The sequence below is a fragment of the Cheilinus undulatus genome, linkage group 10 (genome assembly GCF_018320785.1).
Source record: "Cheilinus undulatus linkage group 10, ASM1832078v1, whole genome shotgun sequence".
In the NCBI taxonomy this organism is placed as follows: domain Eukaryota; kingdom Metazoa; phylum Chordata; class Actinopteri; order Labriformes; family Labridae; genus Cheilinus; species Cheilinus undulatus.
In genome coordinates, this window is record NC_054874.1 from 43,947,947 (window position 1) to 44,079,302 (window position 131,356).

A 131,356-nucleotide genomic window follows, 5' to 3' on the forward strand; every position below is an offset into this window, starting at 1 on the left:
AGTCATGAAAGCAAAGTAGTTGACCACAAAGCTTTATCATGGTTTTCTTAAATGAAGTTAAAACTGGTTTAAACATTGCATACAAACATCCTTTTTAAAGATTTAACTTTTGTTGGACCTGAACCCAGATGCCCTGCCTCGAAGAATGCTGTCCCTGCACATGGGGCATGCAAAACACCAGGCCGTATAGTGCTAAATATGTCACTTTAAAATGTGGCATTCAGAATAGATGCAGTTTTATAGGTGGGCCTTATAGGCCTGGGCACAACCTTTAGTCCAATTTGCTCACCCTAAATGATTGCGAAATGAGAGGCTCTCCTTGTTTTTACTCTCATTTATTAATATTTCATATTTGAATGCAGTTAAACACCTAAAATACAGTTTTTCCTTTAGAAGTGAGGAAAGGCCACATGCAAAGGAGAGAGACTCAAGTTTACTTAAGTTACTTAAGACAACTTCTCAGGGTTTATCTACACCCTTGATCTTATCCACAGTGACTGACAGAGAATCTACTGAGAGTCACGTCTGATTTCATAACTGGATTAATGTTTCTGAATGACATGACAAAAACCGACCAAACAATAAAATAGTAGGTAGCTGAGTGTTCCTCTCTGATCTTTAAATTGTCTTAAAAGCATGATCAAACCGATGATATCAGCCCAGTGTGTCACTCTTTTCCATAAAAACTCTCCTCTTCTACCGGTTATAAATACAAACAAGTAATTTTTCATCTTTATCATCACAAAGAAAGGATTTTCTTTCATGGAAATTAAAGAACGATGTTCTGAAAATTGATGCATGAGTCGTAGCATGGTAAAAAATTAAGATTCTAATTTTTGCACTGGGTAGTAAGAGCTGCATCCTTTACCTGTGCTAAGTGATAAATTAATATGAGTCACGAATTGTCTGTTTTTACTGTAGAATAAGCATTGTCTGTAGAGAAAAATAGATATATATGTGTAGAACATATCAGCTTTTAAGAAGGGCAAACACTTTAAACTTTTGTTATCAATAGACCCAGTCAAACTAATCATTCTGATCCTGAGGCATGACTAAATGAAGAGCCAGTTGGGAGCTCAAGGGTCGACTCTTATTAAACTGACTCAAATCACCTTTTTTACTGAAAAGATCTACAATCCTCATCACTGATTTTATATGCGGTAGCCTTTAAAGAAAACACAACTCCATTTGAATTCATAATAATCATATTTTAATTTCTGTAAACATGGTGGTTATATTGGCAACAACACACAAACACCTTCACATTCCATACAGTGAGTTAAAATAGCTTCATAGATACAAAAAGACAGATTCAGACATAAGAGGAAGGGCTGGGTGGGGCAAAAAGGAGAAGTAACGTCAGGGTTGAGCATCCGGAACGATCCAGCAGATCCTTCAGTCGAAGACTTTCCCCAAGGTAGCTGGAAGACCCTCCGCCTGCCTCCACTGCGCATTACGCCTCTCGAACCACTCCTGGAGGGAAAAAAACAGGACAGAGGGAGGCGTTAAGAAAGAGGAGGCACCCTGGTTCATAACAGATCCAGCAGAATCTGATCCAAACTTTGAAACAGGAGAGCGATGAGGTCACATGTCTGTCTGACATGAATATTCCTGAGAAGTTGTACAGGTGGAGCGTTCGCTTTGTCAAGAATGATTTGTACAGAACACTCAGTGATCCAGATTCACTGTCATACTTTCCTCATCCTCAGGCCCCTGGTCATATTTACCTTCACAACAATCGTCTATGACTGTAAACTAACCTCATACTGCTGTGATGTTTATTCTGAGTATCCAGGCAGGATACAATAGCAACAGTACTACACAGTGCATCCTTAACACCCTCAGGAATCAGATTCAAAATGACTTTATCATCAGTGCACAGCTGTACAACAAAACTATGGAATTCTCCTTAATGGTGCAGTGTGAAATACAGCAGCAGTGTCAGATAAGAAACACATTTTATATATGCAAATATAATCACAGTAATGAAGGTCAGTCTACATAGGGAGTTTCTACATCAGGCCCAGTTATTTTGTACCATGTTAAGCATGATTTCTCCCCCTTTCCCTCCCCCGCCAGTCTGTTTTTACATTAATAACATCCAAGCACAGTTATGTATGTGCACAGTCCAGTAAAAGAGATGGTTGTGAGCATGCCACTGGTTTGCAAAACTGCCATTAAGAAGAAAGAAGAAGCAGCCACTCACATCATCAGCATGAGTGACTTTGGTTTATGCTCCTTTTAGATGAAGGAGTTCTTCCTGCTACTGTGGATGTTTTTGTTAGTTTGTGTTGCTAACAAACAAACAGTCTTTATTTCATAACCAATGATATCGCATGATAGTTTAAAGACGGGAGGTCTAGATGAGTGTTTCCAAAACTTTTTCTGGTGGCCCACTTTTAAGGAGGTACAAGCCATTGTGACCCAGTCCAAAACTAGCCTAAGCTATATATCAGTAGGCAGAATCATTGTGCATAGATAAAAGTTTTCAACCACTTCAATACCATTTCTAAACCATCATGAAGACAAGCCAATATAACATACAGTATATTTGACTAAAGAAGTCTCAGCTTTTTCCCCCTGTGCTGTCCTTGGCTGGTTACATGAGCTGATTGCTGGTGCTAGTTTAGCTAACTTTAATACTGCGCCTCCTTCTGGTCTTGACCTGGCGCCCTCTGTTTTAAGAGCCTACAAGGGGCCACTTCACCTCTGTATGCTCGGCCCCTTGGCCTTCAGTAGCTGTCTGGCTATCCAGCTGCTTGTGGCGTCTTGTTTTGTGTTTAATTTCAATGAAGAGTGCAAGTGTGACAGGGTTGAGCTCCCCCATGGGGTTTTGATGTGTGCTGCAGGAAAAAATGTCAGAGATATTTTAGGGAAAAAAAATCTGACACCTTATTTTGAAACCTCAATCTCTAACGTCCCAACAGTGGGTCAGGACCGAGACTTTGGGAATGAGTGGTCAAGACCATTGGTTCCCAGCCTGGGGTCCTGGACCCCCAAGGGGCACCAACTATCTCAGGAGGGGCGTGAGGCTTTGTCTGCTCTGAAGTTGTCAAAATTAGATTGGCATATATTACCTATGGTCATGGAAAAACTCGACTTGAATAGTTTATACCAGTGGTTTTCAAATGGTGTGGCTTGGGCCAAGTCTTGGTATGCCATGGGAATATGTACAAGTATACATAATTACTACAACGATACAATAACTCAAAAACTATAAAGATTTTTTCTTTATGACACTGCAAAAGTTGGAGGCAGAATAAAGGAGGAGCTGGAGTGGAGGAGGGCTGTAAAAAGAGGCTTGCAAAGGTAGTAGCCAGGCAAGAGCAGTTTAAATATGGCAGCATGAGTGCAATTTGCCAGTACAGCTTAGAATGAATTAGTTTGCCATCAGCTGGTGAGGGCTTGTGTGAGATAAGCTGATCTCAGTTATATGGCAGTGCTTGACTCCTGAAACATACACTTGATTTACTGTAATGTGTAAGAGGCTATTTTGTATAGATGTGGTTTTGGTGTGCTTTAAACTTTGTCTTGATCTTAGGTGTACCTTGGGCAAAAAAGATTGAAAAGCACCAATTTATACAAATGTCTTTTGTAGACCAACCTTTTAGGGTTTTGTTATGAAACAGCAATCTCTTGCTTTTTGATTCATGCGGGTCTCGGGGGGGGGGGGGCTGGATTTTCTTAGATATATTGGAATAGGGGCTCCATGAAAAAAGGTTGGGGACCCCTGTACTGACTCTTTGTTATACTATTTACATGGGGTGTAACGATTCAAAGAGGTCCCGTTTTAGTTTGTAGTGCAGTCGTACAGTTGTTAGGGAACGGCAAGTGTGATGATTACTGATGCTAAAGCACTGCTTCACACCAGTGCCTGCTTCTTCTTCGTTTGTTGTTTTCTAGCAGCTAGCAAACAGTCACAGGCCTTTCCTCCACCTGGACTGGGGTGTGGACACCTGGTGGCGTCTGTGTGTGGTTGCCCTTTTCTCCATTCAGACACGCCTGTCTATGTGATTACATGCACCACACCATGATGAATACAAATAAGGTTACACCCCTATTATTTATAAAGACCCAACATTAATCAACCATGAGCACAACCTACGTGACTTTTACCATGCTTATAGTAGCAAGGAAAACTTCCTTTCACCTTTCAAAATAAAGGCAAAAAGATCCAGAATACATCTTAAAAAACAATGCATTCATTTCATTACAGAAATTGCATAATTTATAGAAAAATTGATCTAAATCTTGACAACCTCAGTCTTGGTTGAAGGCAGATATCCTTCAAGATCTTGGATTTATCTTCATACCAGCTGTTTTTAATTTTAGTCAGTGAGACAAAAACTCCCAAACATAAACTCTGACCAAAAAAAAGAGTTATTAACTGCAGCTTTGTTGCTTCCTGACTTTTATAATCACATTACGGTCACATTTCTCTCTGCATGTAAATGTGCTCACTGACTCACACAGACACAGCGGTGACCCTGAGGCTAAGTTGTCTTGAAGAAACCGCAGAAGAAGAATTTTTCCATCCAGTTATAACAGAGAAAGCAGACTCAAAATCGTCCATTTTCTCTGGATCTTTCTAAAGCTGTCTGCGCTCTGCAAGAATAACTTCATGCCTGAAACTCGGTCCAGATGACGACTGCACCGAGTGACTCGACACACACCCGTGACCCGTCACATTTCTGTTTTGGGTTGTCATGGGATTCACAACAAAGTTGACATCATATCGATAACGCCAGGAGGAGAGGGAGGGATTGGGGCGTTAAAACATACGACTGGTGGGAGGGATGTTTCGACATTTTGTACTGGAAATAACTGAGATTCACATTTGGAGACGTCTGTAAAAAATAAATGGCTAAATGGAATCAGGACTTGGCTGTTCATGCTGCGGGATGTGTTTTGGGAATTGGACTACAAATTTGGGGGGAAACTAAAGGGTTTAGTCTCAAAATGGCAACTTTTTCTATTAGAGTTTAAATGCAAATCAGTTTTTTTGTGCCTGTTTTGTTCCTGATTCTTTCCAAGAGTGAAAAACATCTTTGTATGTCTTATAGAGCACATGAATGCCACTTCAGAGCCATAATGGTGTGCTTTATAATCCTGCAGACCCAAACAATGGTGCTTGTGTCGTTTGTTCCCTTTGACTGGATTACATAACATAGTCTTTCAAACTTGACTGTACCTTTCTGTCAGTGACTCCGCAGCCCTGAAAGCAAATAAAACGCTCTATGAAAGGAGCTCAAACATGCCGCGCGGACGCCAAAGCACATTGTAAACGTTGTTAATGTGAAACGGGGAGTGGTGACACCTTCTCCAATGAGGCCTTTGTGAACAGAAAAAAAAGCCAAACACTCGACAAGAGGGACAGCGGGAAGAAAGACGAAAGCAGAAAAAATCTAAATCAGCTGGAAATGAAGTCAGGGCTTTTGATGATCAGCCAGACCTTTACGTCACCCCGGACTAGGTTTTCCCGCCTTTGTATACAATGAATGGAAACAGTCAGGAAGGCTGGAGGAGGAATGGACAGCAGCTTAGTGCACGTTTAGTTTTATAAATATTTTCATTGCCTCTCTGGAGGCAAGACAGCAAGCCTTAAAGAAAGAAGCCAAATACTGAAGCACCTTCACTCTTTCAGTGGAGCAGAGGACTGTTATAAAAGCTGCATGGATCAAGGAGAATCTTTCAGATTCTTAGCATGGTCCTGTATGAAACTCTGAGGTTTCAAGTAATGATCTGCAGTGGAGGGCTATGTCTCAAAATGTAAGTTTTATGCCAGAAAGCAAATCTGGCAGTAAGCCTTTATACTTGAGTGTCATACCCTCTGCTGTATAAAGCACTGGACAAAATCTGAGTGACATCACTTGTTGATTACTGAAGTTGTCATCAGAATCCAATCTGCAGCTGCCACCATAATAAAAACACTATTGCAAGATGTGACAGGATAAAAAAGTTAGTGGAGGGCTGTCAGATATTCAAAATCTATGATGTGTGCCCTCTGTGTCTGTTAAAATACAAACAGGAGAGAGGAGAGATGCGTGTGCTGCAGAGGAACAATTACTTGTGTGTCTCTTTGTGTGTATCAGTGATTAAGAGCAACAGTAATGATAATTAGCCGACACAGCAACAATTATTTTTTGGTAGCTTGGCCTGACCTGACATGCAAGATAGACTGTTTCACTGACTAATGTGTGGGAAATATTTCACATCTACCAGGGCAACACCCCATGGTTTCAAAAAAGTTTTCAAATCTGTCACCTTCAGTAAAAGATAATCAGAGCTCTAAAGCTTGATGTAGCATTAATCATGGCTAAGGAGTAAACCATATAACGACAGGCAGCTGTTATTGTTGTTTACTATCAGTGGAGCCAGTTGGTAAAACAAAATCTTGCCTAAGCTGGTTGGAAGAAGAGCAAAAACATCTTTTCCACTGAGAAAAGGTTTTCAGTGTGTTTCTCTGCTCTGATAAAACTTCCCCTGTAGCTGCAATCTGTGCTCTTCATTGGCAGCCATTGTTCACAGGTTTGCAGCACAACAAAGCAGTGCCTGTCGCAATGCCTCACTCTCCTCAGATGATGCGGATTGGTCCAGTCATTCTTTCACCAAGATCACGCCTTTAAAGGATAAGGCTTGTCCTAATAAAGATGCTTTGATTGGTTAAATCCGTAGTTTTTCTGTGATAAAATGTTTGCCAGAGGTTGTAGCACAAGTAAAGCAACAAGACATGTCACAGCAACATTGTGTGACTCTTCTGAGAAAGAGTGAAGGAAATTAGCAATCAAAACATGTCAGGGTAATAGAAATTAAATACATAAGACCCTTTTCTAGTCTGTCGGGGAGAAACTGCTTTAATGTAGGCAGTGTGCAGAAGGGTCTGGCTGGAGACCATTCATCTCTGACAGCTCCTCTCACAGACCGTTCATCTGAGAACCTGTCTCTGTCACATTGGAAATACGTGCTAAAACTTATAAAATAAAACTGGATTAAACTTCAAATTAGGATAAGGGTTAGGGTTAAGGTAAAAGTTAGAAAACCAAAAGTTAAGGGTTAAAAACCTGACCTGCAGAACCTGATTACAGTGTGTTTAATGAAGCCCAGTAAATAGTCTGCTAACAGGATAAAAGCTTGTCTTCCGTGAACACATTCTAACATAGCAAAGGTAGCTAATGTAGCTAAGGCTAAGCTCACAAGACAGCTATGTATCTGTTATATTAGATACATAGCCTATCTATTTGCTAAAGCTCACATTGCTAAAGCTAACTTGGCTATAGATAATAAAGCTACATAGCTGATATAGCTAACATAGCTCAAGCTAGGCTCACAAAGCAGCTATGTAAGCTAAGTTAGCTATCGATAACGAAGCTTCATAGCTGATGTAGCTAACATAGCTCAAATTAAATTCACAAAGTAGTTATGTGAGCTAACTTAGCTATAGATAACGAAGCTACATAGCTGATGTAGTAAACATAGCTGAAACTAAGCTCACAATGAAGCTATGTAAGCTAGATTAGCTATAGATAACGAAGCTACATAGCTGTTGTAGCAAACACGGCTGAAACTAAGCTCACAATGAAGCTATGTAAGCTAACATAGCTATAGATAATGAAGCCACATAGCTGACGTAGCTAATATAGGTGTAATTAAGCTCACAAAGCAGCTATGTAAGCTTCTAAGGGATGTTATCTTCATAGCTATGTTAGCTTTAGCTACATTCCTTAGGCTAACCTAGCTGCACTGGCTTATGTAGCAATTAAATTACGCTGCAAGTGTAGCTATGTTAGTTTTAGCTAAAGCTAACATAGCCAAAGTGAGCTATGTTCATGTAACTACTTCTAAAACGGGTCTGTACATAATCAAATCCTGGATTAGACCTCTGACCTTTTTCTAGGTTTCATTTATGAAATTCTAGTCTGTTATGTTTGTGGTTATTTAGTCAGCATAATTGTACATAGAGCTTTGTTCAAATTACATTATAATGCTAATTTCTCTATGCCAAAGCTTGCTTTCAGTCCCCAAGTATTTCTCTTCAACATGCGTGACAACTGTGATTGTTCTGAGCTTCAATTGCTGCCACATCACTTGTCATTTTGCTGCACTAGTGTCAACAGAGCATTTAAGAGGCCTCACCTGTACTTTTAATACAAAGAACATCTTGTGATGTACCTGTTTACACATGAAAATCTGTAGTTCTTTTTGTGCTGGCGTCACATCAGCTCTCATAAATCTAGAGGAACTGGTTTATAGAGTCCAAGAAGTGGAAAAACCAGTGACAAGCTTGTACGTGACATCCATGGCTTGGTAAGCACTGAAATGCTTAGCTAATTATGAAAAGGACGCACATTTTCCACACCATGTGAGAACTCTGTTTCTCCTCCAATCTAAACCCATCTGTCAGCCTCATGAGCACATACAGGTCAGAAATTTGCCTATGAAACGAACCCAGAGCTACGTCAACTCAAATGACAGAATTTACATGTAGGGTCTAACCTTTCTGTGAGTACAGCTAAGCAAACAGGTTTGTTGTTTGGCTGCCAAATCCTGAAGAGGAATACCAGCTGACATTTTGTCTCATTATGAAAGTAGAGTGAAGTTTTCTGAGTGCTTTGATAAACATTTATGTTTCTTAAAGAACTTAAGAGTTGTTTTAATCATTGCTTTGAAGCCTCACATCTGGCTCCTGATGTGACGGACGCTCCGACTCTACAGTAGGATGAAGACATTCCTCAGATAGCAGCATGGTGGGAGTGTTTACATGTGGGAGAGGGGGCTGGTACTGATTAAATACCTAAGTACTAATGTGATGTTCCATGTAATTGGCAGTTTTTCTGCTTCAGTACACCACTTTATCCACAGGGCTTTACCAGGCTTTACTGCACAACCCCTGCCTGGTGGTTGTTTCCTGACAGAGAACAAGTTCAACCACTGGTTTGTTTGAACATCAACTTGGGCGTTGACAAAAATTACAGCAGAAATTCACTAACTAATCAACAATAATACTGAGATTTACCGCTGGTTTTACTCTAGACAATTAACAAATTTTAATACATTTGAAATAGGTGGAGGACCACAGAAATAAGAACTATTTCAAACATTCTTTTAAATCTGAACTAGATGATTCAGGGAGTGTGTGAGACCACACCCCACACAAGGTCTCACAGAAACTCATGATCAAACGTGACTTCAAGGGAAAAACAAATATGGAGCATAACAATGTCGCTTGGCTGTCAGCCATATTCATAGCTTTTAGTCACATGACTGGCACAGAGACCTTGAGGGCATAGAGAGCTTAGGACAGTAGTAGCTAACATTAAACCTCACAAGGTGCATAATTTTCCCGTATCCATGGGCGTAGCACAGGGGGGAAAAAGAGCACTGATTACCCCGGCCCACAGTAGGGAGGGGCCCTTGAAAAGCCTGCAATGAAAAATGTGTCTTTATTTATTTATTTTTAGCAGTTAGTATCATTATTGAATCAAAAGTGACTAAATTAGTTGCTCAACAAACTCAAATTTGGATAAAATCAAGTAAAATACAATACTGTGGGCCCCTACTTCTCCCTTAAAAATGTCCAACTGGTGTAGTCCAGTGCTGCAAAATAATGCAAGTAATTTGATTTAACCATAGTTAAAATATTGCTCATAAATTGGGAAATTATGGTTCAAAAATATGTTAAAATGCATTGATATTTGTGAAAATGATACAAGATTTGTCACTTGGCTAGCTGGTGAAGAGGGGCCATGTGTAATATTCTTTCTGGGGGCCCAAAACCCCTAGCTACGCCCCTGCCTGTATCAAATCGCTATCTGTTAAGAACATAGAGCATGAATAAGCTTTTATAAGGCACCTAGGATGCTGTTTAAATCACTAAAAACAGAGAAGTCCAAGCCCAACTTCACTGAAGTACGGTTGTCGTACCGGTGTACCCAAAGTGGTCGTAAATCCCACTGCTCACCCTGTCACCAGGGTAAAAGTCTACAAAATTACAGACAGTTTCATGTATTTTCCATGTGTTTGGGTCACTGATGCTGCAGTGGAGGGAAAGAAAATCTTCATCAGTAAAGCTAAGGTGAGTGCTTAGCTAACATTAGCTAGTTTTTGTTACTTGTAAGGATCATCGTCAGCTGTCAGTCAGTGTTAGATGGCTTTAAAGTTCAGGCTAACACAATATTTGATGTCAGGATTAGTAGAGGTCTGCATGGGTCTACTGTCTATTATAATCTACAGAAACAACAAAGCATCTACAGCATCAGTCTGTTGCTGTTTACTCCTCTTTGATGGTGCTTTTTAGAAGTATAACCTGGACTTATCTCCATATGATTGGTGCATCAAGTGAATAACTTTCTCTTATTAAAAAAATTAAAATACATGCAGATGACAACCAAGACTTTCAAGCGTCAAGCAGTTGTAAGCCTTTTTTGGCCACCAGAGGGCGGTTTCATGAGTGTTTAACATCACATGAGAGCTATGAATTGTGGTATATCTTGCACAAGACATTATAGAAGCAAAATTGCCAAAAATCCACAAGCTGTTCTTCTTCCTGGATATTTATGATTCGAGATCGGAGAGGCTCTGACTCAGTCAGTAGCTGTGAAAGAATCATATCAACAACAAGCATTTGACTGTGGCTGAATCTCCTCCCTAAACCCTGAGCCCTTATTGACTTTACTGACTGCACCTGGAAAGTGATTGAGTGCATGAGGCTGCAGGAGCTCAAAGTGGTAGAAACAGGAATGGGACAGCCCTTTGATTTTTGTTGACAGTTCGCATCTTGCAGAGATAAAAACAGATAAAAGCAAACATGCTTCACTTATAGACTTATTTTCTCATTGGATGAAGGCTGTTTTATATCATATATTTCACGAAAAATTTTTCCTTTTGCACCTTCCACATTTTTTTGTTTACAGTTTCGCTCTTTTCACTTCACTTTTATAGGGTTTGCTAGCAGGCATCCCCTGGGAATCCCTGTCATACATCACAGTGCTATGAACTATGGGTAATTCTCTCAAGCTAAGTCTGCAGATATGCCCACTCACGGAAACAGTGCATGATGGGCTCAAAAAGCCTGTGAGAGATCCCTCGCGCATTTTACAATTTGACAGTGGGACAGCCCTACAAGTCCTCACGGACTTCGCGGGAGTGCGCCCTAAAGTCAGTGAGTGTGGTAGCAACAAGCCTTGAGCAAGCCATCAGAAACATCTAAAACCTCTTCTATGTAGCTTCTTAATCAGGGGAACTCTGCAACTTTCTAGCCACTAATTTATAGTTTGTGAATATTTTTAGTCGTTTGGACTTCTCCTGAACTAAACAAGGTGTCATTTGACATCACCTTCAAATAGGGAAAGTTGGTGGGTGTTATTTCCACACATGTTTATTCCAATTTGCTTAGGAAAACCCATCAAGTTTAAGTTTGGTGTCAAATCAGCCTCCCTCTACTGATGAAGTTCTGGAAAAGTCTGCAGAAGCAATCAAAAGAAGCTAAGTTTTGTATTATTTTGTTCAGGGTTGCTTCAGTTCCATCAGTGACTCATATGTTTATGAATATTGCATGCAAAAATATATTTAACGCTTACAAAAAAATTTAAATAAGAAATCTGCTGGTTTTTATGCAACAAATTGACTTATTTTGTCCATAGATTGTAGTAAAGTTGTGCAAAATGTTCAAAAGCCAAAGATAATGGTATTAATTTGTGCCTCTTTTCAGTCATCTGATTAATAATCTAATGAGATTAAGATTGCTATCCCATGGGACAAAGATATTTAACAAACTCTAGCACAAAAAAAAACTGAAACCACGTAAGATCTGGCCTTTTGATTTATTTTAAAACATTTTTTGGTGATTTCTTGTTCATTAACATCTTTACTTTAGTGTTCCTGCTGCAGACTGAGAGCTTCACAAACACTTCATCACATGTGTTTTCAGTTAATCTCCTCCTTCAACATCAAAAGCAGAGTACGCAAAAAAACAGGTTCCCCACATCCGGCCACATATGAAGGCAACATAAACACCAGCAGCAGCAGAAGCAGCAGAGTCTTTACCAACTAATGTGACACCACTGTACCACCCTCACTGAGCGGTCTTTTCAGCTAACTCTTTGAACATGAAGTCCCTGTGTACCGATGACTCAGTGTTTGTGAGAGAGAGCAGCAGCTTTTGTGACTTCATGAGGTGAAACTGTTTGGAGCTGTGTCAGTGACGATCAATGTTTCTCTGCAGCCTCTGTGGTCAGAGTTTACACATTAATGAAGATTATTTCATCACTCAGCGGTGCTTTTAAAGATTTACTGACCTTACTGGATTGTCTTAAACATGAGCTTTAACCAACTCTTTGCACTGTCAGTGAAGCAGCTCAGGGTATTGACAGATTTAAAGTCTTCTGATTTCAGGAACGTCTCCTGCTGACATAAATCTGCATTTCTACTTGTTTTTCCCCCTCAGCAGCATGCCATGGATTTTTTTCTCTAAAATAAATCTGACTCGCAACACTTTTAACATCTCTGTATGGTGGCCTTGTTGGTGAATTGCAAAAAAAAAGCTTAGCTTAACACAAAAACATTTCACTACATGCAAATAAAATGTCTCTCAAAACACAAAAATATTTCATGATGCGATAAAAATTTCTTACAAAATTTCAATTTGGTCAATATTTTATTAATATTGCATTAAGTGCAGGGTGTTTTTTTAGAGGCTTTGTGGCCACTATTATGATAGGACAGCTAAAAAGAAACAGGCCCTGACATTGGGGGAGACAGTGGGGAAGACATGCACCAAACAGCGACGAGACCTGGAACCGATCCCGCGACCAGTGCATTGAAGACTCTAGCCTCTGTGTATGGGCAGCAGCTCTACTGAGCTAAACCAGCGCCATATGTTGTGAAATGTTTAAACATTTTATAAAGCACAGAAACATTTCCTGCAATATCAACCACCTAAAACATAAAGACATCACTAAATGCTACAGCGTTTCACTGAGTTTTTCTTAATAAAACACAATATTCTTTGAGTTTAGTGGGATGATTTTGTAGTTGACCTTTAGGGCCACCATACCTCTGACACCAAATTGAGATACCATGAACTCAAGTCTTGAAAAAAACACTACATTTTGTAGAAAGTAAAAAAGATTTTATGAAGCCCAAAAACATTTTGTGAACATAAAAATTAGTTCCATGAAATATAAAAAATATTTCATTAAACTTAAAAACCCTTTGGTGGAATTGAAAAGGTGCAAAAACATTGCATTAACATTTGAACATCTCATGGCAAGTCAAAACAATGTGCAGAGAGCAAAAGCATTTAGTGCGAAATTGTCACTTAACAAATGAAAATGTTTAATTCAAACTTACTTTGTCAAATTTAAAAAGTTATGAAGCACAAAAAAAATCAAATGTGAAAACATTTTAGTTTATGCAATATTTTTCTCATGAAATCTTTAAAACATATTTAGTTAAATGTAAAGTTTAAAACCTATGTCTACATTTAACTGCTAAAGGCCTCATAAAGCCAAAAATATTGAATGTAAAAACATTTACTGAAATTTTAAAATGCTTCATTTCATGATATAAAAAAGACATTATATAAGAAAGTTTAAAAAATCATGAAGCACAAAAAAATCTCATGAAATGTAAAACACTTTGATAGTCTGTGTTACAGCTAATGTTTTCTTCCTTTCTAAGTTCAGTGAAATGTTTTTATAGTTGACGTTTTGGGCCACCGTATCTCTGATGCTAAATCATGGAACCACAGAGTCAGGTACTCGCCAAACTTTGGTTGTTTCAAGATGTTTACTTACAAAGTGCATTTACTTAAATATTGTAGCAGTATAGAGTTATTGTGACCTTATGGTCAGTCTATTTGAACGTAATGAATGCGTAATAACTTAATTAAAATACAGTGAGCTCTCCATCGCTCTGAGGTGTCTGTAGATCTTTACATTTCTGTATTTATTATACCACGGATCATTACAATAATGGAGACTGTATCATTTTAAACAGGTGGAATTCCAGTGTATTGAATATTTTAACACCTCAGTATAAGGAAATATTGACAGTGGTTTTTTTTTTGTTTGTTTGTTTTGTTTTGCGCAGTTTAACGTGTGTAAGAGTTTGTGGTTTCTGATATCTATAAACGAAATACTGCTCAATATTTAGTCCATAGGACCGTTTGTTGCTGCCGTGATATAACACAGGGTTTAATATCGTTTGATTTTTACTTCATATTGAGGCTATTTTTCCATTTACAGGAAAAATATCGACAAATATACTATTTATCAATTTTCAGCTAAAAATATTAAGGTATGTTTCTGGTCCACATCGTCCAGCTCAATAATACTATAATTAAAACCAACTTGATTATATTGTAAATCAAGTCAACTAAGAAATCTACTCTTAGGCTATAGGTGTTTCAAATTGATATTAAATTGATCTACGTGCATTTAGAATAAATTCCTATCTTTTTTATCTGAGGCATTTACAGGCATTTTTGTGTCATTATTACTCACTTGCGTCTGCTTCTCTGACAGCCCGCACTCCGCAGAGATCAACATGAGCGATGTGAAGTCCGGATGTCTGGAGGTTTTAAAAGCCTCCTCCAGCACACTGACCTGTTGCTCTGACAGCTTCTCATAGTTACACCCGTTCGAAGACATATTCCCGCTGTATACTTCTTTCCAGTTGAGTGTTTTGAGTTCAGTTTCAGCCCTGGTCGGAGCCTCGGATCGGGCAGAGGTTGGTGAGCGCACAGCGGGACGCGCGGAGCAGAGAAGCGGGGATGGACGAGCGCAGAGCCGCGGTGGAGATGGAGGAAGTTTCTCTGGCAGCTCCGAGAGCGTGTGAACTAAAGAGTGTGAGGGTGTGTGTTTATGTGTGCTGCTTTTACTACTGTCAACAGATGAAACGTCACGAGGCTGTTCCCACCAGTAAACCCCTCCCCCAAACAACCCGCGCTTAAAGGGACACCATGGGAATATTAACAACAACAGCATTGGAGACTGCTAAAGAGTGATCCGGAACAAATATGCAAATACAATCAATTCAAGCAATGTAATGAGAGAACTCAGTCCAAAAACTACTAGAACAGGCAAAATAAACACCGAAGCGAGTTTAGAGGTGTCATAGGGTGAGCAGATTTCAGCCCTTTTCCAGCACATCCTCATGCATGATCTCATGGAACAATTGAATTTTTCATCAGCACACTTTTTAACAGTATGGAAAGTTCCTCAGCAGATGACACAACCAAGTCTAAGGTGGTATCCAGGGAGGTTCTGCTGAAGGTCCAGAATTAAAGTGGTTTGTTTAATTTTGTCATTTATCAAGTTATTGATTCATTGATTTAAATATAAATAAATATAAAATATAAAAATGTGCTACACATCTCTGTTAGAACGAAGTGCATTGTACCATTATTTTACGGTACAATAGAGCTTTGCTTTAGATTTTTTTTTGTAATTCAACTTTATTCATAAACAAAGTCTGGCAGTTACAATCATGAAATAACCACATTGCAAACATTACAGACTGAGAAACATTTCAGGAATGAAACAGAGAAAAGTCATTATACGCTAGCTTTAGCTAAAGCTAACGGAGCTTTGTTCGCTTGCTAAACAGTTAACATTGTTACGTAAGCCAATGTAGCTATGTCTGCTTGCTAATGAAGCCAAAGTGAGCCACCATTTGCAACTTTTACTACAAAAGCTTAGCTTAAGCAAACATAGCATAATCATACATAGCCATTGTAGCTTAATTTGCTAAAGTTTTAGCTGTGTGAGCTACATAGCTATGTTGTCTACATAACTTGTTCAGCTAATGTAACCGTTTAAAGCTAATGGAGCTTTGTTCGCTAAACAGTCAATACTGTAACATAAGCCAGTGTAGCTAAATTAGCTTGCTAATGAAGCCAAAGTGGGCCACCATTTGCAACTACCTTATAAAAGGTCTAGCTTGAGCAAACAGCATAATCTTACATAGGCAATGTACCTTTGTTTGCCAAAGCTTTAGCTATGTTAGCTACATAGTTATGTTAGTTACATAGATTGTTCAGCTAATGTAGCATGTCTAAAGCTAACGGAGCTTCGCTTGCTTCACAGTTAACATTTTTACATAAGCCAATGTAGCTAATTTTGCTTGCTAATGAAGCCAAAGTGAGCCACCATTTGCAACGTTTCCTGCAAAGGTCTAGCTGTAGCAAATGTAGCATAATCTTACATAGCCAATGTAGCTTTGTTTGCTAAAGCTTTAGCTATGTTAGCTACATAGCTACATTATCTACGTGGCTTGTAAAGCTAACATAGCTGTGTAAAGCTAATGAAGCTTCATTCACTTGCTAAACAGTTAACATTGTTATATGCCAATGTAGCTAAGTAAGCTTGCTAATGAAGCCAAAGTGAGCCATTATATGTAACTTTTCCTACAAAAGTCTAGCTGTGGCAAATTTAGCATAATCTTACATAGCCAGAGTAGCTTTGTTTGCTAAAGCTTTAACTATGTTGGCTACATAACGCTACTATCTACATAGCTTGTTCATACTAACGTAGCTGTGTAAAGCTAATGGAGCTTCATTTACTTGCTAAACAGTTAACATTGCTATGTAGGCCAAAGTAGCTAACTTAGCTTGCTAACGAAGCCAAAGTGAGCCACCATTTGCATCTTTTTTCTATAAAAGTCTAGCTTTAGAAAATGTAGCATAATCTTACGTAGCCATTGTAGCTTTGTTTGCTAAAGCTTTAGCTATGTTAGCTACATAGCTACATTATCTACATAGCTTTTTAAGCTAATGTAGCTTTGTTAAGCTAACGGAGCTTCTTTCGCAAAACAGTTAACATTGTTACGTAAGCCAATGTAGCTAACATAGCTTGCTAATAAAGCCAAAGTGAGCCATCATTTGCAATCTTTCCTACAAAAGTCTAGCTGTAGCAAATGTAGCATAATCTTGTGTAGCTTTGTTTTCTAAAGCTTTAGCTATCTTAGCTATAATGCTACTATCTACATAGCTTGTTCAGCTAACATCGCTGTGTAAAGCTAATGGAGCTTTGTTCGCTAAACAGTTAACATTGTTACGTCAGCCCATGTAGCTAACTTAGCTTGCTAATGAAGCCAAAGTGAGCCACCATTTGCAACTTTTCCTGCAAAAGTCTAGCTTTATCAAATATAGCACAATCTTACATAGCCAGTGTAGCTCTGCTTGCTAGAGCTTTAGCTATGTTAGCTACATAGTTCTGTTATCTACATAGCTCGTTCAGCTAATGTAGCTGTTTAAGTTATTTTTGCCAGGTTAGTGTTTTCATGGAGGATGAGGTTTTGTTTTTCTCATAAGAAGACTGTTCACTCAGCTTTATTAAACATTTTGTAATCAGGTTTTGCTGGTTAAATTTTCAAATTTAACATTTGGTAACCAAACTGTAAATTTTCTTAATTTATTTTGAAAGTTGAACTTTTTTTTTGTCCTGACAGATGCAGCGTCTCTTACTTAATATATCAGTGTTCTCTTTAGATGTGTTTTTGACACGAGTGAGAAAAGCTGTTCAAAAGTGGCACTTCTAGCCTGCTCCAGAAAAAAAACAAGTCTTTCAATTGATCATCTGTTCTAATACAACTGAGTTTACCAGTGGAGTAATTGAAGAGCAATGCAGACTGTAGTCTCTGTTAACAGACTCCAGAAAGCTCCATGCCTTCAGTGCACAGAGATGTTTGCACGTCTGCTCCTCATCCTCACTGCCCTGAATATCATTAACAATACCTAGGCCATGCCTGTAACGCATGCTTCTGTGGCATGCTTCTTAAATCTCATCTGAACAGATTTCTATCATAACAACCAAGAACTGCATCCTTACTGTAACAGCTAAATCATTGGAACTTTATGATTTAAATGGGGCTCAGGCTCATTAGGGTGTTTTCTATGCCCTAAAGACAAAAATGCATTGAGTTTAATCTCTCTCTGTTTGTATTACTAAGTCCTTCTCACTCAGAACTGAACATGTAGACTGACTTAGGTACAGTATAATACTTTGGGAGGCACCTGTCCAAGCACGACTCTACAGATTAGATCCTCCTTTTGAATCCTAAATCTCCCTGCTCTCCCCTACACACTCCACCCTTATGATGCATTTCCTCTTCTGATTTCTATTATGTAATTTGCACTGTAATGAGTGGATTATTTACAAGACTAACTATGATCAGATATGAATCAAATGTTGTGGTGACTTAGATTTCCCAGTAAATACAGCCTGATTAATGCTGCCGTGGCTTCTGCTCTGATGCTATCTTTAGATTCTGATTAGACCCATAATTATGTGCAACTCTCACTCAAAGTTCAACTTAATCGCCTGCAAAGCTCTCTGGGTGATTTCCTCTAGCCTGGATTTTGGTGGCAAATAAAGTCATGCCCACACAAATCCAAAGAAATCTCTAAGCTGGAGCAACTCCAGACATTAACCATTTTAAATGGTGTATACATCCTTTAATGAGGTCACAGTTACAGTATTGTTGAGGGTATAAGCTTTGACATGCAAGCCACCTGTTTTTGGGATCAGTTTGAGATTTTTTTAATGTGGCATAAAAACCCATGAATATGCAAGACTGCTCCGCTCAACAGGATGGAGATGTTGATGTTTATAGTATAAATGTAATCCGAGCCAACTCGAGGAAATGACCCCAAAAAACAAAGTGTAATGGGTAAATAAGGCGGATGTTGATATCTGATAGCTGGCTGCAGGGTCCTGGCGCTTAAAAGGACAAACCAAATAGCACTTACACAAAAGAACTGCAAATGTAAGGAGAAGCTGCACAATTTAAACAGACTTTTCAGTTTAAATAATCAAGTCAAAGTAAAAAAAAAAAATACTACCAATTTTTTGTTTTTGGTTAAAGGCTGAATTAAGATAAACTGAGTTTTGATGTGTTTTCTAAATTTCATAAGAGCAATCATGAGAAACTTTCTCAAACAAAAGTTTAGTCCTATAGATATTGCAATTTACTCCAGATCAAGGCTGGGTGCGTGTTTACTGGGTGCAGCTGCTATGCATGTCTGCTGCAGCTCACACCATCATGGCTTTCATAGGTGCATGTGTGTTGCATGTTTGCTGCATCTACCTGCTGTCACTGCTACTATCTTCCTTAGTTTTTCCCTAACAGCTGGGCTGGGAAAATTTCAGAATCAAACCATTCCATACAAACCAAAAAGCTTCTCCTTAAAAATGTTAAACCAGGCTTTTACTTTGAGAAGCAGAAATTGAAAGTGTACCCAAATAGTGTTTATCTTCTCTGTGACATATTCTACTGATGTGAAGACACATTTCCGCTAAAAAAAAAAAAAAATTATTAAGGATCTCTATCATTTCTCTGTCTATTCTGGCAGAGAGATGCACACAGCTGAAAGCAATGTAGGCAAGCCCTCTATTCTCTAGATCAGTGGTGCATGGGACACTAGCATCCCAGTGGCCACACTCTTGACTCAGTTCAGCATCTAAGTCAATTCAAAATATCAAGAAATTGTACAACATAATAAAATCTGCCATGAAATCATGAAAAATACAAACCTAACAGTACTACATTTTCACCATTATTTAAAAACATGACTTACTCCAGAAAAGTGGACAAGAGGGGCTGGAGTCTATCCCAGCTGTCATTCAGGGAGAGGTGGGGTACATTCTGGACTGGTCTCAAGCTAAATGCAGGGCCACCATGTAGAGACAAACAACCAGGCACAATCACATATATGGGTAATTTAGAGCCACCAGTTGGCCTAACAACTACTGTGCAGAAGTTTTAGGCATGTTTGGGCTGAAATTTGAGGCTGAAGTAAGGCATATATTGGCAAGTATGCCCACCTGAGGGCCCTATTGGGCGGGAAGGAGGATTGACACAATCCAGGTCATGCTCTGGATGTCTTTGTACATTACCAAGGGCATGGGAAAATAATCTGATCAAAACAAAACAAAACCACAGCTGTAGCACCTGAAAACTGTTGGTAGTTGCTGGCCGTATTACCAGGGGTGCAAAGGCCTGGACAAAAGAAATGCTGTTAAGCTTGACCTTGGCTGTTGAGCGACACACGTACATGTCAAATGTGTCGGCACTGACTCTGGCCCTCCCTCCTCTCTTCAACCCGGGGTTGTGGAACATTAGGACCTGTGAAGAAGTGTTAGTGCTCTACATGCCTAAAACTTCTGCACAGGACTGTATGTTAGCATACTTTGCACTCCACTCGATGGCTTGATCTGACAGCGTGAAAATGGTGGATGCTAAGTGGCAAGGGAGAACCGAGTGTTTGAGATTGTGGAGGCTCCAGCGACTTTTAAATCTGACTTGTGGAAGCATAATTGTTTCACCGCGTTCTGGCCAGGCTAGATTTTACAAGGAGCAGAATCTAGCCAGGCCAAACGACTCTTGATGAAGTGTTCACAATTCCACTTCCCTGCAAGAGTGTGAGTGCTCAACAGATTACATGGCGTGTCAGTGAATATATCACCAAAGACCTACAGAAATTTCCAGCGGTGGAAAAGAAATATGTTAGAAGATTAGTAATCAAGATGGAGGCAAAATACAAGTATATATTTTCAATGTTAATGCACACCTATAGCATTCTTTTGCACATATTATAATATTTGAAGTAAAGTTGTTGTTTGATTAACACTAATGCCACTTTTTTCCCAAGTCTTCATTTGATGTTTTGGTTTTTCTGATACATCGACAAGTACTGTTCTGTGGACTTGTTACTGAGGTATTAACATACTGTGAGATTTTGATGCTGTTACAGCCCTAATAGTAGGTGTTACTGCTGAAAGAGCGACTGTGCTAATTTGTGGCCTTTAGCTGCTTTATGTACTACCATAATTAAACAGATCTTGAAAATGCCGAGAGTTATCACACTCATTTTTTCATTTATTTCGCATAGTATCACAACTAGATGGTCCGATATTTCTTTAATGAAAATTTAACAAAGTGAAAAGCCATTTAGCATCAGTTAACATGGTCACAAGTCAGACTGTAACACCAGAAGGGATTTGAAAGCCCTGCTCCCTATGCACAGTTTGCTTCTACATTTTTATGAATGGTGTCAAATGTTTGATAAATATGCTCATCTGCCTAGAAGTCAATAATGTTTGACTTCCTGACTGCTAATGATGCATTTTATAGATATACAGGTTGAATAACTAACTAGTATCTTGAATGCAGAGTACAAAAAGCAGGTTAGGCATGCCAGTACTATCTAGCTAAGGCCTGCTGTTACTGCAGGGTCTTTATCACTTTGCTGTTTATTTTGCAAGCTTTGTACTGTCACCAGTGCCTCAAGACTTTTGTAGACCTTTTGGGTAGCCATGGAGTAGGAGCTCTGCAGGGTTAAGGTATTTTGTGATATCAATCGCTTCCACTCCAGGCAAACTGGCCAACTCTTGGGAAAAGATCACCCAACGTATGCAAGGAGTTTTCTCATAACACCTCCAAAGTGCAGGTCCATCTAGAGCTTTAGAGTGCACACTTTGCTTTATTCTCAGTGATTCCAAAACAGTTTGCTTCACTTCCTGTCCCAATCTGACCTTCACATCATCAGGCTCACATTACTGGAGTGAAAGCTTAGACCTCTGAATGAAATGTAAAGAGGGACAGAGTCCTGAAAAGTTACATCACACCGTCGTCTCAGAATACACAGAGATAAGTTAACTGTCTTTCAAAGCAGAGGGCAAAAAAATCGTTACTGCCCCCAGCATATGTTGCCTCTGCTGATAACAAGCTGTGAGTTTATGACTAACAAACATACAGTTCAGGGGAACAGCTGTAAAACATCCTGTTCATAACACAGCTGCTCTTATATCTGATTGGCTGCTGCACATCGGTCAGGTTGTGTTTTTATGATAACAGAGGTAAAGCCAACTGTGTGATCCAAAGTTCACTGTGAGCTGCTCTGCTTGGTACAAGACTATCTAATATTTAAAGAAGCTGATTTTAAAAAGTTCAGAAATGGTGTTGGATTATTAGAATTTACTCAAAGGGAGGCACTTATGGTACTCAAACTAAGTGTAAGACTTTACAAAATCTGTTTTAGTGTGTCCACATTTTGATAAGCAACCCTCCACCCCAGCCACCTCCTTTAACTTTGTATTTTTTGGTTGATTCGTTGTCCACTTCAGTCTTTTATTACCTCTGTGATCTGCTACCTGACTGATGACAGGCCACCAGTTGTGACTTGATGCTGATATAGTGGTCGGATTTACAATGAGGGGTCCGTGTATTTCATCATATTTTGAAATTTACATGATGCTCTGTGTGTTCTCGTTCCTATTTGGGTCAATCTGTTCTATGTGGATGGATGTGTTTTGACAGCAGGGTCACCTGAAAATAGAACCAACATGTATCTTAAGTGCAGCAGAGCCGAGTAGCGCTTCTAGCCGGCATTGGGATCAAGCAGAGCACATTCTGGAAATGTAAAGGTTCACTAGAAAGGGAGCGATTTGCTCCAGACCGTACCTCACATGTGGATCTCTGCACAGATGGAGAATGTTTTATTTGTCTGTCATTAGGTTGGTATAAATTTGGTCTAAGATAGCATTTTTATATGGTGGCCACCTTAGATTATACTTCAAAGCCTCCTTTCAGTAGCCTGAATGGCTGATGTTACCCAGGCTACAAGCCTTGACCATGATGATCTAAAGGCCTTTCTTTAAAATTCTAAAGTAGATTGACCTTAGGCAAGTTACCCTTAAAGCCTTCTGACTAACAGTGACTTCATCAGTCAGAAAGTGTTGCCTGCAGACGTGGGTATGCTCTCAATACATGCCCCACATCTTTAGTGACCCATCCAGCTAAGGATAAATAGAATGTGTTATGGGATGCTCTTGCATATTCATCAAACCTAAAAAGACCTTCTGCATGTGAACACTGACATTCAACATCTGCTGCATGACTTCAGGTCATAAGGATCATTATGAAGTAATGATGAGAGAAGAAAGATGGTAGTAAGTAGTGCTGTGAGCACTAAAAGTATGAACTGCCGTACTCTACCTCTGATTTGCTTAACCATAATCATACCCAACTAATGCATGAAGGTCTAATAAGTACGACCCAAGAAGTAGGTCTGTTCTGTAAACCTGCATACCCTGCACTATTAAACTGACACGCCAGATGGACTGTTTCATATATCCATTGCATAAAATATATTTGACATTCATCTGGAAAAGTGTTTGGGAAGGGCAGAACTTTTAAAAAAATTCTCGGAATTTCTCTATCATATTAATGACAGGCCAATCAGAGGGACAAGTCAAAATGACATTTTGTGCAAGCACTACTCATGAGATGACAGGCTAACGCTGCTGTAGATTGCTAATTGCAGAGCTCCTTGGTGAATAAAGGTGATGTCAAAGCCGGTCGGGGAATGCAAAAATATCTTCTCTGCCAAGAGAATCTTTCGGTGCAGCTCTATCCTCTTGTTCTAAGAGTAAATGTGGTCCAGTTCTGATTAAACTGCCACTTTCCTTCAGCTACATCCAAGCTAACAGCTACCACGGCAGCAGCCATTGGATAGACCGGTAAACCCCACCCATAACGACTGCAAACTCATGCTGGGACAGACTGGGAGAAGGGTGAAAACATCTTTTCCATCATTAAATGCTTTCAGTGTTGCCCTCTGCCTTTGTTTTAATGAAGACATGTCCAGTTCTGACAAAACTGCTTCTGTTGTTATGTCCGAGCTAATCCCTCTACTAGCAGCCTTTGTATCCAACCATTCACACAACAACCAACCCTTTCCCCCATCACTCACAAACTCATGTGGGAGTCGGTCAGCAGAAGGGCGAAAACATCTTCCACATCATGAAAAGCTTTAAGTGTTGTTTTATTTTCTATTTCATAAAGAAATGTGGTACAGTTGTAGTAAAACTTATGCCATGCTACAGCTACATCTAAGATAATCGCATTGGAGGCAGCCATTGCAAACGGCCTCTAGTACACCTAAACCCCGGCAACAGCTACCACTTCAGTTCTCCTCAAATGATGTTGATTGGTCCAAACAGTGCTGGGTTCAGCACAAACATTGTGGACTGGAGCTTTTCAAGATGGATTTGCCTGATGACAGAGATGGAGTCTGGCAAACCCGTCTGCTTCTACTAAACCACTGGCCATGTCAGCCATGCCCCAATTTATGCAGGACCTATATCCTTAATAAAGCCCAAACAGACAAGTTATAAAAAAATGTAACTCCCATAGTGTGTGTCAATTGACCAAAATTTGCTGTGAACCACTTTGTAAACTTGATTATTTCTGCGGTAAAAATTGATATTTTAACATTGGTGCGTATGTGATGACTGGTGCTTCTGCAGCCTGCCTCTAGTGGACACTTGAGAAACTGCAGTTTGTAGAATTTTTGCACTGGCTTCCCTTTTCAACCATCACATAACTATGATGTAATAATATAACTTGATTAGTTTTACAACCAATTAGAAGCTACTGAATAATGATAATCACATACCAATAAAGATAACGTTTTTAAACACAGTCTGTTCAGAGGTGCTTCCTTTTTTATCTGGTTGGATAGGCGTCAGTGTAAGCAACCATGCAGACTAGCTGTATAATAAAAACTCATTTCTTTTTATATGAAAAACAGCCTTCAAACCTGCTTTGTTGTTGCACATATTACATAATCGTTTTTCTGGCCAAATATGACAAAAGCAAGAATTTTAGCCTTTGTACCAAACAGGGGGAGTTTATTTTGTCAACGATCAGCCTCCTGCAGCTTCATAGGGTTCATGTTTGTCCAAAAACTCTGAATGTTGTAAAAAATAAACAGAGAAATCAGATCCACTGCTGACTCAGGACAGTAGTCCTCTATCTGCAGGTGTGGGATAACAGGATTAAAAAAGAGCCTGAAATAGAAAAACAGCACGATAACACAGAGTGTCTCTGAGTCCACAGTGGATGTGAGGGTAAAAATATCACGGATCATGACCCCGGGTTTCCAGTCTCTGCAGGATATGATAATCAGTCCAGAGCTATGTTTTCTCTGTCCTGACGGTCAACAACCTCATGATATGTCGGAGAAACATCCGTGAGAATATCAGAGCAGAGAATGAGTCACGCTTCCCGCTGTAATGCTGAAAATGTGCTTCAACATGAACTCATCACGAGAACCAAAGGCACGCAGGTGGACTGACGTGTTGACAACAGGATGAGCTAACCTGTCTGGATTATTGTGAGTACATTTCAGCCACAACATGAAGCTAGAAAGACATGAAGTGCTCTTAAAGATACTAAATATACATGTTTAGTTTGGATCTCTTGTTAAATGAGAGTGGCTTCTTTTGATATATTTATGCACCACCACACAGAAAAACTGGTCTAATTCTTCATTTTTTTCTTTATGGTTGCTGGTTTGGTATAAACCTGATTTAGCTGTTGTTTTCAGGTGACACTCTGTAATTTTCAGTGCTTAAATAGGCAACAAAAAACACAAAAATGTGCATTTTAAAGTTATATATCAAACAAACATCATTAAATTTCCCATGCAATGCACTAGTTATTTAAAGTTTAAAGAGGTGGCAATCCCATTAACCACGTATAAATATAAAATTGGTTAGGATTGTAAAACATTCAGATAAACTCCTGGGACTCTTAGCGATATATGTAAAAAAAAAAAAAAAAAAAAAAAACAACAAAAATAACTCCATTTTTTATGTAAAAAAATACCAGCAACTTCAACAACATGCCCAACCCATGTTTTAACCCGACACCCTTCCTTGACCCCCCTTTTTTTGGTCATTTTAATGCTATTTCTGAATTAACTTTTGCTGCGTTCATTCCCCAGCCTTCATATTAAGTGGAGATGTCGAATCTAAGTTTCTAGTGGATTTCTATTGCAGTAGTTCTCAACTGGACGGTCAGGACCCAAAAGTGGGTCGCAAAGCCCTTTTCAGTGGGTTGGGGATGTGTGCCTGGGTAAAAAAATTGCACCAAATTGTCAATAAGACTCAAAAAAACGTGCATGTTTTGTCCTATTTCAGTGTTTTGTTACACCTTTTGTACTGTCATAGGCCCAAGCTCTACTACTTTTTATTAAATACAGCTGATTGACAAGAAAAATTACCCAAAATTTGGGTGGAAATTCCCCCAGAGGAGTTGATGGTGGGTCCTGTGAATCAACCAGTTGAGAACCACTGTTCTAGTGGATACTGTTGTAAAAAAACACTTTTTATATCACATCACACACAGTTGACTTCCCTTTAACCAAATTTTGGCAGACTGACTTCCACTGAAATCTCTTTTTTAAGATAAAGTTTGGGGGATTTTTTTGCTTTCATTCAGATAGGACAGTGGATAGAGTTAGAAACGAGGTTGAGGAAGTGTGGAAGCAGAGCTGGACTTGAACCCAGGCTGTCTGCATACATGAGGCACGACCTAACTGCTCGGCCATCTGCTGCCCAAAATTGAATTTTTTGATCCCCTCATGAAATTGGAGTAAAGATGATTCTAAATTCAGTTCCTTTCAATACTAAAGTGGTGTACACTCATCTACATGCATGTCAAGCATTCACACACATCTTTTTAACACAATCCCTGCTGTATGTTGGTGACGGTGTTAAGAGCATGAAGTTTCATTCACAAACTGTCCTGATAAGACTAAAAACTCTCTGTGCTGTATTTACAAGAGTCCATCTTCACTCACTCAGCCAAAGATAAGAAACACTCGATAGGCTGAGTTTGTTTATGCCTTGTTTTCTTTATCTCTTTCTGCTTTAGCTGAACTGTCATTTCCACGTCAACTTCAGCTTTCCTCACAGGACTGTGGAGTGGGAATCCCTTTAAACCAACGTTACCTCTCTCCATGTGTTTTTTTTTTAAATTCGGAGGCATCGGCTAGGGTTAAAGTAAAAAAAAAAAAAGATACAAGCAAAGGTGATAAAAACTTGTGACTTAAAATAAAGTGATAAAAATGCATTTGAATTAAAAAATGAATTGATGAATTATGAATTGATTCACAATTAGAGTGTTGTTAGGGACTGCAGTATCAGCACTGTCGCTACCTGGAGCTTGCATGGACAGAGCCTGTGTCTGTCTAGGCCAGGGATGTCAAAATAAATCACAGCAGGGGCCAAAATCTGAATTTAGGTCTAACCTGAGGACCAAACAGGGTCAAGATTTAACTGAAAACTATCAACCATGTTTTTTGGGGGAAATCAAACAGTGATGATAAATGATTTTAAGATTTCTAAGAAAAAAAAAGTCAAAATGATTAAATATCACAACATCAATAAATCTGAGATAAAAAGTCAGCTTTATAAGTCCTTAAGGTCAAAATACAAAATTAAAAATCAAAACAAGGTTTTTGAAAGGCAAATATATAGGATAGCGAGTTACAATCATGAGTTAAAAGGTCAAGATATGAGATGAAATACAAAATCAAGAGTTTAAAAAGTCAAAATAGAAGATAAAATTCAAAATTGTGACTCTAAAAGGTCTAAATATGAGATAAAATTCTTGATCAGGAGTTTAAAAAGTGAAAACAGTTGGATTAAAAGTCAAAGTTAGGAGTTTAAAAGGTCAAGATTTGATTTAAAATGAAAAATTGTGAATCTAAAAGGTCACAATATGAAAAAAGGTCAAACTTATTTATTTAAAAGGTCAAAACATGAAATAAAAAGTCAAAATCCTAAGTTTCAGTCATATTTTTTGGATGAAAAATGCAAATATGAAATGAAAACAAATTATTTCTTTCCCTCATTCCTGGCTCTCTACTTTTTCAGATTGTTATAACTTAACAAGGCTTTTTAAAACAATCTTCAAGGTTAAATTTACATTTTTACACTGGAGGAAATCTGCAGACCTCCTAGCAGCAGGACAATTCTAATTAAGACATGATCTTGCAGGCCATGTAAAACTGCACGGCAGTGCACGGAGCAGTCAAGACTGCAGCAAATATTCAGCCGATCAAGATCTCCTTTTTACCTCCACCTGAGCCTTCAGATGCCAGAGTATCACTTCAGCCTCAGGTGCGGTATCAACCCCAGATCCGATGTGATTCCCAAATGATCTTTTTTGTGACTTTTTGAAGTTGCTAAAACTTTGTTCTCCTTTTACTTGCAATGCCTCTAACATCCTGCCATTGCTTCTGCCTGCCACCAGCCAGCTAACTCACCTCTGTTTGCACTGTTATCTCCTCTAAATAAACTCATTTCACCTGCAACCTTGGCTCATGCTCCACTTGTGGGCCCTACTCAGCAATTCATCAAAATCAGTGATAATCCAGTAGCTAGATTATCACTTTTTTTTATCATGTACGACCAGTAATTTTTTCCCAAAAAAGAGCATGCTCTCAACAAACTGCTCAACTCTCTGCTCAGGAGCCATCTCCCAGGTAAAGAATTATTTTTAATATGCTGATAATATGGTAGCCTGACTCTGAAAGAACTTAGATGTTGTTTTGGTTGTTGTTCAACCACACATGAAGAGCTTGTATTTTTAGCCATAAAACAAACAATTCACTGACTGTTAGAGTTTTTTCAGGTGCTCATGAGACCAGCAGCAGCAGCCTATTTTTACCAACCTTGTATAAAATCATAAAAGACATTACTGTGAGTTTCTGGATCAAAAGTGGGCAACCGTTCCCTCAGGATGCAAATCTCTTGTGAGCATAACCCCCCCTTAGGTGATCACACTCATGACAGAGTCTGAGTCATGATTCCTGCAGCGAGACATGGGATCACCTCCTCACTCGTCTGCAGCAGAGACGGGTTATTGCACCGTACAGGTATGTAGTAAAGGGTTGTTTTTACACATAATTACAGGTCAAGGTGTCAAAGTCATGAATCACGTCACAAGCTCCTGCAATTCCTCAGCACCATGAGCCACATGAGTACAGATGTACAGTCTCATATCTACAGCTGTGGACTGCTGAGTCACAGGTTGATATAATGATGGGAGTCGACTTATGTAAGTACGATAGTACTCAGAGGATGACGTTGGTCTACGCTACGGTTCATAGACTTATATGTCACTTTGTTTGAAGCCTCCAAGAAACATAAACCCCTAAAGTTTCAATGACATCTCCTTAAATGGGATGACTGCAGCTCAGTAGGTTCACTTTGTTGTGTCTCAGCCAGTTTGTTGGGGGTTCCTGCAGTCACACGTCAACATGTCTGCAGGAACTGGGGTCACTGCAGGAACCCTAGACTTCTCCCATTGCCATGGGGCTAGTTAATATTGATGACCACTCTATGTAGCATTTATCACCATCACTGTGTGAATGAGTAACATGACCTGCAGTGTAAAAAGAGCTAACAGGGTCACCTTTTTAACCATAAACATTCAACCTCGTTTCCTGGTTTCATAAAATGTGAAAAAAAAAAACTAAGCCCTGATGATAAACGATTTTGATTTTAAAAAGTTTAAAAGATAAGTTTAAAGGTTCAGAATCTGAAAAAGTATTAGCTCAAAAAGGTCAAAACATGAAATTGAAATTCAAAAATAAGTTTTTTTTAAAGGCAAATATATTAGAAAGAAGTCAAAATCATGAGTTTAAAAGGTCAAAATATGAAATAAAATTTGTAATCATGAAATTAAAAGTCAAAATATGATTCAAAATTTTCAATTGTGAGTCTAAAAGGTCAAACTATGGGATTAGAGTTGAAAATATGAGGTAAAGTACAAAATAATGTGTTAAAAAGGTCAAAATATGACTTAAAAAATTTAATTATGAATCTTAAAGTTCAAAATATTACATGAGAAGTCAAATTATGAGTTGAAATGTTCAAAGTATGAAATTAAAAATCAAAATCCTAAATTTGAGTCATAATTATGAGATGCTAAATTGAAAATGTGAAATTTAAACAAAAATTAATTTATTTTCCCACATTCCTGACTTCTTATCTAAATATTTTTACTCCTTACTTTGTCTGATTTTGTGACTTAACAAGGATATCTTAAATCATCAATAATAAGTTCACATTTTTATACTTGAGGAAATCTGAAGACCTTAGACTGATCGGGCAGTTATAACAGAAATATGAGATCATCTTGCGGGCCGGATTTAACTGTTCCACAGGCCGGATTTAGCCCCCGGGCCTTTAGTTTGACACCTGTGTGCTAGTTCATACTCAAAAGTATATCTGATTTAGTGTTTTTTGAGTGCTTGAGCATCATCTGTGCAAAAACATCTATGAAGTTAACCAAAGAGGACCTGAGACATTCATCAATAAATTGCCCCTTTTGAAAGAATAAGGCTACAGAATACAAGAGGATTTTTAACCAGTGATTGAATTGCTGTGAGGAGAGGAAATCCAAGTCAAACAGTGGGGTTTTGTGTTCAGAAAAGGAGCCTGATCCCCCTCATGAGACAGTAAATCCATGGAGAATCTGATACGCACAGGAGGTTACTATTAATAAATCTGTGGCTCCTGTGGGAAACTGAGGAAACAGATTTCTGGTCGTCTCAGCAGCCGTGTCCTCCATCTTTAACCCTCGTAATTCACTGAGACTTGTTTTCATTAAGAGGGGCCGCCAGTCGGAAACAGACGCCTCAAAGACAGAGTTCATTATTGGCCCCGGTCCGAGGTCGGCACATGGCCGTTACATAAGAAGGAGCTCCCAGCTGCCCACCCACTCCTTCATCAAACACAAACATCTGGTAATAAAGGATCTAATTCACATTGACCTGAGAGAGGCGGAAACAAGGCTGCTGCTCTACTGGAGCTTTCTAAAGACCGCTGATAGAGAGGCATGCAAGGTTTGTGATGGCTAATTATCTTTGTCATGAATGAAATCTATGAAAACTGGACTGAATCATTTTTTTGTTCTTTCATGTACAGTGGAGAGGTTTGAAGGCAGCCAAAAAATGAAGAAGAGGAAAAAGAATCAACACCAGTGCTACTAAAGCAATAAAACACAGCACTATTCCCTGATGTCTGTGTTGATTTCCCAAAGCTTGGCCCAGATCCATTTGCCACTTTTGGGCCATGCATTGTTTCACCATAAACTTGATAGATGAGAACCTACATGGACATCTGTGCTGATGTGATGTTTAAAAACTAAATAACCAACGCAAGAGCAACCATTTCTGCAGTAAATATTCATTTTGACACACATGAGGAGCACTTTCATGGATGTCATCTTGTTGAAGTAATCTTGAACATTATGAAAGGGAAGAGCTGGGAATCAGACCACCAACTGTCCAACTGATTATCCAAAACTTGGACACATGAGCTACCACAGCCAAGTTGAACATAAAAAACTGAGAAAGACAATGCAGTCGGGCCACAACATTAAACAAACATGAATGCTAAAGCAAGCAGGGATGGCCTTTACTCTTCTTGGGAGGCTTTCCATAAGAATTTGGATCATTTCCGTGGAAATTTGTGCCCATTCATTTTGTAGAGTAATGGTTTTCAAACTTGTTTTTTGCCCAAGAAACACCAAAAAAGCAAGCTGACGTCTCAAGGCACACCATATTAATGTCCTTGCAAAATAGCCTCTTTAGCATGTGTAGCAAGTAGCAACACGTCCCAGTCCCAACTGCATGCAATGTGAGCAAGTGCCAGCTACATCAGTTCCATTACAGAGTTTCCTTTTGTAGCATCCTGACACTCTGCAAGTGATGCACTGCAGCTCCCCAGGTTTATCCCCAGTCACCCTGTTCCTATTTTCCCTCTGTCGCTCCTATTAAGATGGACAAGTAACAAGGGAAGAGGTTGCACAAAGGATGACAAGACGTCAGTAGTGTCCCACGAGTGGATATTCTTAATTTTCTTCCACTTTTCTCACTCCTGAAACTTGTTAGCTTGTTTTACAAAGAGAAGTGTGCTGCATGGATATTCTCCATACCCATTTATGAATTTTTATGGTCTGACTTGTGCTAACATGGAGACAAAACTATGTGGCTCACAGCTGTTAGAGGCACCATACCTCTGATTTTCTAAGTAAAAGCATGAGATGTCATATTTTTACATGTGAATTTACATTTGCATATTTAACAGATAACAGATGGACAGTGAGAATGCAATGCTATAAGATGCAATGCAACATGTAACACTTGCATGCAGTAAGGACATTGGTTATAGTCTCTTTGGTTGTTGCATAGTTGTAGTACTTATGTAAAGACAGACGAATTTTCAAGGCACACCTAGACTTGTCTCAAGGCACACCAGTGTGCCACGGCACACCATTTGAGAACCACTGCTGTAGAGCATTTACAAGGTCATGGGTCAGTCAAGTTCTTCCACGCCAAACTCATCAAACCATGTCTTTATAGATCTTACTTTGGACACAGTCATGTTGGAACAGAAAAGGGTCTTCACCAAACTGTTGCCACAAAGTTGGAAGCATAGCATTTTCCAGAATGTCTTGGTATGTTTGTAAAGGAAGTGATGGTTGCTGAATACCACTCTTGGGACCTCAGACATGAATGAATTGGAATATCTTGGTTTAATAGATGCCACAGGTTGTCCAGTCAGAACAGGAAGATGAGGAAATGAATCCAGTCACACACTCTCTCTCTTTTTGAGTTGCCACGCATTTATTGCTGATTCACTCAGATGAAGCCAGAGGATGGTGTACATTGATACTTGTTCTATGGATGTTAGGATGTGTGGTTTCTACAAATAAAGAAAAAAATAACAAAGGCAGATGCTAAATCTTAAGTTTGAATGAATGATAAAACTGCATTCTAATTCTCACATATGAAATTACTGAACAATATATAAACAACATGGTGACTAACACACAGAGAGGAGCCTCTTAACTTTAAGGGAGAGTCATCAATTTACAAATTCCCAGCTGTAGGTATGCCATTTCACACACACAGAGGGAGAGTCTAGTAATTTGACGACGGTCCCTATCCTTGCGTGAGTGGAAGCTCAATTTTCCGACATAAATAAAGCTACTGGAGCTTAAAAATACAACAAACGTGATGACAAACTGAAAGATAAGGCATCACTATATGTGAAAGAATATATATTGGTTCAGAAACAAGCTAAGAACTAGCATAAGTCAGTCACAGAACAGCAGAATCCAGACGGATGTCCGTGTGCATGCTAAACACGACGTAAAGACACGTAACAGAGCGAACAGCGGCATTATAGTAGAAAAATACAAACTTAACAGAACAAGAGATATTCACTTACGTTCTCATGGACGCACAGAGTAAATGACAAACAGTCCTGAGGATAAGGGGAAACGTGCAGCTGCCTGCTCTGCTCTGATACTCCACACAGAAGATGCTTGATTGATTGGCACTGAGAGAAGTGCTGAGGTCAGTGATTGGTCCAGAAAGGGGGTGATTGGCACGGGCTGTTCACGTGCACAAGAATGATGACTGAGGTACAGTCTGCACTGCAGATGCTGAAAGTGGGTGACCTTTTGTACAATGTTGAAGCATTAAGATTGGCCTTCAGTGGAGCTAAGAGGCCTAGCCCTAACCCTGAAGAGCAGCCCCTTACTGTTAACCCTCCTCCACCAAACTTAACAGTTGGGACGGTGCAGTCAGGCAGGTAAAGGTCTCACAGCTTCCACTAAACCCAGACTCGTCCATCTGGCTACCAAACAGAGAAGCCTGATTTGTCCCTCAAAGAACATGTTTCCACTGCTCCACAGTCCAATGTCAGTGTGCTTTACACAACTCCATCTGGCACTTGGCATTAGACTTGGTGTGAAATCCTTAAAAATGCACGGTTATGGCCTTGCAAGGGAGAAAAGCCGTTAAAAAGTGGGTCTAATCTCTGCCTGTCTGGTCTGTGTTTTCATATTTCCCAGCACATTCTGAGCAGTGTAGCGGCTGCTTGCTGTGTTCAATGAACGTAGTGCATTTTCAATCACATTAAGTCTCATTCAATGTCTGACAGTGGCAACTGCACACACTTGCAGCAATAATGTGGCAGGTCTCAACACTTTATACTTGTTTTTTGGTTGTATTAGTCCATAAGTTGCTGCCAAGTTTTGGATTAAAAAATGGTATTAAAAGAGTGGTTTGAACACCAAATTTTACCGTATTTACAGAAACCAATGACACCACCATGAGCAACGCTCTGGGCAACATTGGGCCAGGGAAGCCCTCCAGTCTAGGTGAGGTCTATACTTCATCTAGCTCAGGGGTGTCGAACTCAAGGTTGGGGGGCAAATCCGGCCCGTGGTACAGTTGTATCTGGCCTGCAAGATCATACAATGTTTCTATTATAACTGGTCCACTGGTATGAGGTCTGCAAATTTCCTCCAGTATAAAATTGTAAACTTAACCTTGATGATTTAAAATATCTTGTTAAACTGTAAAAATCTGAAAAAGTCAAGAGTAAAAATAATGAGATAAAAAGTCAGGAAAGTGGGAAAAGAAATGAATGCTGTCATATCATATTTTCAATTTTGAATCTCACAATTCTGACTTAAACTTGTGATTTTTTACTTTTTTTCCCTGTTTTGACCTTTTCATATCATATCTTAACCTTTAAGATTCACAGTTTTAAATTCTAATTCATATTTTTACCTTTTAAACTTGTGATTTTGACTTTCTATCTCATACATTTGCTTTCTAAAAACAATATTTGCCTTTAAATTTCATGTTTGGACCTTTTGAACTAATAAGTCTAAATTTCTATCTAAGACTTTGAGCCTTTAAACTTATCATTTTTACTTTTTCCATCACAGAATGATTTATTATCAGTGTTATTATTTTTTTTCTCTCATATTTCACTTCTGGTGAAAATGAGGTTGACAGTTAATGGTCAAATATTGACCTTGCTAGGCTTTTAGGTGAGGCCTAAATTCGGAATCCATGTTGACTTTCACAGTCCTGGCCTAACTAGTCCGGCCCTCAAGACGTCTCACTGGGGGCAAATCTGGCCCCAGACTAAATATGAGTTTGACATTCCTGATCTAACTTTCACTGGATATGCATTTTGGTCCTAATACCATTTGGACATTTTTGTGATACAGTGAACATGTCCAGATAATTCTAAAACACATCTAAATTGCCTCATTTGGTGATTTTGGACATGAAGGATCAGCTGTTATTCTCCTTAACGTTGTTCTTTCTGTTCTTTGAGCACTTATTTTTGGACTCGTGGGCCAGAAAAGCTGCAGCTGATTGGATTAAGTTTCTCCTCAGTAGCTCTACTTTAATGTTTGTACTACAAATCTCATGTGTTTTCAAACCCACGCAGCGTTACAACACCATATGTGGACTTATTTTTGGCATGTTTTCTCCACAGGGATGGGATCTCATAACTGTGGAAGAAGCAGATCCATGTTAAATCCATGTAGGCTCCACCGAGAGATTATTAGGATGTTTTCATGTTGTTTTTCTCCCAGTCTGAGGCAGACCTTCTTAGAGGAAGTGCTAAAGACACTTCAAGAGGCCAGAGGAGGAAGCCAAGACTCAGCAGCAGGAAACAGCTTCCTGAGTCGGTTTGTGGATCGGACCATTACAGAGGAAACACAGCGCTTCAGAGGAGCTGTGCCCTGAGCAGCATAAAGACAGGATCTCTTATGTAACGGGTGGATTTATATTTTCCACGTCAAACACGGGGGGCCCTCAGAAACTTACTGACTCCTCTGGGGAAGGGGTTGGGTCTGAGAGTCACTGGTCATGCTGGCCAAACACAACAGACCAGAGCAACAGAGAGAAAACTACCACCTCTTTTGTGGAGGGTGTTAAAGTGAACTCCAAAAACAAAGCAGTTAAACCAGAGCTCTGTACATCCAGGAACAGAATCTTGCCTGTCAGACCAGCTCTGTCTGGTTCAGCCTCTGCTTTAGGTGTTTTTCATTGCTTTGTTCGTATATTTTAATTTTTCTAAAGAAATTTCAAAAAAGGGCATCACCAGCTCCAGGATGGCTAAGTTATATCAGCAGACTACACACAATCTAAATTTACTGAGGACTTAGTTGAAGAACCTTTTGCAGTAATTACAACCTCGACTCTTTTTGAATTTGGCGCAACAAGCTTTGCATACCTAGATTGGGGAATTTTCTCTTTGCAAACCTACTCAGGCTTAGTCAGGTTGGATGGGAACTATCAGTGGACAGCCATTTTCAGGTCTCTCAAGAGATATTTGACAGGGTTCAGGTCAAGGCTCTAGCTGGGCCACTCTAGGACATCCACAAAGTTTTCCCTTAGCCACTCCTGTGTTGTCTTGGCTGTGTTCTTAGGGTCCTTGTCATGTTGGAAGGTGAACATTTGGCTGAGTCTGAGTTCCTGAGTGCTGCAGAGCACTGTCCCTGAACTTTGGTTCATTCTGCTTTCCCTTAACTCTGACTGGCCTCCCAGTGCCTGCTGCTGAAAAACACCCCACAGCATGATGCTGCCACCACCATGCTTCACTGTTGGGGTGGTATTGCATAAGTGATGAGCGGTACCTGGTCTCCTCCTGACATAGCATTTAGAATTGAGGCCAGACAGTTCAATCCTGGTTTCATCAGACCAGAGACTCTTGTTTCTTTTCATGTGTGAGTCTTTTGAATGCATTTTTGCAAACTCCAAGAAATTTTTCATGTGTTTTGCACTGATGAGAAGCTTCTATCTAGCCACTCTGCCATAAGTCCAGATCAGTGGAGGCCTGCAGTGATGGATGTCCATCTGGAACTTTGTATCTTCACAAAGGGTCTGGAACTCAATCAGAGTGACCATCAGGTTCTTGGTCACCTCTGTAAGGCCCTTCTCCTGTGATTGCTCAGTTTTGCTGGCAGACCAGCTCTTGGAAGAGTCCTGGTTGTGCCAAACTTTTTCCATTTGAGAATCATGGTCACCACTGTGCTCTTGGGAACCTCCAGAGCAGCGGATGAAGTTCAGATTGGCTGAAAAGCTACTGTGAGCCTAAGAAATGTCAACACCTTCTGTTTTTTTCTTTGGTTTGTCATTGAAATGAACTACATTTAAATGCGTAAATGGGAAATCCCTCATTCCATCCATTTCATTCAATTTGCTCTGTTAGTTTCTCCAGGCAATGTCACATTAGTCCCTAAAATCAGACATCAAATCATCTTGTTTGGTAATAGTTGACTGTATTATTTAAACGTCTTAAAGAGAATTCTTCTACTTCATATCAGTCTGCTGTGGAATTATGTAACACTGAGTGTTTGACAATTCACATTTTACTCTAAAAAGTGTGAATTTGTTGAATGATCATGTATTAATTACACCATTTAGATCATTAAGTGAAAGACACATGAGTGAAAAGCAATGTTTTTCTTAAAATTTCAGACATTTTTCTGACCGTTAAGGTCGAAGATGTTTTGAGGCCTCGGCACGAACTTTCTCTCTGAAGTCGTTCTGCATGTGGTTCAAGTTGAGGACTCTGGCCAGTCTTTTCAAAATAAACTCAGCTTGACTTCTTCTCTTCTTCTTCTTCCTGACAGTTTAAAGCTCCATCATGAGGCAGAGGAGTTTGCACGTCGCTGCGTAAAGCTGCAGGAAAGCTGAACAAACAAAATTGTGATTGTCCCAAAGCACCTCAGTGATGAAGAACATGATGAAAATATTAATGATGCTCTGTCAGACAGGTGTTATGAAACCACACTCTTGTTTGTCCTTTCGGAAACTTTAAGTCACGCTTGAACCCTGAATCATGAATAAAAAACTCTATTGGATATGACATGAAAACACACAACCACATTCTAGTAAACCTCATTTCTGCATCTTTCCTTCAAAAAATGCAGAAGTAAGTGAGGTTCTCTGAACCACAGGAACAAAAACAAGGCACATGAGCTCCTTATCTGGCCCCAGACTGGAATATTTCCCCTCACCAACTACAAAAAGAAGTTGTCTCTTTATTTTGACTGTTAGCCACGACTATCTGAAGTACATCCGGTTCAACAATACCCCATTGTTTTCTTACAGGATGAACACAGAAAGTGCTTTAGAGTGAAGCCAAGAACACGCTCCCTTGGAGACTCCCACAGACGCTGGGCAGTGTATCCATGAGAGATAACCTCAGAGAGCACGAGACCGGAGCTGCGTATGTGTCTGAAAATCTGGTTCAAGATAAGCAGAGAAGGAAGACGTGGAAGGGAGGAGGGATGTTATCTTTTGACAGTTGTCTCAAAGCAAAACTGAACACAGAGTGTGCAGAAGCCAGTGATGATCACAGTTCAAACCCAACCAGGCCTTCAACTCAGTCTGATGTTCAGATAGACCAAAAATCAACATCATATGGTTATTCTTTTTATTGATGACACCTGCATTTACCACATAAACATGCAGATTTGTTACAGAGTCACACTGGGTACATACAAATGCTGCTTTTACAACAACTAAGCCCTAAATTAAACAATTACAGGCAGTTTAACCATAAGGCAAAGGAAGGAAATTGCCTGAGGCCTGGTTCTCCAAAGGCCCTCAAGATTAAATCATTATAGTGTGAATCAAATACAAGGTACACATCTAAAATTACTATCATGATTATGTATTTTGAATGTAATAAGGCAGCAGGAGTGAACAATAATCAACTCTTGGAGGAATGTCTTGGTCCAGCAGTGGGGTCCAACCCCCTAAAAAAGTCCAAAAGTCTTCATATCAGGCTCTTTATAGCAAGGTCGATGACTTTTTGAGTTTCTATGTACTGTATTTGGACCTGACAACATGTTAAATTTAAGGCTGTCAGCGTTTATACATTAGTTGTGATGTGATTTAAGTTGATAATCAGTGCATTTTAAATTGCATTAATCTCATGCTATTTTGGCCCAATTAGCACACTTTGATTAAGCCATTGTAATGTCTCCCTGCAGACAGTGATGTAAAATGTGTCCACCACTACCCCGGCTTAATGTCTCTAAACTCACAGACAGCTCAGCAGACAGGTCAAAAGTTATCTAGGCATCGTGTCATCGAACATTTATTTTTTACTGCTCCATTATTCCAAAATCACATACTTCTGTACTAAATACTTTGAGAACAGACATGCACAAAGTTAACACCGAGAAGTAGACTGAAAGGCGTTACACTACTGGCGCACTCGAAAAACATCAAGAATTGACTGTGCAATGCTGGACACCTAACACCCTAAATAAACACCGTTGTGATGTAGTGGATGTTGTATTGTTAGCATGCTAGTGCGCTAGCAAATGTTAGCATCTGCTAGCTAGCTAGTGTGTCATTGCAAGGGCACATTCGATAAGGAAAAAGGCATTTTAGGCTAAATAAGTTATTTTTCTCTTAAAGCAAATGATGTCAACGTAAAATACAAGTGACATGTATTCAGTCAATCAGAAAATGGAAGTCAAATTCAATTAAAAATGCTTTATGTCCATTTGGTGTCTGTTGTCAAAAAAGTAATGTAAGAAAACAGGTGGTCAAACCATTGTCATTTCCTGTCAGTGCAAAATGACTGCCCGATTTAAGAGAATAATAACCTAAAGTTGTGCTCTGTACTTCATTTCGGTGTACTGTATTACAATAAACTAACTAAAGTATATGATGCACTTTGTATCTTAATCTTTGATCTACTCAGAATTCCTCATTGTATCTAAAAATGGTTAATACCTGAACAGAAAGTCAATTACTCTTAGCTTTAGACAGTACAAAAATCCTAAATGAAACAAAATAGTGGAATTTCAAATTAAGACAATTAAGGGAGATTTATTGTGTTTAACTGTAGAAATTTGGAGTTTAATTGTAAAAAGTTTGTTTTTGTAAACAAAGCGACTGTTAATGTGGTTACTGTTATCTTCACTGTTAAATTGACAGCAGTGTGAGAGCAGCTATAAGCCTGATGGTGTTTGCTATGAGTTGACAAGCATGAAGCTAACAGGTTTAACCATTTTGTTTTTATAGTATGTGGCATAGAACAAGATGACCAACACAGCACCGAATATCTTTTTTTTTCTTTTAGATTTATTTTTGGGCCTTTTTACATGCTTGTATTAGAGAAAGGAGGACAGTGGAAATACTTGGAAACAGGGAAGAGAGTGGGGAGAGACATGCGGGAAAGGGCCACAGGCCAGATTCGAACCCGGGCTGCCTGCCACTCGACCATCTGCGCGCCCAGCACCGAATATTTTGAGCAGAAAATATTATTTGCCAAAGGGGACCTCTGCCTTAACCCAAAAAAAAAAAAAAATTGCAGAAGTACCCTATAATCTATGCATTCCTCTATCTCTGTGTGAATTATACTGACAGTGATTCTGGCCGATGGGCAGGATTCCTCTTAGCATCACTTTTCCATGGAGACCTTGATGCCTAACCTTGTAAAGCAGACAGATACTCACTGGCGAATCCATCTTGCAAAGCTCCCATCTGAACCATTTGGGCCCAGTTAGAAAGTGACAGGACCAATCAGCGACAAGGGGCAGTACTTTCAGGCACGGTGGAGTCGTGACGTAAGCAAGCAGTGACAATAGGCCAGTCCATGTATGTATGGTTTCCAAGGGTCTTTTTGGGGTCTCCAGATTGAAAACTCCTGGACTTATCAGGTGTTAAATACTCATTTTCTGTTCTATTTTAGTAGTCTGGACTATGTAAGTCTTCATGCTTTGGTTCAGTTGAGATTTTGGGAAGAAATTTTAGAGTGTTACCTTTCAAAAGAGACCTTGAATATACTTGTACTCCACATGGTTAAAGCACAGTATTCCTGTTATTTAAGTATGCCTGGATAGACATTTTTGACTAATTTTACCAGGACTTACCAGATTTCAGTAAAAAAATATATAAATATTGAGTTTAAAAGTTAAGGAATCATTTTTACTTGAAAGGAGAGACGTACACTGGCTAAGATTTGAGTTTTCACCACTTTTTGAGTGATGAACAATATGAATAAATACATCCTCTCTCTTCTGGCGTTCCCATCCTTCATTGGCTCATAGTGTTCATATACAGGCTAAAATGTACAGCCAGATGGGGAAACTATGACTCCATGATCATGAATCTATCAAAGACGGTCTGTAGTGAGGGAAACTTGGACCAGAGCTCCAGTTGAGGTGGGTGAGGAGGGTTAGAGGGGGTTTGGACTGCTGGTAGTGGGTGTGTGAAGGGTTGGACCAGTCAACAGCGGAGTTTAAATATAGCCGACAGAGGAGAGCAGAACAGCACCCGCTTGTTGTTTGTTGGGTGAAAAAAAAAAGAAAGAGAGGGAGGCTCATGAAGGAGATCTGCCTCAGAGACAGACTGAAAGGCGAGGGCAGCCTCAGAGCCTGATTTGTTATGATCTGCACACGTGCGAGTGACAAACATCTGGCATAACCAGCCTAAGCGCTTTTAGATTAGCAGAAAAAGTGTTAATTATGTGAAACAGTGCAGCTTTGAAGTGTTTTAAATGACTCTCCCTACACCCATTTCCAGCTGGAGTTGGTTCTTCTGCCCAATCATTCACATCTTTTTTTAAGCTGCAGCATGTTTTTGTGTTTTTAAAAATGAAAAATAGGAATGTGCCACTCTTTAAAAAGTCTGTTTTCCTTCTGTAGAGCTGGCTCCGAAAGCGTGACCGGGTGAAAATATTTGAGGGTGTGTTTTTCCATGAGAACAGCAGCAGTCAGAACATATGGGAGCCAGATATGATTAGAAATGGAGCGGAGAGCATTTTATTGCTTGTTTGTGTGTTTACTACAGGCGATTAGCTTCAGGCTATTTTACAACTCCTTTTTTAGTGTTTGGGCTTAATTACAAAAAGTATTCTCAAGCACATTAAAAAGTCTATGCGTGCATAAAAGCATGGGAAAGATCTCAGTTTTTTATAGAGCTGCAGTTACTGATTGGGTTTTCCTGATATTTTAATGGTGCAGCTTTAGTTTGAATGCATATTTCATTAAGAGTCTCTTGGGTTTAAGATTTGTTCCTGCCCTTCAAAGGACATAAAAAAACACAGATAATCTGTACATGGGGGCATGAAAACAGTCCTAAGGATATCAAATATGTATGAAACACATCATGTTACTGTAGCTTGAGTCTAAAAGATTTCCTGTCAGATCCAGATGTAATCTTGATGTTCAGGCTGCAGCCAAAACATGTGATTCCCATCTGACTGCAGGAATATAGAGACCAGAGTCCTGCTGCTATAAATGTATTTGTAGTGGGTACTATGGATGTTTAAAGTCCATGTTAAGCAGCAAAAATATGTACTGCGGTATGTTATGTAACAGGACTTTTATTTTCACTTTGCAGCTCAAGACATGAAATGAAGGCTGTTTTCGATACACTGTAGAAAATTTTGGACAAAGCCTGTGTGCATTAGACATTTTACCTCTGAAGGGGGCTTTTGCCACATGCAGATTACAGCTGCCGTTTAGCTGTCTCAGACTGGTTTTAAGATGGAAGCAGACTGCACAACTTTAGCCGGATTCTGGCATGATTGCATCGACACACTCAGTGTGACATAATTAACACTAAGTCCAAGACATCCCACCTCCATGATTCAATAAGACCGGTGTGTCTGATTTTTTGCCTCCTATGTCTAGTTTGACAACCTGACCTGACGTCAACCACGTTCACCCTGCATTGACCTATGGAATAGCATTTGCTCCCTACATTTGTTATCACCATTTACCCAGAGGTGGGAAAGTACCAGATTATAGTACTTAAGTAAAAGTACAGTTACTCTGGTTGAAAATTGCTTGAGTAGAAGTAAAAGTACTGGTCTATAAATCTACTCAAGTAAAAGTAAATAATTTAAAATTATTCAAAGTACTGAATAGCTATGGAGGAGCTTTCACAGTGAAATATGACCTTTCCTTAATATGCAATACCAACAAGAAAAAATGGACCTCCAACTGGATTATTTGTTATAAGGTTTGACCTAAAGTACAGTGCAACAGCTGTTTAGGGAAGAAATATGGAATCATTCTCTCCATGTGTGCATGTACTGACTGTCATGTGTTGTGAGAGCTAAACGACTTGTTCTCATGTTTTCGTCAGAAAGCTTGGACCTTCTTGTTGTGGCTTCAACCTTTTCATCCTGAGAGACTCCAGTATCGGGGGCAGACCCTCCTTCTCCCGAAAGACATCTAGAGCAGTCTGAATGTGCACTGATATGGTCACGTGATGCACCGTTTTAATCCCAGAAACCTTGGCTTGGCATTTCAGGAAATATTTACTCTAAAAGTGACATTTTTTTAGGTGGACAAAATAAATCTTTCATTTCTGCTATGTTCCATCTTTATTCACTCAGTCCAACTTCTACGGGGATTTTTACTCATCTGCTGAAATCTTTAAAAAAATATATCTTTACATTGCTGCCAAGCTTATTCATGTAGACTTTGTAGTTGCAGAGAAATATTCAGTTGTATTTGGGTACGTCATTTTCAAGCTTGAACACTGGAAAAGGGCCTAGGAAAGAAAGGGTTAAGTGTTTATTTACTTATTCAGTACTCACTCAGTACTTAGTGATTTTAAAAACTACTCAAAAAAGTCTAAGTACACAAAAAAAGCTCCTCAATTACAGCAATTGGAGTAAATGTTATTAGTTACTTTCGAGCCCAGCATTTACCAGAGTGACTTTACACAGCTCCCTCTTCTCTCTAAGAATGTTCCATTTGCATGCAGTGGAGCTAACACTGCTAACTCACTGGGCATTTTTTTTATGGTTTCACATTCATACTTAAGAGTTCTTTTTGAGGGATAGAAAGTCTGTATAGCCTGACTATTGCAAAAGGGACTGGCATGAAAAAGTATTCAAATACTTTAATATGGACTTGTACCCTTTTTTACAACTATAACAGCTCCTGATCTTCTTAGAAGACTTTCCACAACATTTTGGAGTGTTTCTGTTAGGGCTGAACGAGTTGCAAAAATAATGTTATTGCAATTTTTTCCCCCTAATATTGCGATTGTGATTAATATGCAATTATTTTTTGGTTCCTTATCTCATGTGTTGTTCGAAAAGCACATGCAATAAATCATTATTTATTATAACCAGCACAAATATAGAAAGATTTAACTAGGAATAAACAATTTCAAAAAACCAATCTAATTGCAATTTTGGCTCACACAATTTAATCTTGATATCAGTTGCTGTATTAAAGGGGATGATCATTTCTTTATTATTTTTGTTTTAAATATAAAATGTATACATGAAGAAGAAAAGTAGAATTTCTGTGAAAAAAATTATCCTTGAAAGAAATTTGAATGTTTGTATACACTATATTGCCAAAAGTATTCGCTCACCTGCCTTGACTCACATATGAACTTAAGTGACATCCCATTCTTAATCCACAGGGTTTAATATGATGTCGGTCCACCCTTTGCAGCTATAACAGCTTCAACTCTTCTGGGAAGGCTTTTCACAAGGTTTAGGAGTGTGTTTATGGGAATTTTTGACCATTATTCCAGAAGCACATTTGTGAGGTGACACACTGATGTTGGACGAGAAGGCCTGGCTCTCAGTCTCCGCTCTAATTCATCCCAAAGGTGTTCTATTGGGGTGAGGTCAGAACTCTGTGCAGGTCAGTCAAGTTCATCCACACCAAACTCTCTCATCCATGTCTTTATGGACCTTGCTTTGTGCACTGGTGCACAGTCATGTTGGAACAGGAAGGGGCCATCCCCAAACTGTTCCCACAAAGTTGGGAGCATGGAATTGTCCAAAATCTCTTGGTATGCTGAAGCATTCAGAGTTCCTTTCACTGGAACTAAGGGGCCAAGCCCAGCTCCTGAATAACAACCCCACACCATAATTCCCCCACCAAACTTTACACTTGGCACAATGCAGTCAGACAAGTACCATTCTCCTGGCAACCGCCAAACCAAGACTCATCCATCAGATTGCCAGATGGAGAAGCATGATTCGTCACTCCAGATAACGCGTCTCCACTGCTCTAGAGTCCAGTGGCGGTGTGCTTTACACCACTACATCCAATACTTTAGATTGCACCTAGTGATGTATGGCTTGGATGCAGCTGCTCGGCTATGGAAACCCATTCCATGAAGCTCTCTACACAGTTCTTGAGCTAATCTGAAGGCCAAATGAAGTTTGGAGGTCTGTAGTGATTGACTCTGCAGAAAGTTGGCGACCTCCGTGCATTATGCGCCTTAGCATCCGCTGACCCCGCTCCGTCATTTTACGTGGCCTACCACTTTGTGTCTGAGTTGCTGTCGTTCCCAATCGCTTCCACTTTGTTATAATACCACTGACAGTTGATTGAGGAATATTTAGGAGCGAGGAAATTTCACCACTGGACTTGTTGCACAGGTGCCATCCTATCACAGTACCTCCTGAGAGCGACCCATTCTTTCACAAATGTTTGTAGAAACAGTCTGCATGCCTAGGTGCTTGATTTTGCACACCTGTGGCCATGGAAGTGATTGGAACCCCTGATTTCAATTATTTGGATGGGTGAGTGAATACTTTTGGCAATATAGTGTATGTTTGCATAATGTGTAGAGCAAAAAAATCTCTGCTGCAAAAAAATATCAAACTGGTATTTTGACACATTTCAGATTAAGGAAATATTGCACTGTCTGGGATTTGAAAATTGCAGCAAGCCATTTTGAAATTTAATTTAATTTGCGATTAATTACCCAGTCCTAGTGTCTGTGGGAGCAGCTTCAAATACCTGAAACTACATCTTTTGGAAGATACTGCATCATTTCAGCCTTTTTATCTGCAGGAAGATCTGTTTGCCCATACTGCATAAAACTGTGACCTGCTTCATAATGTGGAACAACCTCCTAAAGTAGTTTCCCTTTCATTTGGCTTACCTGGAAAACTCAAACCACACCTGACTGAGACTGATGCCAGTGATAGAAACTGACAGAAGCAACACAACTGAAAACTTTAATTGAAAAAGGTGTACTATTAAGATTCACTTTGTGTTAAACTGAATGAAATGAAGCCATAAAATGCATGCAGGAGTCATGAGATCTGCTTAAATCTGTGGTGTAGGGAGTGACAGATGATGTAAACTAGTCCAAACATGAAATAAATGTAGTCATTGTTAAGAAAAGTCACATAGAGCAGCGGTCATTACATCAGCCTCTGTTTCAATGAAACTCAGAAAAGCACTGAAAATTTATGAGTGGAAAGTGTGAGAGCTGGATTATCTTAAATGTCAGTGTAGGCACCAGGACATGAAAGGAGCAGAGATCTGTTTTTGTTTTTATTTAATAAGCTGATTCATAAATTATCGCACATAAAAGATTCTTTTCAATAGTTACAAAGTAGATAGCAACTTCAGTTAGCGCCTGGAGAAAAATAAAACAAATGACAAGACAGTTTTTGACAGTTTGGGAGCGAAGTTGACAAATCAGGGGAGGATGCAGCAGAGGAGAAAAAAGGAAGCCGACATGGGTTTTTTAAAAACATCCAAACACTGTCGAGTTTTGATCCCGTTACACAGATTTGTGGTTGTCTTCTACTGGCAGACTAGCAGCAAACAGAAAAACGACATGCGACTCCACAGTACATGCCGATAAACAACAGAAGGAATGTTTGTTTCTGTTCTCCAGTGTATTTAAAAAGTCTTAAAGTAAAACCAAAGGAACTGAAAGGAGGGGAATAAATTAGAAAATAACAATAAAAAAGGACAGCACTAGCTACATGTGAGGCTCACAGAAGAAACAAACTAAAACATGTTGAAGTGGCATCTTCTTGGCTCGACGTTCTCCCCTTTTTGTTTTCTCAGTAGCAATGATGTAACAAGAGGCTGGAGGAGATTTTTAGTTTCAAAGTGGAAAATCCTTCATTTATTTATTTCTTTAATTCTTTATTCTTTTTCTACATCATATGATGCTCTGATCACGGCTGACCCATGAGCTTTGATGGTGGATTTGTCTCAGTGAGGAGGAATCCCTCTCCGATAAAAGGAGCGACATTTTCTTGTCCATTTTGCTAACGCTAGTTTTGACTCTACGAGACAGAAATCCTCTTCTTGCTCTGGTTTGAAGATACAGAGTTTGTCTCTGTGTGACAGCATACTAGGACATTTGCTGCTGAATGTGCTGCAGGAATTCATGGTAAGAGGAAGCAGACTCGGACCGATCCTCCACCATGTGTTGAAAGAAAGTGGCTTTAGCTGAAGCGTCGTCCCTGCAGGGTAAAAGAAAACAAATATAAGGAGAGGGTTAGAAAATGTTCTGTACCACTGCAAATGCAATAACACTCTAAACAAGAGCACACATTTCCAAAGACAAAAACAGTATTAGATACTGGTGTATTAGTGCCATGAGTGCAAAATGCTTTTACACCACAGGTCACACCTACCCATTTACACCCTTTCACACCATACACTCCTCATTCACACACTGATGGCAGAGGTTTCTATGGAGAATTGACCACAGGGACACAGTGTTTGTTTATCTTGGATCATGTTATTTATCAAAAAAGAAAACCAATACATATAAATCCACATAAAGTTTATGTATTGGAAAAAAATTGATGTATATAACCTTTGTAATCTTTCTCACAGAGACAGCAGCCTTACAGGAGGGAGAGAGGAAGAAAAGAAGCACTTGCCAAATTGTTTCTGAAGCTCCCTCAGATTTGTCTGATTTTAACACATATTCCTCTGGCTACAGCAAGTGATTTAATTAAAAAAGCCTCAATGTTTCCTGAGTTAGGCCGGATAGAGATTGAGTTTGTGTTCTCTCCACAGACGAACCGCACCAGAGTAAAAATGGAAGTGTACAGAGACACCCTTTTTCAAGTGGTCTAAGTCCTTGTCCACACGGAGACGAAAACGATACATTTCTGTTTCGTCTTGAAAAAGTTTTCCTTAAACACAGGATCGTTTCAGGAAATGTCCGCATAAGCACTGAACCACTGAAAACGACTGAAAACGCTGTAGTATATATGCCAAGCCTGTAAGTGGTGCTGTAATGCTGCCATGGAAATGCAGAAGATCACAGAAAACTGCCCCAAACTTTCTCCTGGTTGGCCTTCTGGTTGTTCTCCACGATGGATTTAAGAACATCTGGTATATGCTGTTCTTGGTGGTGGTAAAGGAGCATCAGATTTTGCTGTAAAAGCCATAATAAGCTCAGTAGCTTCTGCAGCATGGGCACAACCCTGTAATCCGCCATAGTTGTTTTAGTTTGACATCAGGATGTGGCTAATGTGAGCTACACTTTGCATGACGTAATCGTTTCAAGAAAGATGCGGTTGGCTGTCCACACAGAGACGAAATGGTATGTGTTGACAGATTTGTTCAATCGGAGACCCGGTTTCCAAAAGTAGCGTTAATGGCCTTTCAAAACGCTGTTTCCGTGTGGATGAAACACCGATACGACAAAAATACTTTTGCGTATACTTCTGAATGGTCTTCGTGTGGACGGGGCCCAATTCTGCAAACAGGTTGGGTGTGAAAGCACCATAAGACCACTCTAAGAGGTTCCACTACAGACAAGGCTGCTTGTAAAAGCTAACTGATATATGTTTCATACTGCAAATATATTGGCTGTTAGTACAGGCGTTTATATTTGCCGTTATCTATGGTCATTATTTTAAGCTAATATCTGACAATATCATGCTGATAGTATCATGCATCCCTATATTACATTTCAATATTACAACAACTCCAAGTGAGTTGGAGTGGCAGTTTGCGATCGACTGATCAACACAAACATAAGAATACAGTTGTCCTATGATAGACACTGTAAGGGCAAATTTCCCTTTTTTCAGCCTTGTCTTGTCAAAATGGTCCATTGAGAAAATACTAAACAGAATGAAGATAATCGAGGGTTTGTCAAGAAATGCCACTCTCATGCATTCTCCTCTGTCAGAGTGACTCAAAACATCCATTCAGCTGCCTCTCCATCTTTCTGCACCGACAGCAGCCGTCCTCCACAACAACACTGATGTAAACATGCGGTTGAGTAACAATGCAGCGCCACAGAGGATGAGAGACAGGAAGCAGAAACAATGAGCTCCCTGTGGAAGTCTTTACCAACACTGTCAATCAATGACCTCACCGCTTACTACGTGTTTACGCTGGAAATATTTTTCTGACAACCTCAGATTCCTCCCTCACATGAAACACAACACGTCCTGTTTCTGTGAAGCTAAGGAAAATTACATGATGCATGAAAAACAGACCAAGAGAACCACAGGTGTGGCTCAAGTGATGTAAATTAGTAAACACAAACCACACAGCCCCTTAAAAGCAGTTAAAAAGATAAAATGCTGATCTTAATCATTTTTAAGTGGATTAAACACAATCATTTACCAATGTGTTTTATGATTGACTCTTAGTTTCAGCCATTTTTAGAGCACAAACTTAAACATTTCAGCCTCATAAATCCATGTTTTTTCCTCTTACCTTCGTCTTTTAATGACCAAAGATATTGAGGACATAACTTTGACATCTTATAGACTACGTAATTATTTGTTAAAATAATCAATAGATTAATCATAATAATTGATTTTATCCATGTAAATGGACAGACATTAGTAGCCTGGTGGTAAAGCCAGTCAGCTCCCCCTACTGACTAGAAGCTTAAAAGTTCAGAAACCCCACCAAACTATAAGGTTGAAATTAATAGAAAATATTTTTCTTCTAACCTTGAGCGTGATAAATTATTATAATGCTGGCTTTTGCCCATGTTTCCATTTTTTCAGAATAATTATATCTGATGCGAAAAAGCAGATGTAACATCCTGACTGACAGCTGTTGACTAATGTGACTCCTTTCAGAGTTCTTATTCAGATTATCAGAGGAGTCTATTGAAAAGCCCCCGAAAATTTTCAGTCTGTAAATAAGCATGTTAATTCACTTAGTTACTCTGTTCAATTATATCAGTGTGTCAATCAGTTGTCCTTACTGTAGAATAGTTGTTTCATTGCTCCTTTGGAGGTTTTTGGACTGCTCAATTGAACAAAGTGAGTAAAAGCTTGTTGTTGCTGAATAAGGATGACTTTTGTGCTCCTTTATCAGGTTACGCTGCCACCTGTAGGAAGTCCCTGTACATTGCAAGGCTAAGTAGACTAACAAACAGCTAAACCAGCTGCTATATCAAAACACAACATGCAACCACTATCAAATCAGTTACTGGCTATTTTACTCAAAGGTAATCATTGATGAAGGAACCTGATCGGGAACAGTTTTAATTTTGTTGACTAAAACTATTGCTAAAAATGTTTCTCGACAGCCTTTTTTTCCATGACAAAAACTAGACTAAGACCAACAAAAATAGATCTGTGATGACTAAAACTGACAAAAAGAAAGTTAAGTCTTCGTCAAGATCACTAAAACTAGACTAAAATGTAATTTAGTTTTCGTAAGACATTCAAAATCCATGATATTTCTCCACTGTGGGTTAATCTGTCAAATAACAATACATCTGTATCTCTTCTGCCTCTCAGCTGTAGAAAGCAGGGACCCCAGGTTTGGCAAAGTGCGGAGAACACACTACCATGATTTGGTACCATATTTAGGCAAGAAAAGAATGCTTGGACTAAAAGTAGAGACTAAAATGTGAGGACTTTTATTGGCTAAAAATAGACTAAAATGTTTTTGAGTTTTCTTCAACGAAAACTATACAGGGTAGAAATGACTAAATGTGACTAAAACTAAAAGGCATTCCCTCTAAAGAAATTAACACTGATTGGGAAATCCTTAGTTGTAATTGATCTATTACATTTAATTGATAAGTTCAATGTGTGCAGTTGTTAACAGAGGAGGTGTGACAGCAGAACTGCGGCTCAACCAGTAGACTGACTTTGCATTTCTTGCCTCAAAATTACTTGCCCACAGTGGTATGTCAGCAAATGTCCAGAAGTACTTTGGCTTTAATTTAGTACAATAGAAAGAGACACAAACACTCAGTCCACTCCAATATACATTTACTGATTACAGCCCTCATCTATTGACTCAGTTGTATGATTCAAATGTGTTCAATTTACCTGACATTTACGAAGCTTTTCTACATTTTTATCTATTATTTTTCATTGCTAAATAGTTTTTGGTGATAATTGCCATTTTAAGATGCTGTGTTTTAAACTAATGTACTTATTATTCTGGTCTCTAGCTTCCTGCTCCAGTGTAATGTGTATCGGATGCAGTCAGGGTTAAGTCGGGGTGCCACTCAGAGTGTACTCTGACAAAATAATCATTTCTGTTAACCGAATGATCCACCACAAAGGGTTTGTGGTAACTACACAAATCCTGCGTAATCCAGTGTATGGAAGGAGGAAACGCACAGTTTTTAAACAGACTTTTACCATGTGCTGCCAAGGGCTGGCTGAGGAGACAGACGCTGGACGCAATGAGGCACTTCTGGGATGCATGCTTCCTGGTCAGCTTGTGCCATACCCCCACTAGAAACCTGAAGCCCTTCAAGTTTCTATTGGGGGTGCGTTTGTTATGCAGGGGAGTCTGCAGGTATGGGTGCCGGTCGCCACAGATGACGACAATTTTCCATGCATTTTTACTTCAACAGGCTGTAATCTGTGCTCACGACAGTTTGCAAAAGCACTATAGAACTATACATAATATATATAGATATGTTCCATATTTAGGTAGCTTTGCATAACACTGTAGATGAAAATTGCTTTGGTTGGAGTTAAAACAAAGTGGACATTGTGTTGGGAAACTTTAGAGCTCTAAAAAGAATCAAAATGAAAATAACCTCTAGATTCTTGTCTCGTCTCCCAGTCACTTAGAGAAAAAGCACATTTTAGAGATCTCTAACAAAAAGCAGTCAAAGAGGCAAAGATACACTACAAAAACTCAAGCGATGAAATGCAGTTGTTTAACTTCCAGCAACATTCACTTTATGAAAGCAAACATCTTATTTCATGGGAAAATGCACCTAAATAGGAGCTGAACTGCAAGTAATTTGTATTAATATCTTCTAGTGCAGCAAGTGAAATACAGCTAATATAACCTTTAACTTATTTCAATGTAGTTTAGCCAGTTTTCCTTGCTACAATTAAATATCTGAACTCATTACAAGCAATTCAGGCCTTATTTTCTGCTTTTAGCTGGACTTGTCAAATCAATATAGCTTATTTCAAGCATAATTAGATATTTTTGTCTATAAATTAGACAGATACACTTCCTAAAATTTGATTTTCTGAGTGTAATGAGTATAATCTTGCTTTCAATTGCTCTCTTTTTAACTGAGCTCAGATGTTGTTGTAAAAGAGGGTCTGATGAAACTAGAGAACATTTCTGCCATGAGGGAATGCTTGTGGTGGAGGAACTGAAACTTATTTTGTTGTTAAGGGGATTTTAGGTCACTGTCAAGATGGCTGAGCAAATCTTTTAAATAAAAAAAACAAAGAAAAAGAACTTGGAGACATTGAAAACCCCAAAATGTGGATGTCAGAAGATGCCTGCTGTGTTAGTAAAAGTCAGATGTGGATCCAGATGTGCGGTGCTTACTTGACGACGTAAATCATGGAGCTGAACACTCGGTTGTCCTGCAGCCAGTCGAGGAGCGCTCGCACTCTCTCAGACAGAGTCGTCTCCAGCTCAGGAATGTGACTCTGGGATTCATAGAGAGGAAAACAAAGCATCAACATGATTGTTTTCACTGCGTGCGCCACATAATGTCGATCCACATCTCGCCTACACAATGTGGTCAACACAAATATGCCTGTGTGGTTTTAGAGTGTCGGCTTCAGAGGTGGCTATGGGTTGCATCAACCCCTTTCCAGAAGAATACAATAAGCAGTATAAACAAGTGCTGATGGCTGCTGTTTGTTCTGGGTGTCACCGTTGCGCCCACACTGCGGTAATGACAGAGCTTTCTAGGTAACTGCACGGGATGTTATAAATGCAGAAAAGCTACATAAGCAAAATCTGTTCTGCTGTATGAGTTGGTTTTATAACGAGAAAAAGCAGGCCTGTTTAATTGCATCTGTGAGTCACGTTTTAGAGGAAATATGTACAATACTGCATTACATCACTGATGAAACAATGGGGCGTTGGTACAATAATGGAAAAAACAATGCCACAATTTCCCTTTTCAGACTCTACTTTCTTTTATGCTGAAACTTTCTCTTGCATTAACTTTTATCAACGTTTCCATATCATGTGTATCTAACTTTGAACAAAAAGCTTGTTTTGTTGTTTGAGTTTGTCTTACTGACCATGTTGGGGGGTATTGAGGCGTAGTTGGGGCAGCCCAGAACATCTCGGATGAACATCTCACTGCAGCACTTGCCAATCCACAGATAAAACACCTGCATAGATGGAAGCAGAAAAGAGCATCAGCACAGAGTTTCTGATAATCTCTCAGCTTTCCTATCCGCAGCTACTGACTTTTGAATCAATCAGAAGCTATAAATGCACTTCTGTATCTACTGAACTGTGTTTGTTCTATTTCTGCAGAAAAGAGACACATTTCCCAAAAGTTGTTTTTCTGTAACTAACCCACAGTAGCCAACACTAAGTGCTTAGTCATCATAATGGTAATTTTTAACTGCTTTATTTGTGGCTCTGTAGCTGGGTGACAAGTTAGATAACTCCTCTTTCAACTGCTTCAGCTTCCTCATCTCCACATTCAGACACAAAATAAGAGCTAACGCAGCAAAGCTGCCAAACTTTATAGGGGTGTTGGAAGATGTTTAGTAGGGTTGTTCCGATTCCAATACCAGTATCAGAAATACATCCAATACTTCTTAAAATGCAGGTATTAGTATCGGTGAGCACACGAGTTTATGCATCGATAATCCGATACAATTTGGTCTAGCTTTTTGCTTGGTTTAGCAATGCTAAATGTTAGCACTATAAACTGGAAATCAGTTCTTCCTTGCTGCCAGAAAGCACTGCATGCGCAGACTCCCATTTTTAGAGCAAAGAAGAAGAACCAAAGGACCCACTGCTGCAGCACAGAATGGTAGCTGCAGACAGTTTTTCTCTGAATGTGATAAATCTAAACCAGTAAACCCGATACTGAACGTCTTTTTATCCATATTAATCGACTTATGATCATTTATTACTACTAGCTCGAATACTAACTTGAATGCTCGTCGCCAGATTGTTTAACCTTTGTGAGGGTCTGTCAGCCAATGGCAGGCTGTTCTGTAATCACGTCATGCTGCCAGGAGAGAGCACAAAGAAGAGAGAGATAGAAAGAACCTGTGATGCAGCCCCAGATCAGTACTCGGTATCGGACGATACCCAACACCTTGGTATCGTAATCGTATTGGGAAGGGAAAAATGGTATCGGAACATCGCTAATGATTAGTGTGACGTGCTTTGTGAATCCAACCTTTAGATTAAGCTGATAAAGGAGCAAACGAGGGTGTTTCATGCTGCCATTATCCTTTTACCTTTATTCAAGAGGACATCATTAATGAAGATATCATCATTTTGGTTGTAATCACAATAAAGTCATTAAAAAAAATTAACAAGTTCTCCTTGTCATTAACACAGAAGCCCTGCCTGGAGTTGAAACTAAGATGTAAAATAGATTTAAGCACAAACTCCATGTTTAAATGCAAGAAATGTTCATTTTATTTTTTACATTTGCTGAGGGCCAAGTAAAAATGGGCCATGGCAAGTTTTTGTCAGGTTTGCCATGGTTTGGATGTAAGATGCATATAAGGCGCATGTTGTGTGCATGCAGGCAGGCTAAAAGCATTGATTTGTTTTACATGCAGACCAAATGAAAATCAAGTGCATACAGCCATTGTGCAGGTAACACTCAGTCAGATGTAGCGGTTAAGAAACCATCCCAATATATTGCTGATGAAGCTAAAATAACACCTTAACATTCTTAGCTTCAATCTACTTAAAATTATGATCAAAGTGATAGGATGCTTACGTTGTAAATCCTGAATGCATCCCTCCATGCTTTATTTGATCAGTGCATAGCTTTAGAGCTAGCTGTTTGAAGATGCTAGTCCTTAGCAGGACAAAGTTAAAATACGTAAGCTCCAGAGTCCAAGTCTTATGGTCACTGGAGTTGACCAAAATGGGTGAAGCGCATATTAGAAGTAAACTATGGCTGACAGACAAGTACAGAGCATCTTAGCTTAGCTACTGCCTTCTATGTCTCATGCTATGTTACAGCAGGGGTTCCCAAACTCTTCAGCCCGTGACCCCCAAGATGACAGCGTTAGAGACCGGGGACCCCAACCTTCCCTGGAGATGGTTAAAGCGCCGGATGCTGCACAAAGCATTATGTGCAAATGTACATTGGTAGATTTTGTGTTTTACTTATATTTAAGCAAAAATTTAACTTAATAACTATGTTTTTATTTTAAATTAATCTCATTTTAATGACATGTTTACAAAAATGGACAAAATTTACCACTTTAAATCATATTAATTTTCCTCTGTTATTTTGGAAAGCATCCCACAATCCCCCAACAGTGTCTCGCGACCGCTCTGAGGGTCCCATCTCCCAATTTGGGAACCACTGCGTTACAACGTCTTGTTCATGCAATAAGAACTCCACTAGGCTTTCACCTGATGTGTTATCTTGTTGTCTCCTAACAAAGCCCACATAAAATGTTTGATAATCTCAGATAATATTTTTTGTCTCCCTTCAGTCAAGGGTATTCTAGTCATGTGTTTACAAGCATTAACATACGTTTAAAAAACTAACATTACAGTCCATTCTGCCATATGTACAAAACATACAGAGCATAAAAATGTATATTTCCCAGACCCTAACTTAACATAGAGACAAAATTACAATAAACTACAGACAAAACAATTCAAAACAGTAAACAAACACAAATGTGGATTTTTCTATGATGGGTTAAACTTTAAGTGTGTTGTGAGTAAATAAAAGTAAATTCTTACGTTGCCACAGTCCATGAGGAAAGCGCCGTCTCTGCTCACTCTCTCAGCAGACAGGTGGAGCAGGTGAGGCTGGGGTACGACAGCGTCGTTTAGATGGAGCGCCCCCTGCAGGTGTGGCACAAATAATGTAATGAATTAGGTATAGGAGACTAAATCCAAAGATCAATAATTTCAGTGTTATATTCGTGAAAAAACAACTGTTCAGTTCATTCAGTGTAAAATGAGTTTTACTTGTTAAACAATCAACAATCCATGCTCTTTGACATAAACCAACAATTATTCTCATCTAGACCACTGATTATTATTATAAAGCCTTTAAAACAATGTTGACTGAAAGCCAAATATCATCACAGTGAGTTCTTCACCCTTGCTCTGTCAGGTCTTTGTATTACCTGGTCAGACATGTTGTCCAGCCTGTAAAGGTCAGGGTGAACCATCCTCATCAGCTGCTGCAGAGGCTGAGTCTTGAACTCACACATGGCAAAGACTCGCTCGTCCAGCCGTGTGCTGGTGCCTGTCCGCAACGCTTTCTGTGAAGAAATACAAAACATTCAGATGCATGTTATTCTCTTTTTTTATAAAGCTTTGAAAAAAGACAAGTGCTTAAGCCTGTTTTTCTGCACATCTTTTATTTTGTAAGCCCTTTCAACATTCTTTCAACAGTGCAGTAATGAAAATCAAACTTCATTATGCCTTTTGACAATTATATTGATTCCAAAAAGATGTAATATTGATGTCCCCATCTAGTCATTTACAGCCCTTGGATGATTTTTTGAGGCTATTAGGAGAAAAGGCCTCCATGTGGATGTTTTTTTCGTTGATTTACTGAGCCTATGGAAAAAAACAACGATGTACTATAGGTGTGCCAAAGTAAGGCAGTGTCAAACTACGATCAGCTCCAAATCAAATAAAATTTAATGAGAAAAAAGGAGGTTTAAATGTTTACTGTTTAAAATGAACACTAATGTGTCCAGAGCTCAAGGGTTTTTAGTGTTGTATGATGTAAAAGTGGCACACCCTGAATATGAATGAACAAGTCCTGAAATGATGAATACAGCTATTGAAAATATAAGGTGTGAATGGGGGGGGGGGTTCATGATGTAAAAAGAGTTTATTTTTAGGATGTGTGACCATTAAAGTACTAAAGAGTGTTATGTTAGTGTGTATGATGTGTGAGAAACTCACCTGTTTGAGCAGAGCCAGGATGTAAACGGGGAAAAGGCGCAGGGAAGAAGGGACAACGATGCCAGACTGCTGCAGGTTCGACACGTTGCTCTTGTAGGCGTTCACCAGATCCACCACTGCGTTCGTCAGAGCATCACGGGCGTCTGATAGATTGGATGTTATCGACCGATCAATTGCTAAAAAAAAAAAAGAGGAAGGGTTAGAGGTCTGCAGCACACAGTAACCTTTATTTTAGATTTATTTTTGGGTCTTTTATGCCTCTATCATAGGGGCAGAACAACAGATTGAGCTGGAAATCAGGGAGAGGAGGGGAGTAAAATTTGCCCACTAGCAACAATTTTAAACAAAAAATATAGCGTTAGATACGTTTTTGCTTCTGTTGCAGTTGTTTTATCAATTCCTAACATCTTAAGTAAGATAATTTTTCCCAGCATTAATCAAATGTATTATAGTGACTTTAAAATGGATCAATTCAAATGACATTAAAAGGAACTGAAAGGAAAAGGTAGGATTTAATAAACAGAAGCCAAAGATGGATTTAGAAAGTAAGGTGCATTACAAACATTAAAAAGGAAGTACAGGCAACAAAATAAAATATATAAATAGATTGTTCTAGCAGATTTATGCAGAAGACTCACCCATGTTAGCCAGCAGACAGGTGATTGCCTGAGCATCTGCTCCAGCATACACGTCACTCAGCTGGTTAACCACTGGTAGACACAGAGTATGGACCCGAATTCTTCTTTTTCCTATAGACAGAGAACAATGGTAATAAAGAGATAAAAGAATAAATATAAAAATATATCAAACACACATAAAACAACTTGCCGCAGATAAGAAAGTGTGCAAATGCAAGTACCTATATTTGATTATCACTGATACCAATTACAAGTAATAATACTAAAACAGTTTTTAAAGTTATTTTGAAAGTTTGTTCAATTTTCATCAGGAGTTCGTCATCCCTCCTCTTGACAATTTAGCTGTGCAATTTTGCAGTGTGCTCTACTTTTGTCATCCTCCTTAATGTTCAAATTTCACCAAGCTGCAAATATGGCTCTAATTTCACATACCTGCTCAAATAATGAGAGGCAAACATCATATCTTAAATGGTATTGAGAATGGTATTGGCAATATTTTCTGACTTTAAGTACTCAAGCTTGGTACTGGCATATTGGTTTCTGTATAAGTGCATCCCTAAAATCAAACTTCTTGAGCGCTGGCTTGACTGAAAAGAAAACACTATTACAGACAGAAGGTGACCAGAGGAGGTGAGAAACACAGCTTGCAGGCAGTTGGTCTGTTCTTTACGGCTATCACAGTAGTTTGAAATCTCGGCTGCAGTGTTTAATACTCGAACAATCAAAATAAATTGCCCATGAATGTAATAGCAGTTGGCCACTGCAAACATAATAACAAAATTCCTCCCCAAAATTGTGACTATGAAATTTGCAGGAATATATTGTGTTTTTGGGAGAGGATAAAGTATATTAATTTCCCACATATGTAAAATGAACATGAAAACTAAATGTCTTTGGTCACTGTCTGTTTGCCATAAAACAGGAAGTAGTTTTTTCACAGTCTTTGAAACACTGGCCAAGCCATGAACCCTAGCAGAATGTGTCAAAACAGTGCTCTGAGGAAATCTGATGCAAGACTGACCCCTTGGATTTTGCAGATTTTCCCCAAAGGAATATAAATTCTCTCCCTTTCAAACAAAAAATTTCCAAAACTCCACAAGTGTTATAGACTCTGTAAAAAGCTTCTGGTTTCATAGCAAACAAAGAATCCCAAAACTACTTTTTTTTAAATTACTTGAGCTTCAGCTGACTCAAGTCAGTTTAAGTCTTCTTAAAGTTACATCAAAAAACAAAGTCATGGCAAATTTTTTGTTCACCATGAAACAGGAAGTAGTTTTTTCAGTCTTTAAAACTCTGGAAGAGCAATTAATCTTAGCAGAGTAGATTTAAATGTGTCAAAACAAGAAAAACGTTGTATAACTCTGAGGAAACTGGATTCAAAACAAAACTGAAACTAGAAAAGCATGCGAAGAACGCAGACCTCCGCCATTAGCCCTATCTCCCAATAATACAGAATTCTTTAAAAAAATTCCTGAATCCAGACGGTGATCCCGATCACTCCCAAAATCAGTTCTTCCTTAGGCCATTCCTGACATTTCATAAAAATTTCATCAAAATCAGTCCATAACTTTTTGAGTTATGATGCTTACAGACAAACCAACAAACTAACAAACCCTGCTGATCACATAACCTCCTTGGCGGAGGTAATAAATTCTCTCCGTTTCTCTGAGAAAAAGTCATAACTCTATGAGTGTTATAAACTAAGTCTTAGCAAATTTTTGTTCGCCATGAAACATAAAGTAGTTTGTCACAGTCTTAAAACACTGGCCAAGCCATGAATCATATCAGAGTTGATTCAAATGTGTCAAAACAGCACTCTGAGGAAATTTGATGCAAGACTGGCCCCTTGGATTTTGCAGATTTTCCCAAAAGGGATATAAATTCTCTCCCTTTCAAACAAAAAATTTCCAAAACTCCACAAGTGTTGTAGACTCTGGAAAAGGCTTCCTGTGTCACAGCGAAAGAAAAATCCCCATAACTACGTTTCTTGATAGGACCTGAGCTTACTTGGCATTGACCCACTGGAAGCTGTAAGAAGACAACTTTCGTTTTTCTTGGTCACATTACATTTGTGGGAAGTTAATACAACTTTCAGAGGCCGTGATTTTTACCTTCCCATAAAAGTAATATATCATTTGCTATTACGCTGGGGTTTATTACAACTGTGGGCAGTCATTATGTTTGCAGGTGCTGCATTGCTTCACAGTAACGGCACTTTGAATGCTGAGATCTAAGAAAAGCAAATAAATCTTTTCAATCCCATCCCCACAGATTTTCTTGTCATAATCGAAGTGCGAGTGTGTTTGGCTCGAGTACCTTTACTGGAGGTGTAGAGCAGAGCAGCCTGGAAACAGGCCAGGGACGAGTCCGCCAGAGAGTCTTCGATCGACATCTGAACGGCGAAGGCAGAGTCTGGATTCACATTGGCCAGGGACAGCAGGTCAGTAGATCGCACAAAGAAGTTACCGTGAAATGTATGGATAGATAAACCTGAAGGCAAGAGGGAGGTGAAGACATGGATTAAATCAGTGTTTGAAATGTAATAACAAGTACGGAGGATATGCTATGACGTTGTGTTTCCAGTTCAAACACAAGGCTTCTCTGTGCGCCTGACTTAAGTGACCTTTTTACCTTTAGTGCATCGTATCCTCATGACCGCCTCAAAACCAATCTTCCTGGTTAGATACCGCTCCAGATCTTTCTGGAACTTCTCTAGTTGAGCCGGATTGTGGATGAAATGGAAGGAGGGGTAGTAAAAGATGCTTCCTGCTGAATACTTGGAGATACATGCTGAAAAAGAAGAGATGAAGATGGAAAGTGTTCAATAACAGTGACAATTACTTGCCCTTTTCATGGTGCATTTCCACAACAGTGAAGTAACAAAGCTCAGCTGTCCACCACGAGTGAAGGATTGAGGTTGAATTTTTTGGCTTAACTTACATATTGAGGCGAGGTCAGCGTACTGTGAGCTGAGCAGGAAAAGATCCACCCCAATCTGTTGACCTGAGCAGTCCAGTGCAAGTTTCTTATAGAAGTCTGTGGCTGGGCCGAGGTGCTGAACTCCCTGAAAAGTAAGACACAAGCCAGGTTTAGGGAGTATCACTTCCCCTAAAACTTCCTAATACACTGGTATTTTGTCTCTGGCATGTACTTTCTTGAACCCGAGTACCACTGAAATGATTTATGATATAGAAAAGATTCAGACTGAGATCATGAACTATAAGTTAGCTGTTAAAGGAAAGATTTTGAGTATATGTTCTTTCATTTTCAGCCCAAATCCTCCAAAAAAGCTCTTAAGCCAAAGAACAGAAAATCACATTCAATGAGAACAAGGAACATATGTTCAAAGTTTTCTTTATTTCTAATTTCTGCCAGTTTAATTGGTTCAAAAATAGACCAGGGATAATCAGAATCAATAAATCACAGTCCTGGGATGACAAAAACAGAGCCTAAGAAAGCTCAGAGACACATTGCTAAGGATGCCAAGACATTAAGTATTAGGGTTTGGCAAAGAGTCTGTCTCTGGCTATAAGTCATCCATCATATGGTTTTTGTTAGACTTCATAAATCAGAAATTTCTTCACAAACTATCCTTACATGCTTGAGTTCTGCTGAATGTTGGCTCATAAATCCGTAAAAGACGGATAAAATAAGGGACCAAGCACAAAAATTCAAAACCTATCACATCAAAACCGATGCTAGTCGTCCTTCTTACCTTATTACTGGAGCGCTGGTTGGGATCCTCCCTTGACTGCAGAGCACCAGCACCCAGCGTGGGTAGCTGTGTCTGAAACACAGTGACTCGCCCCCCTGTAGGCGACATAAGCTTGAAGGCGGCTTGTAAGGCTGGGCCAAGTGCGCTGTGAGTCTCTCTGCTCTGACTGAACATGGCTGGAAGCGATGTCAGCAGATCCTTCACCAGCTGGGAGAGAAAGAAATTAAATTCATAAATAAATGGACTGAGGAAATCATAATCAGAGTAAAGACACCGTTCTATAAAGGTGCAAAATTAAAGGGTTTACCTCTTTGCTTTCCTTTAGATTCACCATTAGACTGTCGTGAGATGGAATGAAGACATCTGTAGAAAGGAAGAACAGACATTTGGGTTACAACCAAGATTTATTAACATTTTAATCACACTTTTGTTTACATGTTGGTACCTGCAAATGTACAGCATATCTGCTTAACCTGCAGCATGACTGTGTGACTAAATGGATCTCTTTAAAAGAGATGGACAGAGTTCTGAATCAAAGATATTATAAAGGACTTTAAATCTGAATAAAAGCTGCATCAGTACATAAAACAAAAAGCTCTTAAAACAATACTGCCATCTGCTTTTATTGACATCCTTCGCCATGTGTTGAACTAAAGCATGAATACATCGAGAAGACTTACCGTCTATGTCCGACACCACGAGCATCTGCGGCTGAGACAGCCCTTCCTGCAGGTTGTAGAAGTGGATCGTGTTGTCGAAGGTGAGGAAGCCGATCTTAGTACGTGAATCCCCGGGCAATCTGAAAAATATCAGTCACACATGGGTAAGTGAAAAGGACTTGATTCCAGAAAGCTGAAGAATAAACTGAGCAGATATGTACCAAAAAGAAATGCTGAGCTGGTGTGTTAGAATTTTTTTTTTCATATTGAACACTCACTTATCCAGGTTTTCCAGTAGTGATTCACAGAAGTACTTCAGGTAGCCAGCTTCCACAGCATTGTGAGAAACATCCAGAACAAACAGGTAGACTGCAGGCTGAGGAGGCCGCAACTAAAAACACAAAAGGGAGAAAAAAATGATTAAAAATTATATGAGATGGGAATATGATGATAAAGGATTTCAAAATATACCGAATTGCTAAATTTAAGTGTCTTCTTTGCCATTTGATAACCTTTTACATCTTTATTTTACTTTTTTGTTCACTGTTTTGCACCAAAACACCAAGTCAAATTCCTTGTATTGGCAAACGTACTGTCAATTAATCCAGGACCCTGATTCTTATTTGTTTTTGGTCTGTTATCAAGGGAGGTTTGGATCATCATTCCTCAAAAATATCTCAGCTTAACATCACATTATGTGAAAGAACACTGTTCATTTATTTATTAAATCAGAGCTCATAGGAACATGCTTTCCTCCAGAAGTTGCAGCACTAAGACAGCAGCGCCCTCTGGTGGACAAACAATCAACTGGCAGAAAGTTTAAGATCAGAGGAGAAAAGTTTACCATGTAGTCTGAGGAGGCGATGAACTCCACAGTGGCATTTTGGACTTCTGGTCTCTTATGTGGCTCACCATACAACCTGCTGACTGGGTTATACATAAACTCATCTGGAACTGAAGAAGACATAAAGAAAAAAGATTTTAAATTACATCTGAACAGGCTAGTACATAAATACCTTAGAGGGAGTTGTAACGTCCTCATTTTTTTTTTTAATGTGCCTGGTTCTTGTATCGTCTTATATAACACCAGCAGGTGAATGAAGGCAAACCAGTTTTCCTGTGTTTCTACTTTTATAAACAGGTATGACGTGAAAACCGCGAAGAATTAGACAAATACAACAGAACAACCTCTTCGATTGAATGATTGGACTCTTACCGTCATTGACTCGATAACAGAGGTTGCACTTCCACCTGCGCTGATCCAGGAATGTGACAAACGGGTTGATGTAGGTGCGACAGGATCGGCACCGCACTATTGTGGTTGATGTGATCACTGGCAGCTGCTAAAGAGGGGGAGAAGAAAAGAGGGGACGAGTGAGCTGGAATTTTAACATCTCTATCCAAGTTTTACTCCCCTGGCTCAATTTCTCCAAATGTGACCTTTTCAAAACATTCCTCTGTTCAAGCCTCTGCTTATGACCGAAGAGAAGCTTTGTGTCAGTCTTTCAGAGAATGTAGATGAACAAATATTTGAGAGTCTGGGGTTTTGTTTGACCCACTTCTGTTTCTAACCTACAGAATGTAGGTAGAATGAACTTGAGAACTAAGGTTAATTTTTCTCACTAAATCAAGGCTGTCTACACTTTTGATTCTTTTTCAATAACGTAAATAAATTAATATATCAGCTACTTGTATATGTTAGAGAGCACTAAAAAGCACCAAAGTTTTAAAAGAAAGAAACTAATAAACATTTAAGCATTCATATTTTCAAGCCAAGCAGGAAGAAGGAGAGCAGCGGATGATCAACATTAGAAACAGGTAGAGAGAGTGAGTGCCCCTGTTTGGACAAATCGCTGTTATAAGTTATTTGATTGTTTAATAAATATGAAGCTGGTTAAAAATGGTCAATTATTTTTTTAACTACAGTTTGTACAACACTTTTTAAAAAACTAATTTAAAACTTGAACAGAAAAATTCAGAAATTTTATCAGGTTTGTTTTAGATTGTATTGTTTATGTGATGTCAAATTGTGTAGGACAAAGCAGATTATTTCTAGCACACTTAATGCCTCTAATTTGTCTGTGTAACATATAGAGATTCATCAAAACATATTTTAGCATCTGTGCTAAGCTGATTTTAAAAACTGTATAATTTATTACAAATGATAATAAAGCTTTTAAGCAGGTAAAGTCTGTCAAAATAATTGTGAGCAGTACAAATTTTTAGTTGGCAGGGACAGAGAACTGGACAATTTTTTTCACAGCAGTAAAAGGCTTATTTAGCAAGTGATAAAAACATGAGATGGGGGTTTGGGAATTTTTCGTAACCAACACTAAATCACAGAGAAAGAGAAAAAAGGAGCACCCTCCAAACAGTAAACTCCTTAAGGTGAACAACAAAAAAGACTTACTAGAAAAGGAGACACAACAGGTGCGTTTCGACTCATGGTCTTCTTCAGGCTGAAGAAGACCACCAGTCAAAACTCTTCCGTTGTGCCTTGCCTAAAAAGGACATTTTTGAGTGCTGACATTGCTTTTTCTAACCAATGCTAAATTCACTGAATTCTGGCGAATATTTGAAACAGCTTGTGGTGTAAAAAGTTCAGTTAGAAATACTAAATTATCCATAAATAATTATTTAAAAGAATGGAATTTCCTTTATGAATCGTACATTCTAGTTGGCTTGAATGTTGTTTTTCCAATTAAAATTGAAGTTTCAGTTAAAACACAAATCACAAGAGAGAATTCAGCTTACTGCTCTATAACCTGAAAATAAAGTCATTCTAAAGTCAATCTTTTATATAGGCAAACATAAAATAGTGAAAACTATACTTCACCAAAATTAGGGATTTATCTTGTCGCACAGAAAGACTTAAAAGTTTTTAATCGGTATACTTAGAGAATTTTTCAGAGGCAGTGTTTGAAAGCTTCGAAATTCTGTTGCGTGCTAACTAAGCGGCGACCTCTGGTCCTGAAAAATGAAGTTAATGTGTAAGTGCTAATGTCTTCATGTCCTCTTACTGTGTGGGGGGTGGGATGTGTGTACCACAATCGTTTCGATTATATTTGGGAAAAACCTCAGTGCGCACTGATTGGCGCATCTCATTTGACAAATAGCTTGACAGGCAGAAGCTAACTATCTGTCAACCAGGATCCTAGATAGCTTAGCTGACAGGAAATCATGCTCAGTGGGTGGGCCGTTAGGTTGCTCCAAAGTTCGGTTGAAACAGTGATATCAATATGGAAGCCGCAGTGGATTGACTTCAAAAGCTGTTTGAGTCTGCCTATTGTAATCAAACAGCTGATGTCACACAAGCTTTGTCCAGTTCTTTTTCTTTATGGTGTCAACTCTTCTGTCTAACCCTCTCTTCCTGCATTAATGACTGGTTATGTCTATTTTTTTGCTATTCAATTATCAATATTCTGCATTTGTTAGTTTCTCTAAAACATAAAAAGCCATGGTGCTAAAAATCATGGCTCACTGCTCTACAGAGAGATGCAGACATGAAGGAGCGTACATAAACATATGGACAGATAATTTTTTATAAGAACACAGCGTTGCTGCCACTGTTTTTCCAGTGCTGAGTCGTCTGGCTGGTGTTGCTGACTTCTTACTTCCATCTCCTGTGGTATCAGTGCATCCCTGTTCTCTATCAGTCCATACTTACTGACAAATCAGCTAACACCTCTATAAATACACTCACTATCATCTCTCTCCTCCTCACAGTTCTGCTCTCACTGCAGCTGCTCATCACAAACAGGGACCACAATAAAGTCTGAATTGCTTCAGTATGTTATGTGCAGAACAATTTTTGTACAATAAACTGTTTGTATGCAATATATCCCTGTCTACACCCACTTTAGATATGAACTCCTGAAAAAATACAGAGAATTCAGAAAGACTGTCCTTGAAATCCTCCTTATCTGGGGGTCATAAAAGCACCTCACAGTGGGATACCATTACGGTAGCTGGATGTGTTTCTGGAGGGAACAGATAATCTAAAAAGAGCGACGTGGAAGTGGCGGACAAAGCAACAGAGTCCTCCATTTAAGGCTATAGTGACAAGGTAGCTTTTTAATCAATGACATTCATAGTTTGTTTTCTTTATGTTTACTGGTAAGATTGTGAGCTGTAAATGTTTGCATATCATAAATACTGAATATGTTTGGTATCTATGATTCAAGATGAAGGAGATTCAGACTCACTCGGGGGCAGTAAAACAACCATATTAACACCATGAAATGAGTATCATACCTGCATCTGATGTGGTGCAAATCAATCCCAAAATTGGACCTAAAGCACAAACGACTAGATATCCCACTGTATATTGAGTTGTTGGTGGTCTGAGCATCATTTCATACCTGTAAATCTCTGAAGGGGTGGAGGAGGAGTCCCAGAGGAAGCCTGGCTTTGTTGAGCAATGCCTGCGTCTGTGGGATACTGGTCAGGGTACACCTGAATGTCCTGATAATTTAAACCAGAGAGATATTATAAAGAGAATGCATATCAGACCCAGACTAAATGAGAAATTCAGTGTATATTAACTCATGATAGGGATCATTTTGAAGCTTGTTTACGTAACAGGAATCTGATTATCAATTATATTATTTTCTTATTTTTCCACATTTATTTCTTATTTTCAACCACTTTATATCCCAGAAATTTAAAAATTAACTGACTACACTTCACATACTGTGGACTGCAGTTGACCTTCTTGAGATCGTGGCTGAGGTTTGGCTCGGGGGCTTCGACAGGTCTGGGTGGCAGCAGGTTTCTCTCCTGCAGCAGGTTTACCGGCCTCAGTGCCTCCGTTTCAAGCTCCGGCACCCCGCCGATTCCCCCCAAAGCCGCAGACAGCTGGGACAGGTTTGGAAACGGCTGCAGAGAAGGGAAAGAGACAAAACCTGTTTTTAATCTGATAAATCAGGGCTGAAACAAGAATTAACCAGCTGCAACAAGACAGACCTATAATCTGAAATGTGGTCCGTGATGTACAGCCATAAATAAAGGCTCAATGTGAGGACAGTTTATATTATAACCGTGTCGATATTTCAGAAATAAACAATAATGTTGACACTGAAAGTCTTGTAAAGCAAGTGCTGATTCAGCTCAGTTGGTAGAGAAGGGGACCATATTCTAAGGCTACAGTCCTCAATGCAATAGATTGGTTCTCGATCCTGGCATATGTTTGGTGCATGTCTTCTCTACTCTCTCTACCCATGTTTCCTGTCTCTCTTCAACTGTCCCATCTAATAAAGGCAAAAAAGTTCAAAAAAAAAAAAAAAAAAAATCTTAAACAAAGAAAGTTAGAAATTAAAAGTAAAATGGCAAAAGCAGGACACAGCACAGGACAACAAGAACTTTTCTCAGCCCTGACTGGCGATTCAAAGATCTGTCTGGCTTGAAACAAAGTCAGGTTTCTCATAATCAAAAAGGAAATAAACCATCAGCATCTGTTTGATTTCTGCTGTGGCCTGACCTGAGAGTACTGCTGGTAGCTCGACTGTCCATACAAATCATGGCAGGGGGAAGAGTCACTGTGGGAGGCCGGTCCCTGATGATAGGCTGGCTGCATGCTGGAGTAACCATAGCTACCGTAGGACGCAGTCTGGTTGGTCATATCATTAGAAGGCGGCATGGGGTCTGAAAAAAAGAGAGTTAAGCCTTAAAGAAATTATCAGACAGGTGTGTCTGGAGTTTTGACTTGATTAGAGAGGAGACAGAGAGAGTTAAAGTGCAGCTCCTCTGCTTTTCACGACAGAGAAGTATCTCTTCCGACAGATGTCTTCTAACCATTAATCTTTCATTTCAATATGTTTGCATGGGTAAGCTAGCGAGGATTTGGTCTGAACGTACCAGGAAAGCTGCCTCCTTCTAGGGATTCATAGCTGTTGGGAACCGGAGAGGCACTGCCAGTAGAGGAAGAGGACGTGTCACCACCTGAGAAAGAAAAAGAAAGAGAAATACAGAGCATTAAAAAATGAATTAAAAAATAAAGACATGTTAGGGGCTGCTAAGGGTAAAAAAACAAATATAAATCCAAACAAAGTCCCCCCTGAGATGTAGAAATTAAAAATGTAAAAGATAAAATAAAAAGAGGAAATGCAGGAAAGGATTAAGATTGAACTAAAAATCTATTAAAACAAAAGAATTGAGGTCAAGATTAAACATGAAAGAGGAGACAGAAACAAGAAAGGACAGAACATTCAGAGAATGAAAGTAGGTGGATTTTGTGTAGCGCTGCGTTGGGACTCCCCAGGGCCTCAGAGAAGAAGAAAGACAAGTGAAGAGAGCAAGATGAAAGGATACACTTAAATCTCCAACAAGCTGGCATACAAATGTTTGTTGGAGAATAGACGCCCGTCAGGACAAAAAACATGGAGGAAATGGAGGAAAAATACGGAGGATAGAAATATGAGATAAGCATAAGATTTAAAGATAAATGTAATGGGTATAGAAAGGCTGCCATTATTAATATCCATCTTTACGAGTCAGCTCTCTCCATGTTTCACTCATATTCTCTCATCTATGCTTTTACTTCTTTAAAAATAACCACACATAGTGACAAACAAGAAAAAACTGGAAAGAAATGCATGTCCTGATAATGTAAATAACAGACATCTAACGATAATTTTTAAAACAGTTTATAATAAGCTTTTGTCTCATTTTGGGTGTTTTTGTACAATCAAACTAGATCGCTTTAAGGATAGACAAATCTTTCTTGTAAGATTTATTTTTTTGGCTCTTTCAACCTGCCATTACAGAGACAGGACAGTGAATAGAATCAGACACAGAGGTCAGAACATGGAATGACTTGCAGGAAAGGAGCCCAAGGCTGGCCACCCATGTAGAAGGGCCCACATAATGGCAAGGCCATCGGCATCCCACACAAGACAACTTCAGAAGAATCAACAGGATTAAACACAAATCAAATAAAGGTTTAAGGGGTTTCGCACATTTGTGACAGAGTTTTTAACTTTAACTATCCTCTGTGACATTACACATTTCTCATAATACCTAAGAACGCAGTCCTGATAAAAGTACTCCCAATGACCATGTAAAAATATTCTACTTTTTTTACAACCTAAAAGAAAAACTACAACTACTGCCTGGCAGTTTAACACCTCTGTGAGGTCTACAATCACTGGACAGTGTGAATACAGTGGTGGAACTAGAGAGGCTGGAGTGGTTTTAGACCCTTAACCTTAAAAATCGAAATCAGTTTATTCCTGAGTCAGAGTGGACAATTGTGCAAAGTTTGAAGAAAATCCCTCAAAGCGTTCTTGTGATACTGCAAAAACAAGAAAGGCCTGGGCGGCCAAAAACATTATGCCCCGAACATTGACTTCACACTATTTGCATGTGATGCCACACAGTCTATCTCACCTTGACCCACCTGGATGAGAAAGGGGCGTGCTACTTACTGGAAGCTAGTGCTAAAGAAAGACTCTTGTCCACAAATTCCCTGTGATAGTCTGTGTAGTCCAAATTTTAGAAAGCTTAGAGAGCTTTAAATGTCAGTGTTAGATACCTGCAAATCATTTTATGAAGCAAACCAAATGTTTTCCATAGCAATGCCTCAGCAACAGAGGTACTGAATGGGCTAATACTAATCCTAGCAAACACTAGTATTTCAGTTGAAAATGTGACCCTGTTTGTGGGGGAGTGAATGAGATGTGAAAAAAAACAGAAAGTACTTTTGAATGTTTCTTTGTGCTTTAAGATCACTGCCTATGTACCAGAGTGGGGAATTAGCACCCATCACCAGCCAGTGAATTGTACTGAATATTTCTTGCAGCATTCACGCATCAGTTTACCCCGACTTTAAGCAGGATTTTTACAAAGAGACAGGCATGAAAAATTCAAGGTAGTCAGGGTTAAAAAGCAGCTTTTTGCTATCACACATGCAGCTCAACCTGGGAATTTGGCTTAATTTTGAGTATTTTACATTAGAATACCAAATAAATTCCCATAAAAGCAGCGCTAAAGCCAATATGGCTGCTCAAACTGAAGTGTAGTTGAATAAAAAGTCGGATGTAGGACCCGTATAACAGCCCTGGGAAAAGATCAAAACCCATGTGAGTTGTGCTTTTCCCACTGCTATGAAAAAAACATAAATCTGAGTCACATGTCAGCAACAAAATTCTAATTTCTGCCCACATTAGCCTGCAGTCTGAATGAAGCCTGAATGTCCTGGTTTGATCTATCCTCCCACTCTCTCTCTCTTGCTCTCTCTCTCTCTCTCTGTGTGGTCACACTTTTCTCTCTCCTCTACTGTACCCTATCAAATAAACTAAAAAAATAATCCCTCCCAAATAAAGTCTTGTAGATGCACTGCATTATGGAGCGGTTTTCCTCTCATGAACAGTTTTTCCAAGAGGATTACAAGGGTAGAAAATTTGAATGGAGCCATTAATCCACATGGGCCAAAAGGAGGGATCAACCACAGCGAACCAAGACACGACAGGACTCTGGCAGGGAGCTCATTGGACAGGATGGGATCCAATTATCTCAGACTAAATAGACTACTGGATTATCTGCTCTGGAGGAGGAGGATACCAGGACAGCTTATTCCACCTCCTCTAAGATTCTTCTCCTGTCTCCTTTTCCTCTTTATCCTGTCAGCATGCAGATGTATTTCTACTAAGGATATGATTTAAACAAAACTGTCAAATCCCATACAGCAGATGCAAAGTTTCCCATCCTATTCACACCTAATTCAAGTGTTGGTCTTGAGATCTTTAGTCACAAGTCAACATCACTTGCCCCTGTGGTTTTGCCACCCCCGATTACCAGTAATTAAAGCTCTATTCACACTGGGCCTTTCAACATCCCCCTTTCTAATGCGATTCGAACCGATGACACTGATCTGATTATGATCAGTGTCATTGGTTCGAATGACACTAGAATGACACTGGTGTCATTCAAACCATGTTATCATGGTTTGAATGACACCAGCAGCAAACCATGCTAATAAGTTGTCAATCGAACCTTGGTGTGGGTCTTGATCCACTTTTATTTGGACACTGATGTTGTTCATGTCTACATAACTGCAGGAAGAATTATGAATCTTATGGCTTTAACCATTTACTGTAGCCAGCCCAAAGTGTTTAAAAACTAGTCAGATTTGACAGTTCTTTGACAACAATAATGCTGGATGAGGCATGGTTTAGGAGGGTTAACATGTGCTTTCTCCCTAACTGTCTTGATAAGCAGCTTCTAGTACATCACCATATTATTTTTGAGCCACAGCTTTCAAACCAGGTCCTTTGCCTACAGAAAAAAGTGCAAACAGTGTAAAAATTGATGACCAGAGCCAACACCAGTCCATGTAGTTGCCTGTTTGTTTTGAAACTGAGCAGCCAGAGCCAGGCAGGAGTCAACAAGTTTTTGTTTACTTCTGGTATTTTCCGGCAAGATATTCAGACCAATCAGAGCCTATTTTCTTTATGCATTATACTTTTTTTTTAATCCATCTCCATATGAAGACATCTAACAATGTAGTAAAACTGGTTTCTGACTCAGACTCAAGCAAATAACCTATAGGTGTGAAAATGCACTCTAATAGGATACTAATACAAATCTAATAGCATTGATACCCATTTTGATAGCACAGCAAACAGAAAACAGAAGTCATATGCACTCAATATTCAATCATTCCTTGTGTTTGATCACCAAAAATTTCAGGTAAACTTTTGCAAACACAATTAAATTGGAAACATTTCAGTCTACCTGCATTTTTTGATGGATATATTCCCCTTACATGCCTGTCTTTTTAAATAGATAAAGCTTTTTCAAGTGTTTTTCTTACTTTTCAATACTATCTGTCATTAACCCCTTAACACCTGTTGTATCATATTTGATACATACTTTTATGATACCTCTATCTGATAAATAATAAAAATGCCCTCAAGTGGATTATCAGTTACCAAAAACACCTAATGTATCAAATGAGATACAAAATATATATATATGTTAAATTTTATGGAAATTTAGATTCTTTTGGATTTCATTAGAAAGTGAAATAAACATTTCAGTTCCAAAAAATTAGAATTTTCTGGCTAAAATTTTTGTTTTCAGGCTTTAAGGGGTTAAAATAACTGTCTGTACAATTTCTAAACATGCGGCATCAAAAAGCATCAGTTCTAGCTCTTAGCTCCTAGCACTAGCTCCTATTATGAAATATGCTTTGAAAATAAGCTTTTATTCTTAAAAATAGGAATAATCCTCTATCCACCTAGGAAAAAACAGATCTGGGTTCACAGTCTCTGTCTGCCAGTGGTCAACCAGCTGGTATTCAGAACATCATCTGTCTGATAGCTAACAAGGCTGAGTCTGCAGCAATAAGCGTCAGCAGGCAATCGATTGTATATTTGAATTTAACAGCAAAAATAATCTTTTTACAGTTTTTTGATTTACCTTGATCTTTAAAGCATTTTTTAGATTCCTGCATTTAATTGACATTGCTGGTCAACTCCTGTACACTGTCTGAAATGCAAATAAATTGGCAACATTTAAATACCTAAGGTTGTCAGTATATGTGTGTGATTTGAACAGTGTACGCTTTTGAAGGAAACTGTAGAACCCAGGGTCACGCCTAGGTTTTTTCCTCAGTTATATGTTCTATTCTGAAGCTATTTTAAATTCATTTTCAGATTTAAAATGCCCCAAAATCTACACATCTGTATGGCAAAGATTTATCATAACACTTAACAGAAACATACTTTACAAACTCCTAGCATAGTTTTAAAAACTTTGACGAACCTACCCATGGTTGGAAATATGCCTGAAGATCATCAATGTTTTAAAAGTTTCAGTTCTTTACAATAATATAATTAAATTAACTATTAAACAACTTTCAAAAATTGGTATTGAAAAACTTTTTCCAAATTACCAAAATCCTGTCAAACTTTTAAAATCCTAAAATAAAATCAAGTCGAAACTTAGTTCAAAGTTCCTTATTTGCCTAAACATTATCATGAAATCTAGAAGTTATCAGGTAGTATGTTGCATCAGACAGCCAGAGACAATCCCTAAAGATTCAGAGGCATAACCCGGGGGAAATAACAAGTGCTAAAACTACCGTTTCTTTTCATTAACAGAGGTGTAAATAAGTGCTACCAGTGTGGACAAAGTCTTTTCTCATGGGAAGCAGGCAAGTCAGCAAACACATCTACATTCAGAGATCTCAGACCTGCCGACAGGGGAGCGGTTATATTTAAAAGGTTTTTCACCTTTAGCTGATGACACAGCCCCTGAGGGAGCGATATCAGCAGAACACCCGAGTGATACAAAACACATGAACACAAGAGACAGTTTAAGTTCAGTACAGTTCAGTACTGTGAAGCCAAAACATTTAAATGAAAAAGAGTTATTCTGAGATAATCTCTTCCTTAAAATGGTGTGAAGTTGCTGTTTGTTAATGTAAACAGAAGGTGCAATTTTAAAGCAATACTAATGTATCCTTAAAGCAAATTAAACCCAGCATATCTATATCACAAAGTGAAAAACTGTTTTTCAAGTTAAAACTTTTAGGCTAATATCTTTATATTCTAACTCTAATTTCTTCAGATAAAACCAGTGTGTGAGAGAGAGCCAGGCACCATGCAAGGGTCACTTCTTACTCTGCATGAGCATAAACACAAGCAGCAGAATAAAAAAATGCAGCCCAACTTACCTCTCAGCTTTTAGAGAAGTTAAATTTCATGTTAGTTAAAAGTAATGGAGTAACAGAGCAGATTAGACACATAATTAAAAGATGATCCAATGCCATAAATGACTGTTGGGAGGAAAAGATGGAGAAAGCTGTCTGTGAAGTAGCAGAGAGTAGAGGGAGCAACCTGATTAGACTGTTATGGAGGGGAAGGTTCAAATGATAATTAAGGCGGCTGGTAGGTGGAGTAAAAGTGACACAAGGACACAGAGAGGGATGCTGGATGGGCAGAGGATGAAGATGCACAGACTTCCTTTCAGTGGCAATCAATGTGTTTTAAAGATGAGCTGAACAGGGTTGGAAAGGGGGCTAGTGGGGTAGTAAAAGCTAAAGCAGACCTGCTTCCTCATCCTCCTCCTCATCATCATCGTCATCATCAGAGCTGGATGACGAGGGGGCTGCAGCTGGGCCTGAGGTGGTGGCAGGGGCAGAGCTAGTTCCACTATTAGCAACATATCCATACTGCGTGCCTGTTGGGAGGGAGGGGGGTGGGAAAGGAAAACTGTGAAGAAAACTTTCAAGACTAGGTGATCAACAGAAGACAGGGAGGCAGGAGGCAGGCAATTAAATGAACTCAATTCTTCCATATATTGACAGATTTGCTGGTAATTATCTTAACTGTGTAGACAAACTACAAAAATACCAAGAATGCTGCTGGAGTGACTACTAGTGTACTTTCACACAAGCCAGTCTATACTGTTTTAATGTTTGAGTCCTTAAATTTACGTGCATAGTGTGAGAGCTCAAGCATCGCTCACTTTCTTGGCCCTGGCAGGGATGGAAGTGGTGGGCATCAGGTGTACACTTACAATAGATTATTTTTACTGCTAAAATATATCAGCGTGTTTGTCTTCAACCCTTACATAATTTGTGTCTGACAAATTCAAGAGTCAAAAAAGTCTAAATCAACAGTCCAATCCAAAACCTCATGATCCCCTCTTTTGTTCCTGTTACTCTATTTGATCTGCTGTCATTGTATTTCAAAGAGTTGGTAAGTATTTGATTAGAGTATTTTTTTCTTCCACTTTTGAGACTTCTTGTTTGCTTACCATTTTTGTAAAGCACAGCATGCATGTGTAATCTGACAGCGACAGTCCTCTGCTCTGCTTCAAAGAGCAAGCAGATCAACAGCATTAAGACACCTAGCTTATCAAGAACTCTGACAACTCATAGAAAACTTTCAGAAGGATTGTTGTCTGTAAAGCCAAATCCCATTCCTTTAAATTCTGTGAACATGGAGGATGCTTCTTCCAAGTCGACCAACAACAAACGTCATCCCTGCAGCACTCTATAGTGATAAATTTTGCCTAATTTTGTGATTTCATGCAAGAGATCTAGACCCTGCAGCAAAATCTAAACAGGCTGTGCCATCTGGGGAAGAGAGGTTTCCAGATACACAACTGGTTTTGCATTAAGGATAGTTGCTGCACATTAACCCTCAACCCTGTATTTACATATGAAACCAATAACATTTTTATAGGCCAGTTGAGAGTTCAAACAGAGACAACAGATGACTAAAACTTTTTCTTTAACACAAGCAGGCATTAAATATCCATGCTACAGGTATTGCAAAGCTTGCAAAAAGTTCTAGCAACAGTGGAACTTAAATTACTTTCAAAGTAAACGTTTGTTTTCACTTATAGTGACTGGTTGTAATCTTTTTAACTGTTTTTACTGCACTGTTTGACACTAAAAATACCTGCAGAGCACAACCATGAACTCCTTTTAATATTCACTTTCTGGAGAGGTGTGGCCTTTATTAATTCTCTTATTATTTAAGAAGATGGTATTTTCTCACCTGAGGCCAACATGACTGGGCCAGGGAAACTTATTTAGACACATTTTCATTTTAACAGTGTGTGACAAGTGAGCAAAATAATTATTACTATTGCTTATTTTAAGCTGACTAGCATTTCACTGTGGTGACACTATGCAAAGCTTCAAAGTCGTTATTTTTGCAACCCAAATTCTAAATAAAAACAGGTGCAGCCAGTGCCAGAGTCATTTGTTTCAACCTGCAGAGCTATTGTGGAAATATTCACATGTCAGAGCCAAGATAAACCAGCATCTGGCTGAGTGAGTTCCAACCTGAAACCTTTAAATTTGTGTAAAACACTCACACCTGCACATATGAAAGTGTGACAGTGTGTGTGCCCTGCATTTTCAGAGTGCAGCTGTGAAAATGTACACCGTTTACACACACTTGTGCTCTTTAATTATAGAACATGATTTTACATGGCACCTCTAAACATGGTCTTGTGCAGAATTTGCGCAAGAAAAGAAAAGTAAACAGGATCACAGCAGATAAAAACCAGGAGCTGCCATGTTTGTCTATAAAAACGAAGGCTGTCACAATTTACATGAAAATGATGCACTGAAAACTGATTCATTTTTCATTTGAATTTACAAAAAAGTCAGTGCTCATGCACATAGTAAGTCAGCTTAACAGTTAAAGCCCAATCCCATGATAATCAGCACCAGAATAACCAGTCAGTTAAACTAATGATTGATATTCTTTGTCAGTCCGATGGCAGTCCTGGTCAAATGCTCTGTCAAAACTGTAACACAAGCTGCACTGCTAGTTGCCACTGTAGCTCTAGTTTATGGCTTCACTGTGGCGGCGCTACCATGCAGGCACAATGCTTTTTAATCTGATGTAAACATCAGCGAACAGACAGGCCTAATAGCATCTTCTACAAACAGCGTAGTTTAGCACTATTTTAATCTAGAAAACAGTGATGAAGTTGTATGTAGGCTGTGTCAGGTTATAGGCATATACAACTAAGTGACGATATTCAGCACAGGACATCTCCCCTGTAAAAATCCAACAAGTTGACTTTACAAGCAGCCATTTATCATCTCCAGTCGCACTTAAGAGCATTAAAAAGGCTGACTCATCTTCTTTGTGTGTTGTGCCAAGAGTCTTAAACAAAACTTAATAGCTTATCTCTTTGTTACCTTGATGGTGGCCCGGTGAGGAATGAACTGAAGTGGAGGGGGTCCCTGAGGGCGGTCGGTCTGCATCAGCGCTGCCACTGTTGTGACTGACCCCACCGTACGAGTTGTAGCTCAGAGAGGCCTGATGGCTTTGGTCATAGTGTTGGTGGGCTGTGGTTTAGAGAAAAATCAACACAGAAGAAAGAGCTGAGAATTTTTCAGCTGGATAATGGTGGTCTGTGTATGTAAAAATCCAACTCCTGAATAAAAACTGAAATTGAGGATGAAGAACTATAAACTGCATTTTGATGAGCAATAACCATTGATCACTTATTTATTCAAATCATTTTTGTGTTTTACAGTTGAGTCCACTATATAGTCCACTACAAGCTGCTCACTATATCGTGGATAAGGAATAGGGAATGAGTGAGTGGTTTCAGACACAGCCATTGTCTTTGATATTGCCCCAAATTGCAGAAATACTGGAAAGCTGTTCTGTTTGAGTTACAAAAAATGCTTAGAACTGAACTCTGGCTCGACCCAATTTCATTTTTTCTTGGTATTTCAAATGCTTATGTCACTAATGTAAATCACAGAAAATTGTTTGATGTGCTGTAATTCTATGCAAGAAAGAAAATATTACTTAAGTGGATTTTCCCTAAAGCCCCCTCACTCTCAGGTTGGTATAGGATAATTATAATGGAACATTCTCCTTGATCTCTTGCCCTGTCTCAAATACACTAAAATGGCTGACTTCCTTAAAATGTGGAGACCATTTCTGGAACATCTAAATATGAATCTGTCCACCACCCCTTTTCAAAGGCTTTTTATGAAGTATTTAAGATGTAAGGACTCAACTATGGTGATAACAGTCAAATTGTGCAAATCATCTCCTGGGATTAGGAAATATGCGATTAATGAGCCTTTTTTTCCTTTTCTTTCAATCACTATACTGACATTTATAATGTTCTGCTTATTTTTTCCTGTTTATTTGTAGTGTTTTTTAAGTGGAATATTATTGTACCTGTCCATTGTTGTCCCCATCAAGTGACCCAGATCAATTCTGAGCATAAAAACACCACACACTGTCTATATGGCATCCATGTTGTTATTATGTTTAGATGAAAAATCTTATGACCACACCAAATAAGAAAATAGGGGCTAGAGCTCAGGAAATGGTGCTGTCCCAAAAAACATGTGTGTAGGTTATATTTCCAGTTTCATTTATTGGTTTGCACAATCTGCTGTACCTAGCTCACTCTGCATGTTTATCTTGTCATGGTAAGTGGCTTAAAGAAAATGCAGAACACTGTCACATTTTTGCAATATGGTCAATTTGAAAGCTATTTAGGGGCAGAAGAAATATAGAGGTAATTCTAAATGCAGCGACAAGTTTGGCAGCCAAGATATGTGATATTTATTTGTACTCAAGCCTTTGAGGATTTCAGGTGAGGCTGCCTCTGTAATATTCCTGACTTGCCTGTTCACATATGCACATCACAGCAGGAAACTTCCTCTGTCAGACAGGGGTGTTTTAAGAGGCAGGATGTGGAAATGGCGGGCAGAGCAACAGCGTACAACACCATACTGGCTGTTTTTGCCATTAAAAAATTCCACATGTATTAAGACATACTCATTTTGTCAAAAAATGAATGGCGAAGAGCATATTAGCAAGTAGTGTGAGGAAGCTTCAGTGCATCCCACTCCGTCCCACTCCAATGCTAACCTCGACTTCACAGACATTTTACCAGAGGGCTAGCAGTAAAATAAAACTCCTGCAAAAGTTGAGTAGAAGATTTGGCTGTTTGCATTTACACAAGAAGCTAACTGAGAATTTCAGGAAAAATACAGGAGTTTTCTGTATGTATGAAAACAACACAATATTTAGCAATAATATAGTTACACATGTTTCTGTAGCATTAGATGCAATAATAATTAAGAAAACCCACAGTTTTAATGAATGTCAAGGGATTCTATCAAAATGTACCTGTGCTTCCTTGACCGTTGACTGTCGGCACCAGCTGACTTGGAGGTGCCACACTGTACCCAGGCTGTACTGTTGTTGTGGAGGCTGGCCGTGAGGTGTTGTATTGATGTAGGGGGGCACCCATCTGAGTAGGCATGACCCCAGGTGTGGAGTTGTTCTGGGTGGAATTCAGGGTGCCGTACTGGCTGCTCCCTGGTGCAGAGGGGTACGAAACAATTGGGTAGAGGGGAGCTCCAGGGCCGCTAGCTGGAGCAGGCACCAAAGTTGGCTGCTGCTGCTGAGAGGATTGTTGTGCTGGGGGAGGGTGGTATGACTGCTGTCCATAGTAGGATCCTGGAGCAGCATATGGCTGATGATGCTGCTGTTGGCTGTACTGCACATTTGATGGTGGCGGTCCGGCAGAGGGGAGTGTGGCGTATGGCTGAGAAGGTGGAGCACTGTATGTGGATGGTGCTACATGATGCTGAGGGATGTGCTGCTGCTGCTGATGGTTGCTCTGGTAGTAGCTAGCACTGTGTGGACTGTTCGTAATGGATGCTTTACTGGGAGCAGGGGTGGAATGGGCAGGGATGGTAGGGTAGCTTTGTTGTTGAGGCGGGGCTCCATAGCAGCCTGTTGGTGGATACATAGATTGGTATGCCTGTGCTGGACCTAAAGAAAGATGGAGTTGGTAGAAAAGTACATGTTAAATGAGTTTGGCCAAATTTGTTGACGCTTTGATACATTTTGATATGTGACACGTGTTCTGAATTGGTCAAATCTGTTATTTTAAGGAACAACAGCACTGAAAAGCAACAATGCTTTGAAATAAAAAAAAAAACACCTTAGGTATCAGTCATATCTTAAACTATCTTAAGGACAGAACAAAGGGGGTCTTTTAAAAATCGCTGCTCACAGCAAATACAAACAATTCTGAAGACAATTTGCATTTCAATCTCTCACAGCACAGTGTACAGGCAGCTAATTAAAAAAAGAAAAAAAACCTCTGCATAATTTATTAAACATGACAGGTGTGTGGGTCAACAAATTTGTGGATAACAATAACCTAAACTTTACTTTGAATTTTGATTTGCAAAAACAAGAAATTACACTCATATTTTAATGTCATTTTATCAAAACAGGTCCTGATATTAGGGATGCACAATATCAGACTTTTGTTGATGTCAAATATGCTGATGTTTTTTTAACTTATTTTAGCCAATACCAGTTGCATATCTTTTTTAACATTTACATCAACACATTTTCTGAGTAGCACCCTAGGCAACAACCTATACATGATGGTATACTTGTAGATTTTTACTGATATTAAAGATCAATATATGATTTATACTGCCAATATTTTGGTCAATAGATCAGCTGTAAATGCTGGCAGGAATGTCCATATCTGCCTATACTGTTTTTTAACTTTTTAAGCTTATACCTGCCAGTATAATATCATCCTAATTATATTGTGCGTCCCTAACTTATATTGTTTGGCTTTTACAAGTGTTGTATTTAAGTTTTAGATTCTGGTATTGTGACCACCTGTGTAAAGAACATCTGTTGTGGTGACAGTTAAGCAGGTCGGAAAAAGGCTCACAAAGAAAGTCCCGGACAGAGATTATCAGTAGCTGTAAACAACAGGCCTCATCCGCATCTGTTACTTTAGCAATGAGGGTTAATACCCAGTTAGACCTAATTTTCATGTGCATCCTTGAAATAAGTTGTTTAAAAGTATGATACTTAGATAAGTAATAACATGCGTTTAAAAAAAGCTGTATTATTTATTTTAATGATGGAAAAAATGAAAGTGTTGAATTTTTTTAAATTGTCTATCTCATAAAACAGGGGAGAGAGATAGAGAGAAGCACATACATACTCTGTTATTCCCGAGATGAATATATTGATAGTTGAACTGATGCCAATGCACCAGAGATTCAAATTCTGGGCACCCAAATGTTGGGTAATTCTTGTACTTGGTTATCAGGAGCTGGAAGTTAAATCCTGCCCACTGTGTTAATGTATAATAACACTGACAATGTTTCTGTGGTGAGCAATCAAATGGTGCCTATGTAATTGTGCAATTAAGAAAGACAGCAATTTTTGATAAGGGAAAAACAATAAATCAGCCTGTATAGGTTGCCAAGAATTTCTATTTTTTGTTGCCTGGGTAACTGAACCATAGACTGGCTGTGATTGAAACACTGAAACATGTATTGATAGTGTTGTTAGCTACTTTTAGGCATTAATATCAGTATTACAGTTGTTTACACTGAGCTTCAACATTGTTACATGTAAGAATTTAAACTTCAATTCGATATCATTATAAACCAACTATATTTTCATCAATACGTTTTCAGATAAGGGCTGCAAAATTAATACTGTTATCATTATAATAGCTTTAGCAGTATTTAAATAGCAACAAATGTTTTTTAATGTGAACAACTGTTTTTTTTCTCACTCAACATGTATATATTTTACACTTTCATAACAATTTCAAGCAGTAAGTTTAAATCAGGCTAGCTATCAGCCACCGCCATAGAAACTGTTACAAATACAGCAGTAAAAAAGAATATTTATTCCAGACACGATTAACAAAAAATAATTTTGAATTTGCTACAACTAACACTGATCTCCTGCTATTAATCAATCTTCAACTTTACCTTTAGATTCACAATATTTAAAAAAAACATTTATTTCTCATATAATGTGGCTTAACATAAAAATAGACTTAAAGTCCTAAGAAAACAAACTATGACAGCAGAATTAAAATACTGACTACCTATACTCAACCTGACATAAAAAACAGCATTTATTCAGAATTACTACCTGTATTCCTTTTTAAAAATTGCCCTATATATCAAGCAAACTTGAAAGAAAAGACGTTGAAATGACACTTTTTTCTCCAATACTACTCAGTTTTGATGACACTGCACCAAAAATATTCTCCAAAATTTGGGGGTAAATTTCTTATTTTCCTGTCTTAAATGTGCGTTGGTACCATTTTAGTCATGAACAACGTAATGTTTTATTGTTTTTGTGCAATTTAGACAGTTTGCAGGAGTTTGTCTGTATTTTTTATGATTCAAAACAAGAAACTACACCAAATTGGGAGCCCTGGTCTTACATCTTCATTGCCTTGATTAAAAAATACAGATTGTCTATGGTCACAACATGTATTGATAGTGTTTTTCAGTGCATTGCATCGTAGTTTGAATTTCTGCATCATGACAACTCTACCCCCAGCACCACAGCAAATGACGTAAAATAAATTAACTACTGTGTTAATTCAGTAGAGTGTTAGTTAAACGCACATTTAATATAAAGTTAATATTATTAAATGACGATGCGCCACCTGTCACACTTGTTTTTACCATGCTAACAATTAGCTAGCTGTTGTTTTAACGTCAGCTTTATGCTAGCCGCTATCTCTATGGATTTTCAATACGTTCCTTAGCCGTTGAGCTAATGTTAGCAATTAGCATGAACTAAAACACAAATTTACCAGTTTAACTGGTAACCCTTGTTCATAATTAATATTACCACTAAAATAACACGAGGGAACTATTATACAAAAAAAATTCAAAAAATTACGCCTATCAAACTATGTGACATCACAGTGGGTTAGCATGCTAATATTAGCCAGCTAGCTAATCGTATCCTCTGGCCTGCTGTACCGTTCTGATAGAGAGGAGCAGCTCCGCCGTTCGGTGTCGAGTTCTGGCTGTAGCTCACGGAGCTGTTCAGGTTCGTGAAACCCGGCGCAGACATCGCTCGATCCTCCCGTCCTTATGCCCACAGATACACGACAGCGTAATTACGCATGAGCTGTACAGTCCCAAAGCCTGGTTTCGACCCAGAATTGTGGCAGAGAAGGGGCTGCTGATGGGTGAAGACCCGGGCAGCCTGGCCAGGTCCGCTCGGCTGAGAGCTGAAGCCTCCAGCCGGATGATGGTGAGAATCTTAACTGAGTCCTAGGATGTGGTCTTATCACTCCCTCTACTGGATTTCTATTGAAGTGAGAGTTACTGATTTATCAAGTGCAATAGTCAGTTGAAAGGACAACGATATGTACAGTAAGACAATATTATATATCCAAATACTATATATTGATTTGAGAAGACGCTAGAACCTCTAACAGTTATAGGTTTACTGACCACAAGATAATCAGTTTTAATGATTTAGTCTAAATGGGGAGTTATCGTTTTCTTTATTATATTTCATTTAAGGATTATTTTATCTGCTGTATTTAGGGTATGTTTTTAAAGACAGGTAGTCTGATTTCAGATTTAAAAAAAAAACTTCATAGTCTGTTGTGACAGAAAAATGCCTTAGGCATGACTCAACATTCAATAAAAAAAAGACATTAAACAATATATTCTGATCATAAAAACTGTAAGATTTGTGTGGGATCTGATGTGGTTGGCTTTCCTTTTAACTGCTTGGATGTCTCTGTAATGGATGAGTTTGAGTTTCTCCTGCTATTTTGATAGCTGTTTAATGATCTAAAAAAGTTTTAAATTAATTTTTTAACAGAAATTAAACTGAACCAGGATGTACTATTGAGTTACTCTGACGACCACTCAGCAGTTACAAAGACACAACCATAGACTCTAGAAAGAATGGACACAACCTGTTTTTTTTTTCCTTTGCTTTTGTCATTTATACCAACAAATCAGACAGATAAAACATACATTGATCTTTTTATCATTCCTGCCTTCTTTTTCTGTTTCATGAGTGTCTGTTAAGTGTAATTTAACTGTTTTGTTTATTTGCATATGACAGTAATTTGGTATGAAATGAATTTACCCTCCAGTTACACATTTAGATGATTTTATTTCAAATAACATATGAAATATGATAAACCATTATCATCGTTGAGAATAATGGGTTTTATTTAAAGCTCAAATACACCTATACAAACAAATATTTGTTGCAGGCCTTAAAGGGGACATATTTTACCCTTTATATTTATAAGTTTATATTGTTCTCAGAGGTCCCCAAAACATGCCTGTGAAGTTTGTTGCTGAAAAAACACTCCAGTATTGGATTTTTGCATGTCCATAAAGCCTTCTTAGAACGAGCTGTCTCCATCTGTGGCTTTAAATGGTAATTATCTGACTCCGCCCCTGACCTCACCCCTCTCAGGAAATGGTTGTGGCACTAATGATACTACAATGTTAGACACTTTTATCCAAAGTTAAGGACCTGACTAAGATTTGAACCATCGATCTCCCAGATCAAAGTCACCAGGGTAACCTACTGAGCTATCCAGCATTTCAGCTGGCAGCTGAGAGAACAATCAGAAGAGGAATGGGGAGGGGAGGGCCATCCAAACCTGGGGGCAGGTGCTAACACCCCACATGACATCATGGGGGTAAAATCTGAGAATGGCTTGTTTCAGCACACATTTTCTGAGAGCTGGATACAGAGAGGGTGGAAGGGAATGCCAGGGGCACATATTTTTGTTAGAAAAGCCTGAAAAAGTGAGTTTTGCATAATAAGTCCCCTTAAACTGCTCACTTTGACATGGCTTCTTTGTCTTCTGTTTGTGGTGTAAGAGTTTGGCAACACTTATAGCTTCAGTAACTGTTTTTCAAAGCCAGATGGACCACGAGTATGCTGAAGTCGATGCTGAATACTTAAGTTATATCTGAATCTCTGTTCACATTTCATCCAGCGTATCTTCATAATGCCTGAATCTTTATTTTTCGAGAGGAAACAAAGACATTTAAAAATCCTTATTTCCCCCCAAAAAACCCACAAAAAATATAGTAATGTTTCTTCAAACATGGCTTTCTTTACTTATGACGCATTGGAGTTTCACAAAAATTCATATATTTAAAAAAAATTACAAAGTCTGCAGATGTGAATTAAAGTATTCTGGATAAAAGATAAACAGATCAGTTTCATCCCTTAAAATTACATTTGCATATTCTGCTGTATTCAGAATTACTCCATTCAGAAACAGCAAATCTGATTCCATTTAAATTGTTTAGATAACAAAATCATGACTTTAAACACACTGGCAAAGCTCCATTCAGGTCACAGGACCAGTAGCATTATTATTGATGTCCAGTCATAACTCTGTTGTTGCTACACATCCTGAGGGATTCTTGGACGTCCACCTGTGCACTCACACTCCTCTTTGTGATGCTGAGGAGCAGAAGAGTCCTCACTTTGAGCTTGTCCTTTGGTCTGGCAGGTCGGACAGCAGGCGGTGTGCCCAGTCTCTCTGCAGCCAGGGCAGGACAGAACCAGCTGACAGCAGAACTGGGTGGAGCAGAGCTTGTACTGGTCCCATGGGGAGCCACAATACCTGCAGTCTGAACAGAAGAGAACGATCATTTACATCAGTGAGCACACCTTTTAAATCTTGGAGTGAATACATTTTGTTTGATAATGTTGAGATGTGTTTGTGTTGCTCAAAATGCTGATAAAGGTCCATGTGAACAGACAAACCTGAGATGATGTCATCGTTGGAGGATATGGCGTATCGTTCGTCAAACACAAAAAGTTTCCCTCTGTAGAAACCTTCAGGGAATTGCTCCAGATACTTGTGAATTCCACCTTTTAGCTGGTAGACCTCTTTACACACATCCTATGGGCAAGGAAGATAACCAAAAAAAATCACAATGTATAACTGATGATAGGGATGCACCAGTGAATAAGTTTAAAATTGCCCTGGTAACTTCTGATTCAGAGAAGAAGTCACCTGTTGGACAAAATCTGATCTATTTCTTGGTTCACACATAAGAAAATATTAGCATTGTTAAAATGTTGCAACAAAACGAGCTCTAAAAAAACATTTGCATGAGGAATGAGCTAAAATTTTATTTCAAACTTCAGTACCAGCTCTGATTTTCAAAACAAATTCATCTGTCATGTTTTATCAGTTAACTGCTTTAAGTAACACTTTGTCTTGAGACTGACTAAACAGTCAGTCTAAACAGTTCCCCTCTTGTAGAGAATCAGCTGTCAACATAATATGTGTAACCCTAGACCACCCCATGTAAATAGGAAGCCTCAAATACTCTTCACTGTGTTCTTATTTCTCATTCAGGACAAGTCCGCTTACTTTAGAGCGGAGATATGCAGAGCCACGCTCACAGCGGATCCCTCCTGTGCAGTACATCAACACTTTCTTGTCTCTGAACAGTTCAAGGTTCTGGTCAACATAGTCTGGGAAGTAGCTGAACTTACGAATGTCTGGAGCCAGACATTGTGTAAACTGCCCCTGGAGAGAAAAATAATCATGTTACAGGATGATAATCAAATGTCACAGTCTGGTTTTTGTACTGTTGTGTCAAAATAATTATGTGAAGGAGATAAAACTAGTTCCTGCTGTTCTTATAAAGAAGTTCAACTGAATCAAGTTTGTCATCTTGAGCAGTTCAACAAAAATACAAAAATTTTCTATGATTTTACACTGAAGATGGAGGAATATCAGTACTGGTGTAAAACCTTATCACTGTCAGTTGGATGATGCAGAACAGCAAAAACACAGAAATTATAGGCAATAGGGGTCCACAAAAGACCATAAACAGTGCACAGGGAACATTCACAGGTTTGTTTTTAGCAGAACATTTACATGTTGCTTACAATTTTGCTCTCATAAAAGTTGCGGCAGTCCAATAAGATGGTGTCGTTGCAGGAATCCTCTTTCGCCAAAAGAGCCTCCACTTCTTTATGAAACTCCTCTGGCTCCAAATGAACTCCTGAGAAGCAAGACAGGGGCACAATAATAGTTAACACAAACTTAAAAAAACACAAAATCAGCTTACTTCAAAATAAAAAATTTAAAGTAAATTCAATCAAAACATCAATTAAAACACATTCAAGCAAAACAAGTGTGTTATATGTAATAGCAATGATGGCAATAGTGGTTAAAGTTAATATTTTAATAAGTTATACCTGCCAGTTTGTAAGAGATGACATCAGGATCCACTCCCATTGGGACAATTTCCTTATAGACTCCCACCCTAAGGTCTGAGAAACACTCAGCACCACCATCACTTTTCTGAGCACAAAAAACACACAACGATATAATCATATAAGCAAAAACAAAAAAGCAATAACAATTATGCTGACTATTGCACATCAATCTTGGTCTTAAAGCTAAAGCTTTGGTCAAGGAACAGAAGCCTTCACATTTATAGTTTAGTTATACTGACTTTGTAGTTTCTTTTGGTTAGCATCAACAACTTTTCACAACCAAAAAATAAATAGAAGATGCATGAAATTACACATATTACACATATCTAAGAAAAGCTGTGCAGCCCCAGGACCCGCACAAGAAAAAGTGACATATTACTGTCAGAAATACACATAAATTTGAATTGTTTTCATCGTTTAAAGCCAAACACAATAGACAAAACCACAAGTGTTAATCGCACAAGACCTTGGTATGAACCATTCATATGGGTTTTATCATGGTTTTAGGTAGTCTGAATTGACCCCCAAAGGGGTCCCGGACCCCAGGTTGGGAACCAAGGCATTAACGGATGAAGTCAATTGAAATTGTTTAATGCAGGTTGTCAAGAAGAAATAAAAAGCTAATAAAAAAGAGGGTATTTCTATGAATATGTCATCAAAAGTGGTATATTTTTATATGAGCCAGACCTTAAAATCCTCTTTATCCATCTTGAAGAGTGGATGTGAACGCATAGCATCAGTGTAGATGTCTGTGGCTATGTTGGTACCTCCAACTGTGCCATTGATGCCTTCAGTTGCCACTCTCACCTGATAAAGATATAAAAATGTTTTAACAGTAACCCTTCAATGTATTGTTCTTTAGTTTTAAAGAAACAAAGACACTCATCTCAAAATAGTCAGTTTTGTTGATGGTTCGTCTTACCTTGCCAGTTAAGCGAAGCTTTTCACACAAAGCTTTCTGCCAAGCACAGATGGCATGTGGATTGTCTATTTGACAATAGTGATAATAGAGGAGAACCTTTCCTGGACCCCTGAAAAAGGATAATTTCATTGAGGGAAATCAGATGTTTTTTTCACCTTGACAAAAATACAAAGCTATGATAAAACTGAGCTCAGATAGGATTATAATGTTTTGAAAGTACTTCTGAAGTTGCTCCTCAGGGATGTGTCCAGTTTCAGGGATCCATGCTGTGATGTCCACCGGCTCGGCCGCACACATGTTCGGCTGCTGTTGTGATTCAGGTTCTTCTTCCAGTTGGCTCATTAAATGCTCATAAGTGGCCTGTGTGAGCTGCTGAATTTCAGCGTCATGGGTCCTGGCCACATGTTTGTGAATGGCAGAGTGTTCCCTGAAGGTCTCACCACAGCAGCACCAAGATGTGCTTCCTTCCTCCTCATCTTTCTTTGACTTCACAAAGGTAGCAAACGACTGTGTAGAGGAAGCAGCCAAGTTAACTCATAATCTTTTGGTTCAGAGCAGGGATCATCAAGTACATTTGCACAAGGGCCAGATTTAGTCTTGACAGAGACTCTAGGGGCCGGACTTTTTAAATAAACAAATATTAGGTAATTTCTTTGTCTGATGATCATATTATTGTATTAGCATTTGTATTTCCTTTTAAAATGCAGAAGATTTTTAGGCATTACCAGTGAGATCTAACCCAGGCCTGCCCCTGGGCCCCTGAAAATCCCACAGAATGAGCCCTCCCCAACTGTGAGTTAGCATCAATATTAACACATTTTTGACACTTTAAATCCCCTTTTTACTACTTTATTCAGCCATTTCTGCGACATTTTTGCCCCCTATTGACCCATTTTTGATCATTTTTGCCACTTTTCGCCCCTCTTAATCCCTTTCTGCAACTTTCCTGCCAATTACTGCCCGTGTGCCACTTTTTAACCCCTTTTCATTACTTTTTTGCACCATTTTTGCCTTTTCAACCCATTTTTGATACTTCTTGCCCCTTTTTCCTCTTGTAATTTTTTTTGCCACATTTAACCTCTTTTCACCACTTTACCTGCAAAGTTTTGTCCCTTTGTGCCAATCCACAACACATTTTGATACTTATCACCCATTTCTGCCACTCTCTAATCCCTTTTCATCACCTTATCTGGCCATTTTTGCAACATTTCTGCCAGTCTTAACCCATTTTTAAAAATATTTACTAATAATGGCTGACAAGTGAGTTTCTGTAAAAACACATAAAATGTTAGGTCATTCTGAACCTATTTCAATATTAATTGTTTTAGGGTGGCTTTAACAGCTGCAGACATTTAAAGCCAAAAGATAGTTTTAAAACTACAACATCTTATTTTTCCTCCTTCTCTGAATTTAAAATCTTCTGGGGGCCAAACAGGGAGCTTTGGGGGGCCTGATCTGGGCCTCGGCCTGCCAGTTGATGATCAGTGATTTAGTGTCTTGCACAAAGGCATTCAGTTAAACAGCTAGACAAACTTCTGATGTCTACTGAATACAAGTTTGAACAAATCTCCCAGTCTGCTCAAGAACAAGTTATGTGGTGATATAATTTTATTCACAGTAGGCTGTAGAATTCAGGCAAATCAACAATTATGGTAAAAAGGCAATCTAGAGCAGAAACAATGAAATAGGGTATAACTAAAATAAAGAAAGAATAATTTTGATCTACGTTGTCATGATTATTTACATTGAAAAGACTAGTATCAGTATGTTGTTAAAGTAAGACTCTCTTCTAGGGTGAAAATAGTAAGTACTTCTGCATTCAGAAAGTATTAAGACCCCTTCCCTTTTATCAGTTTTGTTATATCACAACTTGATGCTGCAGTCCAAAAAGTTCATTTTTATTCTCATTAATCAACAATCAGTACCTCGCTATGACAAAGTGAAAACGGATTTCAGAAATTTTTGCAAACTTATTAAAAATAAAACACTGAAATATTATTTTGAAAGAAGTATTCAGACCTTTTGCAAAAACTCTTAAAATTTTGCTTAAGTTCCTCCCATTTTTCTCAGTCTTTGCTGAGATGCTTCAAAGCCTTGATTGGAGTCCACCTGTGGTAATTTTAGTTGATTGGACATGATTCAGAAAGGCATACACCTCACAGCTGACAACGTATAGCAGAGCAAAAACCAAGCCATGAGGTCAAAGAAACTGCCTACAGAGCTCAGAAATAGGACTGTTGCAAAGCACAGATCTGGGGAAGGCTACAAAAAATTGTACTGCACTGAGAGAGCACAGTGGCCTCCATAATTTTCAAATGGAAGAAGTTTGGCACAATCAGGACTCTTCAAAGAGCTGGTCATCCAGTCCAAGTGAGGAAAGAAGGGCCTTCAAGAGAAGTACACTGCAGGTCACTTCAGCCGTCCACAAATATGGGATATATGGCAGAATGGCTAGATACAAGCCTCTCCTCAGTGCAAAACACATGAAAGCCTGATCAGAGTTTGCTAAAAAAAAAAAACAACTCCATGTGAAAGCCAAGTGTGCATTTGTGTGTTTTGCACTGAGGAGAGGCTTCCATCTAGCCACTCTTATCCCTCTAAAACTTTGTCCTACTGGATCTCCACACAGGATCTCGACAGCTCAGGCAGAATGGCCGTTGGGTTCTTGGTTGCCTCTATAAGGCCTTTCTCCCCTGATTGCTCAGTTTGGCGGGGCGATCGGCTCTTGGAAGAGTCCTGGTTGTGCCAAACTTATTCCACTTGAGAATTAAGGCAGCCACTGTGCTCTTGGGAAACTTCAGAGCAATAGTTTTTCATAGCTTTCCCCAGATCTGTGCCTTGCAACAATCCACTACAGGTGGACTCCAATCAAGGTGCAGAAACATCCTAGGCAAAGACTGAGAGAAATGGGAAGCACTGAAGCAAAATGTGTTTTTGCAAAGGGACTGAAATATTTTTGTCAATGTGATTTGTTTGTTTCTAATACATTTGCAGATTTATAAGTTTTGTTTTCACTTTGTCATGATGGGGTACTGAGTGTAGATTAATGAGAATAAATCTGATTTTTTTTTCGACTGCAGCATCAGGCTGCAACATAACAAAACTGAAAAAACTGAAGGGGGTCTGAATAAATACAAACACAGACTATTAACTGAATTTTAACAGTATTCCTCAAAACTTTCTTTTATCACTATTTCTGTTCTCATAATGCTTCAGATCTGTGTTCCTGTTAATACAGCTGATAAATTCGTAGGGTAAGAAAACGTTAGCACTACATACATTATAACATCAAACACTGAGTGTTTTGTTGACACTTACCTTCCTCCTACAGAAGCTGAAGTATCTCCTCTCTGATGCAGAGAGCTGTTTTTCTTGCTTTAGTCCATTAGGTCCTGAAGAATCATGGACCCGGTCCATGAAGTCGGAGCACGGAGTATTATCTGGTTCCATTTTTTATCACAATTTTTTACAATGTGATTAGTAACTTGGTTAGCAAGTTAGGATTTTAGCTGACTTACACGACTTATTAAAGTCTAAAAGAGCTCCTGTCGCTTTCTGGTATAAAAAAATGGAAATATTACATCGTGAAGATATTAAACGTCGATAACCATGGAAATTAAAGTAGAAAGTATTATATTTGTATGCATTTATCCAGCTACGATCTAACGTGCATTACCCAGTTTAGGTCGGATCAAAAAAGAGGTTGCACTTCCCGGCGCATGACCCTAAGTGACCCGGATGTGCCTCACTTGAATCAGACCGCTATTATTTTTCTGCTCCAGCCAGGCAGAATCATCTAGACGCGTGGGTTACCGAGTTATTATATTGTGTCATATTCCTTTCCTAGCCGAATAATCTTACATCTACAGAGAGTTCAAAATGTCCAGAAGACGACACAGCGACGAGAATGACGGTAAGTAGACGTTTCATGTGAAATTCAGACGTTGTGCCAACGAGAGGAGGCTAGCTACCGTTAGCATGTTTTAGGTAACGGTAATCTTTGGCTTCATGCATGCGCCGTGATTGAATGATTGTTCAACGAGAGTGAGATTTGTTTCACAGTCTTAATCCAGCGATTAAAAATAGCGATTTAACCCAAGAAGATGACGCAAACAGTTGGAATGATTGTAATGCTAACCGGTGTTTCATTGTAATAAGTGACCATGTTAATAGACGACATTCAGCCAAACGCGCCTGTTGTTGATTTTGAAAATGTCCTAACAAATTCCCCTTATTAAATTCTCACCCTTTTCTTTTAAGAACATTTTAAGTATTTTGTAATTTAAGAAAAGGTTAATCAAATAAGCATTCGTTATTCCATCTTAAATAACGTTCATAACTCCAATCACTGGCACTGAAAGTCACCACCTGACACGGTCACTCATTAAATCGAAACACCGGCGATGTTACACGTTAGCAAGCCCACCAGCTAGTGACCAGTGAACAAGTGGGCGGTAACCAAGTGTTGTGATAAATAGGTCAGCGAGAGGAGCTTTAAAAGTATTTGTGCTTGTTTTCGTTCTCACGGGATGAGTCATGATCCACTTAGGATTCATTGTAAGTGTACTTATGTCGATAGAGAAGACACAACTGTACACCATGTAGATGCCACAGGTCACTATGATAAAGCTCAGTTTAGGGATGCACTGATACCACATTTTTCCGGAACAAGTACGAGTACTTATATTTGGAAACACAAATATGAGTACTTAATAATGATACCAGAAGTGTTCTTAAAACTGTTTTGAAAGTTTGTTTTATTTTCATCACGTTCTTCATCACTACTCTTGACAATTTATCGGTGCATAGTTTTTGTTCTCCTCTACATTTTCCTCGTCATTTATGTAAAATGTAGACAAGCTGCAGGAATGGCTCCAAATGAGAGGCTAACCTGATGCTTTTAAATCATGCCAAATATAGTTTTTGCATTGTATTATGAGTCCAAGTACCTAGGTTTGGTATCTCAACCAATTCCTGATACTGGTAACGGTATCTCTGTGGATCCCTAAGGCTCATGAATTAGATTCCTTACTGCATGTAAAGAAACTGGCATTATACAACTGAACCAAAACTGTATGATCGGCATCTGTGTCCAGCACAGTCCTCTCTACAACTTAAATACATAAGGTGACATTTCACTTTATGAGTAAAACATAATTCCATGCATGCAAAACTTATTGAAATATAATTATGGTTGAAATCAGTGTAGCAAACCAATAAATCCATGAACTTTTTATAAATATGCTGAAAGTTTATGTTTGTAATCATAGTTATGAACAACAATTTTGCAGGGTTATGGTAAAAGATAAAATAAAGTAACTTACACAGTCACATTGCGTTGCAGCAAATCTTTTAAGAAAGAGAATATTGAATGGTTTTTGGTTGGTGGTACCATTCTAATCATGCACACTCATGTGCATCTATACTGTGCCCTTAATTGGCAGAAGCAAACACATTTTTACAAGTAATATACTTTGTATTAAAGTATTCACTTATTTTAAGAGACAGCACTTGCCTGTAAATAACAGTTTTCATGATGTCAGAGCTGGAGGCAGCCGCCTTATTATTTTTATGCAAGAAAAATAGATTGTCATTTATTGTCTTCCCATTGTAAAAATACAAAAAAATTATGTTTGGCAGTCTCCTCTGTAGCAGCAAACACAGTCGTCCAAGCGGGGTTAGAAATCCACAGCCTCACGTCATCCATCCTGCTGGTGAGGGAGCAGGCACCCAGGAGAAAGATGCTTGAAAAACCCAGTAGATGAGAAATTTTAAACTGAGAACTTTATATTTTTACTATTGCATAACATCATATTCCTTACCTGGAAGAATATTTCCCTTTTGCAACTTTAAGCTGTCTTTTTATTGTTCAGCAATCGATATATGACCCCTTTTTTTAAAATATTTTTTTCCGTCATTGGCGGTCTTTCAGTCTGTTGTGAGTCAGTAACAATCAGTTGTGATATTCTTGTTCAAGGACGGCCCGTTTATAAAATCATGGCACTTAGGTTCCTGTACAAAAAAATATCTGTAAATTCTGGGGCTGTGCAGCTTTAGTGGTCTCACAATCTGATTCAGATATGATGAGATTTTATTCAATTATTATTTAATGGGTGAGATGAAATTCTCAGTTTTCTATAATACTGCTCATTGCTACTTTTTCATCATCATGAAGAGAGGTAGTCAGATAAGAATAAACTGCTACAGAAGTCAGTGTTTTTTCATTTTTACCCTTCCAGGAGGTCAGGCCCACAAAAGGAGGAGAACATCAGAGCCGATTGAAATTGAAGACCGACTGGAGTCACTGATATGTCGTGTTGGGGAGAAGGTGAAGAGCTGTCAGAGCTACACTGCACTGCTCTCACTCTTATTGCTGCATTACTAGAACCTGGAATGTCAGTTATTCCAGCTACTAAATTGTGTTGTTGTCTGACAGAGCACATCATCTCTGGAGAGCAACCTGGAGGGTCTTGCAGGTGTGTTGGAGGCTGACCTTCCAAACTACAAGAACAAAATCCTGCGCATTTTATGTGCTGTGTAAGTTTGTACCACATCTCACTCTTAGCTATCAAAGTGATCTCTGCTTGTGTGGTAGGTTTTCACTGAGGTGGGATGTTTTTTTGACAGGGCTCGCCTCCTACCTGAGAAGCTGACTGTGTATACGACTTTAGTCGGCCTCCTGAATGCCAGGAACTACAACTTTGGGGGCGAGTTTGTGGAGGCCATGATCAGACAGCTCAAGGAGACGTTGAAAAATAACTTGTACAACGAGGCTGTTTATCTGGTAAACTAACTTTTTTTCATCAACTCGCTGTTTAATCCTTCCACCATTTTCCTTTTAACACTGTCTTTTTTTATTGTAGGTGCGTTTCCTGTCAGATTTAGTGAACTGTCATGTGATTGCTGCTCCGTCGATGGTGGCCATGTTTGAAAACTTTGTCAGTGTTACACAAGAGGAGGACGTACCTCAGGTAGGTAGATTGCTACGTTGGACTGGTGATGCACTTTAATGATTCGACTTGTTGTAGAAGTACTAAAACATTAATGTATTTGCATCTTAAATCAAACTCAGGGTTCACCTTAATTATTAAAAGTTCATGAGCAAAAGGAAGCACCTTAAATAAACCATCTGTGTAATAAAAAAAGCATACTATAGGTTTAAGAACAGAGATTTACAGAGACTTAGAAATTTTATTATGATACAAAAAGCATGAGCTAAAACATAAGCTAGGAGTTGTTCTTTGAAAAAGATACTTGGTTTTCCTGCAGATTTGGTTCATGAAGAGCTTTATGTAACTAAAGTAAGGTATATGATTTACATTTACATTTACATTGTCTTGTTTGTGTTCTCAGGTTCGGTCAGACTGGTTTGTATACGTCGTTCTGTCCTGTCTGCCCTGGGTCGGTAAGGAACTTTACGAGAAGAAGGATGTGGAGATGGACCGACTTCTCAGCCAGATCGAAGGCTACCTCAAGTAAGACGTCTACCATGTTTTCTTCCTTAGTGGTGTCAGCTCTTGACTGTTTGCTTTATGTCTAAATTCTTTTCTCAAATTTAATCATCTTTCAACCTTACAATAAGCCAACTCTCCCTTAATGTCACACCATTTATGATTTCCTAGGAGGCGAGTAAAGACACACGTCCCCATGCTGCAGGTGTGGACAGCAGAGAAGCCCCATCCACAGGAGGAGGTAAGAAACAGAGGGAAGAAGTAAATTTCCTCCTTTATAAGGAAAAATATGCACAAGGGAGACTGAGTCAGTGTACCAGAAAAATCTCAGAAAGCTCTGAAAATCTGCCCTGAAATATCTTGTTTACTATGCATGGCCAGGGATTTATATCCATTTTGAGCATTTGGATACAAAGTGATGTGTAGATGCACCTCACCGCATCTCAGACTACATACAGAGGTGGCCTGGGATGCCTTTATCAGTACTGGTTGTGTAGACCAAAATCTTACAGGCTAAGCCCAGCTAAAAAAATAAAGACACACCCTACTAGCCCTAACATGAAGTGTATTAAAGAAAAGAGTCTGTCAGGGAAGAAAGGACTGGTTTTCATGACAGTAATTACAAGCTAGGTAAGCTGTGTAGGTGGGTGGTGGTGGGGGGGCAAAAACCTGATGTGCCAGTGAAACTGTTGAGATGACAACCTAAAATCATTTCAGTTTCAGATCTATACAAAAACTTATTTGTGTCTCTGAGCATGCTGTGTTAAAGTTCCCGTCTCTTCCTTTCCATCTGCCAGTACCTTGACTGCCTTTGGGCCCAGATTCAGAAGCTAAAGAAAGACCGCTGGCAGGAGCGCCACATCCTTCGTCCATACATTGCCTTTGACAGCGTGCTGTGCGAGGCTCTGCAACACAACCTGCCACCTTTCACCCCACCAGGGCACATGCCAGACGCCCAGTACCCCATGCCTCGGGTTGTCTTCCGTATGTTCGACTACACGGATGCCCCTGAGGTAAATTAAAAAAACATGTTATTCCAGCTAGACACTTCCAGGAGTTGTCTTTTGTTCAAAGTTTGCAAACTTTTGTCCTCTTTCATCCGCAGGGTCCTGTCATGCCCGGCAGCCATTCAGTGGAGAGATTTGTCATAGAAGAAAACCTGCATTGCATCATCAAAACTCACTGGAGAGAGAGGAAAACATGGTGGGCTGAAAGCTTTGTGATGTTTTTATTGTGTGCATGCTGAACACAAATGTTTCAACCTTTGCTTTTATCACCTCAGTGCTGCCCAGTTACTGAGCTACCCAGGGAAAAACAAGATTCCTCTCAACTATCACATTGTGGAGGTAAACATGTTTTTAAAAGCTACATCCTGAGATGTGAGGACAATACCAAATAAAAGTCCGGATTTAAAAGTTTGTGTTTGTGTCTCTCTTAGGTGATCTTTGGAGAACTCTTCCAGCTGCCCACTCCGCCTCACATTGACGTCATGTACACCACACTGCTTATTGAACTCTGCAAACTGCAGCCTGGATCACTGCCACAAGTTGTATCCTTTATTGCTTATGCTAAATGTCCAACAGTCATATGCCTGATCTCTCCGCCAAAGCAAAATATTAGCAAAGTAGTCCCTGTGCTATGCAGGTATTATAAGTCAAAAATCCTAAGGTGCATTAAGGCTTCTAAAAAAGAGTTTTAAATCAGATTTTACCTTAACAGCTGCCTCCCAGTTGGCCCAAGCCACAGAAATGATGTACATGAGACTGGACACCATGAACACCACCTGCATCGACAGGTGAAACTTACTGCGATATAATTAGAAGACTGAAAATAGAACCAGAACAATGTGATTTTAACATCCCATCTATTTTTATTTTCAGACTAATCAACTGGTTTTCACACCATCTGAGCAACTTCCAGTTTCGATGGAGCTGGGATGATTGGTGAGGGATTTCAGGAACAAAAATATTTTAACTAACAAACCTCAGAGCTGACAGTTTGACCACATTTCTTTCCTCTATAGGTCTGACTGCCTGACCGTTGATCCTGAGAAGCCTAAACCCAAGTTTGTCAAAGAGGTTCTGGAGAAATGCATGAGGTGCTTTTATACTTCTTTCACATTTTAATGTACATTTAATCACTTTCATTGACTTATTTGGACTGGTGGTGTTGAAACTTTAATCATGATGAGGTCATGGTCTGTAACATCCTCATGAGATTTAGGAAACTGCATCAATTGCTTGTGCACCATATTTAGCTACTAGATGCTACTCGTGTAAGGCACAGCTGCATTTTTAAATGTCTCACTTCACTTTGAAAACTCACAGACAGCTCAGTGGACAAGTCAAAGGTCATCTGAATCTTGTGGTATCAGATGTTGTATCTTTTCTACCGTTCCCTTTGGCTGTTTTCATTTACTGTTCTACCTGTAGCACGCACTTTTTCCTTAGTGAAGTTGATGTTGTTGCCCACCAGAAGCTTCTTTTTCTTTCACAGTAAAAGCAAGCTTTTATTTCAATAAGACATTAATTACTCTTAGGTCAAGGCATCACAAATTAGTAAAAGCGTAACAAAGAACAGTTTCTTGAGAGAATCTTTTAACTTCATTGTTAATCCTAACTGGATTATGTACTAAACAAGAACTCCCAAAAAGTGTAACTCTTTTACATTAACCAAGGATTATTAGACCTCAGTTAGCCATTTTGTACATGCACTCTTGGATATTTTTTTATGTATAGCCATGTTAACAGTGTATTTGACAGAATAAGCACTTTGAAGCTGTCTCCTACCTCTAAGTGGGGTTTTAGACCACATTGGTGTAGCTGAGCAGCCCACTTGAATACAAGTCCAAAAGTCAACATCATAAAACAAATAACAAACAAATCATTTAGCTTCTAAATAGACATTGGCAAGTATTGCTTCATATTGACAATTCATCCATCCATTTTCTATACCGCTTATCCCGTTGGGGGTCACAGGGAGGCTGGAGCCTATCCCAGCTGTCATTGGGCGAGAGGCAGGGTACACCCTGGACTTGTGGCCAGTCAATCACAGGGCTGACATATAGAGACAGACAACCAGGCACGCCCACATTCACACCTATGGCCATTTTAGAGTCGCCAATTGACCTAATAAGTATGTTTTTGGTGGTGGGAGGAAGCCAGAGTACCTGGAGAGAACATATTGGCATTGTAGACTTGGAATATTATTTTGAAATAAAAGAGAAAGAAATTAAACATGGAGTTGAACTATGACAAACCATCAGAGTAAAGTTATGACATTGATGATGAAGACATAGAGATAAAATAAATGTTTGACAGCTTTAATTTTGTGCTACTTTTTTATCTTCTCAAAATTTCAAGCTTAAAGCTTAATAAAAACACACAAGTCAAACTATTTAAATGCTGTTAAAAGGCCAAATTGAACAATTTATGTTACTGTCTTTGCTGTGATTTTGTACAATTTAGGATCTGCTTTATCTGACAGGTGTAAGTTTTGCTGTAACCCAGCGTTTCTCAGCCAATTTCCTATCGAGGCACCCTATCAAAATTTTAAAATGTCCCGTCACCCCTGTCAAAATGTTCTGAAAATAAAATGAACATTCACCGTCCCTATGACCGCTTAGGAATTTGTATATTGATAGAATTAGTGAGATAAGTCTCTAAAGCAGTCTCTTAAAACATTCAAAATGCCCATATTTTTGTGAAATGGCCATGTAGGTCTTGAGAAGTTGATTTTGACATGTTTTGGCACACCTGCAAAATTTGTGAAAATAAAATGAATGATTCCACCAGTGTGTGTACACTTGAAGGCCTTTTAATTTGCTGACCCTTTTAAATGCAACCCTGACAATTCCAGGGGTCATTCTGCTTTTATCATTTAAACCTGCCTAGTTTAGATACTAAAAACCTCAGCTGGCACTTAGCTTATCTCACTTTTTAAAGTTTGAATCTCTATTTTTTATATCCAGAGGGGTTCCTATGCATTGCCACATAAAAAGTCAATTATTGCTCATGTTGTTCTAAACGTTTCTACCTGAAAACATCTTTACAACAATCTATCATCCTTAAATGTTCACAATTTGTCCAGAAGCTAAAGATTGTCTGTTTCTTCCTGTCCTCTGCAGGCTTTCATACCACCAGCGGATAGTGGACATTGTACCGCCGACCTTCTCCGCCCTGATCCCAGCTGAACCCCTCTTCATATACAAATACCTTGATGAGAGTTCTGGTAAGAACTGAATATGCTTATCTCTTTAACAACAACATTGATAAAATTATTTTTAAAGATTTATTTAAGGCTTTTTTTGCTTTTATTGTAGAGATAAGACAGTGGATAAGCCTGGAAATAGGGATAACAGAGTGGGGAATGGCATGTGGTGAAAGAGCAACAGGCCGGACTTGAACCCAGGCCACCCATGTACATGGGGCACAACCTAACCACTAGGCCATCTACGACCCAGATTGATAGAATTTAAAGACTTTTTTTGAATTAGATTAATGTAGACAAGACCTGTCACCCTGTTTTCACAGCAACTACTAGCTTTAATGTCTTGTCTAACTGTACATGGACAGTAGGAGCTGAGGTTGAGCTAAATATTGATCTTCTGTCTGCTTGAAATAGTCCAAGTGATCTTTGTCTAAGTATATTAGAAGTTTAAAAAGGTTTGTCTTATTACTTCTAAAAAGTATTTTGGTACAATAGTGCATTGTGTACTAAGAAAATCAAAGCAGTAGTGTAGTTTTGCATCACAAAAAAACAAAAAAAGTCAAATTTTTTTGCTACTTGTTGCACATTTTGGTAATATTTTAAGGAGTGTGGCCAACTGTGTATCTGCTTTTTAATCTGTTGACTAATGCTATTCCATAGCCTTGTTTACAAACAGTTAATAACAGGTTAAACAGGCATACAGTATGAGACACAGCTGCCTCACGGAAAACATCAAAAACACAGGCTCTGACATTTGTGTTTCATCATGATAGTGTTCTCTGCACTTTTTCCAAAAATTCTACACAATGGGTATATCTCTACAAAGTAAATGCATTCCTCTCTAACATGTTAGCAGTTAAATCAGCTAGCTATGCTTGCACACTGACAAAGCTATTGGTTTACCTTCTGCTGGTATGCAGCTAATGGCCCACAAGTCAGAGAGAAACAGAAACTTTGCTTGAGCTTCAGAGATGTCTTTATTTCTTTCCTTTTGGCAAAGGTAAAGGGAAATACAGTATTCTTTTTAGGAACACATTTCTTTTTTGAAAATGTATTTTGATGATGGATTACTTGAACTACTAAAATGACACATTACTCCTAATAACTAGAGGTAATCTGAGTACATGTTACCCCCAACTCTGGAAATGAATATCTTATAGTTGTCTCTCCTACTTTCTTCTCTAGCTTCATTACCGGGCTATGCAGTATCCATCACTGTTTCTAATGCCATCAAGAACCGAGCGTCCAATGAAGAGATCCTGACCATCCTCAAAGAAGTGCCCAACCCCAACCAAGAAGACGATGATGGTTTGACTCCTATTTATCTGATTTGCAAAGTCCTGCAGGAAGACAGAACAAATGCTGGTGTAGAACTGAGAAAAATGTTTTTATTTTTACAGCTAAAAACTAAAAGGGAAAAGAGTATGGGTATATTTCAACTTGCAAAGTAAATACGTGCCAGAACTAGTAATCATTTTAGCCTTGTAAATTCATCTTAAAGTATGATTTTATATCTTGAAGTTTATTTTTTGGCATTATCTCTTGTCATTCCTTATTGGTGGATTACACATCCTGATAGCACTAGTTTTCTGTATTGAAATGAGACTGAAAGACTGTCTTTTCTTTACCTAGGTATCATTCAGTCTGCTTGTTAATGCAGCATTTTCTTCTTTGTCTTCTCCTTAATATTCCTCGTTCATTCTTCCCTCAGACGAGGGCGAGAGTTTCAACCCCCTGAAGATCGAGGTGTTCCTGCAGACTCTGCTCCATCTGGCAGCTAAATCCTTCAGCCACTCCTTTAGTGCCCTCGGGAAGTAAGTTTATTCACCATGAAAGTATTTCTCACCTGCATATTTTATTTGCTAAATAAACTAAATGTGAAATTAATCTGAAATGAATGAAATTCAACAATTTGATCAAAGAAAGAGAAAATATTTCTCAACAAATGTTTGTTTTCCTGAATTCTTGTCAGTTGTAAATGACCAATATGTGTCTGTTACTGCATTATGTTATTATTTAGTCATGTGTATTATTTAAGACCCTTTTAAGTGTTCATCAGGTACATTTTCACACTGTGATATTTTCACACTTTTAGCTGAAAACTTTGACAAATGTGATTAAGAGTTTTGATATTCCTGCACTATTTTAGTCCTGCAGAATTCTTACCATCATCAACAGTGCTTTATTAAGACACCTTAACCCAGCTCTTATTAAAAAAACAATCTTGCAATTAACAGCAAATGAGCTATAGATATATATAGGTATAGATGTATAGATACTGTGTGCAAAGAAATGTAGGAAAAAAAAATATGGTGCTTCAATTGCAAAGTAAATTGATAAGATTTCAGGAAAATTGTCTATTTTTTAATAATGTTAAACTAAGAACTTACTCAAGGTTTATTAAGTTACAACTGCCATTAAAAGTACTGAACTGATACTGAATAAAAACCACTGATATATCTGCATAATCTCTGAACCACAACAATTTGGTTAGCTCGGGTAAAATTCGACTGTGTTTGGCCTCACCTTCCTCTGTTCTCTCCAGGTTTCATGAAATCCTGAAAACCCTGACAGACAGCGATGAGGGAAAACTTCACATCCTCAAAGTAGTTTATGAAGTCTGGAGGAATCACCCACAGGTACAAACGAAAGAGGGTTACAGGGTGTAGGTTTACATGGACTGGAGTATCTCTATTAGGTGCCTTATTCCAGCTTTGATCATATTCAGGATATGACTTTACATGCAGTCTAGAGCTTTGCAATGTGAAGAAAATATGCAATGTGTGAGAGCACTGTTCAGAGTCACAGTGACAAAAGTGGCAATTATTACATTTCTGTGCATATTAGCTCAAAGTTTCTCTGTTTTATTAGACGCCATATTTTATCAGGAGCAAACTTTGCACTGCTTCTTGTAATGGTTTTATATTCTGTTCCCATGTCCACGCAAGTTTCAAAAACCATTACAAATCTGTCTGTTATGCAGTCTGCTCAACTGTACATTAAAAATGTGAAACACAGATTTGTAAGCACCTTTTTACTTTGCCCAGCATATGAAAAGGAATCAAATAAGTTGGGACATAAGAGCAATCATATTAAATTGTTTCATTCCCAAAGGACAAATCTCGAGGACTAAAAGTATTTAAATTTTAAAAGAAAAACCAGATCTACTTTGTGCAAAAAGACTCAAATTCACCATCTTTGATTGCAGTGTCTGCACCGCATGCATTTCCATATCACAATGACAATGAAAATGTAGTTAACTGTTCAGCCTGAATGCAAATAGAGAAACCTGGTAAATTAAGTCTTTTATATATTAAATCCTGGTGTGTCTTGATTTTTGATTACTGAATCTTATATGTGCAGGCACCTGTGATGTAAATTTTTAACAAAAGAAACCATGGTAATTTTGAAATCTAAGAAGGAAGGAGACCACTTTGGCTCTCTATAGGTCTGAAGCTATGAAATGCCTCCACGGTGCGGCAGATATGGAGTATCTGCCTCGTTTCCAGCAGTTACTAAACATTAAACATGTTCTCACCTCTGACTGGTGTCAGCCTGTCACTACTACTGCATAGGACAAGGGGACAATGGCTGACAGTACACAGCCATCAACACTTTGATTGGCCAATTATATTTAATTCTGAAAGACAAACCTCAATTTCTTTCAGTTCAAAAATAACACCCTCTTTGGGTCTCTACCGGTGCAGATAGTCTTAAAACATGAGCTAAAGATGACCCTCAGGAGCTAGTTCTTCCGTCACTGACTGTAGGCTCTGTAGCCCATCTCTAAAAAACCTCAACGAACGTCTGAAAACTAAGCAATTACTCCCAGACAGAATCATCTGTGTTTCATGAGGCTGTACCCAAACACTACAAAGGAAGACTTAACACACCCAATCAGAACCCTGATACTCAAGTCCATGATAACACTCAGTAGAGGATTTTTTAAAATATGAAATGTACATTGATTACATGTAAAACTACAGATTGCAGTTGGAAGTAAAGTTCACAAAAATGTGTTCTTGCTGCCTTACAGATGATCTCAGTGTTGGTGGACAAAATGATCCGGACACAGATTGTGGACTGTGCTGCAGTCGCTAACTGGCTCTTCTCTCAGGACATGGCTCATGAATTCACCAGGTGATATCTGAGACATGGAACCTGAATATTTATCCATTACCCATTAAAAGATAAATACTGTTTGTTAACCCTGTAACAGGTTGCATGTTTCTGGTGAATAACAAATCTATCACTCTTCAGACTTTTCATTTGGGAGATTCTTCACTCAACCATCCGTAAGATGAACAAACACGTGCAGAAGATCCAGAAAGAGCTGGAGGAGGCCAAAGACAAACTGGAGAAACAGCAGCACAAGAGGGTAACATCCTCCATCCGTTATGTGCATGAACGACCACATCAGTCGGTGTGTTAATGTAGGAGGTTTAAATGTTTGTGTGATTGTTCTACAGCAGAGGGACAGTGGCGACGACGAAGACATGGAGAAAAACAGCGAGGACGAGGAGGGTCAGCTGGAGGAGCAGATCGAGAGGCTACAGGAGAAGGTGGAGTCGGCTCAGAGTGAGCAGAAGAACCTTTTCCTCGTCATCTTCCAGGTAGAGACAGCACACAGGGAGTCTTAAGTCTCTGATGTCAGGGTTTTTTAAAGCTTCCAGCCCAGTTTTTAAAAGCACTGAAAAAAATACTAATTATTAACAGATGGTGTTCCTCAGTTGAGTTCAGGTCAGAGGTCAGAGAGTTGAATAAGGCAAAGTGGAATTTTAACAATGCCAAAATTTGGTTTGTTTTTTCTTTATTTGGGTCTTGAAAGGGTCTATAAAAGTCTTAAATATTATTTTAAAATGTGTGTAGTGACAGTGCAATCCATTTGTTTGAGTCTTGTCGGTTTAATGTAAACAACTGAGCAATTGAAATCTGTGTGATTCAAAATAAACTCTTCTTTTAAATTAAATTCTTATTGAAACAGTTAAAAAGCAAATTGATCATGCAACTGAGAACAGATGTAAAAATAATAACACAGTACAAAGAAATGAAAAAATTTAGTACACTTAATAATACACTTAATGATTTGGCTTATATGCATGACAAGAAGTTTGGAATAAGTGTAAAACTATTTTAATACCACCCTTTCTCCATAAATAAACAATAGTTTATTCTTCACTTTGCTTCTTAAATTGTATTTGGCATCCGTTTTGGTTCCAATATGACATGATAATTACAAAACTAAGTAATTTAAAATAGCTAATATGTATGTGCTTTATAAAAAATATATTAAATCAGTACTCATGTCTTTTGTCAAAAATCATCACTATTTTGCTCTTCACCATCAAAACATGATATTTTTAAAAAGAAGAAAGTTTAATGGGGATTTTATATCCTGTGCATATCCTTTTTGAAGCAGCTGTAACAAAAACTTGTGCATAATAATTTTTTCTCTCTCTAGCGTTTCATCATGTTGCTGACGGAGCATCTGGTTCGCTGTGAGACGGGCAGCGTCGACATCAGCACGCCCTGGTACAAAAACTGCATCGAGCGGCTGCAGCAGATCTTCCTCATGGTAAAATATCCACACACTCATTCGCTATAGTGAAACCTTGACCCTGCTCACATTTAGCTGTAACGTCCATGCTGGGTTATCAGGCACCACTGCACTTCAGTACATGTTCACTCTTTGTATGAACAAAACATCTCCAGTGAGGACGTACAGTCGAAGCTCCTATGCAAATAACAGCCTGCACTTCCTTTTTGGGGCTCCTTGAGTTACGGTGGCTTATTTACATCTGTTTAGCACTACTGCTCAATCCTCTTAAACTGAATTTTCATTTCAGTCTATTGCCATTCCCACTAAGTTTATTTGCTTCGTCAAGAGTACATCATTGTTTCTTTTTAAAGCTTTGTTTATGGGAAGATGAGAGAGGAGAGCTGGCTAGGCTCTTTGGATGCCCTACACTAGGCCAGTGCTTCCCAAGTGTAAGCAAACATACTGCAGGTGTGCTGCGAGCACTAATTTACAATAACCAAAAAATAATCCCTTAAATTAGAAAAAAATGCATTTAAATGATCATGAAATACTTTATTGAATACCATTATTTTTAGTCTCAGAAGTAATAAAAAACTGCCAGAAAGTTAAACTCATATCAGCGTTTTTATAATTTATTTTGTTTGATGGATACAACAGGTGTCATGGTTTAACTGGTACTGGATTAAGTGGTGACACTCCATAGCCATTTTACTGTGCCACTCAGTCCCTCATTTTAAGAATTTATCAGTGTCCTCTGAGACACTAATACTGAAGCCCATTTCTGCCAAATAAAAAAGAAAAAATGTGAAAATAAGGCAATTTTTGAAAAAAAAAAAAAAAAGTTAAGCCATATTTATGAGATAAAAAGGCCAAATTATGGGATAAAAGGTTGAAGTTATGGGTTAAAAAGTCAAAATTATGAGATGAAAAAAGTCTAAATTTTAAATAAAGTTATAATTATGAGATACAAAGTTTAAATTATAAAATAAAAAAGTCAGAATGATGACATAAACAATTATGACATAAAAAGTCAAAATTATGAATTTTCACCTCATAATTTAGTTTTTTTATCTCATAATTTTGACTTTGTATCTCATAATTATAACTTCATTTCAAAAATTACATTTTTTCATCTCTTAATTATGACTTTTTATGTCATAATCCCAGAATTATAACTTTATTTCAAAATTTAGACTTTTTATCTTGCAGGTATGACTTAGCATTCTTTTTTTTAACTGCCTAACTTCCACATTTTTTCTTTTGTAAGTGGTGGAAATGGGCTTCCGTACATTCATGCTATATGGGAGGAGTTTCTGGGCAAAAATGTATGTTTACAGAGATGAATATTAAAAAATGATATTTAAGTGTCTTTGCAGATACCTGATCGAACAAAATAATTGGGTGAGGCTTAATAATTGTATTTTTCATTTTTCCTCTTAATAAACAGTTTTTTATCAGTGGCTGAGTGGTCGAGGGCCAAGTCTGTCCAGAACAAATCAAAATCAGCCACAAAATGAGGAGAGTTGCTGTCATGTTGTCTGTGTATTTCTACTTTGTGCTGACTCCGTGAGAGCGAGTTTTGTAAGCTGTGATTGTCCTATAACAATGTGATGACCGATTTGAGCTCAGGCCCAGTTGGGCTTGAAGCAGTGTGAGTGCAGGTCAGCAGGGGATCTGAGAGAGGAGAGAATCTAGCTTCTGCCCAGCAGGATTTATGCATTGAAGCCACTTGGAATACAAATGAGTGGAGTTATATTAGCCTCTTAGCTTTTCATGTGATTAGCAAGGCTGCATGGTCATAAATAGCCCTGTTTTTTGCTTACTGGTAGTCTTGCAAAGCAGATGGATTGTACAGATGTCATGTCTGTTATCAGATCTTTGAAAGCTTCAAGCTGATGAGCTTGTTCTGAGTCAGAATGACCGGATCAATCAGCATTATATGAGGAGGAAGAGGTGGTAGCTATGTCTGTGGTTTCAATGGACTGCAAGCCTGTGTATAATAATGATGGGTGAAGAGATTAGCATGTATGCAGTTTTAGCAGAACTGGACGAAATTTCTACATTTAAAGTAGAGCAAAGAACCACACTGAAAGCTTTTCATGGTGGAGAAGTTGCCTGCTTCAGTGTTTACCTAATGGCTGCCTGATGAGCTCATGTTGTGTAGTTTACTCCCCAGGGCAGCACACAGCCACTACGCCATTATTATGTTGCTCTTATTGGCCCATAATGAATGTGAAAGACAACATTTGTCCAATCACCTTCCTGTTTTTTTAAGTTCTTCCCCTCCCAAACACTATCTATGTGGTGTTGTCCAGATGGATCTAAAATAAATCTTATACCATTGATATGTGAAACAGTTTATCTGAGCTGATGAATATCTTGTGGTTGTTGGCACTTTTTGAGGTTCAGTCAGCATGAAGGATTACTTCTTAGTATCTGAATACCTAGCAGGAATGTGATCAGGTTCTTTGTGTCTATTCTCTCTCTCATGTTACTCATCTCTTCTCTGCAGCACCATGTCACCATCCAGCAGTACATGGGAACCCTGGAGAACCTGCTGTTCACGGCCGAGCTTGACCACCACATCCTTGCCGTCTACCAGCAGTTCTGTGCCCTGCAGCTCTGAGGCAGACACTCTGACACTCATGTAATTGGATGAATTAAATCCTGTACTCGTGCTCTCACAGTACCTGTGCTAAACAAACTCATCAGAAAGTACCAACTCTTGCATCAAGAATCTCCTCTGTTTTTTTTTTTTTTTTTCATTTCCTTGTTTTTGTGTTTTGGTGCCATTCAAAGTGTTTCTGTGCAACATCAACCAAGGACATTTTTCAACGTAGGAATTTAAACTCCAGTAAGTTTGAATATTCGCTGTAGTGTCTATTTTTGTTCTTTTTTTCCCACCCTGCTAGTTTTCTTATGAATGGATCTTTTTAAAACAGTGCTAGAGACGACACAAAGACGTTTCAAGTTGTAACAGATTAATTCTGGAACTGGAGAGCGCTCTACTTTTTTATATTTGTTTTATGTGGAATTGGGAAAGAATTAAAACTCTACGGAGTCTTTATCAGCCTGCTCTGTTGTGTCTGGTATTTTATTTTTCTCCTCTGGTATTACCTCTTTGTTTAATCTCGTTCTGTAAGAGAAATCTACAAAAGCAGTCAGTTTATCTCTTGGTCATTGGATTTATGGTTCTGAAATCCTGATAATGGAAAATGGATAGTTATTTGGCAACAAAATGCCGATTCAGATACGGCACTACAGCTAACGCTGTAGCGATATTTTATCGTAAAAAAGGTTTAAATAAAGAAGAACAGTTTCCTACGGAGATTGAAGAGCCTGTGCAGAACTCCAAGATTACGAGCAGCCTGCACCATGCGTTCATACAAGATAGTGGTCAGTTTATGTCTGCAGACTTAAGGGATTTCATAAACTTCACTGAAGAGAGACACGCTTCATTATTCAAGCCTTGCTCAGGTGTTTTCTCTCTCTCTCTCTCACTTCTGCGTGCGCACGTCATGCATTTAATTAACGATTTAAAATTCAGCGCCCGCACATCTTTGTTTCAGCGTATTTTTTTTCCAAATCCTTTGGCGCCCCGAAGCATTCCATAAGACTACATTTTGATGATTAAATAGAAACGTTATTGCTACTAACAGTGACTGAGACAGAGAGAACAACGAGGTCAGAGGTCAACAGATCACAGATGCAGCTTTACCCTAAAACCTGTTCCCAGGTCTAGATATGGTGTTAAAAAGTCACTGTGGATCAAACAAAAATGTGGTTGCAAGAATTAGAAGTGAACACCCTTTGAGAAATAGATCAAATTTCTGGAATGTAAAAGTCCAGCTTACAGAAATCATCAAACCATTGTGCGGATAATGGAGATTTATTTTTTGCTAGAATGTGAAATATTACACTAATGCTTGAAGTAGAGGAAGTTAAACTAGTTAAACTAGTTAAGTGTCTCTTTACCTCAGTGACAGAGTGAAAAATAAAAGTAAACTACAATATAAGAAATAAAGAATTAGCAGCCAGAATTTCCTGGGAGATGATCCCTAAACCTCAATTATGGCATAATCCAATGGAATTATTTAACTTCCTTTCCTTTCAACTTTAATAGATGTAAACTGCCATCAGAACTATTTGAGATATTTTATTTAGATAACCTTTTAATACCTATTTTTAACGTACAAGTGGTCCATTTAAGGGACCCACTGTATTTTATCATTTGTCTGGGACTATTTCTCTTGAAAAAAAGCAAAAGGGATTGATATAAAAATGCAGTGAAATACATTGAAAATGAGAGGAAACATCAATATTTCGCAAGTCGATTTACAGTGTGCACCCCTAAATTTTCTGCTTGCGCCCCTAAAATTTGAAGTTCGGGGCCACTGTGCTCCTAGTAAAAAAAAAAAAAAGCTAGTCTGGAGCCCTGCTTAGGCACACATCCTCGATCCACTGAAAATTACTTTGCTATGTGATAGGAACAAGTCCTAAGGTTCCAAGTTTAACTTTAACATAAGTGTGTACAGTACTGTGCAGAACTTTTAGGCATGTTTGGACCAGAATTGAGGCAGAAGTAAAAGCTGTAATGATGAGTAAGCTTGTAGCACCCTATAATATAATTATTTCCTGATAATGTAATAACGCCTGAAAATGTAATAAAAATTTGCACTTAACTCGATCCAAAATGTAATAAAACCCAATAATCTAATAACTTCACCAATAATGTGATAAAATATCCTGACTGATATTGTAATAACATTTTTACTGATAATGTAATACCTTTTTGTTTCAAACCTGATAATGTAATACTTGACAGATAATGTAATAAATATGTTCATTACAAAACAACTTTCAGTAACACTTTATTTGAAGAGGGTATACATAAGCATAGTCAGCTCTTTAGTTCAGCTTCTATGTCAGGGGTGTCAAACTCAATCACAGCAGGGGCTAGACTCTGGATTCAGGACCAACCTGAGGGCCTAACAGCATCTCCTTTTTAGCCATAAACTGTCAACCCTGTCAACTGTCAACCTGATAAATGATTTTGACATTTAAAAAGTTAAAAAAAAAAAAAGTTTAAATGCCCACAATCTGAGAAAAGTAAATGTCTTAGTTCAAAAAGGTCAAAACATGAAATTAAAATTGAAAAATAATGTTTTTTTAATGGCAAATATATTAGAAAGAAGCCAAAATCATGAGTTTAGATGGTCAAAACATGAAATTGAAATTTGTAGTCATTAAAATAAAAGTCAAAATATGATTCAACATTTTAAATTGTGAGTTTAAAAGGTCAAACTTTGGGATTATGAAGTCAAAGTTTGTTGAAAATGTGAGGTAAAATACAAAATAATCCGTTAAAAAGGTCAAAAAATTAGAATTATGAATGGTAAAGCTCAAAATTTATATAAGAAGTCAAAATTATGAGTTGAAATGCTCAAATCCTAAGTTCAATTATGAAGTCCGAGGTTCGAATCTTGCGGAGTTATATAAATTGATTTCTTACTACCTGTTTGTTTATTTATTTATTTATTTATTTTTTTGCTGGTATCTCTTATGCACTGATTATGAAATTAATCACTCAGGCCAGGAAATATACGCAGTGTTTGTCATGCTGGATGCTTTCAGTGAATCAGCATCAGGCCAGAACCCGCGCATGCGCGGGCGGGAGTAGATGGCAGGTAGAGGGAGTCTTCACGCTGGCGCCGTTTGTGCTGCAGGTGCAGGATCAGCACCACATTGGGCAGAGCGAGGTGACTCTGAGGTGTCTAATTTCAGAGTTTTTCTGGTAGCCACAGCAGAACTTTAGCTATCGATTACGTTTTCATGTTGGGATTCCTTTGCTCAGAGGACTGCAGAGCAATTTTCTCTTTTAAGGGCAGCTGACGGAACTATCGGCGTGATGTCAGAGCAAATCATCAGAATATTAAAATGACTGTTTAGTGCAAAGTGTAATGGCCTGAAATGAATATTTCGTTAGGCCGGTCGTTATGATCACGTTATGATCATTGAAGCAAATTTTCTAGTCCTTTATGTTTCCTGGCCAGGTAATAAGAAATGAATTTATAGAACTTTGTAAGATTTGATTTCCGGATTTCATGATTTATAGTCCGCGACTTTACCATTCTACCACCTCATCAACATGTTCGAAAATACCGAAGTAATGTTATTTAGATGTCAGCATTGGTCGGTGCATTGACCTCTGTACAAAACCCACAATCTTTCCCTTCCCCCTTTATTTATAGAAAAAGAAATGTTACAGACCACTCCATCGATCTTATTGCTAACATCACCCGGCTCATACAGCGTCATAATGGAGATTTATGTTAAATACAACACAATGAACCACCGCTGGGATGCCATTTTGGAGAGAAGGAAGTCATTCTTTTATTCACTCTTTCAATCAAAATATAAATAGTAACAATAACAGTATAATACCATAACATTTCTCCTTACACACTGACGTTATGTAGAGCCGCTACTAAGTCTTACAGTTTTTCTCAATTGGTTTGGCTCATTTCTTGAAACAGAAATTACATTCTCAAAGTAACATGGACAAACCTCCGAACCACTTGGCAATTGTTCATAACAGAATTGAATTACTCCTTCATTTATCAAATTGCAAATGTCTTAGTGCATGTTGCAAAAAAAGAAAATGTATACAGCATAACATTCTGTAATATAAACACATAAACAAAAAACAAGCTCTATATATACGTGTTTGGCAGCATTCACAATCATGAACAACACCTGTCAGGTAACCAAACACAGTTTGATTGGTCATCTGAGATGTGTCAAACTTCTATTTCGTTAGTCAAGTTCTAGTTTTGCCTGACTGTCAATCAATTTATCCAAGTTCCAAGAGATTCATGTATGGTTTTCATGGTTTTACAGTATGTTCTTGACTAATTTTGACAAATGAACAGACTGTTGTGGATGGGATGACTTATACAATGAAATGATGCTGACATGTTTTGGAGAGAACAACCATCAGACTGAAAAGTCAACAATCAGTTTAGATCAACAAGATCTATTCCCTTGGAAATTGTGCTAAATACAGGCTATCTGTACTTAATCATTTGCAAAGATGTACTAGGACATTGAGACATGTACTAAAACATTTGGACGGATGTAATATATTTCCGGCCACTATGGAGATTTTGGGGGCGCTGTTTCACCCTTTTTTGGTAAAGGTAAGGAGACTCCGTTTCTACAGTAAGATTTGAATGACAGTCAGGGCAGGAAATGCAGCAGGACAGAAAACAAAGCAAAATATGTATTTTATCGTGACTTTTGGACATCATCTGTGTTGAAATGTCCAACTAATCAAACGTAAGTGTGGCTCCTTTTGCTCTCTTTGTTTATTTACAGACGTTATTCATATTGTTCCGCCTGTTTTTAAGTAGTTTATTGAAGTTTTATTGACAAAATGCGACCAGCGATCGATGTATGCTAACCTAGCGAGGTTTTTAACGAAAGATGGTTAACGTTTACTTTAATTTTACACCGCTGTTAGCGGTGACATTAATGTAAAATCTTTTTGTTATTAATCACGACTAGAACAAATATCATTTTTATATACCTGTCTATTCTGCTGGCTGTATCATAGATATTCTTGCCTCATTCACGTTTCTTCTTGAAATTCATCTGAATTTTGAAACCTTTTGTTCCGTTATTTGTTAATAAATTCTCTTAATGAATATTTTACTGCAGTTCAATGAAGGGTTTTTTGTAGTTGTTGAATGATAATGCACTTATTCTTGGGAATTTGGATAAAACATGTCCCACTAAGAAAAGTGCTAATTCTGTTGGAAATTAAAAACATTTTCATGAATAAAAAAGAATCAAGGTTATAATCAGGGGATCCTTTGCACATATGTAAGGTTCTTTTATAGGTTTATTTTTATTTTCTTATGAATTAAATGATTTTATGCTGGCCCATTTCCTACAAAATCAGTTGTCCTCAGATAGGAGATAATCATTTCAACTTGATTAAAAAAACAAAAAGTAATTATTGAATTGAATAATACCTTTATAACAAATGAAAGAGTAAATTATAATATCTATTAAAAACTAAAAACAGTGAGTTTTTAACACTATTTACTATTATTTTGTGGTTGCTCAATATTTAGATATTTATAAAAAGCAATAGAATCAGGCAACTACAAGGTCAACTCCATTCCTGAGGACCCCATTTTCAAACCTTCAGCTCTACTGCATGCTTCAAGATCACTTAAGCTCCTTTAAGTTTGATATTTTCTCTTAAACTTGTTCATATTTTTGGACACTGCTATTGTCAAAACCATTACATGTCAACACCGTCTCTTTTGTATAAAACATATTTGATTAGATTATGAGAAAACTGTATACTTTTTAAGAAGAGGTCTGAAGTAGCTAGCAACAGAGGGGAAACAAGATGGCTTATATGAACAACTCGTGCATATCATGTGAAAGAGTAGGTTATTTGTCATCCACCGTCAGATGTCACGTGTGGTGACAAAAACCTCCAAATGGTCCTAAATGGAGGCTAGAATATAGTTGTTGATCACAATAAATACCAATAAATACCAATATGATCTGTAATGTTTCATTAACTTTATTTCATTATCTTTTATATTTTTATTTATGGAATTCCTCCTATATATCTTCTGTAACGTCCACCCTAGGGGATGAGCTGTGTCTTCCCTCTCTCATTTCACTATTATGCCATGTTCACTTGGCTTACGTCATTTGGGATGCACATAATGCGCCTACTACCTATCTACAAAGCACATAGTATACAATATCCCTTTTAGGCTATGCAACAACAACATTTATCCAAATCTAACATTCACTGTAAGTTTACAGAAGAATATAATGTATTATTTTATGAGTAGGGGGCACTAGATGACAGTTTAAGATGATGTTAGTGGTGCATTGTACATTATTTCTACTGGTAATGCCTTTATTTTTTACTATGATGATTTGATATTTGATTATATGAGGATGGGATACTTAATAATGATATTGCTTCATTGTGCCTTATATTCCTTGAAAAATGTTTATCACAGTGCTCAGGATTGTTATTTTTTGGACCAAATAGTTAAATAAAGTTGTTCAGCAAGAAGCCATTGATCTGAGTGATATACATTTCAGAATTGTATGTTGTAATGAGGCCGTTGTCACCACCGTCAGATTAGTGTCACCACCGTCAGTTCTAAAGTCACCACCATCAGAGGGAGTTTTATTTGTTTTAAATGAATATGCTTACAATATGTTTCTTCAGTGCTGTTGAGTTATTAAAGTAATAGTCTCTTTTAATACTAAAATATGTTTGTTAAATAAAAAAGCATTACTTTTTCTATTTAGACTAAAAACATTGTATGATGTTAGATCTTTTAAAGTAGTACACGTGAAACAGTATAAAAAATGAACAAAAGTGAATATTCAACATTTAACAGCATATATGTGTACTAAGGATCCCAGATAATTATTTTAAAACTCTAAATACATATTAGACCAAATAAATAAAAAATAATTTGCTTTTTATTGTGTCTGATGGTGTTGACAAAAACAAAGTAATAACCGGAAAAACACCTATTTTATAAAAAAAAATACAAAATCAGGAGGTTGCACCGATACATTGCTGAACAGCCAAGACCTTCATCTATAATGATATAGCTTCAGATTTTGTAATTTGACTTACTTGTTATTTTCAAAATTAAAACCTGTTTATCCAAATTCTCAAGAATCAGTGACTCAATAAAATGTTATTAATTATACACACCTTTTATACTCCATTATTACCTCACAAAGTGCTTGTCATGGAAAGAGAACAAGTGAAAAATAAGGGTACGGGTAGTCTGTAACAGGTGTTTGTAAATAAATACTACAGTCAATTATATGCAAGCCTGGGTCTAACTGCCATGAATAAAGAATATTTGATTATTATAATTAAGAGTCATTTATTTATTCATCTATCCACAGTCTGCATTCCTGACTAGAAGCCTTCCTTCATCTACTCTCAGCCGTTCACCTGTGACTCTCTCCCAGGAGGACACGATGAGCTGGGCCATATGAGAAGACTGTGCCCTGGGAAATCAACAGCAGCAGCAGAGGAAGATGACCAGGAACTGTTTAACCAGTGCTCTGCCAAAGCCCAGGTTTCTTAGGGATAGTTCTTTATTTAGTTTCTTTAGTCAGACATCAACAATGAATCATAAGAGTTTAATAATAAAGAGCACGTTCACATACAGAGGACTAGGACAGGCATTTCCACATTTTTCCATATGAGAAAAAAATGCAATAAGGGACAATATTTATTCACTACTGGAAAGCAGTGTCAGTATGTTTAACAGTCTTTGTGTTAGTGATCTGTCTCCTTCATCCAAAATTATCTCTAACAGGAGAGCAGCTGTTTTTTCATTATACATCCCAGAGACAGTTAAGACTGTTTCTAACCATAAGGTTGTCAAAATATTTGATACTTAAATACTTTTTAATACCAGATCTTTTGAAAAGCTCTGAGGATGATAATGGCAAGTGATTCCTCATATAATTGACCAAACCTTTAAAAACATGGCACAATAATTAAGCTATACACCTTATCAGGCATATGGTGTAACAAGCACCGTGTCAAACATTGAAATATAACAGCAATCTTCAGACATATTAGGGACTGATTAACAGTTGAATCCTCTAAAACATATTGAAATGCTATGATTTTATCTTATTGTCATTACTGTATATTGTGTTGGTCTCAGCAAACAAGACTGTCCTGAAACCAATCAGGTCACTCCACAAACAAGCCCTGAAAATCCTAGACAGAAAATCACAGCAGTATCGTCACTGTGACATAGCCGATAAATATAAAATGCTTAGCTTTGATAATTTAATCCTGCATTCAGATGTTCATTTAGTGTATGAAATAATCCATAATGTGGCTCCTCCACCACGGAAGAGCTTTGTTAAACTTCGCTCTGAGTGCATTTGCAGATTGTCAAGGTTTGCCTCCAGTGGAGACTGTAGTATCCCTGAGCGTGGCTCGGCCTTTGCACAGTCTGCTTTTCTTTAAAAACTATCAAAGCATGAAATAATCTCCCAACCAATCTGAAACTTTGTACAGACTTACACTTTTTCCCTCCAGAAGTGAAGAACTTCATGTTTTCTTGGTGCTACAAAACAAATGCATTTAATTTAATGAGTTTTCTTATGTGAGCGCTCATGTTGCCTGGCCAGAGTTACAATTTAACCAAATAGATTGCTTACCACAAGCAAATGTTTGTCACACATTTACTCCTCACGGCATATCCTCATTTAGCGCAAAAAGAGAGAGAAAGAGCCCTGTCTACGTCACCCTCATTTAGCCTCCCGCAGGGAAACAGCGACACCACATTACATTTGTTTTGTTTATTTTAGCAAATGCTATTTGCCTTGTTTTTTACTGAATTAAGAGTTAGATGGAGTTTTTTTATATCAATCTGTTGACCGCTGAATGTTTTGATGAAAATATTGCATCTCACCAATTCGGAGAAATACATCATGTTTCTGTTCAGATGGCTGTCAGGACTTTAATGGAAATTGCAAATTTGAATTTGAATCATACATTGTGTCCACATGGTTTGAGAATTGAGTGTTCGTAATGAATTTTTGACACATTTAAAAGTTTACATTTAAAATCAAAACATTCATTTTTTTAAATAGATTTCTTAAAATATCCTTTTTTCTTGTAAGCTGGGTGGCACAGCTGAACTATCATCCATCTACACAGGGTGCTTCTGGTTTCATATTTTGGTATCCTTCCTTCCCCCTTTGGCGTCATTTCCTGGCATCTTAGACTATACCCCCGGGAAAGTGTGGCCACGACCCAAGGGTCTGCAGTGCAGCTCAAGCCCCGGATGTTTTCATTAACGCCCTGAACCTTTTTGGTCTCAGAGCGACTCACTCCTACGTTGAGTTATTGATTGTGCATGAATTAGGGATGAAGTGAGCGCTCTTCTCGCCAATATGCAATCTTTGGTAAAAGCCCAGGCTGCAGTAGTGAAACCAAAGTTGAAGAAATGTTCAGCATAGAGGACAGCAGATGGTCAGAGTACAGGTAAAGTTTCTAAAGTCTGATTTAGCAGACAGACAACATTGGGCACGTTCATTCAGCCTGAGCTCACAGCTCTGTTTGTTCAGTCAGACTCACCACTCTGATTAAAGCTAAAACACAAACACGTCCGTCACATGAACCTGTTAGGGGGCTAGAACTGAGAATGCAGACAAAACTCCTTAAAGTTTTCCTTGAAGTTCTGAACATGTTTGATAAACAATTCCTGTTTATCAGATCCTGTTAGCTGTGAGTCTGCGCAGTGATGCTGGTGACCCTTATACAGAAAAATATTATGTGGCTTTTAGACTCTAGAGGATGGTTTGATTTTGTGTTTAGTCTGACCTTATTGACTCCATCATGTGGAAACAGTTAACTTGAGAATTTTCTGCAATTCATAGCTAATATATAGCCACTTCATTTTTAGTAAAAAAAAAAAGTGCAAAACACACCAAAATATGGGAAATCAAGCTTTTGAAGCTCAAAGATTTCTGGGGGAGGAACGCCAGACCCCACACATGTCTGAAGTAAATCTGCGTGCCTCGCTAACTACTGTATATGTGATTGACTTTTTGGTAGTTTTAGCTTTCAGTGTAAGGTAAAGGAAAGGATAAAATAAGGTGCTGAGTTAAGGACAGTTATGACGGAAATATGAGGAAAGGACCGATATACCCCTTACAGAAGAAGATTCTCCAAGAGAAAGAGTGAAATGACTGACATCAGGGAAAGAAAAAGGGAGGAAATGTGATGAGATAGGAGAGGAGGAGAATTATTAGAGAAAAGCCTGAGGTTGAATTCAGATTTGAGGAATCGTGAAACATGAAGTAAAAAAAAAGTAAAAAGAGAGAGAGAGGAAGGAGAGAAGAGGAAGTGAAGTCAGCAGTGGCTTTAAAATCAGGTGAAGACAAAGAGGCAGAAGATGAAACTGTTGATCAGGTGATAGAGCTGAGTTACAGAAAAGATAAGAGGAGCCAAGAGTTGATGTGACTAAGATGCATATAAAACTTGATCTTTTAGTGATAGTATAATGGTCATTAGGGATGCACGATAATTATCAGTACTGATAAATTATCGGCTGATATTGCATATATTTTACATATTTTAATTATGCTGATAATAAAATATTAACTGATAAAGTCCACCGATAATAAAGACGTTTGTTTTCTTTCTCATGAGACTACAAAGTCATCATCCTAACGACTTTAAAATGAAGCGGCAGTAGCCGCTAGCGTTAGCCGCGGGCGTTAGGACCGAGCCAACAGCTATGTACGCTGATTTAGCAGGCACTGGAAACTGCAGAAAGTTTGTCAGAGCCAAAAGGCAACGCTAATAACGACAAAATCAGTCTGACAGTCTCCTGACCCACCGCTACTTTCATAGACTCATCCTTGCCTACTATGATTGTCGGGGTTTCATTCAGTCTGATCGACATTAGGAACAGACGTTTACCCACAGACCACGATGTCCTTAACGTCTTTAACCTGACATGACTTACATCAGTGCATATTTTTAATCTTAATGTAAAACATCAGCTCTCTTTATTTCTTACTTATGCAGCAAAAACAAAAAAGAGACCCCAAACATCTCAATTTGTTAATCATGACAGCCTGTTATCGTTTGGTTTCATGTCTGATTTGACATGAGTCAGCTAAATACTTGTTTAATTGATTGAAATGTCAGATTTGACCACTTTTCAAGATACTTAAATTTAAAGGGAAAAGGGGAAAACATATGTCAGTACGTTGTACTTTGGTACACAAATGTTTAACAAAAAAAAAAAACAGCTGTAAAGTCAGAATTGTTTTTTAATGTAAACATGAGAATTGTCACTTAGAATTAGTGATAAATATCTTTGCTCCCTCCACATTAACCCCTTCTTACCCTCAGATGTGCATAAACACATTCAATAAATGTATTTTTTGAAATCAACAATTGAAAAAACTATATCAGTTATCGGCCATCAAGAGTAGGAAATTATCGGTTATCGGTATCGGTTCAAAAAAATACTTATCGTGCATCACTAATGGTCATAAATCTAAAACTCTGTTTTTATATTTTCTTCTTTCAGTGGAGCAAACTTCCATCCAGGAGTAAAAGAGTGGAGCAGATAGAGAAAGGGAGAAATTTGAAGATTAGAGGACTAAGAGAGAGCAGAGTGAGTCAGAAAGGAATTCATCAGATAGTTGCTGTATGATAAGTCCAATTTGAAATTCTGTTCTGCTGTTTGCCTTGGGAAATTTTAAAATCAAACTTAATAAGGTTACAAATGGCTTAAAATCAATGAAAATAACTTCTGTAAAGTTGAAAAAAGTCTCACTGGGAGACGGTCCCCAGACCCCCTAGTCTTGGGCTAAGCCCCTAATGTTGGCAACACCTAGCTCCGCCCCTGCATCCAACCGCTGGCCCCAGGGGGGTAAGGGCCTGCCCTTCTGGCCCTCTGGGTCCCTGGGGGTGCGAAACCCCACCCCCCTCCCCTTTTGGTTTTGGACTGCAGAACGTGCAGGGGCTCGGCGACGCCATGTGGGTTGTTCAAGAGCTTGCGAAACCTGTCGGTTGCCACCAGGGTGAGCAGGCTGCCGAGGGCGGCCAGTGCCATAACCAAAGGGAGGCTGTTGTGTCAATACAGGTGCTGGTCCTTGAAGGCTAGCAAACTGCAGCCATGTCTGGTTAGTCTGGATTCCCCGCTCCAAGGCTTGCTGTACTGCAGGACCAAACAGCTCCCCCGGCACTACAGGGAGAGTAAGAAGAGCCTTCCGGCCTGGCTCTGCAAGGGGGGACTGAGCCAGCCATACCTGCCGTCGAGTCAGGATTAATGTAGACATTAGCCTACCCAATTCCCTTGTCATCAGGGCAAATGCCTGCAAAGAGGTGTCACTCAGGCTCTGGATGGACTCATCCACGCCACAGGACTGCAGGGACTGGGACAGGGCCAATATCAAGTGGGCAAGAGAGTTCCCAATACGCCCCATGCGGGCTGCTGTATCATAACATTTGACCAGAAAATCCTCTGTAATACCACACTGTGGCCTCAGGCAGTGAGCATCAGGTCTTAAAATCTCCTCTGGTGATACAATGAGGGAGGCGATAGATTGGTCCACAGCTGGCATTGGCCCCAGCCCATAGCCTCTGAGTTTGCAGAGATTAAAAATTCGTTACTTAATCTTCAGCCAAGCAGTAGGCTGGCTATGCAGGAGGGGGGCCACCGGCTAGAACCCCTACCACACCACATTGGGATGAGGATGCCTTGTCTACAAGGGCTTCCTGTAGCCAGTTTTGTGAGGATAGGCCTGCTGAAGTGGAGGTAGAAGCCTCCATTGATGCTTGTGAAACCTGTTCCCGGGGGACAGTGAGCGGATCTGGGACTGGCTCAGAGGCAGCCCCAGCCTCTGTTAAGCCAGTGATGCGGATGGCGCCAGCACACTTGGGTTTGGATGAGGCTCCAGCCACAAGTGTGGCAGCCAATGCATTCTTCTGATGGGCATCTCCACAGGCTAGCTTCTCTGTTCCACCCTCTCAGCCTTACATTGAGGAGTTACATAGGTGCTGAAACAGCTAGTCCGCAAAGGTACATGCCGAGCACCGGCGAAACCACCTGTACTACAGGCAGTAATGCACTGCAGCCGGGAGTGACTTAACGCAGCCCTTGGAGGACGAAACCGTAGCTCCAAATGTGGCAAAGTAGGATTAAGGGCTATGATAAATTTGCACCAATACAAGCCAGACAACGCCACCTAGGGACTTTCACCCTAGGAGTTTTACCCAGTTCTAAAAAATAAGAGGCAAACACAGGTTCAACTCTACAAGGAAGACAGAGACGTGGTTCAAAAAGCAACTCAAAAATGTATTTATAAGTTTAAATGCAAAAATATATTAATGTGACTGAAGTGTCTGTGGAAAGAAAAGAGGAGTTAGTAATTGGCAATGAATTTCAAGTCAAATTTATGGAAAGGATGTATCAAAATTTTATTACAATTTATTCTTTTAACAATTGGTCTTTAATAAAACACTTCCAGGTGAAGTGGCTAAAATTAACAAAAAGGGAAGGGGGAGTGAGTGGGAGCTAGCAAGAGGGAGGCAGTCTACCAAAGGAAGTGTCCCAGGAGTGCACTTACCCACCACACGTCAACTCACTGCAACACGGCAAACAGGTGCAGACTACTGTGTCCCAGTGCGCCTATCACTGCAACAAAAAGGTGCAGGGAACCACCCAGAGTGCCTAGCCTCCACCGCTAGCCAGCAACCACTGCACTGTAAGGGACAAGAAAGAAAAAGGTTACACAAAAGAAATAGTTAAAACCTATATAAAACCAGTTGGTCCAGCTAAAAAGGCCTATTTTAATTACAATTTGATAAAACGCTGCCAAAACAGAACAAGCAAACCAAAGCAAAACTAAGGCAAAACTAAAGGCTAAACGTAGGCAAAACAAGACAAAACTAAGGACAAAAACTAAGGACAAAATAGTAGGCAAAACAAGACAAAACTAAGGACAAAAACTAAGGACAAAAACTAAGGACAAAACAGGACGGCTGCATGGGGTCCCCAGACCACCAGTTGCCCACCTCTGCTCTATGATATATAGGCTATGAGCCATGTTAAATAACCATGAAAAATAATGGATGTTTATTGAAGGGGGCTTTTAAGTCGTATGGGCTACCACAAAGGAGGAACTGAGGTGGGTTAAACAGCTATTTGTGCCAGCTTGCATTTCTATCAGGCATGCCCCTAATTATGCATAACTAAGTATTCTTATTCGAACCAAAGCGGATGAGTTAAAAAAACAAACAAAAACAGCGTACAGTGTGAAATCCCTCTCCAATCCTTGGCTTGATTGACAGTATTTATTTGCTTCACAAGAACATGTTTCAGTTCAGCTTTTCTTTCAGGTTTCACAAAACCAAGGTCGGCAGGTCATGGTTTCACTCCCACTTCTGAGCTGTGTTTTAGTACTGCATTTCTGTCACTGTTAACAGAAAAACTGCCTGATATTTGAGAGTTACAAACTGGAACCATAAAAGTGGGTTAGGGCATCCAAATTACAGCTGCAAGAATGTTACAAGCTAGATGTTCAAAAGGAAGAAAACAACTCACACAGACTTTTTAAGAGACATGCTGACTGGTAAAACTCATATGGATTGTGACCTACCTGGAAAAGTAGCTGTATACTTCAGTACTTGAATGCTAGAGAGTGGTTCCTATGCTTTGGTAAGGTTTAATTAAAAAAGAAGCTCTCTATGGCATTAAGGTGAAAGAAAATGTTTCCAAATAAACAGAAATACGTGTTTTTTCATAGAGTCTACAAGAGCATGTCTTTTGCCAAGTCTAAGGGAAATTCTGCCTGCTCATAAACATATCAATGCCACAGCTGAGGATAATTCTCATTACTAGCAGATACTGTTAGGATTCGATGCTTTGATATAGTGAACACATTAGGAGTATTGGAGCATAATAAGCAACTGCCCAATTGTCTTTTGACAGGGTACTGCCTTGTTGCAATCCACTACAACATTTGTGTGTCATGATTTGTGGAGAGACAGAGCCCTGACTGCTACATCTACATTGGAATTGGGATTTATGCTTCACTCCTGGTCTCCCTCTGCTGATGGGAAAACACTCTGCAAGCTACAAACAGCATGCAGGTAAGTTGATCATCAATGTATTTTTTGTTGTGATACCTCAACAGACAAAAGAAGGAAACTACTTTAATACTAGCAATCTAATGCTAACACCATGAAAGTTATTTTAATCATAGATTGTCATCTCGGGTTATTATGTAGCCTGGATGTCCAGCTCATTCAGATGATAGTTGCTCCATTTTTGAGCATTTGTTGTGTAGAAATGTTTTGACTTGACATGATATCTCCTTGCAGGAGGAGCTGTCAGAACTGGACAAATTCAGAGACTTTATGTTTGTCATCAGCAGTATTCTGAGGTTAATAGTGATAGGTTATTATCTGCCATCAATGCTTGAATCCACAAACGACACTCAAAAAATCACACTGACTAAATAACACAAGCCGATGAAACATTTGCAGCTTCAGGACACCAAACACAGCAGTGTTTTGCAGTGTTTGGACTGTAAAAATCCTCTTTTCTAACAGACAGAGAACAGACAGCTTTGAGGAAGTTCAGGGAAGTAGATGGATAATGGATGAGTGCTAAAAGCTGTGATGAAGTGTTCACTTTTAATTTGAGAAGATGTACTTATGAATTCATCACTACATGCATACAAGTGTTACAACAGCCTGATTTTCTTGATTTTCACCTGAACACACTTTTTTTGTGTTTTTACTTTTTCCACCTCTTTTAAAGCCTCTTATTTACATCACTTCACTGACCATTATCTTTCTCTATTTTTTTTTAAGTATGGTTCATTGCTTTCTTTGCAGGAGCGGTATACCTGTTGTACCATTACCTAATAGATAAATCTATCACCTGGAAGAACTTTAACCTGGATGAAGATGAAGACAGGGAATTGCTTAGGACAGGATTGATTCTGCTTTTCTTACAGGTGGGTGGAGGAGAGGCTGTAAAACAGAGAGATAAAAAGTTAGAGATAGGTACAGATGATTAGCATGCTTTTATGGGTGCTAAATAAAATATATGAATAATGATCCCCTTCTTTTCCTTTTCTTGGAGGACAGATACTTAAGACTTGCAGCTTTGCTGGTCAATTTGAATTTATCTTAATAATAATAATTTTATTTGTGTAGGAATCTTAAAAATAGGGGTTTAAAAAGTAATATGACATACAGTGCATTCAGACAGTATTTAGACCACCTTAAAATCTTGCCATAATTGTCAATCACAATCCTGTCCTGGGTATTATCTGACAAAGATTTCGGCATCTGGGAGTCATGGCTAGCCCTCCAAGGATTTTAGTGTAGTGAGCAGTGAGCTGTTAAGAGACTTCCCTTTGGTTACAGTCATACAAGCAGCGTGAGGTATAAAAATCTGAATTTCTTTTAGTTTTTTTGGACCAGCTTGTTCAGACAAAACAGCAATCTGACTTTGATAGTGGTATTTTCAATGTACAAACATTAAATGTTAAACAGTAAATAAACACAAAAATTAACCCTACTGAACGTAAAACAATAGTGCAGCAGTGAGTAGTGGAAGAGGCTGTAATAAAAATATTCAATTATCTAATTTAATGAGTAATGAACAGATGGATTAATGGAGAGGAGGTAAATGAATTAGTTTAACAGTAACATAAAAGCTGTGTGCTTAGAATAAAAGTATACAACTCCACCAAACAGGATGCAGTGTCTATTGGCAGATGTGAGCCTGTACCCGTATGCAGACACTCTAGCTGAAAATGCTGATTAAAGGGTAAAATTGCCAATAGGTAACCACTCAAGGGTTCCAGTAATGAAATTGCAGTGGAAACACTTTAAGACAAAACTTTGGTTCTATGGCTGCTTACATGCCATTGCAACCACTGTTTTTCTTCTAGCAAAAGCAAAGGTAGAAGCCACACGCTGTGCAAAGGCCTTTTATCTTCAACATGCTTGTGGCCTGCTGATTTATTCATTTTTCTACTCTCTTAAAAAGCTCTGTGAATGAAGATTAGGGAATCCATTTCAAGAACTTTAAGATTTCAAAGAACATAAAACCTGTACTTTATTTACACTAAGAGTAAATTCCAGCTTTGCTAATGCAAACCCATCTCTCCTCTTGTTGAAGGCCTTCTGTGCTGCAGCCTGTCACTGGTTTGGTGTAGTGGCCTGTAAGATTCATGCAGTCAGGATGAGTTTTGCCCTCCCAGTGTGTAGCACGGGACCCACAGTGCTTTTGTTGGGACTGATACTTTTTATAACCCAGGCACAAAAATTGGACAGGGCTGAACATGGGAGGATAACAGGTGAGGTTCCTTTTTTTTCTGCTCTGCTCACACCGCTTTCCTCATTATTATGTAAATGACACCTTTCTCTTATTTTCCTAAATATGAATGCAAATGACAGTCAGAATATTTTTCAAGTCATCAGCCGTTAGAGGATAATTCAAAAGTTTTTGAACAAACTTCAAAATGATAACCCTTTTTTTAAGATAAAAACCTCAAAATGCAATATTCCACATTATTATGCAAAACAGAGTTTTAAAAGATTTTAGAGGTTGTAAAGAACTGAAAATGGTCATTCATTGAGTTTGCAGCATTAGGAGGTCATATTTACTGAAATCAAAAGCTAAATCTTTGAATCTTTGAATGAAAAGGCATTAAGATGAGAGACAGATGATCGGACAATCTGATCGGACAGACAAGCCCTGATTGAATAACAGAATAATATCTACTGAATACTAATGACGTGACAGGTACAATTTAATAAATAATATTTCAACTGAATAGGCAGGTTTTTTGTGTTGTGTTATGTCATCTTTATGCTGAGAGTGGCTAAATGAGATGGTGGTGATTTTGCTCTGTCTGTGGTGCTGAAACACGGCAGGGTTGACTGACAGCTGCTGCTCAGAGAGAGAGAGTGAGGGAGAGAGATGCTCTCCGTCGATGGGAGATTGTACATGCTTCTCTGCCGCTGATTCTTTTTTAATCATTTAGATCAATAGGTTGTTTGCAGTCACATGATCTTCTTGGCCCATTTTTGCACAGGGCACTGTTTGTCGCTTTCTGATGTATTCCATGACATTTTTGTTTCCCCCTTAATGCCGGAACATCACCCGGTCTGTGTTCCGGGACCTGAAAATTTACAAATTAAGCACTGGCGGATGCTCTGTTTCCCGCCACCAGAGAAGAGGTCGCAGCTGTGAGCACCTTGATAACTTGATCACACTGGAGTAATAAAGGGGTGCCCAACCTACGGCCCATGGACCAAATGTAGCCTCTGTTCCAGGAAAAAACATATATCCATTTCTGTGCCACCCCTGTGTGAGCTTTGGTCTCAGTCTGGCCACCCCAAAGAAAATTGTCTGGCTCTTCCACTGCCTTTAGGGTCCCTGAAGGTGTGAAAATGACCTCAGCAAAGTACATAGGGTTTCTGACTGACCACTTTCTTCCATGGTACAAAAAGAAGAGCAGTGCCTTCTGTAGCAAAATTTTCTTCATGCATGACAATGCACCATCTCATGCTGCAAAGAATACCTCTGTGTCATTAGCTGCTATGGGCATAAAAGGAGAGAAACTCATGGTGTGGCCCCCATCCTCCCCTGACCTCAACCCTACTGAGAACCTTTGGAGCATCCTCAAGCTAAAGGTCTATGAAGGTGGGAGGCAGTTCACATCAAACAGCAGCTCTGGGAGGATATTCTGACATCCTGCAAAGAAATTCAAGCAGAAACTCTCCAAAAACTCACAAGTTCAATGGATGCAAGAATTGTGAAGGTGATATCAAAGAAGGGCTCCTATGTCAACATGTAACTTTGCTTGTTAAGATGTTTTTGATGTTTGTTGATGTTTGTTTTTTAACTGTTCGGTAAATATGACCTCCTAATGCTGCAAATTCAACAAATGACCATTTTCAGTTCTTTACAACCTATAAAATCTTTTAAAACTCTTTCATGCTTAATAATGTGGAAAAGTGCATTTTGAGGTTTTTATTTAAAATAATAATAATAATAATAATAACAATAACAGTTATCATTATGAAGTATGTTCAAAAACATTTGAATTGTGCTCTAATGGCTGATGGCTTGAAAAATACTCTGTCATTTGCATTCATATTAAGGAAACTAAGAGAAAAATGTCATTTGTATAATAATGTGGAAAGCGGTGTAGTTGAACTTGAAACAAAGACTTTGAAATAAGGGTTTATGGAAGGGTATACTGCAAAACCCCAACAAAAGGACATTCCAGATTTCACAGGATGTTCATCTAAAAGTGTGTCAACTTTTTTGACATATTTGACTTTTTTGTTTACTAATGCTAATTCATGCTCTTTGTTTGAAACAGAGACTAACAGAGCTTTCTGTCCATACTCCACATTCATTTCATCCTCATTTTCATCCCCTGAAGCTTACAGATACGGATCACGTTGCAATAATGGGGGCGCTGTGAAGCAATTTAGCCTTAAGTCCAGGCAGAGCAGCAAAATATACCTAAGAAAAATATGTATAATACATATACGAAAAATGGCAGAACTTTCTGAAAAAGTGTTGCTCTATCTTGTATGAGCTGTTAGAAACTATAGACATCCATCCAACCATTTTCTATCCTGTTCAGGGTTGGAGGAACTACAAACATATCTATGGTTATTAGCTCTCCTGGAACAGCAACAATGAAACAGTTGGGCGGAGGATGGAGAGAGAAGCAACCACAGATGTGGAAGTCTGTGTTAGACAGTCACATCTAGTGAATTTATTTTTTAACATTCACCTATACAAATACATAAAAAACCCTAATACATACAGAACATATACCTAACAAGTGTAAATATACAAAACCAATGTGTATAAGGGCAGCTGTAATATTGAAAATGCACAGATCTATTTTTGCACAAGCGTAGAGCACAAATGAGCCTTAATGCTGCATTTACAATGCAGCATTAAGGCAACATTGTTTTTTTTTCATAAAACACGGGAATAGGCATTATGTTCTCCTCTTACAGGCTGTCTTCTTGTATTTCATCATCAACGTGCTGTGGGTGGTAGCTTCCTTCTTCTGCAGGCCATAGGAAATGATGTCATCAGCATCAAGATCCCCAAACTCCACACAAATGGAACTCCAACTGGAGAATTTCTTGAGGCTGGGACGCACCCAAAATCAGTTTATTGCATATGCTGAAGCTTACAAAGATTAGTGTTGTAGCTAGGCTAGGATTTGAGTTTCAATCATAATTGTAATTTTAGTTCCCCACGATCTTAAAAACAAGGTTACAGAGATGAAACACTCCTTGGCTGAAGCTGCATTGTTAAGATTAGATTAGATTATACTTTATTTATGTGTCATGCACAAAAAGTGCCCAACCCCTCATGGGTTTATAAGACACCCAGAAAATACAATTGCAGTGTTTTACAAAATAAAATAAAATAGATCATAACAATTACCAAGTTGCCTGATCTTTTCTCAGCTCAGTAGTAGACAATAAACTCTGCCTTTTCTCCCAAGCTTTGCAGATAAGATCTGCTATGGCAAAAGTACCTTTTATGAAACAGAACTCAAGTTTTTCATAATCATCAGACCAGAAAAAGTCTGCATTAATCAAGGACATTTTCCTGAAAAGTAAGTCCCTTAAATCCTCATAAATTGGACAGTGAAACAGAAAATGAATCTCGTTCTCAGTTTCACCAAAGTTACACAATAAACACTGTCTTCCTCTTGAATGGCATTAAACCTACCAGTCTCCATGGCCAGGGGTAAAGTTCCTGAGCGCAACTGTGCACATAATTATCTCTGTCTTCTAGTGAGGTTATATTTCACATAACACTCTACATCATAGCTATTCTTCATAAGACAATACGTTTGTAGTTTTGGTTTACACCATATATGGACAGACCATTTCTGTCTATACTTGGAAAACATAGAACTCTTAATGTCCTGGATGTCGTATATTAACTTGTTTTGGAAGATGAATGACATGTTATTTGCTTTAGAGACAATTTTCAGTTCTTTGGCCCAGGGATGACAATAAAAAACATCCCAACTAAAAATCTTTTCAGTGAGTCTCTGATCAGACATTCTTACAAGCCTATTCCAAAGCCGCAGCATTTCACATTTGTGTCTGATGTTTGGAGGCTCCCATCCTATGTCTCCACTCATAGCCAGGACTGATGTGAATTTGTGAACTCCCAAGAAAGCCCGGATCGCTCTGTAATGTATAGAGTTAGAGCTCTGGTGCTACTGGGACCCCCAAACACCAGAGGCATAGTCAGACACTGGGCATACACATACACACAAGCTGTGTGTAAGTTTGAAATCCAAGATTACCACAATGTTTAGCTTTGTTTAATACTGAACCCAAAGCTCTACCTGCTAACTGAGAGAGAACACTCACTGCTTCTTTAAATGTCATGTGTTCATCTAATGTCAAACCAAGATATTTATAATGATCAGCATATGACAGCACTAATGAACCTAAATTAAAAACAGCAGAGCTTCTTTCAGCAGGTTTTTTCCTAAAATGCACTACTTGTGTTTTGTCTTGGTTTACCACAAGTCTCCACTTCAAGCACCATTCTGCAACAATGTTCAGCATTATCTGTAAGTCTTCTTCGTGTTCGGCTAGTAAAACCACATCATCCGCAAATAATAATATTCCAACATTCTGATCTTCAATTTTAACTCCAATGTCAGAGGCTTTAATCTGTGAGGCTAGGTCATTTATGTAAATAGAAAACAATGTTGGGGACAAAATATCTCCTTGTTTAACACCATACTGTTGCCGAAACCATCCTGTTGTATATTCATTGACCTGAACACAGGCAACAGGTGCTTGATATAGTGACTTAATGGCAGAGTTAAACTTCCCATTTACACCAACATTTAACTACTTATATTGCAGAAGATCCCTATTTATCCAATCAAATGCCTTCTTGAAATCAATAAAACAAAGGTTGATCTGCTTTCTTTAATTCTAGCTCGAATAATTGAAGTGACTATAGATATGATCAATACATGCCCTTCCTTTTCTAAAGCCATTTTGCTCATCCACTAGTATACCCGTTCTCTCTAGATGGTCAACCAACCTGCAGTTTAACAGTGAAGAATATAATTTATACACACAGCTAATAAGACTAATACCCCTGTAGTTGAGGGGAATCCTGGGGTCATTTTTCAAAGATTTTGGGATGGGTTTAATGATAGTCTTATACCACTGTGTTGGAATAATGCTATTATCGAAACAGAACTGAAATAAATTGTGTAATATGCTGAACAGCCTTGGTGACTTCAGTACCTCATATGAAATCTCATCAAATCCAGTAGCCTTCTTCAGTTTACATTTCTCTACGACACTTTTTACCTCATCTGTTGAAAATTTAGCGTTCAAGAGCCTATTGCTATTGTTTATATCAGATTTTTTTTTTCACATTTCAAATTCCTTTCTGTTTTTCAGAGAAATAATTTCATTCAGAAATACATCATCACATGAATTTTTGCACCCAGGAAATAGATTTGAAAAATCCTTTTCCCACTTATCCAACACAGTTTCTAAATCAGAAATACATTGCCCATTTTCAAGTTTTGTTTCTATGGGAATTGCCCTTGGCTTTCTAGGACCCAATCTATTAATTTCATTCCAAAATTGTTGAGGGTTGTGAGTTTGTAATTTTTCAATATGTAATGAAAGACCTCTGTTATATTTTCGTTTTAAAGAACGCAGCCTCCTATCAAATTGTTGGTTGGTTGGTTTGTGCATTCCCGTATTCTTTTCTCAGTCTCTCCTTCATGTGGTTATCCTTACCTCTAAGAAAACTTCTCTTTGCTATTGTCAGATTATCCCAAAGTGTCTGCAGATCTTTGTTCCAATATGGTTTTGAGGGTTTTCTAAATTCTTTATTACTATTCTTCTTCCCTTTCCCACATTTACTTAGTTCTGTGTGAATACTGCTACAGAATCTTTCATACCAATTATCCATATCCTGTTGGTTATTTTTTGTACATAATAACTGCTCAGTAAGTTCCATCAGTAAATTATCACATTGGCTAGACAAGAAAAAAGAATCAGGAAGTTGCCTTAATACTCTAATTTTTCTTGCTTGCCTGTATGATAAATGTGTATTTTCTTTTGCAAAGATCGGCTTTACCTGGATTTTAAGCATCAATAAAGAATGGTCAGGTAACCTACATCTGTCACCCAATAAACCAAATCCACCTCACCTTCTAACCCCTCTAATAGCTCATTAGGAAAGAAAACAGAAAATGCAGCACAGTTTTCTAAGCTTTCTTGTGGGGTAATATAATCTACTACAGCTTTACCTTTAACTGAGATAGATGTGAAATTATCTTTACCCAAGGGTATTCTTCCATTAACTAAACAACATTTTGAATCTCTCAAGAACTCAATAAGGATTTCCCCATACCTATTGATAATACTGTCTAAATTATGTCTGTCAGGTATGCAGTCCACATCATTTATGCAATCATCAAGATTACCAATACGACTATTTAAATCACCACATATGTAAACTACATCCACCTCAGACAAACTAAACATCTGGGCCGTTAGATGACGAAGAAAAGATTGAGAGCCAGTTGTTCTTGTTGATCCCTCTGGAGGTAGGTAACAAGTTAAAATAACAAAGCAATAACCAGACAGCTTATTCTGAAATTGTAATGCAAGTATTCCTTCCATTGATTTGTCTTTAACCAAAACATCATAGGAATCAAACAATTTATTCTTAACTAAAAAAGCCAATGTACAGTAAAAGTACAATATATAGCTTAAAAAATATAAACATATAAAATTTAGCTAAAAAGTGCCATCATTTTAATAACTACATCTTAATGGTGTTAACCAAAGTCAGTACAGATCCTCAGCTGATGGAAAATGTTACAAATGTTTGGAGAACAGCTGTGTCAGGCACTAAAATAACATCTTGAGGACCTTTTTGTACTATCTTTAAGGACTGAATGATCAGTAAAATCCAAAAATAAAAAATAAATAATGATTTAAAATAAATAAATAAATAAATAATTTCCATCAATGTTTATCCATAAATATTAGCATTTTAGCTCAATAGCTTCCAGGTCATGTGATTAATTGACTCAAAATAAGCATGACATCAAAGTACTCCACTGGCTGCATGAGATACGCCTCTTGTTTTTACATTTCAAATCTCTAAATGTTATTTATTAATCTTTATATATAAATAGTAGCATTTTAGCTCCACTGGTTGCATTAAATATGCCTCATTTTTATTACAATTTCAAATCATTCATTACTCTTA

The 131,356-nt window shown here is 38.5% G+C and overlaps 4 protein-coding genes across 5 annotated transcripts; 1 reads left to right on the forward strand and 3 right to left on the reverse strand.

The window, feature by feature from the left end:
* Positions 1–1,193: 1,193 nt before the first annotated feature.
* hopx (HOP homeobox) lies at positions 1,194–14,852 on the reverse strand. Its single transcript, XM_041796818.1, has 2 exons — positions 14,502–14,852; positions 1,194–1,473 (listed from the first exon to the last, which is right to left on the reverse strand). The coding sequence occupies exons 1-2, from the start codon at positions 14,646–14,648 to the stop codon at positions 1,396–1,398; spliced, it is 225 nt and encodes a 74-aa protein (XP_041652752.1). The 5' UTR covers positions 14,649–14,852; the 3' UTR covers positions 1,194–1,395.
* A 31,116-nt stretch (positions 14,853–45,968) lies between these two features.
* sec24b (SEC24 homolog B, COPII coat complex component) lies at positions 45,969–82,346 on the reverse strand. 2 transcript variants are annotated; one of them, XM_041797630.1, is made up of 24 exons: positions 82,069–82,346; positions 78,413–79,063; positions 76,447–76,596; positions 73,827–73,958; positions 67,632–67,715; positions 67,255–67,418; positions 66,469–66,653; positions 66,137–66,239; positions 62,992–63,118; positions 62,620–62,729; positions 62,054–62,166; positions 61,797–61,915; positions 61,424–61,479; positions 61,117–61,323; positions 60,342–60,465; positions 60,033–60,191; positions 59,718–59,891; positions 57,402–57,512; positions 56,764–56,939; positions 55,971–56,108; positions 55,579–55,683; positions 52,914–53,006; positions 52,204–52,307; positions 45,969–46,910 (listed from the first exon to the last, which is right to left on the reverse strand). In XM_041797630.1, exons 1-24 carry the CDS (start codon positions 82,160–82,162, stop codon positions 46,799–46,801), a joined length of 3,591 nt encoding a protein of 1,196 aa, XP_041653564.1. In that variant the 5' UTR covers positions 82,163–82,346; the 3' UTR covers positions 45,969–46,798. The 2 variants fall into 2 exon arrangements, with proteins under 2 accessions (XP_041653564.1, XP_041653565.1); XM_041797631.1 differs by lacking the exon at positions 73,827–73,958.
* Positions 82,347–83,057: 711 nt separating this feature from the next.
* On the reverse strand, positions 83,058–90,928 carry LOC121515979 (thiosulfate sulfurtransferase/rhodanese-like domain-containing protein 2). Its single transcript, XM_041796983.1, has 9 exons — positions 90,567–90,928; positions 87,469–87,755; positions 87,249–87,357; positions 87,014–87,133; positions 86,306–86,411; positions 85,994–86,109; positions 85,470–85,628; positions 84,854–84,992; positions 83,058–84,717 (listed from the first exon to the last, which is right to left on the reverse strand). Exons 1-9 carry the CDS (start codon positions 90,696–90,698, stop codon positions 84,488–84,490), a joined length of 1,398 nt encoding a protein of 465 aa, XP_041652917.1. The 5' UTR covers positions 90,699–90,928; the 3' UTR covers positions 83,058–84,487.
* Positions 90,929–90,988: 60 nt separating this feature from the next.
* Positions 90,989–107,517, forward strand: LOC121516842 (nuclear cap-binding protein subunit 1). The gene is made up of 23 exons (XM_041798261.1): positions 90,989–91,161; positions 93,488–93,576; positions 93,685–93,785; positions 93,876–94,032; positions 94,112–94,219; positions 94,602–94,723; positions 94,871–94,940; positions 95,497–95,712; positions 95,805–95,902; positions 95,982–96,045; positions 96,138–96,248; positions 96,430–96,494; positions 96,580–96,642; positions 96,723–96,797; positions 98,826–98,929; positions 100,094–100,216; positions 100,620–100,722; positions 101,454–101,547; positions 102,945–103,048; positions 103,169–103,286; positions 103,378–103,521; positions 104,370–104,483; positions 106,960–107,517. The coding sequence occupies exons 1-23, from the start codon at positions 91,128–91,130 to the stop codon at positions 107,071–107,073; spliced, it is 2,391 nt and encodes a 796-aa protein (XP_041654195.1). The 5' UTR covers positions 90,989–91,127; the 3' UTR covers positions 107,074–107,517.
* Positions 107,518–131,356: the final 23,839 nt, after the last annotated feature.

Coding starts and splice junctions, on each gene's coding strand:
- sec24b (XM_041797630.1), bottom strand. CDS start 82,162: ATGTCTGCGCCGGGTTTCACGAACCTGAACAGCTCCGTGAGCTACAGC. Junction 61,480..61,796: donor CGTGGTGTCGGACATAGACG/GTAAGTCTTCTC, acceptor TCCTTTCTACAG/ATGTCTTCATTCCATCTCAC. Junction 57,513..59,717: donor GCTCTACACCTCCAGTAAAG/GTACTCGAGCCA, acceptor CTCTGTCTATAG/GAAAAAGAAGAATTCGGGTC.
- LOC121515979 (XM_041796983.1), bottom strand. CDS start 90,698: ATGGAACCAGATAATACTCCGTGCTCCGACTTCATGGACCGGGTCCAT. Junction 86,110..86,305: donor CATCTCTTACAAACTGGCAG/GTATAACTTATT, acceptor CTTGCTTCTCAG/GAGTTCATTTGGAGCCAGAG. Junction 84,993..85,469: donor CTGCATATCTCCGCTCTAAA/GTAAGCGGACTT, acceptor CCTTGCCCATAG/GATGTGTGTAAAGAGGTCTA.
- LOC121516842 (XM_041798261.1), top strand. CDS start 91,128: ATGTCCAGAAGACGACACAGCGACGAGAATGACG. Junction 98,930..100,093: donor ATACCTTGATGAGAGTTCTG/GTAAGAACTGAA, acceptor TTTCTTCTCTAG/CTTCATTACCGGGCTATGCA. Junction 103,049..103,168: donor ATGGCTCATGAATTCACCAG/GTGATATCTGAG, acceptor ATCACTCTTCAG/ACTTTTCATTTGGGAGATTC.
- hopx (XM_041796818.1), bottom strand. CDS start 14,648: ATGTCTTCGAACGGGTGTAACTATGAGAAGCTGTCAGAGCAACAGGTC. Junction 1,474..14,501: donor TGTCAGAGAAGCAGACGCAA/GTGAGTAATAAT, acceptor TTTTCCCTCCAG/GAGTGGTTCGAGAGGCGTAA.